Here is a 117,424-nt window from a genome sequence, read left to right on the forward strand (position 1 = left end):
ATATATACAATGAAGAATTCTATCATTCTTTATAAAATATTAAATTTTTAGATGATAAGAATGTTTAATTGTTCTCTATGCTTAACATTATGTTGTGAAGGATAAAAAAGAAAAACACTTAGCACATATTATATATTGGAAAGTAAAATTGACAGAGATGAAAGTAAGAAATATTCTCATAGTGAAAATTATTTCATAATTATAGAAATATGTATTAATATTATTATGTTTGATTGGATTTGTATTAATATGTGAGTCGATATAGTGTTTTTATTTTAGATATTTACAAAGAAATCAACTTTAAATAATATTTTTAAAGAATTTATATATTTTTAAAACACATTTCATATATATTATATCATCTTATATGCATTTATTAACTTTATACAACTTTAAATATTAGTCCTCCTGATTTTTTTTTTGAGAAAAGAAAATAAAACTTTTATTAAAAAAAAATAAATGACACTTACAAATCACAGAAAAATATAAGATTTATAGTTAACAACAAAGATAAATATTCTGTAAAATAAATTATTATTTGATAGGAGACACAATATTCAATTTTAAAAATTTTTTAATGGATAAAAACAAAGAATATAAATATATAATTACATAGTTATTTTACTACAACACAATAAAATACTATTTCTCATTTTTCTAATAAATTTTAATACTTTTCGAATTTGCAAAAATTTCTATGAACAACAAACTTTAATTTTTTTGTGAGATATTTTTTTTAGACCTGTAAAAATCATACAACCAAAATTATAACACCCACTAAAAAGAACTATTATCACCACAAATAAGCCACAAAGAATTCTTTAAACTAGAACAAAAAAAAACCAAAACTAAAAAACTAAAACTAAAAATTCAGATGCAAAAAAGCAAAAAACAGTGACGTTGATAAATTTTCTTAGTTCGATATGTTTGTTGCTAGCTATCAAATTCTAATGTAATATTTATGAATTAAATTTAAAAATATTTATTCCAAGTTAGCCAATAAATTTTAAAAATTAACTGATATAACTTTTAAGAATATAATTTTAAAATTATTAAATATACAAACTGTTTTTAATTAATTAATAATTCATTTTTGTTTTACCTACACAAGATCTATACATTAAATACTCCAAAAAAACTAATGTGAATATCAAAATACAAAAAATAATTTGGGATAGGATAAAAAATTAGATATAAAAAGTACATCTAAAATTAACACCATGTCCTGCACCTTATTTTTATTTTTTAATTAGATTTTAAATTTTATTTATCTACTCAATTTGTTATTTGAACTCCTAAAAAATAATTAGTCTAAGCGAATTGATACTTATTAAAAAAATTGACAATATTATATTTATTTTTTATTACTTGTGATCCGATACATTTTTCTAGAATTAGATGCTATAAATTCGGTAACCCTGCATGGAAAGAAATTTTATCTTATGGAATATATCTTGTCTTAGGTTATAATTATTTTCAAGCTTTTAGCATAGAAAGTTGTAGATGCCATGCGTGATTCAGGTATTTACCCAAATAGATATTAATCCGTTCACACTACTATTATTCATATAAGAGAAGTCAATGTTAAAAGCTAAATTATGTCATTTTAATATATTAATTTTCTATTTATTTTTTATGTAAAAAAAATATTCAATTGATTCTAAAGTAGCTAGATATCAAATCTAAAATACCATATCTTAATAGGTTTTTTTTTTTGTATGAAAGTAAAAGTGGCAATATATTTTAACGTTATCATTTTTTATTTTTTTAAAGATATGTAAGGTACATAAATTAAAAAATTTGATTTATGTATTTTAAATTTTTTAATTTTTTTAATAGAAATTTTCTCGGTTTAATTTATGTACCTCTCATAAATTAAAAAGTCTAATTTTTACATCTTATAAATTGAACAGTTCAATTTATGTACCTCTAATTAAATAGTTTAATATTTAAAAATAACACCCCAATAATTTATATTTCAAAAAAATACTATTGCTTTTTCACTATCAAAAACAAAAAATGACCTTAATATATATATTAAAATAAAAGAATTTGATTTTCATATATAAAAAGTTGTCACAAGCCGTACATAAACTGCCCTAATTGTTTGCACTCCTAATTATATTATGTAAAATTAAATTATGCATGTGTAACACACATATACTTATATATGATGCTAGATAATTATTTATTGATCCTAATCATCATTATTATGCATCTATGGTGGATAGATATAGTTTAATTTATTAAAATTTTATACAATATTACCAGAATAGCTAGGGAATATAATATAGGTTTAACTATTTTTTCGGTCTCTATAATTTTATTAAATTTTTAATTAAGTCTTTATATTTTTTTTTTTAATTGGGTCTCTAGATCATATTATATTTTATAACTAAGTTTCTAAAAATAACAGAATATTTTGTTAAATTATACAAAATATTCAGTCAAGTGTTACATATATTTATTTTATAACAAAATATCCATTAATTTTAATATTTTTATTACGACAAGGACTTAATTACAAAATCTGATATGGTGCAGGAATTCAATTAAAAAAATATGTAAAGACCTAATTGAAAATTCAATAAAATGATAAGAACTAGCAAAATAATTAAATTTATAATATATATATTTTAAGCCGAAGAGAATAATTTGAAAACCGTCTTGTTAACAATTAAGTAGGATTTATACCTTCAAGTAAGGTTCAAAATATGTTTTATTGGTTTTATAATTTTTGTCTTAAAAAAAACACAAATTATCTTAAAAATTAAACTAATAAAAAGGTTTCAGTAATGTATAATATAAAGCTGGAGATGAAACTATCTCTAAATAATTAAACATTTGTAATAATCTTAATATTTAAAATAGATAAATATTTTAAAACTTTTAATTTTTGAGACAAATAATAATAATAATAATAAAGACTAATTTTTTTATAAAAAAGACTAGTCTACTACTACATACTAATTATTGCAATTTTATTTATTTATTAATGTACATATATATAAATAGCAACATATATCAATAAATACTGTAGATAGTAATAACAACATCAACCATTTTCATATGATTCTATATTCATGTTATGTTATAGTATATATGTAGGTTCCATTTAGATTAGGGATCAGATTCCTCCATTAATTAAACATTAGAGATTGGATCATTTGGAAGCAATTTCCAAAGAATTAAGAATACAGCCAATTTTGTCCTCTTGACCTGACCTGACCTAATAAACAATGATTCTATTCCACCATGATTATTATTAATATTTATTTTTTTAGCATAAAGCTAAGTATCTTGGTTAGAATCTTCTCAATTCTACCCTAACCATGACTATGGATTGTGTGTTACAAATTGACACTTTTTTCATTCTCTCTCTCTCACACATGAGAGAGAGAGAGAGAGTCAGAGTTGACCTAACTAACTTTCCCATTTCTATATTGGTTGAATGGTTGCCTTTAATTTAGGGACATAAAATATTTGGAAACTATAATAATGTTAGTGGGGCTAGTGATTTGAATGCACAGCAGACCCTATTGTGTAGACCAATTCAGTTTGTGTTTTTTGGTTTCCCAAGTAGACCGTACAAGTTACACATATATAGGGACATTCACTTTTAGATTCGATCACATTTTTTCCTCCTTCTTATTATAATAAGGTACGTGTATTCTTTTTTTTTTTTTCCTTTTTCACTAGAGGTAATTTCTGTAATTTTGATCCATTAACATTATTACGATCATTTAATCAATAAAAAATATTTTTATAATTTAGTTTTGATACAATATCAGTGTAAAATAGTTTTATATATGTATTAAATTACGTAATTTTATGTTAGTAAAAATAATTATTTTTATATTAATCGGGGGTGAATAATAATCTAACAAAATAGATGTGATTAGATGACTGTGTAAAATATTTTACAATATTAATATATCAAAATTACACTCATATTTCTAAATAAATTTTAATATAACTATATATTTAGAATCTAAAATTAAATCAAAATCTAAATTAATATAATCTTTCTTCGTTGGAGATAGACAAAAATAATTTTGATACAATAAAATATAATTATTTTTTTCTTTTATTTTCTATGATCATTTTTAGATCGACAAAATTAATATGTAACAGATTTGAGTTTTATGTCAATCATTGTAAACGGACGAGGTGTTCACTCGACAATTCAAATTGATATAAAGTATGATTAGTTAAACAACAAAATACTTTGTAAATTAATAAATTACTTGTTTGTTATGCTGAGTTTATATTGTAATAATTATTTTTATTATTTATTTTTTGGTAATTTAGGTTTGGGTCATCTAGATTTGAGTGCAAATGATGTTGGATTCATGTATCAGAGTGTTGAGAAAATAATGGGAAATTGGATTAACTGAAGATATTCCTTTATTCTTCCATAGTGGATTAGCATTTAGCATCACAGTTGCTTCACACTTTAGGAAAATTATTTATAATTTTGATTAAGTACATCAATTTTTTTATTTCCATTTTTCATTCAATCTAATGTTTTCCGTTAAAAGACTAGGATGTTTGAATATTGACATGTTTGGAAAAGAATGCAGATTTTACATTGAATAAGTATGAATTGTTAATGCCTTTTTCATAGAATTAGATGCCAGGTGTCAACTATAAGCTTACTTTTCAAATGAACATTTTTTTATGAAGAGTGTTAGGAGACAGCAACTTTTGTGATTTGTAGTCATCAAATAGCTACCAATGATGATTTTAGTGGTGTGAGATTGGTGTGAGATTTTATCCAATGACTCACTTTTTTTTGCTGATTACATACCGGTCAGAATTTAATAGAATTGCTGGCCCTAAACTTTTCTTTTTTTATTTGTTTTTGTAAAGCAAAGTTACCAGTGAGGAAGTGTGAGCATATAATGCTTACCAATGGCAAAGAAGGATTTTTCAGGTTGAATTCAAGGTATGTAATTTTCTTCAATAATAATAATAATAATAAATAGGTGTCGACAACGCCAAATTCAAATTCCAAATACATGTTTGCAATTGCTAATGAATTACTAATATTTCTTTGTCTTTTGGGATTGAGTTTTAATTAGTATGTGGCAAATATTAGTAAATATTTAATGACTAGGCATATAAGAAAGAAGCATCTACAGTTCTACACTACCAATCTACCATAACCATTTTTTTGGTCCGGTATGTTTCCATATTGATTTTTTTATTGTTCATTTGAATCAATTACCAACACTAAAAAGATGCATACTGTTCACCAAAAAAAAAAAAGATGCATAAGACACACAAATGGGCTCTCCAAGTTTAAATTAATCTGTTTATATTCGGCCCAGTATTTTTTTTAATTGTACATATTTCTTCTGTTTTTCCTGCTCCGTAATAACCCAAAATTAGAAAGCATCCAAACTTATAGACAAGGAGAAAAAGACGAGTCCAAATCATAAAAGATCGAATAAACATGTTAAAAATTTAAATCATTTTGATATAGCTGTTCTAATGTTTATTTTATTAAGAATTTGACTACAAATAATCAAATATACACTATGCACTTAAAAAAATGTTGAGCAGGTTGATTAGGCTCATGGATAATATCTATAATCAAGCATTGTGGTAGTCCACATTTAATTGATCATTCTCTTGAAAAAAAAAATAATAATAAAAAGTGGTACCCCAATATTCCGAAGCATGCAGAGATGGCAGACTCATAGTCTTCAGTGACACCTTTGTAGTTTACACCAATCACATCATATCCTTTTCATGGTTGTGTTGAACTTTGGGCTGCCATGCCAATATAATTTTAGGTGAACTTATGTTGTGATTACCTCAAGTTTAATCTGGTAAGAAGATGAATCTTAGTGAAAGCAAGTTCTAATGAATTGTCACAAGTTATGGATCCAAAAGCTCAATAATCAATTCATGATCAGGATGAAGCTTGGCAAAACTAAGAGGAGTTCAAGCCAAGTGATGTTTTATGAATGCAAGCTGCTCCAAACCAATTCAATTGTCTGCAACAATTCTTCTACCAAAAGTCCATGCAGGAACAAGATCCATGTTTAAAGTGGTGGAAGCGATGACGATCCCTCACCACAATTTCGCGATTGAATGCTTTTGAGACTAGTTTCACCACGGTGTGGCAATCATTACATATTCGCAGATTCTTCATTATTCTGATAGGAGTTGGCGGAGGAATAGTGATCAGTCCGAACGCGACCGCAAGTTTCTCACTGTGGCTGAAAAGTGCAGTTTCCTTCTCTTCTTCATCAATATCAAGTGAAACCTCATTTGTGCTTGGTGTATATCCGTCGATCTTCAATTTTGCAGCCACTACGTCTAACATATGCTCAATATCATTGATTTTTGGGTGTGTCTTATCCCCTGCAAAAAATTCATGAACTATCCCATTTGCTTCAAGCATGCTACAACCAGGTATCTTCACCACCCTGTGTTGTGCCATAATATCCCTAATTCCAAGAACATTGCCCCAATTCCCTTTCGAAGCGTATATATTTGACAATAACACATGGAAACCATCATGATCAGGGTGAAGCTGAATGAGTTTTCTTCCAACCCTCTCTCCCATTTCATTGTTGTTGTGCTTCCTACAAGCACCAAGCAAAGCACCCCATGTAGCAACATCCGGTGCCATTGGCATACTCTCGATCACTTCCTCTGCTTCCTTAAGCAAACCTGAACGCCCCAACAGGTCAACAATGCATCCATAATGCTTTACATTCGGCTCTATCTTGTGTTCTTCAATCATGGAATTAAAGTAGCGGCGCCCCTCGTCTACTAGTCCCATATGCCGACAAGCCCCAAGAACTCCCACAAATGTAATTTCATTAGGACAAGTTCCTGATTTTTTCATCATCTCAAACATGCTAAGTGACTTTTGTACTAAACCATTCATTGCCAACCCAAGAATGAGCGCATTCCATGTAGAAACCCCCTTTTCCTCCAATCCATGGAAAACCTCCAATGCATTCTCCACACAACCACATTTCATGTACATATCTATAAATGTTGTGCCCAAGATGAAATTAACTTTCAATCTATTTTTACTTATATAAGCATGAATCCATTTGCCCAAATCCAAAGCAGCAAGACGGGTACATGCCGAGACAACACTCACTAAAACAGTCTCATCAGGCCTAATTCCATGAACCTGCATTTCCTGAAACAAAGCCAAGGCTTCCGAGAATCGTTCATGTTGCGCATAACCAGATATCATAGCACTCCAAGACACAACATCCTTCTCAGGCATAGAACCAAACAGCATCTCAGCATCGTCAACCGAGCCACATCTCAAGTACCCAGAAATCATTGAGTTCCAAGATATCTGATCCGCGAGCAAACCACCATCAAAAACCTTCCGAGCATTCAATATTTCCCCACAACTCGAGTAAAAATTGATCAATGCATTCTTCAAGCTAACATAACCTTCAATCCCTACCTTTGTAGCCAAGCCATGTATCACCTTCCCAGTCCTATCTATCATCAAATGTGCACAAGCAGACACAGCACTAATCACGGCCACCTCATCCACCACCACCCCATTAGCATTCATCTCAACAAACAAACCCAAGGCCTCCTCAAAGATCCCATTCTGCTCATAACATGAAACCAGCGCAGTCCACGAGATCATATCCTTTTCCTCAATCTCATCAAACAGTTGGCATGCCTTCTCAACACAACCACTCTTCCCAAACAGCACAATCATCGAATTCGAAGCAATCGTGTTCCTCACTGGCATCATAGCATAAACCCTCTCTGCTTCCTCCACATCACCCAATTGAACATACCCAGCCAAAACCGTGTTCCACGAAACCTTATCCAACACGGGACTTTCATCGAACACCTTGCGAGCGCTCTCCATGTTCCCGCAAACAGCATACAAATTAATCAAGGTATTGTTGACATAAAGATCAGAACCAAAACCCATCTTGAGAACATGGGAATGCACTTGCCTCCCCTCGAGCTCAGAGGTACGTGAGGCGCATGCACGAAGGAGGATGGGGTGTGTGTAGTTATCAAAAACAGCACTTGTTCTGCAAAGGGAGTTGTAGAGGGAAATGGCATGGTGGGGTTGGTTGCGATCGACATGAGCACGCATGAGGGAGTTAGAGGCAAAGGGGTTAGGGTTTTGGAGGAAGTGGGTGAAAATGCGGAGAGAGTGGTGGAAGGGGAAGGAGGGGAGGGAGAAGGTGAAGAGTTTGGTGGAGAAGAGTGTGTTGTGGATGTGGCCAGTGAGAATGGATTGGGAGAGGATCTGGTTGAAGTGGTTTAGGGAAATTGAACGGTGTAAGAGGGATTTTAAGATGGTGAGGTTGATGGTGGTGGCGGTGTGGAGATTGGGACTCATTTTCTGGTTGAGACATTGGGGGAGAAGTGATAGGTAAGAAACTATTTTGATCTACAATTTGATATAAGGTTCAATTCGCGGAATGAATCTTTATGGATAATGAAGAATATTCAATTCGCCATCTATCTTTGTGAATCTTTTCTAACTCCATTCCCCTACTTCTATTGAAGATCAACTCTTCTTACTCCATTCAATGTGCACATGATATACCACCTTTGTTTTATTTGCCAACCTAATGCGTTGATCTATAAAAGGGAAGCTTGCAACCTGAAAAGGGACTTTTTGAGTTAAGCTGTTAACAAGGGACTTTTTGAAAGGAACATGTCAACATGCTCCTTACACTTTTATTCAGTATCTAAAGCTCCCAACTAGGCATCACCATCATAACTATGTATCCCTTTTTAGCATTTAGCAACATGATACATATATAAATATATCCTTTTTAGTAATCACAAATTCACAACTTGCTTTTGGGTGCCTTTGTCTTATATTCTATAACTCAGCCATTCTTTCTTTCGGTTTTTTTTTTTTCTTAACTCAGTTTCTTCCTCGACGTCACTTGATTGTAAACTATTATTTTGTAATTCGAAGTGGTTCCAAAATAATTCAAGAGATTGTGTTTCATCTACTTCTCAACCTTTTCTTTTCAGTTATGAATAATAATATTCTGTGTGATCTGACATATATTGCAATTACTGAAACTAACATAGACAATAATAAAAGATAAGAATATGGTTAGTTTAAGCTGTACATGATTAAAGTTAACCAAAAAACCATACCTAATTTCAGTTAATAACCAGAAATTTGGTTTAGGTTAGTAAACCAAACTGGTTTTAAACTAGAAAAAGTAAGTTATAGCTTCTTGAAAGCTTCAATTTTTTGGCTAATTTTCTTCTCTACAGACGCAGAAGTAATTTTGTTCACAAAACTACAAAAAGCAATAATTTCTAACTTCTCCGTTGCACTAACGGGCTTTTAATCACTATATTCAATATTTATTTTTCTTTTACCAACTTTATCCTTTATACATGTTATTGCATTATTTATAGAATTCTTATTATTTCTCTCTATATGAGTTTTTTTTATTATTTATTATTCATAATTTTTTATTAATTTTTTATTTGACATTATATATTTTTATAATTGTGATTTTTGTATATTATATTTATTATTATCTTTTTATAATAGAATTTATTGATCCCATTAGATAAAATAAATTAAACAAAAAAATTAATCATAAATAATAATAATAGTTAAAAATTATAGCATACTCAAAAAAAGTATTAAGAGTACTAAAAATATACTATATAAAAAATATATAAAAAAGTATAAAAAAATTAAATATGTATAAAAAATAACATTATAATTTAATATCATGTTCTTTTAAGTAATGATCTATCTAAAAATGATTTTAACTACTATTATTCAAACAATATTTATTTTATCAAAATCAATTTTGGTATAGAATTGCCAAACATAAATCATATTAACTCAAACTTACTTCTAACCAAAACCAATTCTATAAAATCACTTTTATTCAAACTCTAGTTGACAAACCACAATCCAAACACACACTAATCAGTTACAAAAGTAATAAATCGGTTTTAAAATAAAAAAAAAAAACAGTTTTAAAAAATAACCGGGTTTTCAAATGAAAACCGATTTTCCATTTAAAAACCAATGCTAAACAAAATCAATTTTTTACCCTTTTTTGCCATTATAAAGCCAATTTTTTACCCTTTTTGCCTAACCTATAACACATTTATATTAGAAAACCTGATCTCAATACTCCAAACCATAAAAAATGTCTAGACAAATACTATAGCATATACACCATAGGCATCTTTAGAATAACCGTATCAACAACATGTAATTAGACCAACTCAGTTCTAATTCTAATACTCACATTCAGAGGAGGGGGAATGAGATCATAAACCACACGATGATTGGTGAATGCCTGATAAAACGGAAGGGAACAAAAAGAAATCACTTCTAATTCCATGGTAAAGTCTCTCAACCTTATTCGTCCAAGGCTCTTATTATGATTATGTACAAAGTATAAGGAACATGTTGCAACTTGCAATATATGAATAAAACACACATCAATCACTGTCATTCCAACAGCAGAGAATGGAAAGGCCATATGCTTCTAGCATAAATAGGCTGCTAGGCGTGGATCTGTCAGATATGGAAGACCAGTTCTAGCTCCCAAAGCCCTACACTTGGCAGCTGCCTGCAATAAACACCATGAAAAAAATATAAAAAGAAACTTCATAGTCCAATTCCCTTGCTTTGACTTTAACTTTTGAATGCCACTTAAAGTTTATTTTGTATAATCTTGGGGTAGCTTACCACTTGAGCAGCAAATGGTAACATTTTCTCTGGTTCCATGTTTGTGCAGATTGCTACAAAAGAAGTCAGAGCATAACTAAGTATTTTACAAATAATTGAAACACAGCAAGACACCAATTGTGTCATTTAACTGAGTAAAAAATATGAGCTCTTATGTGCATCTGCTAATCTGAGCTTAGTCGCATCAGTGACTATACCTACCATAAAGAATAGCACCAATAAATGCATCTCCAGCACCAGTTGTATCGATCAGCTCACCATCCGGTATCCTCTCTGCTGTTCCAAGAAAGAATCTTCCACAAACTGTCCCTCTTCCGTTTGCTCTAAATTTTTTCACCCCCTGGGAAAATCATCTACATGATTTCTTCCAATGCTTTTGAAAAGTACTTCATGCATCAATGCAGTGATTCCTTCTAATGTATCTCATGCCAAATAACCAAAGTTGTAAGACATATTCAAGCATGCGGTTTTCAATGCTTTGTTTGGATTGTATCTTCTAAGCCAAAACTCAAATAATTGTGGTTAAGTGATGAAATTTGGTTGCTCTGGGGAATGTTGGGATGCTCCACCACCAGAGATCCTCAATTGTCAAATTGACAAGCTTTTACATCATCAATAACCCCCAAAGATCTAAATTACTAAGCTGATAAGCTCTAATTCAATTGCATCTAGGAATATATCTTCATAATGAAACAAAAATTGTATAAGTTTTAAATTCCACATTATTTTACCGACGATATACAGGTTGGGACAGCCAAGCTATCATCCTTCCTTTCATATAAGGATTCAAAGAAACAATCTATATCCTTTTCTTCTGTATCAGCATCCTCTGCCAAAATGAGCATTATGTTTTCCAAGTTAACATTTTGCTCGAAGGAAAAAAAATGCAATTCAATGCAATACCTTTACAATATTATACCACCCTCTGAGGAATTAAAACATTAACAAGAAAAGACCAGTTTTGTATTCACCGTTTGCACTTCTTTCCAACATTAGACATCCATCTTCACCCAAAGTCACAATCGCAAATTTGATATTTGGCAATCTTAAAAGCATGGAAACCAGTGCACTTGGGATAGATGATGCATGTGTCCAAGCCTAACACACACATAAAAATGATATATCCAGAATAAACTACATCACAAAAAATTAAATAAGCATATTGACACATAATACAGCAACGAGTTGAAATCTAAATGCATAATGAAGGAGTCAAATCAGGAAATATATATTGTGGTGCTGAGAAGAGGAGCATTTTGTAAAAACCATGAAGAGTAAGTCCAAACACACAGGTCTCCATCTTTTGGGTGCTGAAAAGATAAACATTTTCTATAAATTCTACTACCAAAACCAATCCGAAATTACCAGTCCAAACCAATTCAGACTGTATGCAGAGTAAATGAGAACAGATGAGAAACAAGTGCTTGTATTACCTTAGGAAACCTTGCAGAGCATACAGCAAAGTCAGCAAGTTTCAGAAGCTCATCCAACCCTTCCTTAGGTGATTCGGCCTCAACTAAAATCGGTATCTTATTTCGGGCGGCCTGCATTTGAAAATTCAGCAGTTAAGTCCATGTTAGTATATCAAAAATCAAATTCTAACAAAAGAGTTCCAAATTGTTGCTAATGATCACTTCCTAAATTTCACCTAAGTTCATGCAGACTAACTGCATTAAGCATTATTTAATATTCACCAGAATGCATACCTGGAAAACTTTTGTCATGCTACAGTAAAGAAACTGCAAGCAAAAGTAAGATCGTGATTACCTCTTGTGCAATGAATAGAGCGGTATCGGTAGTCAGTCCATCAAAATACACTAATCTTGCTTCATTAAATGCAGATAATAAGGTTGATTGGGATTGATCATCTGGCATCATGGGAGGATGTGCAGGGGTGTAAATACTAGTCCGAGTTTTTCTGCAAGTTTTAATTAAATATTACAGACAATTAACTCAAATCGTAGGATAACTTTAAGCCATACACTCTGCTAATTGTACTTCACTTTAAAAAACTAAAAAAGTAAATAGAAAACAAAAGTATTATCAACAAAAACACACTTCAGGCTCCTAGCTGCATTTGGAAAACTAGCAGAGTTACTAAGCATCTTAATGTGATGAAAGAATTGATATGCAATACCAAGAGGGAGGTGGCAAATGTTCTAAAAGTACACTTACACAAATATTCATAAACAGGAAAATACTTCTAAGCGAAATTTTGGGTTCAGAACACGGTGAATGAAAAAAGAAGAATGCTATCTGCAAAAGAAACACACAAACAAACAAGCAGATAAGCAAAGAGCATTACGTCTGGTTGTCGATTAGAACATACGAAAACGCGGAACTTCCACCCTTTGATACCTGGAAAATTGATGGAGAAGAAAAAAAAATTAAATTCAACTCAGAAGAAGCCACATATAAATAAGGATTACGGAACAATAGACTGCTAAGATAAAATGAACAGAAGCACTCCGATCTATGAATTGTTGCTAGCACCAGGACAAAGGAGGTGTCGACGGCGTCGCGCTGAAGCTCGTTGAGAATAGCGTGGCCTTGGGAATCGTCGCCGACCTTGGAGATGAGCTTAGGCTTCAAGCCGAGTCTTGCGGCGCAGGTTAAGGCGTTGCCGGCATTGCCACCTCCTTGAACCTATCAAAAAAAAAATGCAAGCATATTCAGATGCAAAAGACAGGATAACTGAAAGAGCAATGAATGAGTGGAGTGAAGATCACCTTGAAGGAGGTGGTGCGGACCTTGTCGTCGGGCTTCGGAAAAGAGTCAACGGTGGCCAAGAAGTCAACTGTAGTCATTCCGTAACCGATCACAACGACGTCGTTTTCAGGAACGCACATGCTTGTGATTGTGGCGCGGCGAAATCGAAGGTTGGAGTTAGAATTGAAACGAAGAGGAAGAAGTGGAGAAGAAGAGTTGAAGAGAGTGCCATTGGCCACGCATAAAGAATTCCACATCGTTGCCATTTTCTCTCTCTCTCTTCCTAGTCTGTTGAGACTTGAGACTTGAGAGAAAGAGAGTTGAAGAAGAAGATCAGAGGTCACAGTTGATGAGTGTGACCGAGTAGGCGAGTACAGTTAAACGGTACGGAGGAGAAGGATGGTGTGTTAGGCTTCTATGCTAAGTTTTAACATTAGTATTTGTTTTTGAGAAGACATATTCCAACAAAGTCGTTGTAGTATAGTGGTGAGTATTCCCGCCTGTCACGCGGGTGACCCGGGTTCGATCCCCGGCAACGGCGCTTTTTTATTTTTTCGGGTTATCGGCTCTTATTTAATAATTATTTTTCCAAAACTTCTTTTGGGCTATTCTTATTCCTATTGGGCCTTCAAATATTCAAGGAAAGAAGCCAACCAAAAATATATACTTGTCTAACGTCTTGTATGCTACATTCAACGATTTCAGCTAGATTTGATGCCCATCAAATGTTTTTTTTTTTGGTATTTTGCCCATCAACTGTTAATCTGATAGATTTCAACTTTCCAACCATGGGTTTAAGTGAAACTTACTTTATGGACCCCCAAAAAAAGATTAAATATACTTTGTACCAAAATTTAAAAAAGGATTTAACTAATATATTCTTTTAAAAATTTTGTAAAGAAAAAATACAAAATATAATTTATTATTTATTTATTAAAGCAAAAAGTTTAAAAACGGCTTTTTTTATTTAAATAAAATAAAAAGAGACCAATATTATCTGATTTTCCTAAACCAATTTTCAAAATGTAAATCCCCTGTACCTAATAATATATAAATCGTTTCAGGACTGTGTTTTAAATTATATATTAACCATTATACACTAAAACAATTTATGCTTAAAAGTGCTTTCAAGAAATACACATAAATCGTCCTAGGGATTGAACTTTGAAAATCAACATAAGCTGTCCTAGGGTTTGATGATTTACACGTTTTACACCTAAAACATATTGGAGGAGGACGGTTTATGTGCAACTTGCTAATGCACAATAGGCTATGAAACTCGTCTGGGCCAAGCATATCAGGCCGTCTCCATGAATGCTGATCTGAAAATGCCAATTGATTCATTGCCTCAAGATCCAAATTAGAGAAGTGTGGAAGGTACTGTTGTGTCTGAGAGCTTGATTGAGCTTGCGATCTCCCAACACATGTTGTGTCTTCCTCGCCGTCAATATCATCACTAATAATGAGTGGTTCCGAATTCGATCCATCATCGCCTATAACCTTGGCAAGTGGATCCCTATATCTGACCTCCATGAATGTTGATGCACCATCCAATATAAGTGCTACTCTCATAGCTGCTACAAGCTCTCCAAAGATACACACATTACCCAAGTCGTCTGCATTATATGCTTGAACGGACAAATCTGCTGCAAATGATGGAGACGAAACATAGGTAATAACTTGTTGACCCGCTGTAAGTGAATCGTCACAGCCTATTGTATATTAGCAAGTTGCACATGAATCATCTTTCCCCAATATGTTTTAGCTTTAAAACATGTAAATCATCACACTCTGGGACGATTTACGTTGATTTTAAAAGCTCAGTACTCTAGGACGATTTACGTGTATTTCTTGAGAGTGCTTCCAAGCATAAATCATCCTAGGATGTAACGGTTAATATATAATTCAAAACACATAGTCCTATCCTGAAACGATTTATATATTATCAAGAAAAGGGGATTTACGTTTTGAAAATTGGTTTAGGTGAATTAGGTAATATTGGTCTCTCTTTATTTTATTTAAATGAAAAAGCCTTTAAAAACTTCTTAGTAATAGTAACATTAACATTGCCCTATGCTAAACTCCCTTAAGAAAACAAAATTCAATTAAGAAGCATCTAAAACCATTTACTTTTGTTGCGAGTAATCTTTTATTAAACCAACATATCAAGATTATGCTAAATTAAGAAATCTACTCGGAAGATGGAAAGTTGTTATGCTAAACTAAAACGCTTGTTATTTTCCTTTTTTTTTTTATGAAGCATGAGGGTAGTAGGAAGTTCACATAAGTTATGCTGAGTAATAACAAAATCAAATGATTTCATTAACAAGTAAAAGGTAAAAGCATAAGCATATTAAGCTGGACCTCTCACTCTTCCAACTGTGATGAAACTGAACTTCAAGCCATATCCGATATGATTTTAACCAACCAAAGATAAAAATCTACTGCATGAATGATTCTAGTCTCGGATCTGTATGGTGTGGAAGGCCACTTCGTGCGCCTAGAGCTCTGCACTTTGCTGCCGCCTGCAATCGCCACGCAGCTAAGTAAGATAAACCATCCGTGATGTAACTAAAGTACATGATATGATAGCCATGCAACATTCTTTTTCATTAATAACCGTTGCAAAGACTACTCACCACAGTAGCAGCAAAGCACAGCATGTTCTCCCTTGAAAAGTTGGCAGAGAGAGCTGAAAAGCAACCCAAGGCAGCATGTGTCTTAACTTCGATATATTCGTTTTGGAAACAACTAAGAAACATGAAGTTTTGAATTTTGAACATGTAGAAGGCTTTTTTATAGTTTGATCCATGTCGAAATCGATAAATATAACAATGTAAGTGATAAAATCTGACACATAATCATACTTGTAACCTCCAATGATGAGTTGTAGAATGACATGGTAGGGGAAAAGAATCGAGGAAAAAGCACCAACCCCGCATGAAAGGAAAAGAACTATAGAGAACAAAGGTGTTAGCATTACCATAGAGAACAGCTCCAGCAAATGCATCTCCAGCACCAGTTGTATCAATTAGCTCAGATGGTGGTATGTTCTCGGCAGTTCCAACATATAACCTTCCACAAACTGTTCCTATGCCTTCTGCCTGCAATTTTGTCACTGGCTGCAAGTAAAGAAGAACAAGTATATCACTTAAAAATGTTCACCAAAAGTTCAAATAAGCATGAAGTTTGAGATCACTAATTCTCAATATAGAGGCATGAGGTGATCTGAAAATTTAATATATAATTCAAATAATTATGTCTGGGAACAAATGCAAGCTGTTTGTTAGTCTTCTCTTTGTAAGACATTAATATTAAATATAGTGTTTATGCCAAACATGAACAACTGTTTTCTGCAAAGGTTTATTGGCATCCATGAATGTCTTCCCAATATTTGCTAGATCATCTAGCTTCTAACCTTAGCTAAAAAACGTTGGCTTTATTTTAGTAACTTTTGAATTTGTGATACAGTACCACAAAAAAAAACATCTGATGAGTTGTATACGTCAATAACTTGCTCATGCAAGAGGGTACACAAACAATAAGAACCACATCGATGTCCACAAATCCATACGAGTAATTTGCTTCAGTTATAATTTGCAATACTTGCGTAGTTCATGGTGCTTACAGACAAAGTTTGCTTCAGTAATAGCACTGTAGAGAAAGAGTATGGTGTGTGTATTGAGATTACCGATGATATGCAGGTTGGCATGTATGTGCTCCTATTCCTTTTCATCTCCAGAGATTCTAGTAATATGTCCACATCCGCTTCTTCCCTTGAAGCACCCTCTGCCAGATTTTTATTTTATTTTATTATATTAAAACAAAGGTAAAATAAATATGAATTGTTTAACCTAAAACCACATGAGAAATGTTTATTGTACACATTTTATAGAGAATACCATGCTTACTCCTCCATCATTGGATGAGGTCCCAATAAGGGCCATGCCCTACTTAGTGGCGGATGATGGATGAGTGAGCACAGTATCCTATAGAAAAAAGGAGTAAATTAAAAATAACTCAAAGCAGATACAACATAATTTTGACTTTTTTTGACAAGCACTATGCATAATTCAAACGGATCCAACATTCCAACTAAAAGAAAAGGTGAAATGGGAATATCACATATGTACCATCAACACTTCTCTCAAGCATTATGCATCCATCTTTTCCCAGAGTTACAATCACAAATTTGACTTTGGGTAACCTTAAAACCATAGAAACGAGTGCTTTTGGAATAGTTGTTGCCCCTGCCCATACCTGTCAGAAGAGATAGGTACATCATGTATGTGTGCAATCAATGATTCTTAAAGGACAAAATTAAAGCACAGGTTATGCAAACACATAAGGACAAAGATAACATTTATTTATATACAGGTAGAATAGAAAGATAGCATGTCAAAATCAATTCAATTCTAATGTCAAGAAACACGGTTGATGAGAGAATTCTAAAATTATGTTGATTCTTATAAACATATATCACTTCTAGAGAAAACAATTGACTTGCCTGAGGAAAACGCGTTGCACATGTAAGATAATCGGCCAATTGAATGAGATCATCAAGCCCTTCTCTGAGCCTTTCGGCATCCATTAAGATAGGTATATTCTTCCTAACTGCCTGCACTGGAATATATGCAATTTTGTTTAATGCACTTCTTCAACCTCCAGTACCAGGCACCAGCAGAACAAAATACACAATACAAATGATGAATAAAGGGAAGCTCCATAGAAACAACAAAAGGGAAACTTGGTTCAATTTCACGTAACAATGTTGACATAACTTTTATGCCATGGAAATTTTATTTATTGCAATTTAATCACTTATATTTCTCCATCATATAAGCCATTGATCTCATGTTCAACCATAAGTGTGAGGAGTTGCAATGTATTAATACAAGACAATAAGCAGTTATGGAAGTTAGTCTTTCACCAGATACAATATAGAAAGTTCTGCATTCAATAACAATTTTCCATAGAGACTTCAACTTGTAAAAATGATTAGGCTCTTAGAATTCAAACAACGTGAATGCATGTAACAACCTCGTGTGCAACAACCAAGGCAGTTTCATGCAGCCTCCCATCCAAAAAAACAATTCCTGCTCCGCTCAATGCAGAAAACAAAGTTGATTCAGGAAGTTCAGCTGGCATCAGTTTAGGAAATCCTGGGGTATGTATACAAGTACGGGACTTCCTGAAAAGTTACATGAACAATTCATTGATTTACGGAAAAAAATTTCAGCAGCCACAGTAGCACCAAATTCCTGAACATCTACCAATTAAGAATAATCATAGAGCATAGTTGTTTTATTCTTATTAAGAGAATGCGCAACCTTTCCTTTTCATGCCTGCATTACTGCTGCTAAACAACAGTTTCAGTCACTTAAATTGTGAAGTATCTAAATCTGATTAGCTTATAAATAGAAGATAAGGGAATATTAGAAAGAAAAAAAGAAAGAAAGAGGAATAAAAAAGAGTAGTATAGGCAAAAAAGGGTTTGCAACTTTTGTTTACTTTGATTTTTCTATTCAAGAAAAATAAAAATACAACACAATCCACTATTTTATGATCAAATCCAAGCACGGGACTTTGACTAGATTCTCAATTAGATCCACCTAATCAATGCCCTTATTTTCCTTCTGGAATTCGGATAACCAAATTACTCAATAAAGAAAGATGGTGTAGCCATATGTAGATAGGATTAGTACAATGAGTCAAAACAATCAAGAGAGTAAGTAATGAATTGAGAGTACTATATAGGTCAAATTTTCAATAAAGATTGACAACAGTTAGAATGATAATTACGTTTGACTGTCCACAATGATATAAGTAAATGGTGAAGTCCCTTCCTCGGATACCTGCAGATAAAAGAGAAGTAGATAAAACAATAAGATAAATTACACATGCATAATAAAGAGTAATTTACCGACCAACGACTAGAAACAAATCAGATAACTGCAAGACTAGAAACTGAAGATCACAGAAACAAAAAGCTTCATGGAGATTGCAAACAGTTAGTTTACCACTATAAAAGATGTATCAACACCATCAGCCTGTAATTCATCTATTATGGCCCTGCCATGAGTGTCATCTGCAACCTAACAATAATCGGGTGTCAAACAGGTTCATAACTATTACATAAAAAATAGGTTATCAAATTAATATCAACATTTATACAAGACTAATAGGATACGAAGGATCATAGAATATGCGTTAGATTTAACAAAAAAGGGGTAAGAACCTTGGATATAAGCCTTGGCTTGAGTCCCAAGCGAGCAGCACAGGTTAGAGCATTTGCTGCATTGCCACCTCCTTCAACCTAAACAAACAATGCAAACAATTAATACCAAAGAATGTTGCCTTCTTTAACCCCGAAAATAAATAAATAATTAAAATTTCCTATCTTAAACCGCGAATATGGATGAACCTTGAAAGAAGTGCTTCTGATTTTTTCATCAGGTTTGGGATAAGCAGCAACAGTGGCCAACAAATCAATTGACACTGATCCACACCCTAACTGCACATAAACAGAGAGGGAGAAGTGAGAATTAGAAAGGGAACATGTTTTGAGCTTCAAAAAATGAAAATGGAAGGAAGGTAAAATAGAGAGAGAAGCAGCACAAGGATGAGGTTTTCATTTTCAGGAATGGAATCGGAGGACATGGTAATGGTAATGGTAATTGTAACGGACACTGAACTCAAATCTCTGCAACACCCAAGAGAGCCTCGTTGACTGTAACATGAAAACCCATACACCACAAAGCAAAGCTCCATTTAATTAAATACGTTAATAGTTAAATAGTCTCAAGACATCTTATTTTAATTCATCCCTCAAAGATTTTATAATTAAATTGATCTTTTAAAAATTATGAATTAATAATATTTATCTTTTAATTATTTAATTAATAATTTTGCGTCAATAATAAATGATATGAAATATTAACTAATAATATATATAATAGTATTTTATATGTTTAATTAGACATTGATTAAATATGTGAAAATCTATCAATTTAATTTTTAGATCATATTAAAAATAAAATTTATGTACTTAAAAAATAATTAAATTAATAAATTTTTATAAACATATTTAATTAATATTTAATTAGATATATTAACTATAATGTATATTGTCAATTAACATTTTGTATCAAATAAAATAATTAAGAGATAAATATGATTAATTTTTAATATTTGATGGACTAATTTAATTAAAAAAATATTTTAAAAATAAATTTAAAAAATACTTCGTCTTTCATGAACTAATTTAATTATTATCGCTCATGTATATTGTCATGTAATTTTTTAATGAGTTGGTAAATGTTTATATTGGTTTGGTAATGCTAGATACTGGGGTCAATTTTTTTGTTCCCCAAAAATTTTAGTTTTAACAAGTCAATAAATTTTATAGTCAATAAATATTAGCTAAGTTAACCATTTTATCAATATTTGAAAGAATTTAACATTAACCCATAATTCAGAGATAACTAAGTTTTAAGTTCAGTTTGGACAAATTTTTTAAATAGGCTCTTTCAAAAAAAATTAAAATATAAAAATTTTTAGTAATAATAACTTATAAATAAGTTATTTTGTATTTAGATTTTTAGTTATATAAGTACTTATTTTAAAGTTTAGCATTTGGATAAATGACTCAGAAAATATATATATTTTTTTACATAAAAAAATGAATATTAAAATAACGATAATAATAAAGGCCTTTTAATATTGAATATTGATTTTAAATAACTTACTCACTAGTATTTTATACCACACACAGTGTTAATACAAATTTAATAATAGAAATAGAGTGGTAGAATGATAAAAAAGAATTACCGGAAGGAACACATATAATAGATGGTTCAGATAAAATATGGTGTAAAAATAATAATAAAGGATCAGTACTTTCAGTAGATAAAACGTTGTATGAAAATGATAGTACAAGACCAATATTTCTAATAGATGAAATATTGCATGAAAATAGTGGTGAAAGACCAATATTTTCAGCAAAACCAAAACACATTTTTCATAGAACTAAAAATGAAGGTAACACAATAGTCTTTTTTATTTTGAAGTCAATTTTTTTTAATAAAAGTGATAAAATAACTTATGAAAAAAAAAATCGTCATATTTTTCCACTTCTTCAAAATTCTCAATTAATTCAAAAAATTAAAAGTTTTTTTCAAAAATAATATCAAACATACATAATATAATTTTTTATAATCCAAAAATAAATAAATAAATAAAAGTAGCTTTTGCTCCTCTTCAAACGGGCTCTTTAATTTGCTCTTAATGCTAGACGCTCTATTATTGAGATGAAGATGATGATGCTAATTTTGCTAAGAGTTTCATCCCTTAAATGAAAATTCTGTCTTTCCAACAAAAAAAAAAAAGTAAGAGAAGAATACGAGAAGTAAATCAATATTTTACATATGCACCCAAATAATAAATACACATAAATAAATTCGATCAATCAGACAATACTCCAGATGACCAAAAACACGCACTCTGACATACACACAAACATGACACGTGTAAAACAGAAAGAAATAAATTGCAGTTTATTGCCTAACGTTTTATAAATTTAAGGTACAAGGTTATGGTAAATTAGTAACAGGTAACATGTCAATTCGAATTTATCAAACCAATTAGTGCACTTTTAATATAAGTTTCATTAAAATTAGAATTTCATGTAAAGCAACTTTTTCAGGCTATTGAGTCCCATACTATTATTGCATGTTTCCTTTCCAAATAAGAAAATATTGGATAATTAATTTTGATTATAAGGAACATTCTGGATAACAGGTATGGAATGGAACTGCGAGACAGAATGCAAGGCACTTTTACAACATTGCTCGGGTTACATTTTCTCCTTGTATAATGAATCAATATTTCAAAATTAGCCAATATTCTGTATCTCTCCAACCTTAACATGAAAAAAAATGCAGAAATTTGAGACACCTACACTAAATCAGTCACTCAATCAATAGTTCTGATCCCTTTAGGAAACTGTACATTTCAGAAACACGGTAAAAGAAAAGAAAAAAAAAACCTCAATCATTAAATTAAGCCCAGTAACCATCGTTCCAATGGTGCTTGGAAGAAGGTCCCCCATGTTCACTCCGGCTTCCTGTAAATCTATGCAATGATAACTTACTTCGGACTGTTCTCAACGGACCTGATCTGTTCCCATGCTTAATCGGTAAAGACATCTCATCTCCGATCAAGCTTGAAGTCGAAAACGGTCTGTTTTCCATATCATCAAGTGGACCAGAACTGTACTCCATGGTGATGAAAGATGATGCTTGCCCATAAGTTAATCGAGGGGTTAACCCTCCGGCATTCCACCAACTGCTATCGGAAGGGGCGAGATCGCCTCTGAAATCAGAGTCCTGTACGGAGGAGTCCTTCTGACTGCAGTAATCTCCGCAAGTCTCGTCTGCATCATTGTATATTAACTTAAGAGCCTGCACGACTTCACCCATGAAGGGTCTCTGTGTGACCTCTGGGTGGACGCACATGGAGGCGATAGCAGCAACCTTTGCCATGTCATCAAAGTCGTAACTTCCAGCCAAAGATGGATCCACTAGCTGTTCTAAACCTTCCCTGCTCGCCAACAATGGTCTTGCCCAAGTTACTAGATTCTCCTGTCCCTGAGGTTGAGACATGTCCACTGGCTTTCTGCCAGTAAGAAGTTCAAGCAGCACAACACCATAACTATAAACATCACTTTTAACGAGTAAATGACCTGTCATCGCATATTCTGGGGCAACGTACCTGCAAATGATGGACAGAAATCAGAACACTTTGTTCATTCAACTAACAAAATACATAATAAATTGATGAAAGGTGGTCAATAGTCGACTAGTATCCAAACTTTACAAAACATATATATTGATAGTTACTGAACAAGTCCCATAAAGGAAGAAAAAAAAAAATATATATATATATATATATATATTAAACCATTTTGTACTTTCTCAACAAAGCTTAAGAAATTAATAATCAAAATGCCACAAACATTTTATATTACACTTACCCAAAAGTTCCCATCACCCTTGTAGAAATATGCTGACTTCCTTCAGTTGCTTCTCTTGCCAATCCAAAATCAGAAACCTTCGGGGTAAAGTCATCTTCTAGTAGCACATTGCTAGCTTTAAAATCTCGATGAATTACACGAGGATTAGAATCCTCATGAAGATATGCCAAACCTCTTGCTGCTCCAAGTGCAATTTTCATTCGTGCTTCCCAATCTAGAGGTCCCTTTTTCTTGTCAACACCTGCAGCATCATTGACAAGCATGAAAACAGTTCATTTAACAGATGACAAGACAATATAAATTGAACTCAAGCTGCATGACTAGAGCCTTTTTTATTGTATGTTACCATGCAAATGTGACTCAACACTGCCATTGTGAACAAGCTCATACACCAAGCAACGTCGGCGCCCTTCGATACATATACCAAGTAGTTTAACAAGATTCCGGTGATGCAATCGGCTTAGCATTTCAACTTCTGCAATAAATTCACGATCTCCATTCTGATTATCTCTAGTCAGCAGCTTAACTGCAACTTCAGCCCCATCTTCCAATGTCCCACTGTAAACTCGTCCAAATCCTCCTTCTCCTAATACTCTCTTTGAACTAAACTTATCCGTAGCTTTCTCGAGCTCAGAAAGCGAAAATGTTTTAACAGAGAGAATGGAAGCAGCCATTGTGGACATAAGGGACACTGATGTCGAGCTTGTAATACTGCTTGACAACATAGAACCCAAGCCTGCAGTAAAAGCAGCATCAATCAATTAACATTTGCTTCTTTACAACCGAGAGAATGAAGATAACCAACAAAATATGGAAATCAATCAAATTTAGGCAAGGATAAATAACTACCATATTTGCAAGTGTTGAATACCTGAGAAAGTGGAATTTGTAAATGTAAAATGAAAATGTTCACATCACTACCCTATTTTAGCTGCAGGTTTAACTCAATGAACATCAAAAGGAAATGACACCTAAATAATCTTATTGGTCCTGCACAACAGTAGTGTGTAATTGAATGAAGATGTAAAGCTGTTAAATGAAAATCAAGTACAAGTAAAAGGGGTAAACATTTAAATCGACAGATTTTAACATGTAATTCATCATTAATAATGTTAGACCTACAAAATCTTGATATCAATACACTTCAATTTTTGGAGACAGTAGAACATATAAACGTGAGATAATTGTCTTTGCCTAACAAGGCATCCTTAGGACAATAAAAGAAGGAAACTACATAAGGAACAACAATCAACCTGAGGAATGATAGTTAGGCAATATGCCAGCAGAATATTCAATAAAAGATGTTCAATTTAACAATAAATAAAGCTTCACAAAATCAAACCCAAAACAAAATTTTCAAAAGGAGTTAAAAATTATACCAGATCTCTTGTTTAGAGATGAAGTGAATGCAGGGCCAACAGCACTCGATGGCCTCCTAATCTTCTGACATTTCAAAATGATAGAAACTGCTCCAACTAAAACCAATAAAAGTACAAAGGAAGACGAAGCAATGATGATTATGGTTCTGAGATTCATTCTCTGATTCTTGTTGACAAAGTTGGCAGAGACTGGTAGACTACCAGTTACACTTTCCATAGGAGCATCCCCAGCTATGGTTCCATATGCATACGGTGGCGATGAAGAAATTCCTGAAACCAAGCGCTTCAGTCTCAAAATAACATGATGGAACATAAATCAGTAACGTAAAATGCTATTCGAAGAAGGGAGACAACTACCTGGATAGGCAATGTACAAAACATCATAATCACCAAAAAGGCTTCTATTTAGTGGGACTTTCTTGTGCCAGAACCTCTCATATGTCAGAGCTGCAGTAGTATTGTCAAATTTCTCTCCCAATGGAACCAAGTTTATATCAACTACAGTTCTTCCCTGATTCTCACTATCAGCACTAGCACCCATTATCTTCACCTGACTCTGCTCTAAGTATGTGCCTAATGCAACTTCAATCTCTAATTCATTCATTACTGGAAAGACAGCATAAGGAGCTACACCCAGCGTGAGTCTGACTTTCATGGGAAATACACAACCACAAGGTGACCCAAAAGGTGTTGATGTGAGTGGATCCGTACAGATTTGGTCGCAACCTGCAAGCCATTTCATTAGAAATGAGTAAATATGAGACGATAAACAGCTAAGGACAAAGCAATGTTCATAAATCCATTGAATCAGAAAAAAATGTTCCTTCACATATATTAATTTGAGTTTTTGATATACAACTATTTAGGACTCTTGTTTTAATTAAATCCATTATGCCATACCACTACTTCGAGAAGTTGGGAATACTTTTCACATAGCAAATCCAAAGCTGAGAAGAAAGGCAAACACAGTTTCAAACTCTTCCACAAACTTTTTTTTGTCATGGATTTGAAATTGAAATAGGCAATAATTTTCAAGCACCAAAGACAGATTTAAATAACATCTGTAACCACATATAAATTGAAATAAATGAAAATTTCTCCAATAACACATTTGTAATCTAGAGGGTCAAACTAAATAGATTTGAAATTTTCTTCTAGAACATTTTCTTGTTTACCTTTTTTTTCCAATTTATATCATCTTACAATGCTTAACCATTAACAGCAGGATACATGGTAGGAATTAATCAGAAAATTCAGATTACTAAGCTTTCAAAGATCTACAGCATGGCTCACTTGATAAACTTAATTCACCACACAGATTCACAGAAATACATGCAGTGAAAATGATGGCAAAAAAGAAAAGATTGTTAAGAAATAAACATTATAAATACTCCTGAGAGCAGGAAGAATAAGAAGTAAAGATGAAGTTCCAAAAGTCACCTTGGTCTTTAGAAGGGGGTGGAGCGACTGGATAAGGTTTTACGCTATGATGGTGATGATGATGATAGCGATGTTTTGGACTTGGATGCACAATAGGACCTAAACTAAGACAATATAAGCATTTAGACTGAAATCGGTCATAGAGTTGACCATCAAGTCATTGAAGAATATGATAATGTACCTTGATATGATGGAGATGGTGCAGGTACAGGGGCAGCAGGTCCAGGTGAAGTAGATGGTCCAGAAGAAGGTTTAACTAACCAAGTTTTAGCTCGTTCTGATGAGACATATGAAACACTCACAGAAACCGACTTCACTGCAGGCAAAAAACTTACATGTCAAACACAGAAAACCTGAAAAGAAGTCTATAAAATTAAAAAACACTGGAAAAAAATCCATTAATTGTAACTTGTGATATTGAAGGTTTGAAACATTTCTTTTCCAGGAAAGCAACTAGTGTGTGGATTTTCTAATTATATGGAGTGCTCGATGTGATGTGTTTTTGACCATATTGCCTGGATATTTCTTTGGCGACTAGTCAGTATTTTGCTGCATAATTTTGCTGGTTCCAGTTTGATTAGGTTTTATATTCTTTTTCATCTGCACACATAAATACCTCATGGATTCATTCAGCATAACCCATCAAAGCCATTTAAAGCAAAACTTAAGCCAATATCCAGGTATAGTTGGCAATATAGTTTTGAAATATTCCATTTATGAAGTCTTTGTTAAATTTACACTTTGAAGACAATGCCCAACTTGCACATCTTCTATTGCAAGCATTGAAAAAGGAGATAAATTTATACTTTTATCTTTCTCACTTTCCAATTTTTCTTGACATATTTGTATGGCATGTTAACATCACATGCACTAGCAATTCTTTTTTACATTCCAGTAATAAGTGCATAACTTAATTGGACTTGGAATCTATAAAACAAAGCAGTCTCTAAGAATGAAACTTTTGATCAGTATACAGCTTCCAATATTTAAATCCAAATCATTCAAGCTTCTTCGAGAAACCGACCATTTGATCCAGAAAAGTGTATGAGAAAGTGCATTGACCAAAATATTTGATGAAAAGTTAAGTCTGAGCTACCCCAAGAAAGCACCAAGATAAGCATGATTGAACGTCCATTATAATGCTGTGTTAAAAAATTAGGTTTTCACATAAGCAGGGTAGGTTTCACACATGTAAGGAAAAGATGGAAAGGTTAGGGAGCAACACACTAATATGTTGCAGATAGCCAGCCACATAAACACATACTTAGAGAAGAACATATGACAGTGTTCAAGTAGTAAAATGACAACTAAATTTACCCAAAATAAGAATCAGAAATTTAACATGATTGACAACCAACCAACAAATATTCAACACCACAATTACAAAGTAGAAACTCCCCGTGAAAATTATAACTTCAAATCTACCAAACGAGTATTCCCCAAGCCTCTAGACTGGGAATTATCCTTCCTTCATATCGACATTGTTTACCTCCATTACAAGCCGTAACAGTGTAATTCCTGGCAAATTCTCTTACTGTGACAAAAAAAAAAAAAGAAAAGCTACAGAATGAATCCACACAACCGATTATGTCAAATTCCAACCACTATATGAAGTCTGCATTTACTTGAAGAATCAAATCCCATATATCTTATCTCAATTCAGCTATAAATGAAGCACACCGACAAAAACAGTTACATCACACTCAAACAGTCATCAAGCAATGCTTCCTCCAGCTAAGCAGAAGAACAACAACCAAAATTCGAAACAACACAGTGACGCAAAGAAGAAAGTTTGAGGGGAGAAAAAATTACCTGAGCAAGATAGTAGCAAGTTGAGAAGAACGAGGAGGAAGAAAACTGACGCCGGCATTCTCTCTCGGCGAACTCGAAAGCGGTGAGAAGCATCGTCAGGAGAAGAAAACAGCAGAATTCCGGCGAGACGGCCGGCGGCGATCATGGTGGACGCCGCAGCAGCAAGCAGAACCAGAAGGAAGAGCATGCATAGCTCAGAATTGCAAGCAAATGAAAACCCTAGAAGAGAGAGAAATCGAAGAATAAGGCAATGGAGACGGTCGCATCTCCGGATCCAAGAAATGCGGGAGAAGATCTAGCCAAGGAAAACCGACACGCGTGAAGATTGAATCCGTTCGAACCTAGAGAGAGAGAAAACGATATATAGAGAGAGAGAGAGTTTGTTGAGAGAAGGAGTGAAAGAAAGGAAGAAAGAAGAAGAGAATGGTGGGAGTTGAGAAGACTTAAATGCTGTGAGAGAGAGTGAGAGTGTGAGTGAGTGAGTGAGTTGAGGACACTGTGATGCGTTAAGATTTTGTGTTTTAGAGCTACGTCGATGCTTCATCATCACCATCGTTGGGGTGTTGTTTTTTCTCTCACGCGACGCGTGGGAGCGTATGGTGAACGGGTTAATAGAAACGGCAGCGTGGGGAGTCGTTTCGTGGAGAAAAAGGGGTTTTGGATTTGCCCCCATCGTTTCGCGAAAAGTGAAAAAGTGAAAACTGGAAACGCGGCCAACATATGGTAATGGTGGGGCTATACGCCTATGTCCCTGTCCCAAAATATTAAAATTGTTGTAATATTTTCCGTTATGTTTAAATTTTGTTTGTTACTGCTTTTTCAGTTGGAAAGAAAAAATAAAATAAGGGGCAGGTAGGTGAAGTCAAAGAAAGGTTAAGATATTTGATGAATTTATTTATATATCTATATAATATTAATATTAATGTATTAGAACTATAGATAACACACAAATACATTGTCTCACAATTTTTATTGTCTTTTTTCTTTTCATGAATTTAATTTTTTTAATTTTCATATATTGTCGTCAAAAAATTATACAAATAAATAATTGTACATTATCATACTCAAAAGTAATTATAAAATTTTTTATATTAATATTTTATTAAAATTAAACTTTTTAATATATAACATATAATAACTAGTATGTACGGAATAAACTTGAAATTATAATTTTAATTTATTTTGTTAAAATTAATGCAATAATTATTGTTAAAAACAAAAGAGTAATATGAAAAAAGTGTTTTTGTGTAATATTTAATATATAATCAATGATACAATATACAAGGATATATATATATATATATATATATATATATATATATATATAAGTGCTAGAAGAATCAAAGCAATAAAAATGTAATATCCTACAACAAATATACAGATATGCTAAATAAATATAATTAATGCTAATTAATCTTAATTGATCCTAATTATACTTTAACATTCCCTCTCAAACTCAAGTGGGAGTTAAAGATAACATCTTGAGTTTGGATGCTAAAGTCCAAAAACGAGTAGAATGATGAGCTTTCGTGAAAATATCAGCAATATGATCTAGAGTTCCAACAGCTATGAGACGAACAACAACATCAATAAAGAGACGTTGTCGGACAAAGTGATAATCAATCTCAATGTGTTTGGTGCATTCATGAAAAATATCATTATGGGCAATCTGAATAGCACTGCGATTGTCATAAAAAATACCAGTTAGGGACAACTGAGGATCCAAAGCACCCAAATCTTCAAGAAGCCAACGAATCAAGACAACCTCAGCAATGGTGTCCGCGAGAGCATGGTATTCAGCTTCGGTGCTTGTTCGAGCAATGAACGTTTGCTTCTTGGCTCGCCAGGAAATGAGAGAGCCACCAAGAAACAAACAATAACTAGTAGTAGAACGATGATTAGTGGGATCCCCAACCCAATCAGCATCTAAGTACGCTTGAAGGATTAAAGATGAATGGACAGAAAAATGAAGGCCATGAAATAGAGTGCTTTTGATGTAGCGAAGAATGCGAAGAATTGGCGCATAGTAAGTAGTACAAGGAACCGACAAGAACTGGCTAAGAACATGAACTGGATAGGTGATGTCTAGTCATGTGACATTCAAGTAGGTGAGACCTCTAACTAACTGTCGATAAAGAGTATGATTATCCAAAATAGTGACATCCATAGGAGTAAACTGAACATTAGACTCAAGAGGAGTAGACCTAATGCGACTATCTATAATTCTGGCTCGAGCAAGAAGATCAGAAGCATACTTAGCTTAGGAGATATATATACCGTCATCTGAGAATATGACTTCAAGGCTAAGAAAATAACTGAGAGAACCAAGATCTTTCATCTCAAAAATGTGGTGAAGGGATGCTTTAAGATCAGAGATATCATCAACATCGTCTCCAATAATGATCATGTCATCAGCATACAAAAGTAGAAGAACAACCCCATGTTCACTTTTACGAATAAAGAGAGCATTTACATGAGAGCTGCAAGTGAAATCGAGATTGCATATAGTGGTGCTAACCTTTTCAAACCATTTAGGAGGAGTTTGCTTAAAACCATAAAGTGCCTTACGAAGGAGACAGACTTTGCTAGGACAAGGATATCCCTGGGGTGGTTTCATATAGACCTTTTTTTTTCAAATCTCTATTAAAAAATACATTCTTCACATCTATCTGACAGAGACCATTTTTTAACCGCAGTAATGTCAAGGAGAGCACGAACAGATGTGAGACGAGCAACATGAGCAATAGCCTTTTCATAATCAATACCATACTCTTGCATATATCCTTGAGCAACTAATCGTGCCTTATAACGATTAATAGAACTATCAGAGCGAGTCTTGATCCTGTATACTCATCTATTACCCATAATTTCTTGATTAGAAGGAGGATTAACCAAGTCCCAAGTGTGTGCTTTTTTAAGTGCCTGGATTTCTTCCTGCATTGCTTGCTGCCAATTTGAATTTGTGGAGGCTTCTTGGAATAACTTAGATTTACGGTGATAAAGAATAGTAGTGGTGTTGAAATTTTTATATCATTTATGAGGAGCTTGCTTAAGACCATAAAGTGCCTCATGAAGGAAACAGACTTTGCTAGAAGGACAAGGATATTTTGAGGGTAGTTTCATATAGACCTTCTTTTTTAAATCCCCATTAAGAAATGCATTCTTCACATCCATCTGATAGAGAACATTTTTTAACCGCAGCAATGGCAAGGAGAGCGCGAACAGATGTGAGACGAGCAACATGAGCAACAGTCTCTTCATAATCAATACCATACTCTTGGGTATATCCTTGAGCAACAAAACGTGCCTTATAATAGTCAATAGAACTATCAGAGCGAGTCTTGATCCTGTATACTCATCTACTACCCACAATCTCTTGATCAGAAGGAGGATCAACCAAGTCTCAAGTGTGTGCTTTTTCAAGTTCCTAGATTTCTTCCTACATTGTTTGCTACCAATTTGAATTTATGAAGGCTTCTCGGAATAACTTAGGTTCATAGTGATGAAGAATAGTAGAAAAATAATGATAATCAAGAAGATGAGGAGGTAGATTTTTTATCCTAAAAGAACGAGTGGATGGATGAGGCATGACAGTAGGATCAGGATCATTGTCCAGTCTAAATTCATCGAAAAATAGAGAAGGTAGAAGCGTAGGAGGCTCGAGAGGTTAACTTGAGATAGAACCTATAGTATAATCATTAGGAAAAAGATCAACATTGGGGTTAGTGAAAAATGGCGACTGAGTAGAAGGAATAGACTCAAAAGAGGAGAAACTAGAGAACATGTGATGCTTCTAAAATACAACATGACGAGATATACAAATACATTGAGAAATAGGATTCCAACAACGATAATCCTTGTGTTCAGTGCCATAGCCAAGAAAACAACACATGCGAGCCCGATGTTCAAGTTTATTATGTTCATGAGGCTGAAGAAGGACAAAACAGACACAACAAAAAATACGAAGAGAGCGGTAATCTGGAGAAGTATGACAAAGACACTCAAAAGGAGTAGTGCTACCCAGGACAAAAGAAGGGAGTCTATTGATAACATGAACAACAGTGAGAACGACTTCACCCCGAATACGTTCAGCACACGAAGAAGAAATAAGCATTGCACGAACAGAGTTGACAATATCTTGTCTACCGTCTTTTGGTACATCGGTAATATTTGTCAAAAATCGCCCCCAAATATAACTATTTTTCCTCTAAATGGCTGATCAAGGCTTTTTTGGATTCTTGAATCGCAAGATGTCTCACATCATCCTGTCAAGGACTTCAATGCAAATTCTATTTACCATCGGAGCTTCATCCCATATAATAAGTTGGCCCTTATAACCAAATCTACTAAAACACTATTTTGCTTTATATTGCATGTTGAGAATTCATCCAAGTTGATTGGGATTGCAAAACGCAAATGTGTTGTTCTTCCACTGAGTAATAATAGGGATGCGATTGCACTTGAAGCAACCAATAGGACAATTTTCCCTTTCAACCTGATCGCAGTAGGTAGGATTTTCCAAACAAATATCTTCCCAGTACTGCCATAACCATATAGAAAAATACACCACCTTGTCCGTTGTTCACAATTACCATGATGGTGTCAAATACCTTTTTTGTTCATCGGTTAGCTTTGTCATAGAGTCAGCTAATTCTGCACTAAACCTGTATCTATCTTAATGTAATTCGTCTAATAGCAACCTGTTAATACCTGACAGAAAACAATTGCTGTGAGGATAAGTCCATGTATGGAAATGGCATGGACAAAATCTGATTTAAACTCTTGTTGTAGGATCTAAAATATTCTCAATTTCTAAAAAAGTAAGATCTCTCGTCTCCTTATCTGTCAGCTCTAGATTTGTAAAGAGAAGCTACATTATTGTAGCTTATAATTAGTAATTGTATAAATCCTAAAACAGGCAGTATTGTACTAAATCCTTCAAATAGATAATCCAAGAGTATAAAAAGATTGTGATGAATAAGTAAAACCGAAATTGTTAATAGTAAAGATAGATCCATCCCAAATATGAACCTCGGTGCCGAATATGATTACCTGTGCTTTAACTCATAAAAGCTTGTGAAATAGCCCCACACAAAAATTATGTTATCTAATTGGCACGAACAATTCTTGTTGATGTACAAAATAGAGTCAACCACAAAAATGCATTCGAATAATTTTGTTGTTGACAAAAGTGCACCCGAATTTTGTTATCGACAAAAATGTCTTCAAATAATTTAAAAATGTGACAAAATGCCTAATATTAAATATGTATTCTCAAAAAGTATTTTAGAAATTGAATTTTGATGTAGTTTTTTGCAAGCATGATTATAAAAATAAGATATTTTTATCCTTTATCTTTGGTATTTTTTGCTAAGTATATATTTTTTTGGGTGATTTTTTTGTCAACAACCAATAATACTTTTAAAAAATAAAAAAATATATCAAATTTTTATCTAGTTTTAATGTGTGTATTTTTAAATAAATATCTAAATATTCCTATAAAATTTTAGATTAAATGCTTAAGCGGTTTGTCAAATACAAAAGTCGTTTGTCACTTACAAAAAAAGAAATATTCTTTTGGGTATTTCTATCTCGTTAACAAAAATTCGAGGGTATTTTTCTCGATAACAAAATTTGAGTGCATTTCTGTCAGCGATAAAATTATTCGAGTGCATATTTGGTAGTTTACCTGTAAATAATATTCCAATTTTTATTTTGGTTAGTGACACATATTGCTCAAATACATTTGTCCATATAAAAACTTTGTATGATACATCAAATAATATTAGATTGCCAAGTAATCACTTTGAGTTGCCTATCTAGTCTACAAGCATGTAAAATAATATACACAATGAAATACCAAAAACTTTTTGTGGGCATGTATGTCTTGACTATGGTATGTGTATTGTGGTAAGACCATAATGATTTGTTACCTTCTTAGTTAGATAATGAATAAGAACATAAATTATGTGTAATGACTAACATGTGAGCTTATTATTTGAAACTTGAAATAGTAGTGCAGATAGCAACAAACCTTGGTTCTCGTATAAGTTCTAGGATATCTTCCAATAAACTTTTCTAACTGCTTTTCCATGCATATTCTGCCCTTGTTTTGAATTTGATATTAGAAGAGTTATCGGAACCCAAATGGCTTGCTTTCTCAATGGTATCAATGTACTATTTGTCATTATGAAGAATATTTTTCGCATAACATGCATCTCTATAGGTGGAGTATACAACAACATCAATGGTTTTAATATCCTTATAGCTTGTAGGACCTCTAACAAAATTTAACAATAATTGAAGATAGTAAAATTCACCAGATCCAGGAAGAATAAAAACTATCTATCCAATTACATAATGTGATTTCCGTGGGCACCATTTTCTCGGTGTTGAATTCCAAACAAACTTTGAAAGAAACTTTATATATGTTAGAGTGCGGGCTTCGGGTATTTTTTATTTGCTTCAAACTATCCCAGGAAGATCGATTCTTTTACGGATGCTTTCTTGGCAATATCTTGTAGGTTTCCATGATGTTGGAAGACTACCGGTTGCTCACCAGGCAAGTGAAAGCTCAAACGTACAACTGAGGGTTCTCTGTAATGAATGTTGTAACTAAATACTCTCCATGCTGCTTCACATGGGGATATATATCCATAATTATAATGCATATTAACTTCATCACACTCATCATTCTCTACATCCGTGTTAGTGATAAACCTCATTTGTAGGGTTTATCTTGTAGTGATTTTAGGAGATTTTATAATCTTTTACCCACATTTATGCAATGAAATAGCATGGTTTTGTATATTCTCCTTTAATTGTGCTTAAGAGTGAAAACATGCTTTTTAGGACCTAAAAATAGCTAAATTTAATTCACCTTGATTCTATTAGATGCCTTGATATGTTTGTTAAGTGATTTCAGATTTAGGAGGCAAAGATTGGATCAAGGGAATGAAGAAAAAGCATGTAAAGTTGGAGAACTCATGAAGAAATGATGGAACCAAAAAGCTATCAAGCCTGACCTCTTCGCACTTAATTGACCATAACTTGAGCTACAGAGGTCCAAATAATGCGGTTCCAGTTGGGTTGGAAAGCTAACATCCGGGGCTTCGAAACGATATAAGATTTGCCATAGTTGCATCGCGCATAGGGGTGCGCACGCGCACGGTACGCGGACGCGCCGATGGTGGCACATGACCCACTTAATGCAACACGTGGCCATCAATTTTAGAAGCCTTGTGGGCCCAATACAACTCATTTCTGATGCTATTTAAGCCAAGAATTGAAGAGGAATCAACATACTTGTCATCATTAGTCATAGTTTAGTTTTAGAAGTAGTTAGAGTTAGAAAGAGAAGCTCTCTCTTCTCTCTAGAATTAGGATTAGAAATTAGGGTTAGATTAGGATCTCATAGTTCTAGGTTTAATTCAAGTCTCCTTCTACTTCTACCTTCAATTGATGATTGCTACACTTTGGTTCTTCTTTCTATCCCTATCCTCTTGTTGTAATTTCTCTTATTTTGTTTCTAGGTTTTGTAATTGAGATATTTTTGTTCTTTTGTTTTCTTTTAATAATGCAATTTGGGATAATTCATGTGATTGTGATGTTGTTGATTGTTGTTTTGTTAATTCCTTGTAATTGTTGATTGTTGATTCCTTTTATTCTTACAAATAAAAATGCTTTCTTTCATTACCCTCCAAGTGTTTGATGAAATGCTTGAGAGGATGTTAGAGTATAATTCTATGTTCTTGGCTTGAGAAGGTGACTTAGGATTTCTTGAGTCACTAGTGTCCAATTGATTGATAGTTGATAGCCATTAACTCTAGCCTTCATTAATCCAATTAGTGGAAAGCTAGGATTTATGGACTAGGATTGATGTAACTCACTTGACTTTCCTTTGTTAATTGATTTAAGGATGACTAAGTGGGATTAATCCTTACAACTACCATACTTATGGCTAGTGATAATGATGAAGACCCTTGACAACCAAACCTTGCCAAGACCATTTTGTTAATAAAGTTTTCTTACCATTTACTATTCATATTTCTCATCCAAAACCTCAAAATAAATAAGGCCATAACCAATAACAAGAACACTACCCTGCAAGTCCTTTGAGAGACGACCCGAGGTTTAAATACTTTAGTTTATAGATTTTAGGGGTTTGTACTTGTGACAAACAAATTTTTGTATGAAAGGATTATTGTTGGTTTAGAGACTATACTTTACAACGAGATTTCATTAGTGAAATTCTAAACCGTCAAAAATCCGTTCATCAAAATGGCGCCGTTGCCGGAGATTTGCAATGGTGTTGTGTTATTGGTTATTGTACATATGTGAATATTGTGAATAGGTTTATCTTTTGTTTGTTTCTTAATTTTTGTTAGTTTTATTTTGTTCTCTCACTATGAATTCTCACTTTGGCTTTGAGTTTGGTTCTAATTATGTTGTAGGAAATGTGGACTTCAATGCTAACATGTACCAAGGATGGAACACTCCAAGATGGGAGGAGCCTCAAGGAATTGATCACTCCTATTGGCATCAACTTCCGGACACTTATAGGTATAATTCTCATCCTAATGCATGTCAATTCAATGGTTATGGTGACCCCTTTTATGACAATCAACCACCACCATATACCTATGAATCTTATCCTCAACATGATGCTCAACCATACTCACAAGCTCCTTTCTACCAAGTACCTTTATGTGACCCTTATCCATCATATAACCAATCACCCATACCACATCCTTGTGATCATTATGAGCAAGAACCTATAGAACCACCACAACCATATCATGATTATTACCAAGAACCACCTCAATACTCACCATCTACATACCCTTACCAAGAAGAACCACCTTCCTACCATGAACCCTCTCTCCAAAATAATGAACCTTCTTACTCACCCCAAACCCCAATAGACGATCCTCTCACTTTGTTACTTCAAGGACAAGAAGCCATGAAGCGGGATACACTTGAGTTTGTGACTAACTTGACCAAGGTAGTGCATACTTTAGCCTACAAATGTTTGAACACTCAAGATGCTTCCATAGCCACATATGGAGAATCAATTGAAGAGCGTAGCATGAAGGAGAGATTGGAAACTCCGGTGGGGGATGAGGGATGCCATTTTGTATTGGAGCAACTAGAGGAAGTCATGATTATTGAAGAAAAGGAAGAAGTGGTCGAAGATTTAGGAGATATTGAAAGTCCATGGGAATGTAGCATCATGGAGAACTCTTCCAAGAAGCTTGATATTGATGTTGAGGAGGGTGCGCAACCTCCAAGGCATGTCATCGTTGGAGACTTGGAAGAGGCTTATCAAGAGATGGATTCAATCATGGATGAATTTCTCTTTACAATGGAATCCTCTCCCATACCCTTGGTGAACAATGAAGAAGAGAGTGAATCAAAAGAGAGCTACCAAGAGGAAAAAGTTGGCATGGTGTATATTGAAATTGAAGAATATGAAGAGGTTGGTCAAGAGATGGATTCATTCATTAATGAATTCCTATCCAAAATTGAATCACCTTCCATTGGGCAAGATGAAGTTCTTGAAGACAACACCAAGCCGAGTGAAAAAGGGGAAAAGGTTGAAATTGAAGAAGCTTGTGAAAAGGTGGGAACAACTAAAGAAGAGCCTAAAGAAGTAGACCTTGCATTGTCTAAGTGTGGGGAGGTCTCCCTCCCCAAATCACCATCCAACACAACATTCAAGTGGGTAAAATTCTTATCCCTAAGCTTTACTTTCTCGCTTGAATATGGCTTGATTCAAAATGATGGTCAACTTAGAGCTCTTTGTGGAGTTAAGAGTAGGAAAGAATTGTGTGGTGGTTGGAAACATCATTCTCAGCTCATGACGGTTGTAAGCTCAAAATTCAAGAGCAATGGTTGGTGTGGAACCAAATTGCATGGGTCTAGGAAGTTGTTTGGAAGCTTCTTTGAGAATTCCAAGATTATGCCACCCAAGTGGAATAATGATAATCAACTCAAAGATGGGTGTAGAAACAAGATATGGGATCCCGGAATACATGAGGATTGCCTTTGGGAGCTCATAGCTTGTGAGGAACTCCACCCATGCTTGAAGTTATTAATCTTGAATGATGGAGCTTATTGGAAGACCAAGCATTGGTGGATGTTCCAAGATGAGTACAAGCACAAGCCACCTTGATAAGAAGCTCCCCATAAGTCCAACTTAAGGACAATAAATAAAAGTGCTAGGTGGGAGACACCCCACCATGGTAAACTCTATCCATTCTCTTTTAGTTTTGTTTAATAAGTGAATTGAGTTGCCATTGTAGGTAGATTCTCATTTTCATTTTTATCTTTTGTAAATATTGGTAGAATTAGTTTAATTTCTTGTTTTTATTGTTTTATTGAGTTTAGTTAGTAGTATAGTATGTTGAATAAGGTTCTAGGGTGTTTTGGTAGCTGTTTGGAGGATTGAAAGGCTTAGATTGGTGCAAGAACTTAGAAAAATTTTGAAAAACAGAACACCATCCACGCGTGCGCGCACCTAACGCGTACGCGCACCTGGCATTTTTCGACCATCCACGCGGACGCGCACTGTACGCGTACGCGTGGATGCAAAATTTCACCTCCAGCCAAAAACCCGAGAGTTAGGCCTGCACTGTGCGAACATTGGGCCTAAGGCACAAGTCTATGCACGCGTGAGCGCACCTGGCGCGTACGCGCACATGATCTTAAATTGGCATGCACGCACACGCACACTGTGCGCACACGCGTCGATTGCACGATCCACACTCCTGGTACTTTTACCCGAGAGTTGTGCCAGACTTGGGCCGACATTATGCCTCCGGCCTAACTCGATGCACGCGTGCGCGCACCTGGCGCGTACGCGTCTTTCAACCAATATGCCCATTGACGCGCAAACGTGCATGACGCGCACGCGTCGGTAAAAAAAAAGAGTTTTTTTCTCCCCCTCCATTTTCTTTTGCTTATCACATTCGCATACTTCTACTCTTCCCATTTTCATTTAGTTTTTGTAGCATGTTTTCATTTTTTTTAAGTCATTTCAATAATGATGTTGAAGTCTTATACTCATTATTGGACCTGCATTGGTACCGTACGCGCACATGATCTTAAATTGGCATGCACGCACACGCACACTGTGCGCACACGCGTCGATTGCACGATCCACACTCCTGGTACTTTTACCCGAGAGTTGTGCCAGACTTGGGCCGACATTATGCCTCCGGCCTAACTCGATGCACGCGTGCGCGCACCTGGCGCGTACGCGTCTTTCAACCAATATGCCCATTGACGCGCAAACGTGCATGACGCGCACGCGTCGGTAAAAAAAAAGAGTTTTTTTCTCCCCCTCCATTTTCTTTTGCTTATCACATTCGCATACTTCTACTCTTCCCATTTTCATTTAGTTTTTGTAGCATGTTTTCATTTTTTTAAGTCATTTCAATAATGATGTTGAAGTCTATACTCAATTATTGAGACTCTCTTGCTTTATCTTGGTGCTTGTGACCTGTTTAACATTAATTGAAATGTTTTGTTCCACACACAAGGTAGTGCTTTAGTCCTTCCTAACTCATTATCCTTTGTTTTTGTGCTTCTTCATCATTGAGTTAGGTTGGGACCAAATACCCTCATGCTTATCACTAATCTTGTTTGTGTCAATTCTTATTTGATCTTGATGCTCAATATGTTTTTCATGCTTTAACTTTACTCTTGCATCAAGTGTTAGTTGATATGCCGTGGCTTATATTGTTTTCTCTTTTACATGCTTTGCTACCATGTAGTAGAGAACCATACCTTTATTTGGCATTAGCCCCCGCCTATGTTCTATTTGCTTTGATATCTTTGTTATAGGCTTCACTTCCTTTCTTTTTCTTTCCTTTTAGGTTGGCCACCAAGAAGGGAAAAAGGAAAAGTTTCTAAATGGGGCAACAAACAAGTCATCCGCACAACCTTTTGAAGGAGCTCACCAATTGTAGCAACCCATCCACCTTGCTCTTCTTTGCATGCACCGAAGACGGTGCAATCTTCAAGTGTGGGGAGGTCGTTCGACCGATCTCCATGGGTAAAAATTTCCTTTTCAACACCAAATTTTTTATTTTCTTTGTTAGATTAGCTATTGCATGGCATGATAGGTTGCATGTTAGTTAGAATTTGTACATATTTTTACCACTTCTTTCTTATTAGGACTACTTGGTTAGGGTGATGATTTCCTTTCAAAGAAACTGTTTTAGGGAACCCTACCAATTTGAAAAAGAAAATTTGTGGAACTTGCTTGAAAGAATTTATTTTGGAACATGATTTTTGAGCTAAGAACACAAGCATGTGAGTTTTGAGCCTAATTGTGTGGTTACATCTTATAACCATTATTTTCCTACTTCTGTGTAATTGTTCTCTTTCTATGATTGTAATCTTTGATTTGTTTGAATCTATATGTCCTATTATTCCTTGTATTCATGCATTTATATGATTGAGGCCATCATTTCATTAGCTCACTTACCCAAATGGCCTTACCTTTTATCTTCCTTTGTTAGCCAAATTTGAGCCTACGCTTAACCCACTTGCTCTTTAATTTAGCACATTACAAGCCTTAAAGCAGAAAACAATGAATGTCCTTTATTTGGATCTTTGATTGGCTTAGGCTAGTGAGTGTGAGTGTCATTCAAGAGTGGGAAAACTTTGGGACATTGGTTGGGATAAAAGGGTGTTTGTGTTTTGTATTTTTATATTGGGGAATTGGGTACATACTCATGTATTGATTAAATGTATAGACCTTATGCATTGATGTTCTTGTATATAGTTTGAAAGAAAAAGAAAAATGAAAAGAAAAAGAGATAAAAGTGAAAAAAAAGAAAAAAAAAGAAAAGAAAAGAAAAGAAAAAAATGTATATAGAAAAAGAAAGAAAAAGAAAAGCAATAAAGGGGACAAAATGCCCCAAAGTAAAGTTCAAATAAAATCAATGCATAAGTGTTGTGAAATGAATATAAAATGCATGAGTATGTGAAAAAGTGAGGAATGGGTAGTTAGATTAGTACTTAATTGTATAGGTCATTATATAGGTTAGGTGGGAAAGTTTAAGTTAATCAAAGATTCAAATCCTGAGTCCACTAGCCATATATGACCCTACCTTGACCCTAGCCCCATTACAACCTAAAGAAAAGACCTCATGATAATTGTATGCGTGCATTGAATAATTGTTGATTGTTAGATGAAAAACAAATCTTGGAAAGCATGATTAGGGGAGAATTGAGAGAATCAACCCCAAACACCGAGCGACTAGAGAACAAACACTCCCGGTGAGGGTTCGATGCTCAATTCCTTGATTCCCAACTTTCACGAGCGTTCTTCTTGCAAGTCTATGTGGACTTCATGTTTATACTTCAATTGGTAGGACTCATGAATCGTTATATGATCTTGGCCCTACTTGTGCATATATGTCTTGGAGATTGATTTATTTTTAACCAAGTAGGTAAAACCATTTCGCATTTAGTTGCATATAGTTTAGGTTGCATAAAGTTTATTTACATTGAATAAATGTTGATACCCTTTGTTTCTCTCTTGGCTTAAGCATAAGGACATGCTTGGTTTAAGTGTGGGGAGGTTGATAAACCCCATTTGTAGGGTTTATCTTGTAGTGATTTTAGGGGATTTTATAACCTTTTACCCACATTTATGCAATGAAATAGCATGGTTTTGTACATTCTCCTTTAATTGTGCTTAAGAGTGAAAACATGCTTTTTAGGACCTAAAAATAGCTAAATTTAATTCACCTTGATTCTATTAGATGCCTTGATATGTTTGTTAATTGATTTCAGATTTAGGAGGCAAAGATTGGATCAAGGGAATGAAGAAAAAACATGTAAAGTTGGAGAACTCGTGAAGAAATGATGGAACCAAAAAGCTGTCAAGTCTGACCTCTTCGCACTTAATTGACCATAACTTGAGCTACAGAGGTCCAAATGATGCGGTTCCAGTTGGGTTGGAAAGCTAACATCCGGAGCTTCGAAACGATATAAGATTTGCCATAGTTGCATCGCGCATATGGGCGCTCACACGCACGGTACGCGGATGCACCGATGGTGGCACATGACCCACTTAATGCAACACGTGGCCAGCGATTTTAGAAGCCTTGTGGGCCCAATACAACTCATTTCTGATGCTATTTAAGCCAAGGATTGAAGAGGAATCAACATACTTGTCATCATTAGTCATAGTTTAGTTTTAGAAGTAGTTAGAGTTAGAGAGATAAGCTCTCTCTTCTCTCTGGAATTAGGATTAGGAATTAGGGTTAGATTAGGATCTCATAGTTCTAGATTTCATTCAAGTCTCCTTCTACTTCTACCTTCAATTGATGATTGCTACACTTTGGTTCTTCTTTCTATCCCTATCCTCTTGTTGTAATTTCTCTTATTTTGTTTCTAGGTTTTGTAATTGAGATATTTTTGTTCTTTTGTTTTCTTTTAATAATGCAATTTGGGATAATTCATGTGATTGTGATGTTGTTGATTGTTGTTTTGTTAATTCCTTGTAATTGTTGATTGTTGATTCCTTTTATTCTTACAAATAAAAATGATTTCTTTCATTATCCTCCAAGTGTTTGATGAAATGCTTGAGAGGATGTTAGAGTAGAATTCTATGTTCTTGGCTTGAGAAGGTAACTTAGGATTTCTTGAGTCACTAGTGTCCAATTGATTGATAGTTGATAGCCATTAACTCTAGCCTTCATTAATCCAATTAGTGGAAATCTAGGATTTATGGACTAGGATTGATGTAACTCACTTGACTTTCCTTTGTTAATTGATTTAAGGATGACTAAGTGGGACTAATCCTTGCAACTACCATACTTGTGGCTAGTGATAATGATGAAGACCCTTGACAACCAAACCTTGCCAAGACCATTTTGTTAATAAAGTTTTCTTACCATTTACTATTCATATTTCTCATCCAAAATCTCAAAATAAACAAGGCCATAACCAATAACAAGAACACTACCCTGCAAGTCCTTTGAGAGACGACCCGAGGTTTAAATACTTCGGTTTATAGATTTTAGGGGTTTGTACTTGTGACAAACAAATTTTTGTATGAAAGGATTATTGTTGGTTTAGAGACTATACTTTACAACGAGATTTCATTAGTGAAATTCTAAACCGTCAAAAATCCGTTCATCAGTTAGCATTGCTGTATAATGAACCAGTCACTCGATCATTCCCTTTGTTTACATACTTGAATAGATAATTGATTGCTCTTGATTGGTTGCACCACTCCACATTAATGTGAGCACCATACCTTAATAATAATTTCTATTGTGTAGGACAACATATCTATTATCAAGTTCAATCCTAGATTTAATTATTATCTTTCCATTCTTTCTCCGTCTATAAACAGAATATCCATCCTCATCAACGGTTATACTATTAACAAATCTCTTGAAAAAATGTCTTATGCATTTTTCATTTTCCATGCATGGTGAGTCTCAATTAATGGTTCTACATGGTCCGTGTATCGTGTTTTCTACATCTTCGTAGTATGTTGGATTGTCCTCTTTATTTGGTATTTTTGCACATATAATACGATCAATGTCTCCTAAGGTTAGATATTTGTCATCTCTATTTAAAAACACCAAAATATGTACATGTGGCAAGCCTCGCTTTTGGAATTTAATTGTGTATACAACTGAAAGTGTTTAGAAAATTTGTTAGTTTAAGAAATAGATATTTTTTGTAGACATAGTAAAGAGATATGATGATGTGTTATTCTATGTCCTTGTAACATCCCTTTTGATAACCTTTCTATGTATATTTTCCAATATATGAAATATTAAAAGGTATAAAAGATTATTTTGACTTATAAAATACGAACTAAATTCCTAATATGTTTGATCTATATTTTTTGTTATAGCAGTGTAGCGATGATTATTTAAATCACAATATACTTTACAGTTAGACCCCTTAAGATTATGAATGGTCAAATACAAATTTACATCTTTAATATACCAATGAATAGCATGGTTGGAGACCAAATTTTATTCAAAATATAATTATAAATATTGTCTCCAAAGCAAAATAAACATAATCCAAAACACTCAATTTTTATCTTCATTCTCTTGTAAGTTAGGTTGGGGGAAGTTGGATTTTGGCTAAAAAACTGCAAAAATACCACCTTGCCAAAAGAAACTAAGCCCGGCGGAAAAGCTCACCGCCGCCCCACCAAAGCCCGCAGTTTAAGCGGTGCGGGTTAGGCAGGCTTTTGTTATTTAGCGGTCCCAATTTTTCAACCCAGCCTGCCATTTTGGTGGGTTACGCGGGCCAGCCTGACAGGTTTAGGCCCGTTTGCTCATAGAATCACCTAATGATACCAAAGTTGAATTACATTCCAAAGCTCCTATGGTAGAAACCAATAAAATTCTCCCTGACATCAAATCTAAGTTTGGTGTCGGGTGTGCATCATCAATTTAGAAGGAGGCACCCTAGAAGAAGGTACCTCGAGGTTGGAGGAACAAGAAAATCTCCACTGAGGATTTCTCACCAGGATTGAAGGTGGTGTTAACTCACCATCCAACATTGCCATACATAGTGAATATGATTCTCTCTCTTAAGCATATTAAGTTGATTCATGAGGGCATTGGGAGAAAATTCACAGTAAGAGGTGAGGAGTTGAAGCAATATAATCAACATCCCCCTTAACAGCAGGAGTAAACCGTCAAGCTAGTGACGTTAAAGAAACACTTGTTGGAAGGCAACCCAACATCTTTAGTATCCTTTTTAGTTATAGTTTATTCTTCACATTTTATTTTATTTTATTCTAGTCCTTATAGTTTTCCTTTTTTTTTTTACTGTATTTGAGCCATGTATACTGAATAAAACAAGAACAGGTGCGTTTGGAACGGAGCTGGAAACTCAATAAAGGAGGAAATCAAACCTAATGGGTGGGCGCTAAACGTCGAGACCTGATGTTTAGTGCCACAAGGCATACACAAAGAGGAAGTGGCTTTGGACCCCTAGCGTTTAGTGCCAACTTTAGGGCGTTTAGTGCCAGTTCTGAATTTTTGTGAATTTCGCCCTTGGCCCCCTAATGCGTAGCACTAACTTTGGGTGTTTTGTGCCAGGGGTGCTATAAAAAAATTAATTTTGGGCATTAAATGCCAAAGGGCCGGTGTTTCGTGCCAGAGGCTTGCAAGGAGTGGAATGGACTCGGGAGGGGCGACGCTAAACGCCCGCAACCCGGCATTTAGCGTCGAGCACACTGTAACACCCTCCCTCAATTTGAATTTTGAAAACCACCAACTCACCTTAATTCTCTCCCCCTTCTTCGTTCCCAATATTCCCTCCCTCTCCCATCAAGTTATGCCACTTCCCCATGCCCCCTTCCCTCTCCCATCACATCCCTCCCCTTCCCAACAATCTCTCCCACAATCTCATCACTCCTACCTCCCAAGATTCCCCCATTCCCAATGCACCTCGCCAACCCCCTCTCTCCCCCTTTATTTTCTTCCTCCTCTATTCCCACAAAGCCCCCACTCATTCTACTACTTTTTTACCATTTCTTCTCTACATGCCACTCACTTGTCTCATTCTTCTACCCAGCCGTGACTACCTCCCCTTTTTGCTCTATTTTCTTTTGTTCGGGGATGAGCAACCTTTAATTTTGGTGTTGTTGCACCACGCATTTTCTATATCTAAGTTCAACGGCATTAAAGGGAGGAGAGTCATCCTCAAGGAAAAGAAAGGAAAAGAAATCTCAAATCGAAAACTGACTCAAAAAGGTTCTCCTCTAAGTTACATGAGGAGCACTTCTTTGAGATTACAAGCAAGAAGACAGTGATCGCGGAGGTGAAGTTCAACCTCAAGTCGGATGAATATCCAAAGATTCGGCGAGAAATAGAAAGAAGAAGTTAGGGAATGCTATGTAATCCATACATATAGGTGGGGCAGCTGAAGGTCCAAGAATTTTATGGCAATGCATGGATTACATACAAAGATCTTACTCATGGGGTGAACAAAAAGAATTACCACATCTATGTGAGAGGAAAAGTCCTTGATTTTGGCCCAATGAGCATAAGGGGAACCCTTCAATTGCCAACTCCGACACCGTTGCATCAAGACCATGATAAGAGGATGGATAAGGATAGGAGGTATGATCAAGTGCTCGTTGATATTTGCCTCCTTGGTGCACAATGGAGAATGGGAGTGGATGGTTACCTGAATCGACTAAGGAGGAATGTCCTCAAGCCAGTTGCCAGAGGATGGTTAGAGTTCATCCAACGCTCCATCATTCCAATAAGCAACTGCTCGGAGTGCATTGTTGTCAAAGCCATCATGATCCACTATATCATGATAGGACAAGAGATGGTAGTGGAGGACATTATTCCACAATAGATTTATCACATAGCCTACAATGCCTCCACACATGGCAAGTTGCCCTTTTCTCACCTCATCTACTGGCTTTATGAGACCGTTGGGGTCTGCATTGATAATGATTTTCCTATCTTCATTGAGCGGCCTATCTCAAGGAAGACCATGGAGCATGCACGGGAATATGCAAGGGTCCCGATAGGACAAGTCGAAGAAGAGGCTCAACAAGCACCTCCATCACCTCTAGTGCATCAAGAGCACTATTTCCCACCTCAAGAGTATTTCCAATAGTTGACTTCCTCATTGGAGTAGATGAGGGTCACTCAGGATAGCCACGGCATCCTCCTCCATCAGATTGTGGTTGAGCAAGAAAGTCAGTGCCACAAGCTTCATCATGTGAGGCAAGACATAGAGCATCTGCAAGGAGCATATAGAGAACATCTTGAGGAGTGAGATGGCCACCGATATGAATGAGGTGGTTGAGTTTCTTTCATCTTATTTCCGTTTCCATTTGCTTATGTTATATTCCTGTTTCCCGTTTTCTAGTTTTATTGTTAATGCACGACTCTTAGTTTCTTTTTTCCTTTAGTCTCTTGTTTGTTTTGATTCAAATGGTGTCTTATGTATTATCCTCAAGTAGTAATTAAAAAGAAAAAAAGAAGTGGTTTTCAATGTTAGAAAGTTGAGTTTATTCTACTATTATCTTGTTATATTACATGTGGTGTATTATATATTTGTGGTACTGATTGCATTAAGAAAATAATATGTGAAGTTTCTTGAACAAGAGAAATGTTGAATCTTGAGGAATAAGAACTTAGAGAATTGTTACGAAACCCCTATAAATGAAAAAGTGGTTGATCCTTGAACTAAAAGAATGAAAAATAAAAAGAAGGAAAAGAGAGAAAAAAGAGCAAGAAAAAGAAAAAAATCATAATAAAAAGAAAAGAAAAAGATAAACTAAGTTACAAAATTCTGAGCATCAATGGTTGAGATCCAATTATGTGCTTGTGGTGTTTATTGTCCAAGGACGGTTTGGGTGATTAGATTCGAGGGGTCCTTCATCACCCGACAACTTGGACTAACTGGTCCGGAATTGTCGATTGAAAACCCGCTACACAAGCCACCTTGAGACAAGACATTTAGCAGTCCAAAGAAGCTCTGAACATTGATGTTTGGGTTAAAAGTCTTGGCTATATGCTTGTGGTGCGACCGTGTCAAGGAGAGGCTTGAGTCATAGATCCGTCGGGTGCTTTATCACCCGGTAACTTGGACCAATTGGTTCGGGATTACCAATCGAAAGCTCGCTATCAAGAGTTGCCTTGAGACAAAGCATTTGGAGTTGTCAATATAAAATTCTCTCTAAAAGTTCAAAGAAAGAAATTCAAGGATCAATCTAGACTTAATGGGAGTGAGGTTCCATAACATCATCCGGGTTCTAGTTCCTTTGAGATGTTGACATTCCTAAGCTTCAAGGAACGATGTAAAGTAAGGATGTATTCATGATCACAATATTGTCAAACCCCACTCTTTGGACAAGCATGAGCTTCAATGGAACTTTGACTTTTAACCAAACCCATTTTTAGTTCTTATTGTTCAAGTTGCTTGAGAACAAGCAACATTTTAAGTTTGGTGTTGTAATGTGTGAGCTTCATTTGTATCTTTTCCATGTGATTTAGATGGCTTTTCTGTTGATTTGTTAGAGGATTTGAGTCGATTATCTCCCATTGGATGATACTTTGAGTTTTATGGCTTTTGACTGATTTCAGGTAGTATTCTGGTGAAGAATTGGTGATAGAGGGCATGAAGAAACAAAAAAGGACCATGCATATGGATCATCCATGCGTACGCATCACTGAAGCAGAAAGGAATATCGTGTATACGAATGTGTTGCGCGTACGCACGACCACAAGAAAACTTCTCAAGAAAATCCCTACTGAAAACTTTCTATTAGGGGAGAAAGTGCATAAAAGGTGGAGGAACAAGAAAATTCCTACTGAAAACATCTCACCAGGGATGAAAATGGTGTTATCTCACCACCCATTGTTGCCATATACAGTGAATAAAATCTTATCTCTTGAGCATATTGTGCTAATAGATGAAGACACAGGTAGGAGATTTAAAGTGAGAGGGAAGAGTTGAAGCATTATGATCAACCTCCACCTTAACACCAAACAACTGTCAAGCTAGTGATGTTAAAGAAGCGGTTGTTGGGAGGCAACCCAACGTTTGGTATTTCTTTTCATTCTTCTTTTTTCTTTGTTTAAGGTTGTGTATGTGTTTAGATTAAGTTTGGTGTGCTACACCAATAGGATGTTTGCATTTTACTGGGTACTTGGCCTAGTTTCACATTGATTATGTCACACTAAGTTTGGTGTTACCACACCTCACCTATGCAAAGTCCAACCCCCATGCAAACACATTAACAACCTAGTTATTTTACATTGTTTTATCTTTCATTTCATTTTGTTTTAATTTGGGATATTTTATTTGAATAATCCTCTGCATTACTTGATTGCCTTCACTTGATCATCATGTTTATCCCTATTCCATCACTACTATTTTTTCTTTGTTGCTTGAGGACAAATAATCATTCTAAGTTTGGTGTTGGAGGCTATGCTCTACATAGCCTTAGAGAAGATAAAGGCAACAATGATGATTAAGGTGGTATCGTTTCCTTTAAGCTTCCAACTTTCAATTCCTTTTTGTGCTTCCTATCCTATTTTTATATTTTCATTCTTTCTTATCTTGTCATACTTGCTGAACTTACTACTTATGAAGTTCTTTTAAGCACTCCAATCACATGAAAAGGAGTTGTTTAGATGAAGAGAAGTTGAATTTAACAAATAAAAGTCCTCTGATGATAAGTGATGGTACATTAAGTGTGATGATCATGGATTGAGCTAAAAGGGTTCATAATCTTGTATGAAAAGGAAGGATGATTCCTTATGAGCATGAGGTTTAGAGAAGTATTATGAGATTTCTGACCACTGGAAAAGAGTCCTTGAACTTGAATTGAAAAAGAAAAAGAAAAAAAAGAGAAAAGAAACAGCAAAGAAAAATCAAGATAAAGATCAAAGGTTGCAAAACTCTGAGCATCAATGGTTAAAGAGCCCAGTTAAGTGTCTGTGGTGTGATTGTCGAAGGATAAAGCTCAAGCGATTAGATTCGAGGGTGCTTTACCACCTGGTAACTTGAACCAATTGGTTCGGGATTATCGGTCAAAAATCCACCATCAAGAGTTTCCTTGAGATAAAGCATTTAGAAGTCCAAAGAGGCTCTAGACATCGATGGCTGGGACTTAAAACCTTTAACTATATGCTTGTGGTGCGAACATATCAAGGAGTGGCTCGGGTAATTAGATCCGAGGGGTGCCTTATCACCCGATAACTTGGGCCAACTAACCCGGGATTACCGATCGAATGCCCACTATCAAGAGTTTCCTTGAAATCGGAGCATTTAGAGTTATCAACCCGAAAAAAGCTCTCTGTTATAAAAGATTCAAGGATAAATAAAAAACTTGAAAGAGGGGTCTCATAATATCACCCGAGCCTTAACTCTTAAGATACTTCATTCCTAAGAATTCAAGATTCATCAAGAAGGAAGAGAATCAGTGACACTCACATGGTTTGCTAAACCCCACTCCTATGAGGGACATAAGCTTCAAGAATGATTCAACCCCCTTCCATCTAAAACAAGTCTTTTCTTTTCTTCTTTTTTTTCTTGAGGACAAACAAAGTATTAAGTTTGATGTTGTGATGCATGAGCATCTTTATTGTTTTTCCTTCATGATTTTTATTTAAATTATGATTTCGTGGTTAATTGAGCATTACTTTGAGTTAGTTGAATTCATTGATTATTGGAGAATTTGGAAGAAAATTTATAAGGAACAAAGAGAAACAGAGGATAAGAGTCATCAAATGCAATAAGTACATGGTACTGGAGCAAATAGAAAGCTCTTTGAGTTAAACAGAAAACTCCTTGGACACAAAGTGTTGGAAACCAAGCTTTACGTGCAACGTGGAAGAGAGCAGTGTGCCACACCAAACCAATTAGGTCTCCCAGGGGCATTAGGCACTTCAACATAGGATGTGGAAGCTTTGGCATTCAATGATAAAATGGAAGCCGTGCATATATATGACCCATGCGTACACACAATTGGCAGAATATGCTCATTCATGCGTATGCATGACCCATGCATACGCATGACTCCTATTTTAACGTGGTATGTAGAAGAATAGACATGGGACGTGAAGACTTTTAAGTGGGATGTTGGCCATCATGCGTACGCATCTAGCATGCGTATGCACAACAAGAGGATTTTGAGGTGTCATGTGTACAACACCTGGTTTGCGTGGGACATGAGTTTTTCTACGCGCAACGCCTAGGAGCGAATAGAGGCCAGAATTGAGGGAAAACAAAGTCACATACCACGTGAGACTTTCCACATCCAGCGTGAGCTATCCAGAGAGAATTGAATCAAGATTTGGGCTTCTACGTATGATGTGAATCCTTCACGTGCCACATGAGATTGTTAGCCACTCTTAGGGACTTTAACTTAGCCACCAAACCCTCCAATTTCTCATCACTTGTGTAGTTATTAATCAAAAGCTCAACAAAGGCCCACCAATCACAACATTAATTGAGGATTTATAAGAAGAAAAATATGGAAAGCTTGGCTGGAGGAAAATATTAATTAGTAGATTTGATTTTATTTTAAATTTGATTCTGTTTTAATTTGAATTTGAATTCCTTTTAGGGTTAGTATTTAAAAGGAGAAGGGAGACGTTTTGAGGGATCATCTCTTCTTCTCTTCTTCGATACTTTTTATCTTTCATAATTTTAGGATTTTTCTGAAGACATGAGCAACTAATTCTCCTTGGTTAAGGTTATGAGTTCTATTGATTCCTATATATTAATGTTTTAGCTTTTCTACCTTTGATTAATGTATTGATATTTTCTTTAGAAAAAGTTTTCGCTCTTCATCCAAAAGGGTTTTAATGTGTTGGGAAATAATTATTTTCTGACTTGAGTTCTTTTAACTTCTTGTAAAAGTTGATTAATTGAATTCAGTTTGAAAACCAATTCTCACATCTCTTAAGTTTTGAAAATAACTTGATATGTGACATCGAATCAACTAGGGGAGATTCTTATGAATTGTGTGGCAGATAAATCAGTGAACGTGCTTTAACTATTTTCTTAAGTAATTGACTAAGAGATTAGCGATTAATTATGTTAAAGAGAAATTAAATCACCAAAAGATTAGGGTTTGATTACCAATTATTTGCCATGGATGTATCTTTGCATGATCAAGGTGGGAAGTAAAAAATATTAATCCGGAAGTCTTAACATCTCTAAAACCTTAACTCATTTAATTATATTATCTTTCAATACTCAATGTTTACTTTTGTTACATTGTTGTTTATGTTAGAGTTTTCAAAACCTTAAATTATGAGTGTCTAACTAGAATAATTGATTGACTATTGCTTGCTTAATTCTCGTGGGATCGACACTACTCACCGTGAGTTTATTACTTGGTACGATCCAGTGCACTTGCCGGTAATTTGTGGTGTAAGAAACCACATCAGTTCTTCAGGGTATGTGAGGGTGCCCCCTGAGTCCTGTGAGAGTTGGAAATGCATCAAATATCAAGGAGAGCTTAAGGAGGACATCATGAGTACTGGGCTCGATTAGAGATTAGGAGATTTTTCGAATTGGTGAATAAGGCAAGAGTTGTGGAGAACTGTGCCAAGAAGATGGCTTTGGCGAGAGATACTCATGGTGGTACTAGTAACAGAGGTCGTGGGAAGTGTCTTCTACCAAGAGGCCAGAACTTCAAGAAGGGTGGATGTGCCCCTCAACATCTTCAGGGTCAAGGAAACTTCAAAAGGACTACCTATGACCAATTTCACCAGGCGAGAGGAAGAGGTTTATGTTTTAATTGTGGACTACCTAGACACTTGCTAAGGATTGCACTCATGGGAGGTGAGCAACTTCAAGAACACCATTTTCTTCATCAATTGGTGAAAAAGCATCTCCAGCAATATCCTACATCATAGTTTTTTCTTTATTGTATTGTGGAGTTTTTCTTGAAAGAAGACGAAGATTAGTGTGGATAAATACTAAATTTTCTGCACGTTTAGGCTTCAACTTGTTTCTTTTTAGGAAATGGGTAAAAGAATAAGTGTTCCAATTTTTTTCACAACAAGAAGATGAAAATGGTTGCAGACTTGTTTATTTGATCTTAGATATTCATATAAAGTGATTAAAGAAGAGTATACACAACCAAGAATTAAACCATAGAAAAACATATATAGAACCAAAAATTAAACTATGGAAAAACATCTCTCTTACTTGGAATGGAGTAGGCAGACGACCGGAGAGGCGATGAACAGCCAGCGAGCACCGGTGAATAGGGAGCAACGATGACGAGCACGATGGAAGTGGTGGCGACGACTAGAGTTGTGGAGATTGACAACTAATACTCATACAACGACGATGACCGGAGGTGACAGCAACGATCGGAGGTGGTGGCAGACCAGTAGTGACAAGGAGAAGGTGAGTGGGTGTGGAGTCAAAGAGGGTGGGACGGTGGAAGGAGAAAATTTAAGGACTTAGGTTTTACCATTTCACTTTTGTAAAACCTAAAAATCACTAAAGTTTATCTTTTAGACTATGTCATGTGTGTTCGGGCCGTGTCCAACAATTTTTTTTGTTTTTTTTGAACAGAACACATTTGAACACAGAAAATTTGTGTGTTTGAAATGTGTCCAATACGTCGACACAACAACTCAACGAAATATCTGTCATAACTTATTTGAGTTGAAATTGATTTTGACATAAAATAATAAAATTAAATTTGATCTAAATTATTTTAAATATTGGGATTGAATTCAATTTCTAATTTCAAGGGATTTTCAAACAATAGGTGATAGACAAATAAGGAAAGAAATTAATACGAGGCTGATCGATGGACCTAGGTAATAAACGAACGGTTTATTCTCATGTTTTCATCTAGGTTTTCCCAAATCCTTATGCTCCCTCAAAATCCAACGGTCCACATCTAGGGATCTTGTCCCTTCTTCAAAGCATTCATTCTTATCCATATCACAACAACAAAAGCATAAAACAACGCCTACCCTTGCAGACACACCCTCGCAATTTCTCATCTCCACAAGCCCCTCCACAAAACTCTTGGAAATTCGAATTTGACCCCGAAAAGCACACGAATTCGTTTTTACCGTCGTCTCCTTAGGGTCTTTCTTCTGTGTGTGTGCCCCCTTTGAAAATCAAACACGGAGGCTCTGAATTAAAAGCCCCACGACGCGACATAGCGAGAGGAGAGAGAAAATTGAGAGATGAGAGAGAAACTAGAGAGGCGGTGCCTGTGAGGGTTGTTTTTGTTCGATTTGGGGAAAAAAATAAACCCACCGGAAACATCATAATCATAAATATCCTCTTTGCTTGCATTAAGATCTCTCGTTATTTCAGATTGGATCTTTTTATTTTCTTGTTTTTTATTTCCGCGTTCTTCTTGTTGTCGTCGTCAATCTCGAGAATTTCTATGAATTTTGGTTCCTCACAGAAGAAGAAAGAATGACGGGGCTTCCCAGGGTTCGTGATCACGCATCGATTCCATCCTCATCGTCTCATAAATCTAATAGCAGGCAAGGATTTACAATTTTTTTTCTGTGGTGATTATCGCCGTCCTCCTTTTCGCATCGGTTTGCTTTTGCTTAGATTTTTTTTGTTTGCTTTTAGTCAAATTGGGCTTTGATATTTCAATTAACCCATGAGACGGAACGGAATTCGGGATTCTGAATTCTTGGGTTCCTTGATTTGGATGAAAATTTGAGAAAATTTGCATTTTTTGTCATTATTGATTGCCGCTCTTTGTCTTTGTTTTGTGCCTGTGACGTTTTTGGATAATTCTAGGTATTGGGAGTTTTGGAACAATGTAATGTTGTAGTTATGATTTGATTCAGCTGAAATTCTGCCTGATGCGCGTGTTTTTAGTTGTTTCTGGCTGCTATTTAGTTTTCTAGCTGGATCTTGAAGTGTGAAATTAACTGGGTGCTGAGGTCGATAATAGTAATGTGTGATTGTAGTATGGATATTGGCTATAGACAATTGGGTGATTGGAAGCAGATTGAATGACTTCAGTTAATCACAAATAATTGCCGTATGGTTGTTTCCTAGGGTGTTTATGCATTATCTGGAGAAGATTAAAGAATACAATATTTTGTCAAAATTTTCTTACTTCTATTGAAATATCATGCCCACAAACACTGTGCTTTGCATTGGTATGAATTGCTGATGCTGAATATCAACCCAACCACTTCATATTGGATATGAAGTCTAATACTTATCTCTAAAACATTTCTGTCATTTGATGTGTCCAAATTCATCAGTGGTAGCAACGTATTTAGTTTGCTAGTGCGGAGAGAGATCTCGCCTAGAACAAAACACGTGGCAAAATGGAACTGGGGAGAAGCATCTAAATCAAAATCTGGTTCTAGTTCCCGTCCTAAAAATGAAGTAGCAAGAGATGCTAGGCGTGGTCTCCTATCATGGTACTTGTAGTTCTTCAATCTAAAAGCTAATGAATTTCTTTTGCACTCTTCATGAAAGGTCAATTTTGTGGACCAACATATCTAACAATGTTAATCAGGGTTGAAGCCGAGTCATTGCGGCATTTGTCAGCCAAGTATTGCCCTTTGTTGCCTCCCCCAAGGTCTACTATTGCAGCAGCATTTAGTTCAGATGGAAAAGTGCTTGCATCAACACAGTAAGTTATAACTAGTTCATCTGTTTACCAAATTTAATTTAAGACTCTGTTGTGATTGAATTTGTTTGTTTGTCATGTACAGCGGTGACCACACAGTAAAGATAATTGATTGTGAAACTGGGAGTTGCTTAAAGGTGCTAATTGGTCATAGAAGGACGCCTTGGGTGGTAAGCTTGTAATCTGGCTTTTCATAGTCATTTATTGGATCTCTGTCTTTAATTTCTTTTGGTGCTTATTGTATAAAATGAATCCTCTAGCATGAATTTTGATAATGCATGCATTTAGGAAGTGACAATTCTATGGAATTCAGCACCAAGTTTTCATTATTATCCATCAAAACCATGGGCTGCTGTTCAAATTGTGTGGTTTTCTAATTGCTTACTGAATATTGTATCCTAAACTTGTATTTGAATAATTTGTTCAAGTGGTTAGTAGTTGTTAGTTTGAAGTCAAATTTCCATCCAAGGTCGAATTGCATTTATATATGCGAGCACTAGTATACATGCAATGCTTGCTTAGTGCAGACGCAAATTGACGGTTTTGTCAATTCAATGATAGATGCTTTTATTTTGCTTGATGTGGAATTTTTTTGTGTGACCAATTTATGCCCTCTCCTTCTACAATAAGGTTTACATTTAGGATGCACTGCTGTATATTCTCCAATTATAATTATGTGCTTCCTGCAGGTTAGGTTCCATCCATTGCATCCACAAATACTTGCTAGTGGTAGCTTGGATCAAGTAGTTCGTTTATGGGACGCTAACACATCAGAGTGCATAATATCTCATCATTTCTGTACGCTTACTGTGAATGTTTTTTTTTTTTTCCTTCTTTTTGGTTGTTCTTTTCTCTTAATTTATTGTATTGTCTCTCATGTGAATTAATTGGGTGTATGTTACAGATCGACCCATTGCATCCATTGCTTTTCATGCCAAGGGGGAAATAATTGCCGTTGCATCAGGACACAAGGTATGATTCTTTTTCCTCTTTAATTTCCTATGTTGTTCCCATCTATAATGAGTTTTTGCACGGCTTCCTTGCAAGCTGTCCCCCTGAAGTTGTTGCATTCTGTTCTGGAATACCTTGTCAGCTGTATATATGGCACTATAATAAGAAAGGTGAAGCAGCATCACCCGTGTTTGTGTTGAAGACAAGGCGCTCACTACGAGCCGTGCATTTTCACCCACATGCTGCACCATATCTCTTAACTGCCGAGGTGAATGAACTGACATATTTGGTTGCTTAAATACGTATGCTATTCAGTGTATTAATTTAGGATTTTTCTTGTTTTAACATGTTTGAGTTGCTTGCTAGGTCAATGATCTAGATTCCTCAGATTCATCAATGACAGAGGCAACATCACTTGGTTATTTACAATATCCCCCGCCTGCTGTTTTCGTCACAAATATTCATCCCAAGGAAAATGCTAGTTTATCAAGTGAACTACCCTACGTGTCATTACCTTTCCTCTTCATGCCACCATATCCTGTAGATGAGTCAAGACCAGAAGTCCTGCACATTAGTCCCGATGTTGGCTCCAGTAGCATGCAAATTGAATCTTCTGCGACAGTGCAGTTTCAAACGGACCCACATGCAACCGAGCAATACAATACTACAGTGTCTCCCATGGAAACATTCTCCGAGATGCCCACTAGCTCTCAAACTGGTACAGAATATCAAGCTCATGCTACTTTCTCAAATGGAATGGGTATTGGAATCAGTAACCTCAGAATGGATGGTATGGACACTGATGAAACTGAACGTGCTGAAGGATCCCAACATGGAAACTATACAAATGCCCATTCTCTTAATGGGGTGTTACATGGATTGTCTAGACAAAATAACAATCGTGAGGTTCTTCCAGAGTTTGGTCAATTTCCTCAGTTCTTTCCTGCAAGAGACCCAAGTGGATGGGAGCTACCTTTTCTGCAAGGATGGTTAATGGGTCAAAGCCAAGTTGGTGGTCCCTCAATGCTTCCTAACATGGGTGTTAGTCGTGACAGTGTAGGCCAACATATTGGTTCTTCCACATTGAGCTCTAACCATCCCACTTCTAATGCAGATATAGGAATGTCGTCTGGCATTGCCATCCCTGGATCTTCTGTTAGATCAGGTTTACGGAATCATTTTTCACAATACCGTATACCTGTATCTGAATCTGGAAATCTTGCTAGCTCTGCTAGTACCCCACATGATGCGTCTGATATCCAAACCATTATAAGTCGAATCCAGTCAGAACTTGCCACGTCAATGACTGCTGTGACGGCTGCGGAGTTGCCTTGCACCGTGAAGTTAAGAGTATGGTCGCATGACATAAAAAATCCCTGTGCTCCATTAAATGCTGACAGATGCCGTCTGACTATACCGCATGCTGTCCTTTGCAGGTTTGTATTTCCTCCATGTGGTAAATATATATGTCGAAGTTAATTGCTGTGTTTTCTGTTTTTTTGTTTTTCTTTTTAACGGGGCCTCTTTCAATCATTAGGAACTTAATATTTCACAGCAATGTTATCGAACTTCAATTTTAAGTACCCGAAAAAAATTATTTAATCTTTTCACCAGAAATATCTGGACTTCTTAGTTAAATGGTACTTATATTTTCAATTCATGATTGTGTTTGTAGTGAAATGGGTGCCCATTTTTCGCCGTGTGGTAGATTCTTAGCTGCCTGTGTTGCATGTATGCTCCCACATATAGAAGCTGAACCTGGATTGCAAACGCCAGTACAGCAAGAGCCTGGTATTGCAACATCACCAACTCGTCATCCAATATCAGCACACCAAGTAATGTACGAGCTGCGGATATATTCCTTAGAGGAGGCAACGTATGATTCACTTTCTTCAATTATTGCTTCCGAGCTTTCTCTATATTTCTTGCACATTCAAGTCAGTCCATTAAATTTCAACATAATTTTGTCATCTGCTTTTGTCAAATAGATTTGGAATGGTGCTTGCTTCACGAGCAATCAGAGCCGCACACTGTCTGACGTCAATTCAGGTTAGTTGGTTACTTTATCATGTTTCTAATGTATTTTCCATAATCTATAAATGTAGACAGGTGTCTTGTCAGCTATTTAATTGAATTATGGTATAGATTGGTACTGCATTTTTTGACAGCTGGGGAGGGGTAGATTGTATGGCTTTCAATTGTCACCATGACATTAGTATTTCTCATCTCTACTGCCTTTTGTAATCCTTGTGTTCATGATAATTGTTAAGTTTTTAACATTCTCTATGCACCTGTACGTCTGGTTTGATATCTGTGTTGTGTGCACAAATAGATGGGCCACTTCTTCCTGATGTGTTTTTGCACAAAATGTATTTCTTCATTGTTTTGTTTAAGTGTATTCTTACATGTGAATTTCTTTAAATATTAGTTACTTCTGTCACTTGAGTTGATTAACTAAAATTTGGAATGCCTTTATATCATGGAGTAAAATTTATGCAATTGCTTTTCCTTGTGTAGTTCTCACCTACGTCTGAGCACATACTACTTGCCTATGGTCGACGTCATGGTTCTCTTCTTAAAAGCATTGTAATTGATGGAGAAACGACGTTACCTATATATACAGTATTAGAGGTAAAATGTGTTTCCACTCATCTCAGTCTATAGGCTTTTCTCATCTGAGTTGCTTCCAATTATGAAATACCCAATTCACCAGTTGTTGCAGTCCATAGCTTTGCTTATGAAGTGACCATTGTTTTGGTACATAAAATTTATATTTTACCTTTTCTGGGACCATTCTGAAGTCTCAACTCTGCTCAATTTATGGACTGATACAGATTGATGCTAGTTATCCTATATTCCCCTTATTTGTTAAAATCATTTTAAATATGAAATTCATTCTCTGAATTTGCTTTGTCTATTAGGTATATAGAGTGTCGGATATGGAACTTGTTAGGGTGCTTCCTAGTGCAGAAGATGAGGTTAATGTGGCTTGCTTTCATCCTTTTGCGGGGGGAGGATTAGTTTATGGAACAAAGGTATGCATTTGCTGGGGAGATCAATGTAGTATGCTTTCATTTGCATTTTTTTCCCGATAACATTTTTTGTGGTTTCAGGAAGGAAAGCTTAGGATCCTCCAGTATGATGGTGCTCATGCTGCGAATGGCACGGGACCGAGTTACTTTCCTGATGAGACCATCATTGGAATCAGTCAATGAGCAAGGTTATATATTACTTCCTTTAGGGATTGTAGTGCTAATTAGACACCTACAAGAGTCATGTACACTTTGCCATTTTCGATTGAGTTTTTGCGTTTTATGGATATAAATGTTTGATGGGAACTAAATTAATGTCAGATTACACTATTACAGTTATGCATGATTTCCATAACTGCTGATTCTAACACAATATTCTTAAAAAAACATCATTTTTGTTGGTCAGGTCGAACAGCCATCACTGTCTTACTTCTGTTTTGAAAATGAATTAAAATGTTTGAAGTCCAAAATGTTTTTAATTAGGAAATCCACAACCAATTATTTTCATTATATTCTCCGATAAGTACAAGTCAATATTTGGTCATCCCTTCCCTTTCTTGGAGTGATATAAGATTGTTGATTACTTTAGGTTTACTTTTCCGTTTTGGTTACAAATACTGAATACATATGGTAGCCTAAAAACTATATAGTAATTGGTTTTTGCACGATTGGGTTGCATGACTGCATCCTTTTCAGGGGTTGAAAAGTGGGTTTTCCTATGTAGTTTGAAAGATATGGTCTGATGTGTGCTTCATTTGGTTAGAACATGCTAGAATGTTTTAGGCAGAATTAGGTTAAACAGGGATCAGTTGGACACTGCTACCTAATATTATTTGCTTTTGGCTCAACCACTCAACTGAGTAACATAATTGGAAATAATGATCCTTACTTCTTTCTTCTTGCATTGTCTTCTCATGTCTTTAAGCGTATTCTGATGACCTTATTTATATCAGTAAATTTCACAAACATATTTGGTTTTCTTTTCATAGCAACTCCTTTATATTAATGCGCATTTGGATCACAATAATTGACATTTGTTTTATTTATCCTTACAAAGTTACTATATGATTGTAGGTTTAGACATGTCATCGGAGATTAAATTCAGCATCCGGCTTCCATCATCTGTACTACTCAGATGGTAAGCCTTCTACCCTAACTTCCTCATTCGTTCATTTGCATTCATGTTAATATAAAGGGTAAAATACTGATTTAATGTCTAATGTTTGGGTTAAGTCCTAGTTTCGTTCCAATGTTTGAAATATCTATCTGTCCCAAACATCTTGTTTTATTTTTATTTTAGTCCTCTGGTTAAATATTTTTTAACCCCCCTCTAAAAATACTCATTTTCTCCATTATCATCTTATAACAATCATAATTGTGGTGACTGGTGGTAGTTGTAGTGATTTTCTGGTAGAAAAAAAAAATTAATTTTGACCAAAAGTGAAAAATAGGATAAAATAAAATGTTTGGGACAAAAATAAGACGTTTCAAATGTTGGAAACAAAAGTAGGACTTAGCTTTAGATATGAAAGCAGTATTTCACCCGATTAAAGCTCAACCTCTTGAGGGATATACTTTCCATAGAAATGTCCTTCCTTTGATTTGCCGAAGTTTTGAAATATGTCTTATTCCATTCAGCTGTCTCTGCTGGTGATAATACTACACACTTGTTAAGACTATGTTGAATGCTGAGCAGTGAGCAAATGCAACCTGGCGCTGGAATTTCCAATCTTCCTTGCTAATACAAATGTATATTTTTGTATTATCCATGTATGAATATGTACTAATATTAATCCGTTGTTAGTTTGTATTTCTTCTCTTTTCCCCTTTTTCTCTTTGGTCCTCCTCCTTCCAGCCCATAACTGAGGCTTTTTTCATTTCTTACATCTGTGGAACAAATTTAGTGGTACCCCTCCCCCAAAAAAATGGACTATTTTGTCCTTTGGGTAATCCTAAAGCTGTAGTATAATGGTGCCATGCATTTGGGTATTTTACCATTTCTCAAATTAGCTTAGCAAATATTTGAAACTTAAAGTGAGTTAATATCCACTTTGTGTGATAGGTGAGAGAAGTAAATCCTAATTATTTGTTCATGGTATACACTTGCACAAAGAAATACGTAACATTATAAATATTCATGTGACTGGCATGTTAGATTAATTAATCTAGGTTTGTTCTTGCACAAATTAGTATTTCTCCAGATAGATATATACGTGATGGTAAAATAATATTTGACAAGGACATGGCTTGGCAAGCGTTTTATGAATTATTATCAGATAATAGAAGTGGTGGATGAAGTACGGCACACGGTGCCCTAGTTCTAGTTGCCCTTTTCCTCTTCATTGGGGAAAAAATTGTTCTCTTCATCTTGGGTATAATGGGTCAACCCTAAAAATTGAATACCTAAATCTTAAACCATATAAAATGAATTCTAACCTTACCCTGAATGAACAACCCTAAACCCCTAAAAGAAAACCTACCTACATTACCACTATGTTTGGTTGGAGAGAAAATGAGTGGAAAGAAATATTACCACTATGTTTGGAGAGAAAATGAGTGGAAAGAAACATTACCACTATGTTTGGTTGGAGAGAAAATAAGTGGAAAGAAAAAAGATGAAAAAAAAATGAATATGGTTACTATGTTTTGTTGGAGAGAAAATGAGAGAAAAGAAAAAGAATGAAAAAAAATGAATAGAAAGTGGTATTTTTTCCTTGTTTGAATTGTGGGTTCCATTAAAAAAAATTATTTATATCACAAGTAAAAAAACAAAAAAGAAAATGTTATATTTTTTATTAATAATTATTAATATAAACTTAGTTTATATATTATATTATTATAATAGAGATTCATATTTAAACATTATATATATTAGATAACTAATTTAAATTAAATATATAAAATTATAATATTTATAAAATATAAATAAATAAAAATATTTATATTTTATTTTATAATAAGAATATTAATATAATTTTATATTATTATAATTTTTTATTTTTTTTATCTAACAAAATAAATATTTTTTATTTTTTATTAGTTTTTTCTTCATCCAAATAATACATAACTAATTTTATTTTTTCTCTTATTTTTTTTATTTTTTTTAATATCCAAACAAAGTATATGAGATCTCTGTGACGGTGGGTGTAGGGTCTGGGTGAGTTGATTGAATATGTTAGAAGAGTAAAAATGTCAGTTTTTTTAAAAGTATTTATTGTATTAAAAGATATATAAAACTAAAAAGAGAAAAATCTAAAACAGGTACTAACAATTATGTCAAAAGACAACTGAGATTTTTGATAAAAAAAAATACTAACTCGACTCTTGAGCTTTATATTTATGAGGCGGATTAGTCTCTGTACCAAAAAAAGTCAATGTTATTTTTTTGGTACATGAACTAATCAGTTTTAAAAAATATCAAATTGGATATTTTTTTTAGAAGTCTCGTTATCTTTTTGAGATAATTGTAAAAAATTGGATGACATTCAATTAAAAAAGATTTCATCATAACTTGTTACCCAAATCATTTAAAAAACACAAAGGAAAAGTGGGGTAAAAAACCTTAATAAGCCAAGTCAAGAATCATATAACGTAAATACGCCAAATCGAAAATCGTTTCAGCAATAAGCCAAATCATATTTTTATATAATTCGAACCATGCTGGTTTGAATTTCATTTCTACATAATTCGAACTAGCTTGGTTCGAATTATACACAAACACACGCACACACTAATTCGAACCAGCTTGGTTCGAATTACACACAGTAATTCATGGTATAATTCGAATTATGCTGTTAAAAAATTAATAATTTATTTAAAAAAATTTATTAAAAAAATTAATAATTTAAAAATTAAAAAATATATATTTTTATTTCATACGTTAAAAAAAGCTAACAAAATATTTAATTATGAGACTTCTTTAAAATATTAATGAGCTATCAATTCGAATTCCATACAATACTTTTTTCTCTATTTTTAATAGTTCATGAATATTTTTTAATAAATTTTTTTAAATTATAGTACAAAAAATATTTTATCCTATGCAAAACAATTTAAAAAAATGGCTTAAAAAATGTTAGGAGTACTATAAAAATTTATAATGTTATAATAACTTAGGTAAATACATGCATGTACTCAAATTTTAAATAAAATACTCTACATAGTCAATAATAATTTAAAAATGAAAGAAAATATTTTATTCCATACAAAATAATTAAAAAATATATTTTATTCTATACAAAATAATTTTAAAAAATGGCTTAAAAGATGTTATGAGTACTATAAAAGTTTGTAATATTCTAGTGATTTAGATAAATATATGATAAAAATATTTTTTCTTTAATTTCTAAATTATTAGTGACTATGTGGAGTATTTCTTTAATGTCCTAAGTCATTAGGACATTACAAATTTTTATAGTACTTCTAACATCTTTTAAGCCATTTTTTAAATTATTTTGCATAGAATAAAATATTTTTTTGTGGTATAATTTAAATAAATTTATTAAAAAATATTCATGAGCTATCAAGAATGGGTAGAAGAGTATTGTATAGAATTCGAATTGCTCACCGTATCATTTGAATCAGAGTAATTCGAACTTTCCTATGCGTAATTCGAATCATGTAATATCTCACCATATAATTTAAATAATTTTATTAAAAAATTATCATGAATATTTTTTAATAAATTTATTTAAATTATATCATAAAAAAATATTTTATTCTATGCAAAATAATTTAAAAAATGGCTTAAAAGATGTTAGAAGTACTATAAAAATTTGTAATGTCCTAATGACTTAAGACATTAAAGAAATACTCCACATAGTCACTAATAATTTAGAAATTAAAGAAAAAATATTTTTATCATATATTTACCTAAATCACTAGAATATTATAAACTTTTATAGTACTCATAACATCTTTTAAGCCATTTTTTAAAATTATTTTGTATAGAATAAAATATATTTTTTAATTATTTTGTATGGAATAAAATATTTTCTTTCATTTTTAAATTATTATTGACTATGTAGAGTATTTTATTTAAAATTTGAGTACATGCATGTATTTACCTAAGTTATTATAACATTACAAATTTTGATAGTACTCCTAACATTTTTTAAGCAATTTTTTTTAAATTGTTTTGCATAGGATAAAATATTTTTTGTACTATAATTTAAAAAAAATTTATTCAAAAATATTCATGAACTATTAAAAATGGACAGAAAAGTATTGTATGGAATTCGAATTGATAGCTCATTAATATTTTAAAGAAGTCTCGTAATTAAATATTTTGTTAGCTTTTTTTAACGTATGAAATAAAAATATATTTTTTTAATTTTTGAATTATTAATTTTTTTAATAATTTTTTTTAAATAAATTATTAATTTTTTAACAGCATAATTCGAATTATACCATGAATTACTGTGTGTAATTCGAACCAAGCTGGTTCGAATTAGTGTGTGCGTGTATTTGTGTGTAATTCGAACCAAGCTGGTTCGAATTACATGTATGCATGTGTTTGTGTATAATTCGAACCAAGCTGGTTCGAATTATGTAGAAATGGAATTCGAACCAGCATGGTTCGAATTATATAAAAATATAATTGGGCTTATTGCTGAAACGATTTTCACTTTGGCGTATTTACGTTACATGATTTTTGACTTGGCTTATTAAGGTTTTTTACCCGGAAAAGTGAGAAAAAAAGGTAAACAGATATAAGGACAAAAAAGAACACAGGGAGTGGAAAGGGGCATGTGCGAGTCGTTTTCTGATCTAACAAAATCTACAGAACGCGTGTACTTTCTGCACATCCGGGGTATATTCCATTTCCACCGCACTCTCTCATATGACGCTTCTCTTTAATATTTTAGGGTGCCTTTGCTTTGTATTTTTATTTTTTATTTTTTTAAATATTTTTTGTTTTTCAAATTTTGTGACCGAAAAATAAAATAAAAAAAAAAAACTATTTTATTATTTTTTATTGTTTTTACTTTATTTTGATAAAATTCAAAAAATAAAAAATATTAAAAATAAAAATAAAAAATAATAACGCAAACCAAACGTACCTTAAAATTTTAAATTATTAAGTCTTTGATTGTTATATGATTTAATATACTTAATTAAATTACTAACGAGTTATAATTTAAATGACATAATATCTCCATATTCATCTAAAAATCGTAGTTCGAATTTTTCTATCTTTGATAAAAAAAATTGTTTAATTAAATTATTATTTAATAATTTTTAATTATTAATTTTATATAAAAAAATTGTACGTTAATTTTTATTATAAAATAATTTATCGAATAAAAAGAGAATTTAATCATTGTTAATTTTATAATTTATAGTATATGTAAATTTTATTAATTAAAAAATAATTAAATTGTTATGTTTTTATTTTTGCAAAAATGTCTTTTTTTTTTTAAGTTAAGAATAAGATTTAAATTCGCAATTTTTTAGATAAGTAGAGAGATGATATCATTTAAGTTATAATTTGTTCACAAAAATTTACTTTTTAAAAATTATAATATTTTTGTCTTTTTACAAAACAGCGTCAAGTAAAAATTTAAAACATAAAAAACTAATATTGATGATCTAATTGCATTGTTGATTATAATAATTTATAAATAATCAGAATAATATTCAGAGGAGTATTACATGCATCATATTTGTTATATCTTTTGTGTTAAAAATAAATAATAAAAAATAAAAGTGAAAATTTACTTTTATATTATAAAATAAATATATGTAAAAAATAGAAAAAAAACATGTGCAACAATTTTTAGTGTGGGCATAATGAACGCCTTGATAGCGGGGTAGTTGGGAAAAATAAAGAAAAAGAAGTAAAAATATATATATATAAAAAAATAAAGGGAGAGAGTGGAATGGGTCGTGGTCATCAGATGATGGAAGAGGACAGAGAGTCAGAGAGTGACACACACATGGTGTCCTCATCATTCATTATTCCCCTTCCATTCTAGATTCTACTATTCAAAATTTCAAATCCTCATCATTATTATGAACAAAATTGTATATCATGTTTAAGAAACCCTATTCAATTTAATTATTTATTATCGAATGGTGAGTCCATCATAGATTTGCCATCTGTTAATTAATTTTATTAACAGGAATGCACTATAAAATTTTGGTTTTTGAAATGAGTGAGCTGAGCTGGTTTACTTTTTAACTTTTTTAAGAGATAAATTTTATAATAGTCTCTGAATTTATATTCGAATTTATTTAAAATGATTTTTGAATTTAATAATGAATCCTACTAAGGAGTCAATAGAATATTTGTATAATATGTACAATAAATTATATGAGTTACAAAATAAACATCTCTCATAATATTCAGAATAACCATCCGGATACTAAGGATAAACATCTCATGTCGAACTCTTGACCTTTTAAAATTTAGAACTCTGATACCATGTTATGATACCACTCATAGCAGTTTCTAAAATAATTTTCGTCCATTCTTATCATTGGAAAAGACTAACATGACGTCGTTTTGTATTTAAAAAAAAAAAAACTCTAACCCTACTCTATCGCACTCAACACTCAACACTACTCTCTCACTCACAACAGCAGAGACAAGCTTTCCTCAACCCTCTCTGTCGTCATCTTTCTCACCGGCCTCCATCTCGAAAACACACCCAACCAGATGAAACTTTAGTTACAACCCGGTATCACACCTCCCCCGCTTCAGATGAACTTAGGCTCTGCTCCTTGGTTGATGGTGAGGCATTGCGATGACGTTTAAAGCTTCGCTGGCCGCCGCTGCTATCTCCTCCTCCATTCTAACCTCACAATTTCACCGTTATCCTAGGTCTCGTCATGTTTTTTTTGCATTGCCCTCCTTCCCTCTACTACATCGATCTCCGCCTGAAGCTCTACCACATTTTTTTGTGACTTCCACAATTTCTACTGAAGAGAGATGATGCTATCCCAAGGAACTTTTTTGCCCGATTTTGTCTATAGCGTCACTCGATCTGTTCACCGTCTACGCTCTTCTCTTGTCTCCTCTTTGTTTTCTTATACCTCCCTCTTCTCTTCTCTAACCCGATTCTCTTTCTCTCTTGTGATTGTTGCTATTTAAGTTGATGATGTTTGCTATTTAAGACAAAGGTGAGGCATAATGGCGAAAACGAGAGACGGTAGTGACAGAGAAAGGTAGATCAATAGATTAGAAGAGTTGCAGAGACAAAAAAGAGAGAGAGAAAGAGAGAAAAAAATGTTAGAGAAAGAAGAGGAGTAGGGCTGTACATGGATCGGATAATATCCGCATATCCACGGTAATTATCCGCATCCGATCCGAATTTTGCGAATATTATCCGATCCGCAGAGTCATCGGATCGGATTGGATCCGATCCGCACTATGGTCGGATCGGATTGCGGATTCGGCAGTGATATCCGCGGATCCGATCCGCAAATCTGCATATCCGCGCATCACATATAAATAGCATAGTTTAAGACAGTAAACCCTAATGTGATATAAATTTTAGTATGTTATTTTATGAATTTTATGATATTTTGTTTTTAATTTTTTATGTTGTACTTCAACTTAGAATAATTAAACTTAAATTTTGTGTTATTATTTTGTTTTTGTTATTCAAAAGAACTATTATTGATAATATTCTAGGAGTAAATAGGCTTAAACAAATAAAAAATAAATTTTCTAGATATTTTTTTTTTGTAAAAAGGCCAAACAAAATCTTAAAATATTTTTTTTTAATTATGCGGATATACCGATATCCAATCCGCAAGTATGCGGATCGGATCGGATCGGATCCGGCCTAAAAAATTGCGGATATCGTATCCGATCCGATCCGATGAATGCAGTGCAGATCGGATAGAATTTTAGGCCATATCCGATTCGATCCGATCCGTGTGTAGCCCTAAAGAGGAGGAGAAATGAGAGAGTTGATGGTGGGGTGAAGTGTGGTTTCTTAGATATGGTGATGATGATGATGTCGAGAGTGGTGGCTATTGGGGAAAGGTGAAGGTGGTGTGTGGTGGTGCTGTGATGAATGATGATGTGAGTGGTAAAGAAAGAAAGGAAACGACAAATTATTTTAGGGACTAATGTGAATTTTGGAGTATAATTTCGGAGACAAATTTAAGTAATTATTAATTTCAAAAATTACTTTGAGAGTCGAATGCAAGTTGATGACTACTTTAAAATTTAACTCTTTTTTTAATGATTATAATTTAATCTTTTAAATTTAAAAAATTACACTAATATAATTTTTATGTATTTTTTTTATCACCAGAGCTCAATCGTTAATGGTGCCGACTAGATTTCCTTTAAATTTATTCTTTAAACAGCTTTTTATTACACTAATTTAAAAGGTTAAAACAAACACATTTAAATAGATTTAATATTTTTTAATTTAAAATACAAATTCAAAAAATAGTTTGAGAAAAAACTAAAATTCAACAGTTTAATTTTAAATCTTTTAAACCCTAACACATTCTAAAACATCCCTCCTCAAATATCTCAAAATACATATTTCACTCCATTAAACATTTTATCCGCTTGTAAAAGCTAGATCTGAAGTACCTCACACTCCTCCTCCGTTGCTGCGCTCCTCCCTTATGCTAAACTCCTTCCATCCTTGCGCTCCTCACCGCCCTGCGCTCTTCCCTCATTGCACTCCTCCCTCGTTGCACTCCTCTTTCGAACCGTGTTTTTCCGTCATGTCGCGCTCTTTTCTTGTCTCGTGTTCCTCCCATCTTCGTCGCATTCCAATTTTCTGTCGAAATTTAGATGTATAACATAGTTTTCATCTTTTCGCCTCCTTTAATAAAAATTATATCTTTTTAATATACATTTTTGTTTGTATTCGGGGAAAAAATCTTTATTCTTGTAAGAATGACTTTGAAGCTATCATAGCTAAATAAACATAGTAACTATTATCTTTATACTTGATAGTATCTATCTTTTTATGATTTTTAGTAATTTTGGACGTGTTTATAAAATTTTTGGTTTATTATTTGTTATTTTAGATGTGATGTGTTTACTTAATTTTATAAAAAAATTGTACTTTTAGATGTATTTTAAAAATATTTTATTGATTTATTGATTATTTATTATTTTAGATGCGTACCTAACAATACTTAATAACAAAAATAAAAAGAAAATTTTATAAAGGCAAGTGCATATAAGAAGATATAGATTTGTGTTTAATTGGTTTGGGATATTTTTTCTAAAAAAAGTGTTTTTAACTTTCCAAGATAAAATAACTAACAAGAATTATAAAGTTTTAAAATGAGAGAAAATTAAGGGATATAAAAATTAAACTAAATCTCACTAGATACGATTTTTTAAAAAATCGAAAAATTAATAATTAAAAAATTATTATAATTAAATTATTAGATTTAAAGGCGGTTTAAAGAATGATATTTTAGAGGATGAATAACATGTTTCTCTTATTTTGCATTGCAATTTTTATTAACTCTATCAGTTCTATGCTATGATTTTTTGGTAGTTTTTAAATCATCGAATCATGCCCTTAATTATTTTCTATGACTGTAACAACTTGAAAATTATATGGATTTTCTTTTCCCTATTTTATAAAACAAATATTTTTTTAGTTAACTAATTGAAAAGCAAGTCACTACGTGTAAAACAAACATTTTTTAATTAACTAATCGATTATTATCATTATATTAGAGAAGAAATCACGAATTTGAATTTTACAGCAATTCCATTAGCCTGTGTACTGGAGTTTAATCGCATCTTTTTTGTGTGCTCTTGATATGATGAACTTGAATGTAGTTGTTAGATTGCGGTTTAAAAGTACAGAGAAGAAGACAGTGATAATAAAAAATGTATTCATCCTAATTTTGTGCTATTACTTAAAGTTTTCAATTGCTCTCTCTTGTTTTTTGTATTGTTCCTCTCCCGCTAATTTAAAGTTTTATGTGTATTCAATTTTTATGATTTTATAAATAGATGATCATATCATGAGTCAAAGAATAGATTTATGGACTAAAATTTGTTTACTAAAACTTGTTATTTACTGGATGAATTCTTTTAATATATACAAATGATTTTTTTGGGAGATTGTATAGTGATAAATAAATCATCCGGGTCATTGTATGCTTTTAAGATCTTTGAACACACACTTTATATTAAAGATATTTAAGTACAAATCATATATTAAAGCTGAAAGCAGAAGAGGAAAAGTAAATGAATGATATTTTAATACATAGAATATTCAATTCATCATCATGAATAAGTGTGTGCTTCAAACTGCACATGCTTCCAATTTTAACTTGGGAATCATATATGGTTAATGGTTTAGTTGCCATTAGCACGATTGCCACTTATATGTTGCCTCACTTTGAATTTCAACATATATTTATGTAATATTGATGACGATTGTTTTAAGCGATAAACATGTCCGTCTCTTCTTATAAATATTGTTTTTTTAGTCTATTTCTCAAGTTGACTTGCCTAAGGATTATTTCTTGCCAAGTTATGAAGATGTAATGTTCATAATTTTGAATTTGTAAATATTGTACTTTTTTTGTTTTGTTCAATTGTGTTTATGTCTTGACTCTCATTTGTTTATATTTTGAATGGTATTATTTGTTCCAATCATCTCTTTCTCTAAGGTAGCGTTTGTTTTGAGGTAATAAGATAGAGATTAGGAGATCAGTATCATATTTGTTAGTTCAAAGATTGGTACTAAAATTTTTATTTCTGTTTCCAAAATTTTAGTATTTTAGTACCTTCAAAAAATAGAAATACAAGGGACTAAAATTTTTAGAGATTGAGACTAAAACTTTAATAATATTTTATACTTAAAATACTTTCATTTTAATTAATTAATTCTAATTTTATCCTTTGTACAAATTAAATTAGAATTTCATTCTTATTTCAATTTTTGTCTCCCACTTTACACTAAATAGAATACTGAAATTTATTTCAATCTTTATCTCTTAATCTATATCTTTGAGTCTCAGTCTTTCCATCTCTGTCTCTCCACCAAACGCTATCTAAGGTATTATTATTTTTTGACTGGAATCATGATGCAGGGTTCCTCCTGTAATTAATAGATATAAATGAAAATGAATCAGATCAAAGCTCTCCAAAGTACTCTTGAGAAAATACAGAAAGCTTAAAGGACATGGTTGTACTTTTAAGATATATCTCTTAGTTTAGAGTTATTATTTTTCTATATAAATTTTAAATTTAGATTGTAAATCTTAGTCCATATTTTCTATAAATTTAAATATAATTCTTGAAAGAAAACATAAAAAGTAACTCTAGAAAATCTTTTTACTAAATTGTGTTAAGGACAAAGAAACCTTGAATAATAACGTGAGTGGCTAATCTTAGAGTTAAGAAATTGATTTTTCTTATTAATATTTTTAAGTTAAAGTTGATATGACAAGGACAGATCTTAATATATGTTTTTTAGTAAAAAGTAATAGCATACTTTGAAACTTAAAGAAAATATTATTTTTTTTAATTTAATGATTAAGAGGATAATATTCAAGAAGGCAAATAATTTTTATTTTTGACATTACACTTGGTGTGTGTGAGCATATAAATAATAGAAAGATAAATAATTAAGATTTACACATTCTATTATTGTATAAAAAATAGATCTTTTGCTGTGAAAGATAATGAAATTTTTTTATAATAATTAATTTTCACTATAATTTGATTCTTTTGCAATTTGTTATATTCCTATTTCCCATATTTTGGATGGAAGATTGAGGTAATAAAACAAGTTAAAAACCTTTATAAAAAAAGGTTAAACACTTCTAAAATATTGGAATAGTAAAAAAAAGAGTAAAGGACAATTTCGTCCCTGACCTTTGTTTTGGAGGACATTTTCGTTCCCGAAGATTAGGAAATACTTAAATGTCCCTGACCCCGTTAAAAAGTAGACGTTTTCACCCCTCCGTTTGAGTGTCTCCGTTAAAGGTTGACGGAAAACGGTGACGTGGCTCCGTGGCGCTGACCTGGCCTTAACGGGTTGCCACGTAGGCTGGGCTTTGTAAAAGAGGACAAATATGTCCCCAGAGCCCAAAACGCAGCCGTTTCTCCCCAACCTTTCGAAACTAAGCACAACTCACCCACGCAATACACATAACACGAAGATGATCAAAACCCCTCCCCTGTTTCTCCCTCCAAAAATTGCACTACGTGGAAGAGCAATCGGCGTTCGGTGAGTGAGCGGTCGGAGGCAAGAAAGAAGGTTACCGTGGAGGTTAGCACCGCTGCCTTCCTTTCAAGGTAAGATCGCCCTCCTTACTCCTGAAATTTCTGTAGTTTGTAGTAAGGGTGAAGTGATGATGCGTGCATGTTGACAATGTATGTAACAGAGGTGTAATGAGGGCAAAAAATGGTTTTTAGAGCATGGTGTCTAGTAGTAGTCGTAGGAGGTACTGTGTTAGGGCAAAGGGGGATTTTGTAATAAATTTTCAATGTAATGTAGTACTCACACATAGTTGTTGGTTGGTAATTTTCAGATGGTGGATGTTTTTGTGGTGCCAGTTTTTCACCACGGTGGTAGCTTCGTGAGAGGTAGTGATGGTGTTCTTGTTTATGCGAATGGTAAAGAAGAGAGGTTCCCGGAGATGAACTTAGATTTTGTGAACTTCGGGGACCTTGTAACTTTATTTAAGGGTTTGGGATACCAGTCCTACAAAGCAGTATACTGGTATGATCGAACAAGTGCGTTGCTTGAGTCTGGGCTGAACGAGTTAACCGGGGACGCAGGGATCAATGCAATGCGGGAGAACTTAGTGAAGCACCAACAGAGTCTTGAGTTCCACATTTACTTTGACCACCCCATTGATGCTCCGGAGGAAGTATTTGATGCTGGCAAGGATGGTGACGATGAAGTGGATGTGGATGAAATATTAAAGGAATTGAAGACATCCTCTTCATCGGATGATGGGTATGAGAGCACCGAAGATGTATTATATAAATCTCCACCAGCTGGGTTGGAGAGTGATGGAAGTGATTCTGAGAGTAGTAAAGAGGCTGTTCGTGGCAAGAGGAAAAGAGTAAGGGAGCCAAGAAAGAAGGTGATAACCCCGAAAAAGAAATTCACAAAGAAGGTGCAAGATGGTAAAAGGGAGCATCCAACTGGAGAAGATAGCGGTCAGGGGAAAAAGGGGACGGCTGGTGAAGCTGGTTTAGGGTCTGCTGCTGGGCCTAGTGATGGAGGAGGTGGTGGGTGTAGGCCAGGACTGGATAATGCATGGAGATACTATGTAAGTGAAGTCCCCACAGAGCCTGAGGAAATCATGTTTGAGTATGAGTCGGAGGAGTTGCACACACCTATAGGATCAGATGATGAAGGTGAAGGCCACAAGTTTCCAGAGTTTGACGATGACTATGCTCATGGTCAGGGCAGATTTGAGTTAGGGATGAGGTTTGCAAGTGTTGAACGGTTTAAAGATGTGGTGAAGGACTCATTCATTGCTGAAGGTAGGGAGGTTAAGTGGATCAAAAATGATAGGGAGAGAGTGAGAGTGGGCTGCAAGGATGAAGAATGCAATTTCTTGGTTCATCTTTCTTACAACAAAATTCTGCAATGTTACCAAATTAAGACCTACCAGCCAGAGCATAGTTGTGCAAGGGATTTAGGGAGTAACGCAGCAGACCAGCATTGGATCAGCAGGAAAATTGTGAAGAGGATGGCTACCCAACCACACATGACTACTAGGGAGGCAACTGAGTTCCTAAGGGAGGAATTTTCTCTTGCTCCCCATCCTAAAATGGTGTATAGAGCAGTGGTTGAGGCCAGGGATAAGATTATGGGAAACGAGAAGGAACAATACAAGAGGACAAGGGATTATTGTGAGCAGATTTTAAGTTCTAATCCAGGATCTACTGCAAGGCTGGAACTTATGACACTTCCTGAAGCTCCCCCTGTTTTCGACAAGATATACATATGCTTAGATGCCTGTAAGCGAGGGTTCAAGGAAGGGTGTAGGCCTTTGCTGCACCTGGATGGATGCTTTCTCAAGACATACTACATGGGGTGGCTTTTATCAGCAGTTGCCCAAGACGCGAACAACCAATTTTATGTGGTTGCATATGGGGTCGTCAGGGCTGAGACGAAGGATGCCTGGAAATGGTTCCTCACTAACCTTCAGGCAGACATAGGAGACAACATAAATCATGGCTGGAACTTCATTTCAGATCAACAAAAGGTTTGATGTTTGCTTGGTTCATTGTTGCACACTTACTATATATTTGCTGAGTTCTAAATGATGGCTGCTCATGTTCAATGCAGGGTTTACTCCCTGCCTTAAAGGAAGTCATGCCAAAAGCCAGGCACAGGAACTGCGTGATGCACATGTGGAAGAACTTCGTTAATAGATTCAAAGATCTATACATAAGAGAGGTTGTCTGGGAGTGTGCCAGATGCACAACAGTTGCAGAGTTCAAAGACTGTATGGAACGGCTGAAGGCAGTGAATCAGGGGGCTTGGGAATACCTCTCCAAGTTTGAGCCAGAGACATGGGTCAAGGCTTATTTTTCACATGGCCCGAAAGTTGATAACCTCACCAACAACATGTGTGAGGTGTTCAATACCAAAATAGTTAACTATCGCTGCAAGCCAATCCTCACTATGTGTGAAGAGATCAGGTGTTACCTGATGAGGAGGATGGTAAACCACAAGCGAGTTTTGGAAAATCACCCTGGTAAACTAGCACCAGTGCAGCAAAAACGGTTGGAAAAATTACTGACTCTTAGCACAAAGTGGGTGGCAGAGTGGGTTGGAGATAATGAAAGAAAAAGGTTTGAGGTGAGCCGCAAAGGAGTCAAGGTTGATGTGGACCTGATTAAGTACACATGCTCCTGCAATCGATGGCAACTTACTGGTAATTGTTTGTTCACCTATAGTTGTTAACTGTTTCTTCACATGTAACTTACCTATTCTATACTCTGAGTTAAGCCTGAATACATTTTTTTGGGTAGGAATGCCATGCACACATGCCCTTGCTGCTATAATGAAAAGGCGTGACAGGGCTGAAGATTACGTGCACCCCTGGTTGTGTATGGAATCCATAAAACGGACTTACTCACATTGCATCAAACCAGTCCCCAGTGCAGATTTCTGGCCCCGAACTGAATACTCAGCACCAGAACCTCCCATCATCAAGAGGCCTATTGGCCGGCCAAAAGTTCACAACAGACAGAAAGATCCTGCTGAGCCATTGATGCAAGGGGGAAAATTGAAGAAGTCATTCTCCGTGGCTTGCAGTAAGTGTGGTGAAAAGGGCCACAACTACAAAACCTGCAAAGGAGCTCCATCAAACCCCAATTGGAAGCCGAAAACAAAGAAGCCTAAGAAGAAAGAAGGAGGCAGCTCTCAACAACTGGTTGTGCTTCCTTTGTCACAGTCAGCTCCAACTGCAGGGGTAAGTTTGCATTCCCTATTTGTGGTTTGAATAACACACTCTTCTGGAATTGCTGAGTTAGAAATAACTTTATCAGGGACTGATCTGTCTTACTATCTAATAGGATAGGGTTTAATGCATATTAGTATGGAATTCCTCAGGGATCAATATGTCTTAGTATAGAAATTCTAGGGGACTCATCTGTTTTATTATCATGCTTATTGATCATGTTCATTAACTCTCCAGGATTCTTCAAGTAGCCAACCAAGCAATACCACACCCCTGCAACAACCAACTGCTGTAACTATTTAGTTTCTTGTCTTTCTGATCAATTACATATATGACTTGTTTGAAACCAGTTGATGTGTTTTATTTTTACCCCATCTTTTGGTATGCTATTACGTGCAGGTTACGAGTGCAGCTACACCAAACCCTGCAAATGTTGCACCAGCTCCATCCAGATTTACTAGATCCACACTTGTGATACCAACTCCGGGAGCAAGAGTCACTCCATTCAGGCCACCCGCCCCAACAACAACCCCTCCAAGTAAAGTTCCAGGCAAGGTTCCATCGATGGTTAACAACACTTCTCGCCTTAAACATTCAAAATTCAGACCTAAGCAGAAGATCTTCAGGCCACCGGCACCACTGACTCAAGGACAGTCTAGCACACCGCAAGTAGCACCAGCTGAGGAAGACCCCAAAACAATAACACCAACTGAACAAATTTCTAAGGAATCAACATGATTGACGGCTGACGATATTATGCTTTTTTTGGTTTATGTATGACCCAATGTAAATGATAACCGGAAATTCTAGATACTGTTTCCTTTTTTTGGTTTGGGTCTTTATTTTGGTTCAAACAATACTTGTGAGGTTACAAGATGTTAACGGTAGAAAGACATACTACTTTCCTTTTATTTTGATTTTAATGGTTGAAAGTCATACTACTTTCCTTCTATTTTGATGTTAATGGTTGAAAGTTTGATCTTGTTTGTAACTTTGCCAGCTTTATGTACATGGATGAAAGTTTGATCTCTTGTAACTTTGCCAACTTTATGTACATGTTAATGGTTGAAAGTTTGATTTCCTACTACTTTCCCAACTTTCTTTTCATACATACATAATCACAAAAATGACCCAAATATATGTCAGATACACAAATGATTAATACATTTCATTTTCACCATTTGGCCGGTCTTACATCATTTCTTATAACTAAATAATGCAAATATCAGCAATACAAACATCACACATATGCTCCACCCAATTGGATTTTTCTTAACCTCTAACCCTTCTATCCTCTTCTCCAGCAATCTTATCCTCTTTTCCATGTCTTTGTTCCAGTAATGCTCATCACCATGCAGAATTTGCTCATGCCCTAAGTGTCTTGTAACACCAACACCAAGACCAGCTATGTGCTCGTCCAGCCACAGAAAATACTTGCACCATGGTTGTCTAACCTACACAAAATCAACCCTCAAAGTTCAGAAATCAGGAATTAAGGATAAACCCTACCATAAACGGAGTTACACATATTTTCGTTGCATACCTTATAAAAGGGACATCCCAGAAACAATCTCTTCGGATTTCTGGTCGTCCTCGACATGAACAAGATTGCGTTCTCTCCATAGAAGCACTTTGGTGACACGCACTCATTTCCATCTTTGGCGGTCGGAACTGGGCCTCTTCTCGAGCTTGAGGACACACCTTCAGATGCCATGCTCGGACTCCTCCCTTTCTTCCTTCTCCCACATCACCCTCAGAATGCATTCGAAGCATTAGGGCTCCAGGATTTCATAGGTTGGGGATGACTGAGAAACGACAGCGTTTCTTAGTCCGGGGACCGCGTTGTCCTCTTTTAAAAAGCCCAGCCGACGTGGCAGTCCGTTAAGGCCAGGTCAGCGCCACGGAGCCACGTCACCGTTTTCCGTCAACCTTAAACGGAGACATTCAAACGGAGGGGTGAAAACGTCTACTTTTTAACGGGGTCAGGGACATTTAAGTATTTCCTAATTCTCCGGGACGAAAATGTCCGCCAAAACAAAGGTCAGGGACGAAAATGTCCTTTACTCTAAAAAAAATTAATTGATTAATTTTAAGAGCTCTATACATGTATGTTCATTTTAGTTGAATGATAATTTGAAATATTTAAAAAAATAGAAATAAAGTAGTTTTTGAAGCATGCAAACTTAATTGAAAGTTTGAATTTATGATCAAGTAATTCTTATTTTGAATATGTTTTAATATTTGTTTTAATCTAAATTATATTCTGAATTTGGTTAGATATATATATTAGTTATGGTTTAAAACATTTTCTACACAACATATATATAAACAAAAGCAATGTAGAATAATTATTGTTGATTTTATTTTACAGGTTTATGATATTTGTGTAGATGAAAGTGATTGGAAGTATAAATAGATTTTAGAATGTAAGGTATGAATAGTTAAACAAAAGGACTTACTACAAATCTACAAGGCTGCGTTTGATTTTGGAGACAAGACAGGACATGATACTAAGACGGAGACAATAGGACGGAGACATTAAAAATTATTTTTCGTGTATTGTGTTTGGATACGATGGACAAGACACTAATGTAATGTCCTGTATTATGTTTGGATAGACATAGATAAAATTCAGATATTATGTGAAATGACTAAAATAGTCATGTCATTCCAAATTTTTTACATCAGGTATAAATTAATTTAATAAAAAATAAGATTATGTAGGAGTACAAAAAATTACAAGAAGAATTGGTCTATGAACCAATAAGATAAAAATGATATTAAAATAACAAAATTAAGAATAAATAAAGTAACATAAAGTAAAAAAGTGAATTAAGTCTCCATTAATATAACATGTTATAGAGAAGAGAATGAACGATAAAAAGGAATAAATTAATTATCCAGTCAAGTAAGAAATTCTAAAAAAAAAGAGAATATCTGAAAAAAAGAACGTAGAGAAAGAAGAACTACAATGTAAAAAAGAAGCTAAAATTAGAAAAAATAACAAAAAATAATAGTAGAATAATAAAAAATATATATGGATAGAAAGGGAAAAAGTTTTGATAAAAAGTCCGTGTCTACCTCTTCAAATCCCGTGTCCATCATAGTCCTTCGTAGAAGAGTGGACACAAAAATAAAAAATAGTGTCCTGGAGACAATGTGTTTCGTGTCCATGTCTTTACCTCCAAACACGTTCTAAACATTCATTGTCCATGTCTCTGTGTTCTGTCTTCGGAAACAAACGCTACCCAATAGCTTATGGTGTGAAAATGTGTAGCTGTGATATCTATTTTTACAAATTGGAATCAAAGTTGTGGTGGAAACTCAACAATGATTTAAATAAGAATCTGTCTAATAGTAAAAGTACTAAAGATAATTTTTTAATAATTTATGCGGTTAAATAGGCAATATCAAAGATACTCTAAGCAGTAAATATAATATCAGAAATTAAATAATCAGATATTAGAATTTTAATGTGGAAAAATTTCTAAAAGAGTGACAAAAAATTTACGGGACCTAATCCAAAAAAATCTTATACTATCAAAATAATGGGTACACAATCAATCTTCTTAGTGACATTATGACATCTCAACAATCAACAAAATATATCATTAAAACGGATAGAATCAACATAAATCCTCCACAAAAGTGGGTATCTCAAATCAGCCAAAAAAGAGAGCAATAACATTAACAAGTTATATTTTAATGTTCATGTCTACACCAGAAATAACATACTAAAATTTCATAAGAAATGGAGCGAGTTTACCAGTTTAATCAAATCAAAAAGGCATGCTTTTTTTCCTCAATTTTCTTCTTCTCGTCGGTACCGAATCCCTGCTTTCTTTCTTTTTCTTTTTATTTCAAATGAGAGTCTCTCTTCTCACCCTTTTTCTGGCTTTAAGTCACTCTTTCTTTTATTTATTTTTTGTTTTTGTTTTTACAGTTGTGTGGGATCTACTTGAGATTGGGAACTCACAAACAAATGCTTCACCAAACTCGCCTTCTCTTTACAGGAATCAAACTTTACTACAGGTAAATTCTTAGTCATCATATCTGAACTATTGTCATCAGTGTGAATCTTCTCAAGTGCATCTGACTTCATTTCAAGCGCTTGATGTATCCAATAATACCTCACCTTTATGTGCTTCGATCTGAAATGAAACGTCGGATTCTTGCTGAGATGGATAGCACACTGATTGTCTCGAAATAACACAAACTGCTCTTGATTGATGCCTAACTCTTGTAGAAATTTCTTCATCCATAAAAGTTTCTTAGAAGTTTTAACAACAAGAATGTATTCTGCCTCTGTAGTAGACAAAGCAACACATTTCTGAAATCGAGATTGCCACGACACAGCTCCCCCTGCAAAAGTCATCATATAACCAGAAGTAGACTTTCTTGAATCAAGATCTTTAGCCATATCTGCATGTGTAACTATCCAATACATGTTAGCCACTTCCAAAGCATAAATAAACTCTGGAAGTGCCATTAAGGTATCTGAGAATCCACTTTACTGCTTGCCAGTATTCCTTCTTAGGATTAGAGAAAAATCGACTAACAACTCCAACAGCATGAGTAATATCTGGCCTGATGCAAACCATAGCATACATCAAACTGTCAACTGCAGATGCATACGGAATCTTCTTCATTTCTACTTTTTTTCTCACTTGTAGGACATTACCGCGAACTCAGCTTAAAATGACTAGAAAGTGGAGTACTAATAGGTTTAAAATTATTCATGTTAAACCTCTTTAAAACCTTCTCAAATTTACGTTTTAATGCATAGAAGCACTATATAACATTAAAGCATTTCCTTTTATGGTATGCTTAACCTATGCTCTTGGTATAGAATAGCAAAACCCTAAGACTTCGTTTGGATAGAGAAAAGAAAATGAAAAGAAAGAAAATAACAGAAAAGAAAATAGAAAGAAAAGTAAAGTTATTTATGTGTTGTTTTAAAGAAGAGAAAATGGATGAAAAAAAATAAAAAAAAAAATTTTTGTTTGAATGAAAAGAAACGTGAAAAAAAAAAATAATTATGGTATAAAATTATATTAATACTCTTATAATAAAATAAAGTATAAATATTTTTTTTATTTATATTTTATGCATTTTATAAATATTTAAAATATTATAATTTTATATATTTAATTTAAATTATTCATTTATTACACATATAATATTTAAATATAAATTTTTATTATAATAATATATTAAAACTATTAAAATTAAATTTTTATTGATAATTATTAATAATAATATAACTATAAGTAATATTATAAATACACAAAAATAATCTTTCTTTCTTTATTTTTTTGCTTGTTATAGATAAAAAAAATTTTTGGTGGAAGTCACAAATTTTTTTTCTTTCTATTTTCTTTAACATTCAAAAAAAAAAACATTTTTCATTTATTTTTTTACCATTTTTTTTCTTTCCTCTTATCTTCCTTTGAAGCAAACATAAGTGTAAAAAAAATTGAAGTTTAGAATCTCCTTCGTCTCTGGCAGTGTACCCTTCTTGGTAACTTCGCAAGTATCTACTACTCGTGCTACTCCCACTAAATCATCAACGAAACCCGATCCAATCAACGTAGGTGGATCAAATCCTTTCCAGTTCCTGAAATTTTCTCTCTTCTGTTGTTTGGTAAATTTTCACAGTCTGATCTGTTTCCTTTCCATTTCTCCAATTTTTTTATGCAACAAAGGATTTCGCAGCATGGAAGAAGTTCAAGCAGCTCAACCTCAATCACTCGGTAATTCTGTTTTTGCTCTGTTTTTGTTTTAGGGAAAAAAATAATTTAATGGATGCATTTGCAAATCAAGAAGATGAAAATGGTGTGATTGCTGAAAGCTCTGCTTTTGTTAAAGGGGAACTTCCAGCAGAATATAGCGTCCCGCCGAAAATTGATTCTGAAGTTGAAGTCCTTCACGAGAAGGTCACTAAGCAAGTAATTAAGGAAGGCCATGGCCAGAAACCTTCCAAATATTCAACTTGCTTTAGTAAGTATAATGTCCTAATCATGGTTACATTGCAATTAGGATTGAATTCCTGTGTTCTATACACGTTACCTTATAATTAGAGTGCGCTTACAGTTGTAGAATGTTGATATGTAATTGTGAATGTGTAAAATTATCTGAACTTATACTTGTGCTACTTTGCCTTTGATTTCAAGTTCAAGTTCAAGCTATCATAAAAAATTAACGTGGCCACGGGCTAAGATAGGAGCTTGAAATAGAGCATGTGTTGAGATTATGCAATATCTGATCTTCACATGTGATTTAAGTTAATAGAACACGGGAATGCTTTGAGCCTTATGAGCATTTTTCTTGCATATCCTTTTGCTATTCTTGTAAGGTCAAAATGACGATTTTAAAGAAAATACTGTTGTAGTTCATTACAGGGGTTGGTCTGAAAGCACCCAGCACAAGTTTGAAGACACGTGGCAAGAACAGCGACCAATTGAGATGGTATTAGGAAAAGGTACCTAGATGGATGTTTGAAGTATTTGATTTATTTTGTCTTTTGGTTGGTACAATCTATGGATTCCTGTCATAATTATTCTAAAACATCTTTGAATTTTCTGATTGAATGTTGTGTCCAAGTATTGTCTGGTGATGTTCTTTTCTATAGTTGTATTAGGCTTAGACACCTATTCATGAATTTTATCAAATGATTGAATAAATTATAAAAATGACAAATTTTGTCTCATATTTAAGCCTCCCACTCCCGTATCATTAATTCCTTGTTTATGCATCGTTATCTTTCTAGAACTTTGATATCCAAGCACAAGTTGTCCAATATCTTAGTAAACATGAATGCAAAACAAAGTCAAGAAAGTAAAAATGTTGTGGCCATCGTTCTATTGGACTTGTTATCGGATTCCGATGTATTTGTTCTGCAACAGAAAAGAAAGAAATGACTGGCTTGGCCATTGGTGTGGCAAACATGAAAGATGGTGAGCGTGCATTGCTACGTGTGGGTTGGGAATTAGGATATGGCGAGGAAGGAAGTTTTTCTTTCCCCAATGTTCCTCCCAGGGCAGATTTAGTTTATGAAGTCGAGCTTATTGGCTTTGATGAAACAAAAGAAGTAAGTTGCTATTACTTACTTTATATGGCAATGGATTTGGTAAGATACTTATAGAATCTGATTCCATAGGGAAAAGCTCGCAGCGATATGACTGTGGAGGAAAGGATTGGTGCAGCAGATCGTAGAAAGATGGATGGAAATGTTTTGTTTCAGCAAGAAAAACTAGAGGAGGCTATGCAACAGTATGAAATGGTTACACACTCATGTTGCTAATGCTCTTCTACATTGCTAACTAGTATTTATTGCTTTTAGCTCACTAAAACTTTATTTTTCTCTTCATTTCGGTTTTGGGTTTCACAAAGTTTTACTATCTTGGTTCTTCTTAGGCCATAGCATATATGGGAGATGACTTCATGTTTCAGCTGTTTGGGAAATATAGGGATATGGCTTTGGCTGTAAAGAACCCATGCCATCTTAACATGGCAGCTTGTCTGATTAAGCTGAACCGTTATGAAGAAGCTATAGGACAATGTACAATTGTAAGTAGATTTTACCCAATCAATTCAGCAGAGCTTGATTTTTCTTTGTGAGATTTGTTTAACCTTATTTTGTATTGTGATATTCTGATAATCACTATTATAACTCTGGATATAAAAATTGATAATTACAACTTCTCAAGTTCCTTTAACTTAGTTTTTGGTTGTTAATGGAATATAACTACGGAAGTAGAATGATTCTGAAAATATTGCTGTCTATAATGTCATAGCGAAAAATGGAACCAGTTGTGTTCTCTCTGACACGAGAGTTACAGTATCATATCATAAGGGTTTGTTTAATCTTAGCGGAGGGAAACTTCAAACTCAGTTTCCATTATTGCATAATCACACGGTTCAGTCATTCATATACAGAACTTGTGGATTTCATCGCCACTAGCTTGTTTTGTCATATTTTGTTATTTAAGTAAACCTACATAGTTTTCAATAATTCTGTCTCTTCCTCTCCAAGTAGAGAGTTGTTTTACTTCTGGTTCATATGTTCTGCCAAATGATGTTTTATTTTCTCCAAAAAGCAAATTAAGTTATGAAAAACCTTGGTTTTTTTAATTAAAACAGAAATTAGTTTAAAATTTTACAATAATAGGTACATGAGATTCATTGCTCCCTTGATGTTTGACTGGATGATGGAACTTGAAGGTACTGACTGAGGATGAAAACAATGTCAAAGCTCTATTTAGGAGAGGCAAGTCTAGGGCAGCACTTGGGCAAACAGATGCTGCCAAGGAAGATTTTCAAAAGGCACGCAAGTATGCTCCTGAAGACAAAGCCATTGCAAGAGAATTAAGGTTGCTTGCTGAACACGACAAAGTTGTTTATCAAAAGCAGAAAGAACTATACAAAGGAATCTTTGGACCAAGACCAGAACCAAGATCTAGTAATATGCGAAGTGGTAACTTGCTGATTCTCATTTGGCAGTGGTTGCTTTCACTATTTTATGGCCTTGTTAATCTCTTCAAGCGTAAAAGCCCCAAATCTGACTAATTGAATTGAGATGTTTTGATGACTTAACCATTTCTAAGTAAGGGCCACGCATTATGCCTTTGAGGGACTAGTCTCTTTTTTTATCTCTGGTGGTTGTTCTCTGTTGGTGATAGTATCATGTGTAAAAAAATTGTGGTGCTTTCACTCTTCTCTATAGAGGAGTCATGTTTTACAACACTACCAACATGTGTTAATGTTACTTTTTTGTTTTGTTGGTTTATTTAATATTGGGAATAGTAAGGGAAAATGAAATTCACTAGTGTGACTGAAATCAGATACTTGTGTTGCGTGTGCCCCTTTGGATTTATAGGCTTGTGTCGTTAATCCCAGAGTGGAATATAGCTATCATCATAGATTGTGCCAACATGTTATTCATTCAATACTCTATAATATGATGATGGTTATGGATTCATGGTCATGTTTAAGAAAACTTTTTTTTATTCACCAGCATATACCAAGTTTGCAGTTGTAGTCTCTTGCTACTATAATGTATTTCAAAAAAGATCTTATAAGTGAGAAGATTTGTAAAATAATAAAAAAGGACTAAGCACTTTTAAATTTATAATTTTTATTATGCATGAATTTTACTACCTTAATTTAAAGGTGATTAGACTAATCACTTTTCCAAAGCATGCGGTGACAATAGTTGTTGGTCAATGCCTACTAATTCATCTTGAGCTTGTCTACATGCAAAAGGCAAGCAGTCAATAAATCTCAACTCGGTAGTATTTGCTGGGATTGAAATTTCCTTTGGCAATGGATATGCCAAGAATGCCACACTTGGTTTCTCCGAAACTTCTTGGATTTCTCCTAGTCTAACAATGAACTTGAACTTCTCTAGCTGAGCACAGTGACCAAAGCAAGCATACAGATTATAGAGAACACAGTGCCAGAAATCCACTTCAAGAGATGATAATCTCGAGGAGGATATGATTTCAGAAACGCTCAGTATCAATGATTTTTGAAAGCCGAGAGCATTAGATGCTAATAATTCCTCTAGAAGGGTTAGTGCTGAGAGAAAATCAGATAGCAAGATGTTAATCATGGTATTGGAAATATATAGCCTTCTCAGGTTGCATAGCTGTTCTAGCCGATGTGGAAGTTGTTTCATGTTTCGGCAACCCGAAATGTCGAGAACCATCAACTAAGTGAGTTTTGCCACAGAAGGGATCAATTTCAAATTCCAGCAATTGCTCAATAAAAAGGCACATAGATTCTCTAAGTTAGAAACCGAACCCGCCAGCACCCTAAAAAGATCACATGAAATTATACATAAGATAGACAAGCAAATCTCTTATGAATTTAGAGATTCTTCATTCGAGGGGAGTAGACTACTAAAAAATTTTATACTTCTTTTTTGTGATAAATAAAAAAAGGAGTTCATCAACAATGAAAAGTTGTTAGAGTTTTTCTTTAGTGATAACTTGAGTAAAGAGTAAAAGTTTTTAGATTATTTGATCCCAGTGTAAGAGAGATCAAGAACTTATAGGCTTTGCATGAAATCAAAGAAGTCATAAGGTATATTTTGAGAGAAAGAGTTGTATTGCAATAACAGGGAAGTAACAGCTGGACATGATGGAGGATTGCCAAGAAAGATATTATCCCCGGAAGCATGCATATTTTAGTTTATTCAATATGATTTTTCCCTTCTGTTTGCTTGTTGAAATGCTCTCTAGATGCTCTCTCACCTCCATTTTTTTTCTCAATAAGTTCTCCCCTCTTTATTCTTGAACTATAATAAAATGGAGAGAAAACATTTGTGCTTCCATTTTCTTGTTCAACTTCCCTTATGATCTTATTTACTTCATTTGCAATCTCATCAACTTGTTTCAGCCACAATTCCACTTACTTTCTTTGAATTCATCCCTTTTTGAAGCCACCTTTTGATTTAGCTTGGCCCACATATCAACTTTTTGGGTATCTAGCTCCTTCAACAATGACTTGAGTATGTTCAAATTCCTTTTGAGTCTTCTAATGTGTCTAATATGATGACCAAGTGATTCTTGAAGACAGTTCTGTGTACAGAGGCAGCTCATAACTCCCATGATCGCACCAACGATGTTAATAGCCATTTCAAAATCAAATATTTATCTGGTTAAGACACAAGGAGGTGCTCTTCAGTTTGGATTAATTATATAGTATGTAGTTTCAATATGTCTAAGAAGATAAGAACAAATCTACAAGTTATTTTACACATTTACATAATTTGAATATAGACGTATTTCAGAAGGATCTGTCATACCTTGCACTTTCTCTTGATGCTGTTTTGCAACGATAGACATTGACTCAATGTCTTGAGTTGAGTGTTGACTATGATAGTGTGACACAATCTAAAAATAATCATAATCAACTACTAATATAAAATAAATGTTAAAATAGGATATACATTAAAATAATTTAAACAATACACGTTTATACACAAATATATCATGACTTAATTGGTAATTTATTTTTTTTACGTAGGCATAGCATTTTTTATTTACAAAACTAAAATAAATCACCTCAGTTACTTTAATATATCTAGTTTGAGCCACGTCACTAACATCGTCGTTATCCAACTTGAGTTACATTGTTTTTTTAATATATATAGTTTGAGTCACGTCATTAATACCGTTGTCCAACTTGAGTCATGTTACTAATGCCATTAAACTCCACTGACGGATATAAGTAATTATATTGGTGCAGTTTTGTAAATTTAAAAATCAAATTATAGTAATTAAAAAGTTAAAGAACAAATAAGTATAACTCAGCAATTTTAGAGACCAATATGGAGTTTAATTCAATTCGAATTTTTTATAACACATGGATATGAGGTATATAAAATATAAAATATATTTTAAAAATTATATAATATTTTATTAATATTAAAATATAAATTAATATTTTTTTATGTGTTGGATATTTTTTAATTATTTAAAAATAATGTTTAGTTTTAAAAGATAATAAATAGGGTTAAATATAATTTTAGTCTTTAAGATATAGGTTGAAAATTTTTTTCGTTTCTAACCTTATTTTGCATATAAAATTGTCCCTAAAGTTTAAACCCAAGTTTTAAAATTATCTTTTTTACTTAAATATTAAAATTTTAAACCAAATTACCCATAACAAAAATATTTTAAAATAAAACAAAAAAACAAAAAAATAAGAGAAAGAAAGTGTTTTTGCTCCTGCAAAGAGGGAAGGAAGAAGAAGAAAGGGAAAGGGAAGAAAAAGAAGAAGCTATTCACAATCTACCTCTGCCTCTACTCTCGTCGCCACCTCTGTACGATTTTGATCCCTAAGTTAAGGACAATTTTTAAAATGAAGTTAAATTCTAGGAACGATTTTATATACAAAGAAAAAGTTGGGAACAAAAAATTTTCGACTTATACCTTAGTGACCAAAATTATACTTAACCCTAATAAATACAATATATCTAAACCATTTCAAAATTATAGAATAAAATTAAAGTCAAACATATATATTTTTTATTTTTTATTAAAATACAATTAGACACAAAAAATACGTATGTCAAATGAGTATCGAATAAATATACAAAATATATCAAGTATATAAACACGATAACTCAATAAAATATTCATATTTCATACATTTGGTGAATAACATGTTTGACATTAGAAATAAATTCTTTCAATTTCTATTGCAATTAAAAGTATAAAATGTAATTTTTTAAAATATTTTTTATCATTTTTTTGTTTCATTTATAAAATGTATAGTAAAAAATTACACTTATATCCTCGAAGTGAGAAAAAAAAATTGACTGACACTTTATCATCTCGTCAGACGTTTTAGATTTAAATTTAATATCATACATAATTAAAGAAAAGGAATGTGACTCACTGGCTGTAAATCTGTAATTTGATTTGAGATTTTTAGTAGTAATAAGTTTCTAAATAAAGACACCTATTTTGAGAGGTCAAATAAAAAAGTTATTGGTAAAAAAAACTTAGTATAATTTCTAAAAATTGTAAAAATAAAAAAGGCTATCACGTTAAACATGCATTAAACATGCTATGAGTCCAAAACTCCAAATATCCATCATACAGATCCATTCCACATTGGTAGGGTCCGACATAAAAATCAGGAATTATTAAAAGAGAGAATGAATAAATAAAAGAGAAATATCCAAAATGAATTTGACCAGTCAAAGGAACAATAAAAGTTGCATTTTAAGTCTTATGAACACGTAAAGGAGATTGGTTTGAATAGGACATGCATTGACTGATTTGTTTTCTCCTCTTTTGTCTTTGACCAAATAATACCATTTACTATCATCTCTCTCATATGTCAGGCATCTAAATTCAGTTCTCATCACCACAACCAAACACTCATAAATAGACAAAGAGTAGTAGTAGGGGCCATAAAACTAACAAACATAAATTTAATTTCAATAAAAACTTATATTGATTTACTAATTAAATCAGTGTTAATATTAATAACTTGAATAATAGTAACAATATATACTACTAATACATTAATTAATTAACAAGATCATGATGATGGTGTTGAATATTATCATGATCATGAAGAAGAAGAAGAAGAAGATTCAGATTCAAACTTGTAGTACTTATCAACTGCAACAGAAACATCCCAAGTGCAACTAAGTCCCTTTGGAATTGTAACAAGGTCACCAGCACCAAACTCAACAAAATCTGATGAACCTTTTGGGTATGCCTTCACTTTCCCTTTCAGCAAATAGCATGTCTCTTCTGCATCAAATTTCAACTGGTACTTCCCAGGAGAACAACCCCATCTGAGATTATCAATTATATAATTATTATTTCACATTAAATACTATACCTATAAAAAAAAGAAGGCACATAACATAACATACTTGGGCCAACACTTGATGTTGAGTTCAGAGAGGCGTGACTGTGAAGGGTTTCTTTCAATGGTGATTCTAAGGTTGTTGGAGTTTGATGAATTATCTTCAGCCATGGAATTGAACTATGAATGGAGAGATAGAGAGTGTATTATGTATTTTATATGAACAGGGTCTTGAGTTTTGGCAACATGCAGGGTGGGATTTTAAGGAGAGAAAGAAAAAAAAAAGAAAAAAAAAAGAAGGAATCTTTGTGCAGTGTTTTTGGAAGAGGATAAGACTTTATAATAAGAGACACTGAAGGAAATATGATAATAATACCTAATGAATTTAATCCTGACCTATCACATCATGCCACGTAAGTTAGAATGCTTTTTCAACGAAATCATTTATTGCATCTTTCAGCTCGTGGGGAGAGATATTCCTTTCTGTGGTTTTTCTCTTTTTCTGTCCGCTAAATGCCATAAGAAACTTTGAGATGCGTTTAGATTTAATCATAGTCAAACATCTTCATTACAGTCAAACTCTTTTAATGTTGTGATTGAATAATATGATACTCCCTCTGTCCCCCGATATAAATATAAGTTGGTTTACAAATGTGCATAATTATTGAGATAGCATTTTAGTGTGAAATTACTATTACTGAAAATTTTAATTTTCTTTAATAAATATATTATAATACATTAATAATTTAAATTCATAGTTTCTCTATAAAGAATTATCTTATTAAATACTTTTTTCGTTCAAATAAATTAGATAAATTCCAATATTAAATATTACATCACAAACTCACACATTCAATATTTTCAAGAATTCTTATCCATTATTTGGTCTTTCAGTCTTTGTCAATTTACACTTAGTTAGAACAGTTTATTTAAAGTTTCAAAAAATGCATTTATATATCATTCATTGCAACTCTCAGTGATTTATTTATAGAGAAAAGCTTAGTATACAAGCGATTAGGGCTTGTAACTATTACAAGTTCATTAACGCCTAATCCGCTAAAACACGCTGCAACTCCTACGTCACTTACACGCGCCATACAAAGATCCCGCGTTTGTATAACTACCAAATTTAAAAGATTTGTTTCCTTCTTTGTTTTCTTTCTTTTCAAATTTCATCGTTCTTCTTCTCGCGCGTCTTCCCCTGGTTTTTCGATCGTTCTTTTCCTCTCCTTTCTCATTGGTTTGTTCTTCGTCATTGACGTTAGTTTTTCTCTCTGTAACTCCAGCTTCGTTTTGACATGGTGTATTTATAGTTTTTGACATAGTGTATTCTGCAACCTCTCTGTTGTTGATGACCAGTTTGTTCCGAAGGTTGGAATGACCTTTACCACCCTTGAAGATGCTCGAAAATTTTACAGAAACTATACCAAGGTTGCAGGTTTTTCTACAAGAGTTCGGAGCACAAATAGAAAGGAAAATGAGATTAAGAATCAATTGATTACATGTAGCAGAGAGGGAAAATGAAACTCTCATAGCAAAGACTCATTTGATAGGAATTGGAATGATTTCCTGCTAAACTTTGGTCTTGTGGACAACAAGTGGCTTTCATGTAGTGTTGGGTTAAAATCTGCAGCAGGGGTGTAAATTTAATTTGTTATCGGGTGTATTTATAGTCTGTGTTTGGGTGTATTATGCAGATCTCTATGCAGACCGTCATATTTGGGTTCCAATCTATCTGGATCACCACTTCATATTATAGTGCCTGTAAATCAGACATTTTGAATACACCAGAGAGAGTTTAATTAATTTTGGTCTTGTGGACAACAAGTGGCTTTCAGGTAGTGTTGGGTTAAAATCTGCAGCAGGGGTGTAAATTTAATTTGTTATCGGGTGTATTTATAGTCTGTGTTTGGGTGTATTATGCAGATGTCTATGCAGACCGTCATATATGGGTTCCAATCTATCTGGATCACCACTTCATATTATAGTACCTGTAAATCAGACATTTTGAATACACCAGAGAGAGTTTAATTAATTTTGGTCTTGTGAACAACAAGTGGCTTTCAGGTAGTGTTGGGTTAAAATCTGCAGCAAGGGTGTAAATTTAATTTTTTATCGGGTGTATTTATAGTCTGTGTTTGGGTGTATTATGCAGATCTCTATGCAGACCGTCATATATGGGTTCCAATCTATCTGGATCACCACTTCATATTATAGTACCTGTAAATCAGATATTTTGAATACACCAGAGAGAGTTTAATTAATTTTGGTCTTGTGGACAACAAGTGGCTTTCAGGTAGTGTTGGGTTAAAATCTGCAGCAGTGGTGTAAATTTAATTTGTTATCGGGTGTATTTATAGTCTGTGTTTGGGTGTATTATGCAGATCTCTATGCAGACCGTCATATATGGGTTCCAATCTATCTGGATCACCACTTCATATTATAGTGCCTGTAGATCAGACATTTTGAATACACCAGAGAGAGTTTAATTAATTTTGGTCTTGTGGACAACAAGTGGCTTTCAGGTAGTGTTGGGTTAAAATCTGCAGCAGGGGTGTAAATTTAATTTGTTATCGGGTGTATTTATAGTCTGTGTTTGGGTGTATTATGCAGATCTCTATGCAGACCGTCATATATGGGTTCCAATCTATCTGGATCACCACTTCATATTATAGTGCCTGTAGATCAGACATTTTGAATACACCAGAGAGAGTTTAATTAATTTTGGTCTTGTGGACAACAAGTGGCTTTCAGGTAGTGTTGGGTTAAAATCTGCAGCAGGGGTGTAAATTTAATTTGTTATCGGGTGTATTTATAGTTTGTGTTTGGGTGTATTATGCAGATCTCTATGCAGACCGTCATATATGGGTTCCAATCTATCTGGATCACCACTTCATATTATAGTACCTGTAAATCAGATATTTTGAATACACCAGAGAGAGTTTAATTAATTTTGGTCTTGTGGACAACAAGTGGCTTTCAGGTAGTGTTGGGTTAAAATCTGCAGCAGGGGTGTAAATTTAATTTGTTATCGGGTGTATTTATAGTCTGTGTTTGGGTGTATTATGCAGATCTCTATGCAGACCGTCATATATGGGTTCCAATCTATCTGGATCACCACTTCATATTATAGTACCTGTAAATCAGATATTTTGAATACACCAGAGAGAGTTTAATTAATTTTGGTCTTGTGGACAACAAGTGGCTTTCAGGTAGTGTTGGGTTAAAATCTGCAGCAGGGGTGTAAATTTAATTTGTTATCGGGTGTATTTATAGTCTGTGTTTGGGTGTATTATGCAGATGTCTATGCAGACCGTCATATATGGGTTCCAATCTATCTGGATCACCACTTCATATTATAGTGCCTGTAGATCAGACATTTTGAATACACCAGAGAGAGTTTAATTAATTTTGGTCTTGTGGACAACAAGTGGCTTTCAGGTAGTGTTGGGTTAAAATCTGCAGCAGGGGTGTAAATTTAATTTGTTATCGGGTGTATTTATAGTCTGTGTTTGGGTGTATTATGCAGATCTCTATGCAGACCGTCATATATGGGTTCCAATCTATCTGGATCACCACTTCATATTATAGTACCTGTAAATCATGCATAATTCAGAACTCTTTCTCTTTCTCCTCCTCATCTTCTGCTGCTTCTTCTTCTTCAAAAACGATTTTACCATGAAAAATCGAAAAAACGAGAAAACAGAGAGAAAAGACGTAAATGAAGAAGAAGAAGAAAAGAGGAAAACGAGGAAGAAGAACGTGCAGAAACGAAAGAAAAGGAGAAGAAGAAAAGTAAGAGGAAGAAGAACGTACAGCAAGAAGAATAAGAAAAATTTCAGAAACCATGAAAATCGAAAAAAAAAACGAAGAAGAAGAAGAGGAAGAGGAAGAGGAAGAGGAAGAAGAAGACGAAGAAGAGAAGAAGAAGAAGAAGAAGACGAAGAGAACCGTTTGAGTGGGGCGCGTGTAGTTACGCTCCATTCAAAATGAGTTAATGCGCGTGTTAATGAAGTTTGGGCTGATAACTTGTAAAACTTGTACGGCCTTTTTACTTGTATGTGTAGCAGGCCCCTTATTTATATACTTCCTTCACTTTGAATGGATTGTTGCTTATGTTGAGAAATCAATGTATTTAAGTTATGGAGGAAAAGTTATGTTCACATATACCTCAATCTTTTAATGTAATATCCAACACCTCATCTAATCGGGAAAACAAAACCCGGGAACAAAAATACATATACATGTATATTTGTAACACAATTTAATCGTCTTATGTTCAGCATTTTTAGATGACATGTCAAACAATATGATAATATCAAAACATTTCACTATGATGGGAGTAAAATTCAAATTAAAGATGATGCCAACAAATAACTCATCGTATTGAGATATAACCATTGGCGTTGAATTGCAGAGATTTTGAAGACCAAATCCCAGATCTTGTCTAATTGTATTACGGCGGGTAGTGGAGTGCCCCAAACGAGAGTCAGTATTGCAACACTTCAACAAAGTTTTATTTTGGTTTTTATAACTAATTCATATGGGTTTGATTATCTATGCAAACTGAATTATAATTCTAATAAATAAATAAATAAATAATACATTATAAACAACGTTAGTTATATGTATATCCATCCTATAACTTAACAATATGACCAGCATCCTAAGATGAAATTTGGACTCTAGAACTCTATAATTAATAAGTTGGACAGAGATTAAAAATCCTAACTTTCCTGGTTAAAGATTTAGGGCTTATTAAACATATTTGTTTGTAAGATATGGCATATCTCATCCTAATTTAACATTATAATCTAAACACACACACACAAGAACATTGTTATTATCTCTAAATAATAATACATTGGCATTAAGCATGAAACTTGACTTTATGTGCATATTAATACCTAGAATCGGAACAAATATTAATACCTAGAAGAGTGTTCCCAAATGATAAAAATACCTATCTGAAGGGAAGTGTTAACCTCAACAAGTATGACAGTAGGAGCAATTTCAAAGGAGCCCTCTTCTTCTCTTGTAATCACTAACTGTTAATGTCAACGCGTGCCTTCGTCCATCATTTTCTGGGACTCTAAATCCAACTGTTGCTTCTACTTTCTGCTTTTTAGCCATAAACCCTGCCTCAACTCCTTGGGATCCCCCAAACCTTTGAAGCGATGATAACGAAATCGGCAGCTCAAAATTGTGAAGCATGTTTGACTCTGTCCCTTGATCGACGGGTGCACTTGTGTCAACTAACTTCCCAGCATCAGCAGCAGCTTCCAAGGCCACAGCTGTAGCCACCATGCCAGCCTCTGCGTTCACGGCTACATTCGGGATAGTGCTTCCTGCAATGGCCACTTTGCTGCCAGCACTGTTGTTTCTGTCAGCAGCCTCTTCACCAGGTTTTGCAGCATAATAGTTCCTTGATCTAGTCCATCTCCTGGAAAATGGATCATAACCTGCATCCCCTGCTTTCAAAGCTTTCCGCTTTAAGTCGGAAGCATTTTTTAAGTTTTCAAACCTGTTCTTTCTGTTCATCTCAGCAAGCCTCAATGCCTTAGCATTCTTCTCCCTAGCTTCCCTGGATGCCTCCAATTCCTGCAGCCTTGTCCGGATCCTCTCCACTTCAGCTTCATTATGCATAAGTATTGCCTTTTCCAACTCATTCCTCAGGCGATCCTTTTCAGCCGCAACATTTAGCGGCCTTGATGAGGCAGATTTTTTCTCTTGTAGCATCTGCTTTACAGTAGCTGCCGAGTAAACAAACGTGTTGATCTTTTTTATAGCTTGTTTTTTATCTAACATATCCCGTTTGATTGGCATCCGACCACCAGTTCGCTCCAGTTCCTTAAGCCACTGTTTAAACTCCTCCTCTCGTGGAGGAGAGTCACTAACCATAGCCATTTGCCACCTTGCAGCAGAAGTTTCATTTCCCCAGACAAGATTTAAGTACTTGTGTGTGCTTCTATTCTCTAATTTGTACTGTCGATCAGGATCTGTCGCATCAACATTTTTCACCATGCATAGCCTGTAAATAGCCCCAGATTTTGATCTACCAATGCCAACTCTCACAAAACAACCAACAATTAACTCCTCAAAGAAAGGCTCCATAAACCATTTTGCAAGTTTTGACCGGGGAATGGTGATTTCTTTTATATCCTCAAATGAAGGACCCTCAAATCCAGATAATGCCCTGTCATCATCACTGTCAACAATTCTTTCATCGTCACTATGAGATCCACTTTCACTCTCACTTTGACTTGAGCTACTAAAGCCTGTTGAAGTGAAAGGTCTGTGCTTGGCTAAAAATCCAGTCCCTGAACCTCCAGATGCCTCTGTCATCTTGCGGTTTGCCTCTGAATCCTGCTGTTTCAAACGCTTTGCACGCAGTTCATTTAACGCATCATCCTTGGCAGTTGATCTGTCAGCAGATCTGGCTGATGAACGCACACGAGATGATGGGAGAGGTGGAGTCTGTTTTCTAGGTACACTTGCCTTTCCTTTTTCCCGCTTTGACACTATCTTCCCCAGCAGATTTTTATCATCCTTTTTAGAAGCCCTATCCGACAATATCATCTCTCTTTCAAGTTCAGTCATCTCAGAAAGCTTCCGTCTATCATCTTCATTCTTATAAAGATCATCGCCAATATTTGATTCGCTACTACTATCATCCTCATGATCAGAACGGCCATCAACATCATCACCCCCTTCCTGACTTCCCTCATTATCATCCCTCTCCGCTGGATCTAATCTCTTTTTGAGAGGAACTTGAGATCCAGAGGGCTTTCTGCCAGCATAACCAATCTCACCATCGGAATCATCCTCCCTAGAGTCAGTCCCACCATCCGAATACCCATCATCACGTCCTCTTCTAGAAGGCGGAATAGAATTTCGGTTTCTCCCGGTCCTCCCTGCAGCCTCCAAAAGCAAATTCTCTAAATCCGCCATAATTTCGTCGGCTTCAATCAATGTACCCTGCACATCACATATATCACACAACTTCAAGGTCTAACCAATTTAACTGATGCATAAATGATATATCTCTCTCAGCAATTCAAGTAATTACGATGAAAATTCGAAATTATGATGCTCAAAATCAAATTGAAATAAAAAAATCGACCAGGAAAAATCACGTTGTCAAGTCTATCTTCAGCAATGTATCTTATATACGAACGAATATCAAATAAAAAAGCAACATAACGAAGCTCGTTCTGAACCACATATAAACCCTAATATTCTCGAGCAATAACATGCAGAGCAGAACAAAACCCACTCTTCGCGGTAAAGAGAGAAGGAAGGAGAAGAAAACAAGAATACAGCGACAATATTGATAAGAGTAAAAAATTAAACCATAATGTGAGTGTGAGATACTATTTTTTAGCGGTGAAATTCAAATTGGAAGCAGAGAGGTCTTACTTACAGTGGGTTGCAGAAAACGAAAGACGCGAGAAATCAGAGTCAAAAATCGACCGGAAAAGTGCAGAATCTGGGGGTATCAGGTGAACTCAGTGGTAAAACCGCTAAACCCTAAAACAGGGTGGAGGGAACAATTTTGGACTTGAGAGTAAACATAGTCGGTACACCTTGCCAAAGGACGTTCACAAATGACACATACGTATCCGTGGATTACATGTTTGTTAAAAAACAAAATTGATAACTATATTTTTTTCAATTCATACCCCGAATTCTTTCATTTTTTTTGTTATATTTGAGATGTGTAATGATAATATAAATATCTAACAATTTTACACGTTGCATATTTAATAAATAAAATATTTAATTAATTTAAATAAAAATTCAACACTCATAACATCTTATACGAATAAGATTATTACTAATTGAAGATAAATAATTAAATTCGTTTTTAAAAGAGTATTCGTTCTTTAAATTTTTTTAAATTTTAAACTAGTCATATTAATTTTTTAAATTATTTTTGTTATTTATGATGTCAAAATTTATTTTGTGAAAGTTAGCATATGTGTTGAGAATTTAATGATTTAAAATCCGTTTTGAAAGTTTTAAAAGTTAATTTTTTGAGCTTTTAACTTATCAAAACTAGTAGTATTAATGTCTGATATAATTTTTAAAATCAAATTGTAGTTTTCTAAGCTATTTTAGTGCTTATAGAGAAATTAAAAAAATAACTTCTCTCATAATAAATTTTTTTATCATATTTCTTTTAAAATAAGCATTTTTAGAACTAAAATATCAAACACAAAATAACTTATTTATAAACTACTTTTAACATAAACATTTATTATTTAAACTATTTTTTCAAAATAAACTTAATTAAACTGTTTGTTAGAAATAAGAGCGCAATCTAAAGAAAGTGTTTTGTGTATTATTCAGTCTGAACAAAAGTACAGTACAATGTACAAGGGGTATATATAGTTGCTAGAAGAATCAAAGTAATAAAAGCATAGATCCTACCATTAATATACAGATACGTTATATAAATACAAATGATACTAATTGATCTAATTTTGATTCTAATTATTCTCTTAACACCCTCCTCAAACTCAAGTGGGAGCTAAGGATACCATATTGAGTTTGGATAACAGAGTCCGAAAACGAGTTGGATGATGAGCCTTCGTGAAGATATCAACAGTCTAATCTAGTGTTCCGATAGCGATGAGACGAATAACATCAATAAGGATACGTTTTCGAACAAAGTGACAATCAATCTCAATGTGTTTTGTGCATTCATGAAACACATCATTATGGGCAATCTGACTAGCACTATGGTTGTCACAAAAAATATCAGTTGGGGATGATTGAGGAGCATCCAAGTCTTCAAGAAGCGAACGAATCGAGATAACTTTAGCAGTGGTGTCAGCAAGAGTACGATATTCAGCTTCTGTACTTAATCGAGAAATAAATGTTTGCTTCTTAGCTCGCTAGGAAATGAGAGATTCGCCAAGAAACAAACAATAACCAGTAGTGGAACGACGATCAGTGAGATCACCAGCCCAATCAGCATCCGAGTATGCCTGAAGCGATAAAGATAAATGGGCAGAAAAATAAAGACCATGGAATACGGTGTCTTTGATGTAGCGAAGAACTGCCGCATAGTGAGTAGTACAATGAGCTGACATGAACCGAATAGACGATGTCTGGTCCGGTGACAGTTAAGTAGACGAGTCCTCCAACTAGCTGTCGATAAATAGTAGGATTATTCAAAACAGTGCCATCCATAGGAATAAATTGAACATTAGGCTCAATAAGAGCATTAGGATTGGCCTAAGCGACAAGCTGGCTTTACAGTTGAGGATTTGTGGAGAGAAGGGTATTGGGATTGGCCTAAGCTGGCTACTATGCTTTCTGAAGATATCAAGCATATTGTTAGCAACCTTAACTTTCATTTTCAGTTTGGGGAGAATGCCGGGTGGAGATGGTAGCTAGCAACAGCTAAAATATATAGTGCTATAGAAAGTTATAGATGGCTTGCAAGAAAAAAGTTCAATTGGGATGTTTGTACCAATTGGCAGTAGTTATGGAATCTTAATATTTCTGATAAAATAAAGTTCACCATTTGGCTTGGGTTACACAATGTTCTTTCCATTGAAGTTCTCCATTACAAGCGGCAACTATCTAACTCGGATATTTGTCAAAGATGTAACGAGACTTTAGAAACTATGGAGCATTGTTGCGAGACTACAAGAAGTCTTTTTCAATTTGGCAGATATTGGATCATTCTTTAGTTGATTCAATTGGTGGAAGATCTCTTGTATCTTGGCTGTGTAAGGTTATGCCTGGCCACAAAGCAATTCTTGGGGCGAGACTGTGGTAGGTGTGGAGAAATAGGTGCAATGACATTTTTAATGCTCAAAGTTTTTAGTCAGATAACAAGGTGGTAGCAAATGCTAATATCATGGTTAACCCTATAAGATTGCATGCTGAGAAGTCTTCTCTATTTCGATGTTTAAATCATCGGATGTTTTGGGAATCTCCGTCAGGTAGCTTTTTTTAAAATTAATTGTGATGCTAGTCTGGCTTCTGATTTGCAAGTGGCTGATTTTGTATGTATAATTAGAGATTCTAATGGTTGTTGTGTGATGGGTTGTTCGGATAGTATTTTCTTTTGGTCTATTTTTAGATGCGAGTTATTCGCTGTTTAGAGATGATTTATTCTAATTTGGGAGTGTGGTATCAAATATATTGTCTGTGAAACTAACTGTTTGCATATCTTGCATCTTCTGTATTATATTGTTCATGGTGGCATGTCTGATATTTCTGATCTAGTTGCTAAGATTAAAGAGCTCTTGATCAGACCATGGGTTGTCTATTTTAAATGAGTTGGTTGTGAAGTGAACAAAGCTGCAGATTGATTAGTGCGTTATGGAGCTTTGGTTAATCAGAGTCATGTCATTTGAAATTCTCCTAGCGAAGACATTGAACAAATTATTTACTCTGACTCAGTTTAGTTAGTTTGCTTTGTTTTTTTATTGTGTTTAGGCAAAAAGAAAAATGAGAATAATTACCCAAATCATTCCCCAAGGATCTAAAAGCGGATATTTTAGTTCTAAAAAGAATTAATACACAAAAATATTCTTAAGATTTTACTTCGGAAGACAAATCAGTCTCCAGTTCATTTTTCGGTAGAGTAATTACTTAGATCAGTTCCCAAAAATTTTAAAAGCAGACATTTTAGTCCCCAAGAAAAGTTAATACACAGATCAATCCCCCAACGTTTTTCTCCATCAGACATAACAATTTTCTGTAAAAAAAAAGAGTAAAAAATAAAATTATTATTATTATTATTATTATTATTATTATTATTAATTGCACAATAATACTGTACCATAATTTTTTGTATTTTTTAGATAAAAATAATAATAAATTTATTTATTAGAGTCTTTTATTTATATATATATATATGAAGAAGAACAACAACAATAATAGTAATATTCAATAAAATTATTAGAAATTATTGTATAAGAAATTTAAAGTTGAAATAATTTGATATTTTTGTATTTAATATAATCAAAAGATGTCCTATTTTAAAAAATATGGTTATATTAAAAGAAAATATTTTAATTTAAATTTTAAAACATCATTATCACCTTACTTGTTTGTAATGAAAAGAGTATATTAATAAACTATTGTCATCGTCCACATGCACAAAGCTAAGTTAATAATAATAAAGGTTCACATATAGTAAAAGTAAAATGGACGGAAGATTGTTATGTCTGACAGAAAAAAAAGATTGGGAATTGATTTGTGTATTAATTTTTTTTTGGAACTAAAATATCCGCTTTTAAAATCCTTGAAGACTGATTTGGATAATTATAAACAAGAGACTAATTTATCGATCGGAATAAAATTTTGGATTGATCTGTATATTAATTTTTTTTAAAAATTAAAATGTCTGCAACTTATTTGGGTAATTACTCCCAAAAAAAAAAACGATTGGTTGACCATACACCATAGCCCAATGATCTAGACCCAAAAAGAGTGAAAAAAAATTGATTAAACCCAATTGAGTAGTTAGTTGGTAGCTACCTTGTATTAGTAACAGTAGTAACCCTTTATACCGAAACAAAAAACAGTAGTAACCCATTTTATTTCCACTCATTTCCCCTTCATTTTCATCATCATCAACATCATCGTTCTCTCTGACTGTGCGGTCTCAGTCTCAGTCTCCATGGCAACTCAAGGTCAAGTCATTACTTGCAAAGGTACTACAATTCACTCTCTCTCTCTATTTTCATCTTATTCTTCTTCATTAAACGGCGATTTGACTTTTGTCGTTTTGATGATGAAGCTGCGGTGGCCTGGGAACCCAACAAGCCTTTGTCCATCGAAGACGTTCAGGTGGCTCCACCGCAAGCCGGCGAGGTTCGAGTCAAGATCCTCTACACTGCTCTCTGTCACACCGATGCTTACACCTGGAGCGGAAAGGTGTTTTCTTTTACCCTACCCCATCCCTTTTCTATTTCCCATTCTCGTTTTCCAAATTTAAAGTTTTTTTTTTCCTGCTAAATATTAAATGCTCATTTATCTAAATCATGCTTTGCAGGATCCTGAAGGTCTCTTCCCTTGTATCCTTGGCCATGAAGCTGCTGGGTGAGTAATTTTTTTTTTAATGAAGAGCATGTTTTGTTACATGGTATGATTTGAATGGTCCAGGTTGAGCTTGGTTTTTGATGCGCTAAAATCTGATGGTATAGGTTTTGTAGAAGTTATTGTTATAAAGTGATGATAAAATCTATATCATTAGATTATCTTGATCTAGGGTGCACCAACTTTATTTTTATTTTTATTTTTATTTTTTTTCCTTCTCACTGCATCATAACATTGTCATGTTTAACATTGAATTGTGTGATTGTTGATTGAGGGGATTTTGTTTATTTAGTTAATTTATTTATGGGTGCAGAATTGTGGAGAGTGTTGGAGAAGGTGTTACTAATGTGCAGCCTGGAGATCATGTTATTCCATGTTACCAGGCTGAATGTGGTGAGTGCAAGTTCTGCAAATCTGGAAAAACGAACCTCTGTGGGAAGGTTCGTTCCGCCACTGGAGTTGGAGTGATGCTTAGCGACCGCAAAAGTCGTTTCTCTATCAATGGGAAGACCATTTATCATTTCATGGGAACTTCCACCTTCAGCCAGTACACTGTTGTTCATGATGTAAGTGTGGCTAAGATTGATCCAGCTGCTCCTTTGGATAAAGTTTGTCTTCTTGGTTGCGGTGTTCCAACCGGTAAGTGTTGTCTTTCTCCTTTTCGCAATTAAAAAGTGTATTGAGATTATGTTGCCAAGGCCACTTGGTGAGCAAGCCTACGTGTTGGTTATTTGATTATTAAATGCTCCATGCTCAATGCTCAATGGATTGTTGAAATGTGCTTGGACATTGATGTTAGGTTTGCCCATCGAGATGGATTTCATACAATATAAGTCGTCAGCTTGAATAATTCAGAGTTTGAGTTTGATGTAATGATGTCTAATTGACTTTTGCATCTTCTGGTTCATGTAGCCTATAATAGGACAAGGCTTAGTTTTTGTTGATCTCTCATGGATTCATCATTATCACCTGTCATTGTTTAAATTCGATAAGAAAGTAGCCTAATAGCACTCTTAAGCTTCTTAACATGATAGTTTATCAATTAATATAATTAATCCCCCCCCCCCCCCCCCCCCCAAAAAAAAAGAGTAATGCTGCTTGTTGGATATTCATTTTCTTTTTCCTTTCTTTCTTCCCTTTGTTCTGGTTTTAGTGCTATATTTAAAAGACTACAGTTGAGTCACGCCTTCCTGTGCCTTGTTCTTTTATTGATATACATTTAAGAAAACTGTTATTTTTTATTTTTTAGGGCTTGGAGCTGTATGGAACACTGCAAAAGTTGAACCAGGGTCAATTGTTGCTGTTTTTGGCCTTGGAACTGTTGGTCTTGCTGTAAGTTTCTTTCCTGTAGTTAGTGTAGTAGTAGATGTATTTTTTGCTTGGTATCGAACTACCACTGCAATTGATTATTTTATACTTACAGGTTGCAGAGGGTGCAAAAAGTGCCGGTGCATCTCGTATTATTGGCATTGATATCGATAGCAAGAAATTTGATACAGGTAAATGTCTGAAACATATGCCCTTGATGTTGTGAAGTGATATGCTCCAAGGCTTCTTATTTCTAAGCAAGAGTGTTGTCTTACTGTGTGCAACTTTAAATACATGTTCTTCTGTTTACTTCTCTTGCTATTTTACCTTGCAGCGAAGAACTTTGGAGTCACCGAGTTTATTAATCCTAAAGAACACGATAAACCAATTCAGCAGGTCATAGTTGATCTTACAGATGGCGGAGTTGATTATAGCTTTGAGTGCATTGGGAATGTCTCCGTCATGAGAGCTGCTCTGGAATGCTGCCACAAGGTGAACACTGCCGCAGCAGTGCCACGTTGACTCAATTGTTCAAATATTACTCTAGATGGACATAACCATGAAAAAATATGTTTTGCTGAAAAATTCCAGGGCTGGGGAACATCAGTTATCGTGGGTGTTGCAGCATCGGGCCAAGAGATATCTACCCGCCCTTTCCAATTGGTGACGGGGCGTGTCTGGAAAGGAACAGCTTTTGGTGGCTTCAAGAGCAGGTCACAAGTGCCTTGGCTTGTGGAGAAGTACTTGAAGAAGGTAAATGTTTGGAGAATGCTATTATGCATTGGGTTGAATCCGGTGCATCATGCACTAAGGTTGAATCATAATGGATGCCACTCTCACAATTCAATTCTAACCATTGGATTACCTTTGCTTACGATGCACCAAGTTCAATTTGATGCTTCCTACAGTTTTTCTCAAGTGTATCAAACTCCAGTATTGTTGGGAAGTGTTTCTTTTTTTTTATAATTTTATTTTTGAGGAGGCTTGACTTTATATTTTGCTGGTTTTTGCAGGAAATCAAGGTTGATGAGTACATTACCCACAATCTGACGCTCGGCGAGATCAACAAGGCTTTCGATCTTATGCACGGAGGAGGATGTCTCCGTTGTGTTCTTTCAACAGATGCATGAGATGATCCAAGATTCTAGGTGCCCAGTTGTTCTTCCTTCATGTGGTGGTTGTCCGGTTAAATGAATCTTCTTTTTTAGTATCTTAATTTGTAACGATGGCTTATAATATGAATGGTTACCTTTCTTTTGCAAAACATGTAATGCCATGGGTCTATTAACTCTTCCATTTTACCACCCAAGTGTTTTTCCGTTTGCCATGCATCCAATTAATAAAATATATACCTTACCTGTGGGTACTCAACCCAGACCGACCCATGGATAAGGTAGGGTGCGGTGTGAATTTGCCTGCCTGCACTCCTAATATATTATATAATATATATGTGAAAATTATGTATTTAGTGAAAAAAATAAGTGTTGAATTCACAATCTTTCTTTTATAAAAATTTGAAATAATCACTAAGTTACTTAGTTGATAATCATATTATTTATAATTTTATGTTGGATTTTGTAAAATTTTATTGTTTTTAATTTCAATTTGAAACTTAATTTTTTATTTTATTAATATGAATGAAATTTAGAATGGTTAAATTTTATATTTGCCTAAAAAATTTTTATTTTTCTGCAGGTAGGATAGGGTTTCGAATTTTAAAATACGGGTAGAGTTAAAATTGAGAAATTTTTAACTTGAAGGCAGGTAGGATAGAATTTTAAAATTATAAAAACCAAAAATTAAGGTAGAATCCAAACTCTATTCTACTCTCCTCATTGCCATCTCTATTCGGAACCTTTAATCAGAGTTTTATTTTTTGCTTTGAGAAAAATAACCAACTTGCACTTGTTTCTGTTTTTACTTCTAAATTGAGTCGGTGAAGATTTAATCCTCATTTTCATCTAAATATTGATCATTGTAAAAGTGATGATAAAAAATATAAAATAATATTCATGGATAAGATACATTAGTAAAATATCTTTTTATTGAAAGCATGTGACGTTATAAAAATAATATTTATATGCATGATATCTTATACTGTAGTACTGTACACATGCACTGGAGAACCTTGATTTAACAATATCCATATATCCCTCAACAAAAAAAAAAATAGGGACCTTGATTCTGATTCTCTCCTCTAGGGTCAGCATAATCAGCGGTGTAGGCATACAGGGCTTCATTGCATCCCTTTTGTATCGAGCATAATACAAATCTCATTAACCATGAACACCCATATCAATGTTTTGTCATTCCCAAATAAAAAAATAAATACATTTGGATTCTTTGATTAGCAAAATTTCATGTGCACTTTAGTTCACCTTCACCAGTAAGGGTTAAGAAGCATATGTTCCACTCCACCTTTGTGTTCCTATATAAATTAATGTGGCTATAACTGACCTCTCTCAAAACTTGATATACGAGAATCTGATAAAACACTGAACAGTTGTGTATCTACAAATAGCTGCAAGCCCAACAACGACTCATAATCAATACCCTAGAAACCAAAATAATAATAATAATAATAACATGGCTGTAAATTCTAGGATTATGCTATGGTAAAGAGTGTTTTCCAATAAAAAATGATCATTCTTTTTATAATAGAAAAAAAAAATAATAAAGACAATATGTGCAGTGCACACTGTTCTTAAAAAATTAGTTACAATCTTTAATCTTCATTCAAAATAGTTACACATTTGAACCATTGAAGGGGGGTCCTAACATTTCACCCCTGTGGTCCTGAATATCTGATGTAACACTCGATAATGTTAAAAATGCTGAACATTTCTCCACATATTAAGAGGACAATTAATTTTTATTCTAAACAAGACAAAGGATGACAAAACTGTGCATGATCAAAATGTCCTACAATTTTTCTTTAAAAATATAATAAGAAAAAGGTTGTTACCTTCATGAATAGCTGGTCCCTATTAGGAAATGAATCAATGAATGTCTCCTTAAGAAGTAAAGAAACCTGAAAATTTTAATCAAGGGTGAGGCATGAAAAAAAAAAACAAGTTGGCAAGTTACTTATTCTTCATTATTTATTACTATTCTTTTTAAAGAAACATATAAAATTTAGGAATATAAAATGTGACATTATAGAACACAGAGAATTCTTATATGTATTTCTTTCCTTCTATCAAATTTACATTAAAGTAAGTTGGCTACCTTACCCGGTCGTTATTCGATTGTACACTAGTTATTGTATGAGATTTTAGATCTGAACACAGTGACTCCAAATAGTGCCAAACTACATTCAAAAACTGAGTTGCAGCTTTAGCCTGTGAACAAAGTTTTCATCTTTAATGTTCTTGTTTTAAGATTTTGTAAATAAAAAGTAAAAATATGAAATGAAAATAGAAACTATGATTTGATTGTTTTTATTGTAACAAGACCCGAAGTGTTCATAGTTGATGGAGAGAAGTGAGAAAAAACCTGAGCTTCATTGCACCTATGTATAGGATGTCTTTTAGCATGCGAACTTTCGTTTTTAAGTTTGGCATGAATTGGACTCAACTGCGAGTAAAGTTCTCTATACTGTGGAAGTTTTGGCAATTGACACATTTTAACCTACAAAATTAGAAAACAATATTTAGCAGGAAATAAAAAAAGAAAACAGAAGAGCAAAATCAAATGATATCATAGCATCTGCCATTTGTCTAATCAGAATAGATGTTCAACAATGGGGTCTAAAAGATGCATATTAGCCAATACTTTGGAATGTAAAGATAGATAGGTATATAAATAATGTTACAACATCCTAAATATATTGCTAAACAAGCTGATTGAATACCATGCAATTAGTTCTCTTTAAAATATCATTACAAACCTGATTCTTCGTTGCATTAACAAGAACAAGGTTATTAGTTTTCATATGCGAATCATCCGGCATACGCTGTATGCCAACCTGCAGAATCATTAGAAAGTTGGATCAAATAATTTAGACAATGCGGTGTCCACAAAAAGGTTCTAAATACGAACATCACACGGAAATCAGGGGTAATTCAGTTCAAGTCATAATGCATGCATGAACATTTTTGACATAGAAGATTTACTTTTACAGAGACATTTTTCTAATCTAACAAGTAAACTTTACTCTCACACAACCAGTTCGTGGCTGAAAAAGTTCACCCAATGAAAGAAAAACACCATTATTAACATGAACATGAACACGATAATTCTCAATGCAAGGCATATATAAGCGGAAAAGGAAAAGAAAAGAACAATGGATCATAAAGAAGAGCCAAAGCATAACCAATTCAAGATGAAATCGGAAATACATGAATATCTTGAAAAGAAACAGGACAGAATAATTTTATCTTATGAGCAGTGAAAGTAAAAGGATCTAGTTTTATCTTGTAGATGTAGGATAGAATTTTTTCTTTTTCTTTTTTCTTTTTTAAAAAAATGCTGCTGGTAAAATTTGAAATTTCACAAACACAAATAGAAAATGCTAAATCTTAAATTTCATTCCATAACTAGATAAAAAAAACATATATAAAGGAGACTATAATTGAAAGAATTATGAATTCTCATGTAATCATTAGCAAAACCAATAGCACGAGCAATAACAGATACCATAACAATAGTCAACAAAACAAACATGACATGCCAATTTGAAAATAAAGTAAAAAGAAACTCACAATATATGGAACAGGTGCATCAAGAAAATCAAGCATTGATCCAGGTAAAACCTGAAAAGCAAGGCTAACATATTATTAGATATGTAGGTAAAATTCACATGGAAAATATAATTGAACATGTTGGAAGCCACTGAACTCACAGGTAGAAATAAACTCTGCCATTGAAATGGACGAATCATTGGAATAAGACATAGCACTATGGCAGATAGAACACCCTGCATTGTGTCAAGAATGACCAAAATGAATTATTTAGCACAAAATATTGTCAGGCTAACAATAACTACTACGATTATTGTTTCAAATTCTTACCAGATTGGGGCACACTACTACCACCTGTTTTTCCAATAACACTCCAGTAAATAATGACAGCATCTGCTAGTAACATGTTAAAAAAAGGATTAAAATATCAATTTCATCAAGAAACTGACAAGATATTTGCAGCACATATAATTATTTAGTAATTTCATTTTATGCATGGCTCACAATCTTCCATTAATGCCACACTTTTATATTGATATTCTGGTGGAAAATTATCATGACTTTATAAGATTTCCCTTTTAGTATCAGAACTAGCATTAAATATACTTCAAAAAACATCAACCAAAAAATAAAGCATCAGCGAGGAACAAAATCAACATGAAAATAGCTTTCTACATTGAATTTATTAAAAATAACAATAGTTTGATAAGAATTTCTGCATGTGTGGAATGGTTTCCAGGAACTGTTTCTGCAAATAAATTCTGACAGATAAACATTGTTGAACTTCGGGTAGAATATCTGCTTACAGATTCAAGGGACAGAACTCGACAAGTAGTTGCAGTCGTCCAAATTGATAATGCAAAGGCTTCCTCGGCAGCAGCCAACTTTGCCTTGGCCTTTTAACAAGTACAGCTCTAATGAGTGAACTTAATTGCAGAGAAGCGTTGTGTTAAAAAGAAACACTAGAGAATTACCTGAGCAGGTTCAGAGGAATTTAAACTATTGCTAAAGCCAAGGACCTCAACTGAATGTCTTATATATTGAATAGCTTGTAGATGTTCAAGAGGATGGAAGATAAATTCGGTTCCTCGAGGTGGAATACAATGTGAATGATATCGATGCACTATCTGTAGCAAATCATTCTTCTTCTCCTATCAAAACCATTCGCAACAACGCAGCATGTTAATGCTAATCAAGAGTCACCTTACTAACCAAAGCAAAACAAATGGTAAACTGGTTTACACTTTAGTCACTTACAACAACAACAACAACAACAAAGCCTTGTCCCACTAGGTGGGGTAGGCTTCACTTCAGTCACTTACCGTAGGAAATTCGATTAAGAAGCCATCCCCATAGTCTCTTTCATTGTTTGCAAAAAGATCATCATCATCTTCCCAAACCACACTTTTAGCTGTACTGCTGATGGAAACAATACAGAAGCAGTAAGTAGCAACCATAGGATTCGATTATAGAAGACAAATTATTACCATAAACACAGCTCAGCACAATAAATTCGAGGGAAAAAAAGAAGGGGCGGGGGTTGAATAAGCAAGATAGTCTATTGAAAAGAGAACTGAAACCTAGAATGCTGTATTTGTAAATCTACCACCTGGCTAGTGAGTCCAAACTTTCAAGCCGCTCTAATTCACAACTCCTAGCACTAAAAGGTGTTCCAAACTTGGGAGAAAGTTGATCACTTTCACCATTCCCCTGTGTTCTTTCTGTAGAATCATGAATTTCTGTTGTCTCAACAGCACAATTATCATGACCCTGGACATTCTTCCTGCCATCCTTTTCGATATCTCTAGCCAGGAAAAACTCTGAAGCATCACTTGCAGTCATACTTGCAGGAGATTGAGAGCAAGAATCCCATCTTTTCGGAGATTCCCATATTTTCGGAGATTCCCATACTTTCGGTGATAATTGTATGACTTCATCATCCGATAAAATCCCAGCAGCAGCAGCAGTAATTACTGCTGCTCCTTCAACAGGTATTGCAAAAGACATCCAATCACTAAATGATTCTGTCTCTGGGCACTCAACATGTAAGCTCACTTGATCATCTGGCTTCGACGTGGGAATGCCTCCAGTAAGATTCAACTCATTTACAAACTGAGTTATCCGGTTCAGACGCTCCTGTGCAATGAGACTGCAGCCAAGTAAGACATAATGAATTTCATTTTGCATCTAGCGAACCCAAAGGACATTAGGCATGTCTTTAACCAATGTGCTAACCTGTATAACATCTCAAAGTGTAACTCAAAGAAAGGAACTTTAGTCAGCAAACAGTAACAGCGTGGTGCAGAAACCAGAAACCGGCTGCTGAATGGACGGGGCGATGGAGGACAATACATGTCTAGTATACCAGGGGGCCTCTGAACAATTTCAGGCACATGTAAACAAACTCCATAAAGTGTTGCACTGTCTGCTGCCTAATCAAGGAATTGAAGTTTACAAGATGAGTTTCAGTAATCACTCATCTTCAAATTTCTATACAAAATTATGATGTCAGCACAATTTTTACCTTGAGTGTAAAGATAAATGATAGATCATCTCTGCCTAAATGTTCCTGCAGATAATAAACAAGAGAAGTATTATATCTTTGGTCTTGAAGGTGATGAGTGCTCAATAGAAGGTTAATTACACAGTGAGACACTGACAGATTCATTACCACTTTTCAACTGGAAAAACTAAAACTACAAAACGAAGAACAAATTAAGAGATATGCTGATACTATGATACTATCATTGATTATTTCTTATGTCTCTTGAATAAGAGCTTTTTGTGCAGAAAAATAATGCACAAAGACAAAAAAAAAATGAAAGATCATGAAATGTAGAGCTCCTCTATGATTCTCAGTTTCTTACACGTGATCAAATACTACATTATGCTCATATAGAATGAATTGACTATCTAAAACACGAGGCAACTTAAATATGTTGTATTGTTGAGCTTGTCAAAAGCAAAAACATCTACTTTGCCAAAGAAAATCAGAGATTGATGTGGCGTACCTGTCCATAGACAAGTTCATTTAGTTCACTTAGAGATGGAGTCCTCTCCAACATTGATGCCTGTATATCAACATTTAATAAATGAAACAGAATAAGATTCTACCCCAGGAAAAATAAAGATGGCCAATTTATCATTAACAATTAAGAACAGCCAACTCAAGAATTCGCTATATTCCATAGACTTCTATTGCTGTTCCTGACATGATATAAACACTCAAATTGTGTTTGCATGCTGAAAAGTAACATTGAAACTGATAATATAATTTCAAAATTCAAAACAAATAAAATATTCAAATATTCAATCATTTATTGATAGAAAATTAAAAAAAAAGAGTAACTTTGTGAAGCAGATTTATCAAAGGAGCAAGAGTAAACACAGGGTGATAGTAGGATCAATTTAGTGGCACCAAGTGCAAACAATGGAAAACTATAGTAAACAATTTGAAAGGTAGCGTTTTTTTTTTTAGAAGACAATGCGAGAAGGTACCATTTGATATATCTAAGTAAATACACATAGCTTTCAAGCAGACCTTTACACCTTCAGGAAAGCAAAAGGAGCATAACTCCTTCCGAGGTACTGTTAGCTTCTTTCCAAGAGGATATTTGAAAAGTATCTGCATTTTCATTAAAAGATATTATCAACAATGAACCCTATTGATCCATAGGAATAGGCTAAGTTGAAATGGTAAAGAGGGACGACATGTTTAAGTGTGTACTATCAAATTATTTGCTAGTGACCTCACTTGAAAATACACTTGAAAATTCCATCCATCATCAAAGTGCAGACATACGACTAATATCCCAAATATCATTCAAAACTTCACCAGACACCTGACACTAACCATGCCTATAAAACCCATCTTTTACAAAGCTACTGAAATTAACATTAAATATTTATCAATAGATAGCTACAAACAACTTTTAAATTATCCTTTGTATTTCTGATATGCTGAGATAGGCCAGTTGATTTCTTTATTCTTTGTTTATCATCACTTTCTCTGTTTTGGGGGATATCTCATCTAACCCTTAACTGTACTTTCTTCCTTTTCTCTAAAACAAAATTTCCATTTCTATTAAATATATGTATTAAAGTTGACACATGACAAACCTGTGGTTCCAAAGTTGTGTCTAGCTTTGGCATTTTGTAATCTACATATTCAGATTTTTCTTTCTCTATTTGCCATCGTTTCCTTCTAGCAAATGCATGCTCCACAGCATCCAAGTTAGTATCAGGATGCAGCCCCAAAATCACAAAATGTTCAAAAAGCGTGGTTGGCTCCTTATAGTTTACACAATCCTACAGAAATGTTCCCGGTGACTCAAAACAAAATCGACAATATTACATTTGTGACAAACATGTATAAGCAACAGGAAGTTACTTCCTAAAAGATACTGGAATAAAGCATCAATCTTAATGTTTCTCCTTGATTAAAAAATATATTTCAGAACAAAACCAATCAAGAGCTCCAAGAACCAAGTTTATGAGAAGCACCTCCAAATAACTTTTAGCATCAACAATATATTCATTACCCAAGGTACCAACATGGCATGGTAAAGAATAGAAACAAACAAGAACCACTTAAGAAATCAAAATCCTCTTCACTTATATTATTTTGTTTCTTCGGATATATAAAAACATATTGTTTGGAAAGATTCCTCCAAATTCATGCTCTTAGTTCTTTCAGTTGCCATAATACTTAATGGACAACTGCTAATGGTGCATATCTGACCTTAAAATACCACATGCAGGAGGATAATATTTTGAAAACTAAACTCAAGAATTCAGTTGATATATAAATTTACTAGAGATAAAACATGATCAACATAAAGAAATACACGAGTTAATGTTGTCAACATGTTAGTACCATATGAAATACAAGTACACATTTCAAAATATGAAATAGATTCTGTTGCTATTTGCAGATCAGTCAAGCATTGACAATGTTCTATACACAAATGCAGTACATGAAGGGATTCTAAAAAATTGGATACCATAGATTTGGGATGAAGCTGATACCACTGCCGTTTCTGGTTCGCCATGACCTCAAGGCTCAAATGCGACGGGGAGTCTGATGATGGGGAATCTGGTTCGCGGAATCTGTTTCCCCACCGAAAAGCCTTGTTAACATGAGCCTTCAACTTCTGAAAGCTGTCAACACGTTGAATCCCTTGGGTAAAAAGTTCAGTTTGAGCTCTTCTATGTAATAAACTAGGCCTCTTTTGTGGCACTCTTGATCCGACACCGACCCCACCAATACAACCACTGCCACCACCACCGTTACCATTACCATTACCATCACCACCGCCTCTGCCACCGGCAGCATCACCAGAGTACATACTCTTTGATGCTTCACCTGCAACTTTGAATGACCCCTCAGATATCTTCTGCAAAATTGGGGATGAGGCCTTATCTTCAAGAGGTTCAGCCTCTTCTTTTGTATCCATCTAACCTTTCTCTATATATAATAATATTTACAAAACAGATCATGCTCTAGAGTTCCACTTTTCACCAATAAATTATATTGCAGCTTTAAATTCATTGCTGAGATAAATTCCAAGGCCAACACAATAAGCACGCCTATGGATCATTTCATTTCAATTTGATGATTCTACCAAGATACTGGCTTCAATGAGAAGGCGATTCCCAGATAGAATTTATCACCAAAAATCCAATCTTTTGTATCCTTAGATCATTAATGATCCTCATTCCTCATTCAACACCGAATCCCAAGGAAAATATGATATCCTCTAATAATAAGTCCCTAACGATCAAGAAATCTTGTGATTATTCTCTGGGGCAGTTAGATTTTAGAGTGCAACCTTTTCCTCTTTCAAATTTTCAAACTTTTCCTCCCTAGTAATAATGGATACCAATCTGATTCTGAAACGAAGAAGAGAATCATAAACAACAATGACAATGATGCCCAAATTTGCCAAAATTTTCTTATTAATGGCAGAACAATGGTGATAATCAATGAATAACGCTCCAAATGTACGTCCAACGTAAACAAGTTTGTAACGGAAACAAAAACTAAGTAAATGCAGGGAATTCAAAAGGCAAATCGTAAAAGAAGAAGAAGAAGAAGGACCCAAAGAACACGCGGGGCGTTGTAGTAGGAAACAAAATGAGAAAAAAGGAATGTTACTACCTTTGTTGTTGTTGCCAAAGATTTGGGGGTTGACCAGAGAGAGAGAGAGAGAGAAGAGAGTTGCATGCTAAATATGGAAGAAGGAAGAAAGAGGAAGAAGGTGATAATAAATTGGCAATGGTTATTACTATTATAGTGAGAAAGTGAGAGGAATTGATGAACAATACAAATGGGAAGGGGAAGGGAAAAGACAACTCATGTTCAAATACTTTTCGGATATTGCATGCCATGCCCCTCCAACTTTCATTAATTGCTCATCTGACACTGTTCCATCTTTTTTCGGGCGTTTTTCCTTTTCTGTCGGAGAGTTCCCAAGCTTGCAACATTCAATTCATCTCCCACTTTTTACTCTTTAGAATTTAGAGTGTTTACAGTTTATTCTCAAAGTATCAAAATTTTTTATTAAAAGTTATTAAAAAAGTATTCTTATTAATCATACAAAAAAGATGTTTTGTCACTAAAAAATATTTTTAAATATAAATTAACTAAATCTAAATATATTAACAAAATATTAGAAGTTTTAATTTTTGGATTTATCCATTTTGTACTCTAAGAACACGTGTTAAGATTATAAATTGAAAATTTTTTTATTGAAAATACAAAAATTTAAATTTTTGATATATTTGTTTTGTATTTATTAAAAAAATTTAAAATCTTAAATCATTAATTTTTTATATTAAACATCTTGACAAATGTTTTTAGCCAAACATACGAAAATATTTCTCTTATTTAAGATTAATAAATACAGGTGAAAACTCAGATACAGTCGACTTCACGTGAAGTTGATAATTAGTGCCATTGCATGAAAATTTAGTCAAATCAGTCAAATTATTTAACGGTTTTTGGATATCAACTTCACGTGAAACCGACTGCACCTGAGTTTCTACTATAAATATAACATTGTTGAGATGTTAAATTTATTCTCTTAATAAAATATTGTTGTTTCAACTTAAATATAAATATATATATATATATATATATATATATATATATTGGAAAAAATTTTAACCCCTAAACATATTTAATTAATATTCTTATTATATATAAAACAGAAGTAAAAGTGAATTTTATGAGAGATATATGTAAAATATTTATAATTAACTAAAAATTTAAAATTGATGATGGATAAGAATTTAATTTTAATATTTTGTCTGTATAAAATAATTTTATATATATATTTAATTATATAATGTTATATTAATAAAAATAATTATATTTTATATTGATTATATAAATAATTATTTAAAAAATAAATATAATTGTATGATAGTATAAAATGTTTTACGTTATTAATCTCAATTGATAATAGATACCAAATTGAAGCAACGAAGATTAACAAAAAAGCATTATCAATATTGTAAATTGAAGAAAGCATATTAGTAGGCACATGCAATATTGGAAACTTTGCGGGAATAATTGCAATTATGAAACCGCTATTGAGGCTCAATGGATGAGACAATATTTTGACATTGATGTATGTCGCCAACTCGCCATGCATTCAATTTCATTCCCACATAAACTGATACGCATAGTGGGACCCACTAAATGAATCTCTTCGATGGTCCAATAATAAATAAATAAAATATAGTACATGAATGAATCTCATCATTTGTCCATTCAAACATCTGTAGTATAATAATAATAATAATAATAATAATAATAATAAATACTTCAATAAAAATATCTTTGCATAAAAATAACATTATAAATTATTAAATAATTTATTTAATTATATTAAGTTATTTAATAGTTTATAATACAATTTTTATGTGAAGAAATTTTCGTTAAACTATTCACTATAAACAATATTTGGATTGGTACTTTTATCAATATTATTTACTATTTTAAATTAATATTTTATTCTATTTTTATATTATTAAAATTTAAAATTTGATATAAAAATATTTTTGTTAATCATGTAGTTTTGTTGATAAGAAGAAGAAGAAGAAGAAGAAGAAGAAGAAGAAGAAGAAGAAGAAGAAGAAGAAGAAGAAGAAACACAAAAAGGTTTTTGTTAATTTTTTTTTCTAATTAATTACTTAAATTTACTTGATAATGAATTTTTATTTTTTAATAAATTGAATATATCAAAACTTTAAATATGTAAACTTTTATCTAAAAGTATATTAATTTAGAGAAGTAATAATTTTACTATTTTTAAGTATATCTTTTAATAGTAAAAAAAACAATATTTTAAATTTTTTACTTTTTATCAATTACTTTAATTTATAAATAATAAATGTAAAAGAACAAATTACACACAAAATTAATAGATATTTATGACATTTTTTAAGTTTTAATCTATCAGAAGGTTTTTTTTAACAGATTTAAACTCTTTGAATTTAGAACTTAGAACACTAAAAACTTTAAATAAAATAAAAATATTGCACAATCGCACACAATCAATGAAGAAACAACAATGGCATTTTAACATGCGTGATACCACGCAACATGAAATATTCTGAAATCTGAACCGTTCAATTTACTTTTGCATTGAGAAGCGATAACGATTACAGATTAGAGTACTAGACGGATAAAACCATGTGGGTAATGTCGCTCATGTTCATGCAACCCCAAAGTCAAAGTCAAAGGCACCTGAAAACTGTAAAGTGTAAACTTCCTTTCATTTCAGTCACATGGACGGAGGACTTGACTATTTTGTCCGAAAATTTTTTGAAATGAAATAAATTAATTAATTATTTTCTAAAATAAAGTAAACTAATTTTATTTATCAAAATGCACTTTTTTCAGGTTGGAGAAGGATTTTTTATTTAAATTATTAAAATATAATATTTACTAAAATATGTGATGTACAGATAAATTACAATTTTATATACATATTACACATATCGGAATACTCAGTTCGGATATTTGAGATATATTACAATATTAAAAAAAAAAAAAAATTGATTGCACTCGATACGTAGTTGTACATATCTAAGGTGCTGAGTACTCGAGATAAGATCAGAAAATAATTCTAATCAGTGTACGTAAAATATGTGTATAATTATATAGGGTCTCTACATCTTAGATAATTATAGAAAAAAACTATATAAAGAGTTTCAAGACTTCAAAACTACTCACACTACATTCATACCATTACTCTTTATTCTCTTTTTCTTTCTTTTTCATAGATATGGCTAGTAATTAAGTTTTTTTGTGGAATTTATCCCAATGGAATCATAAACGGTGAGGGGGAGTAATATCTGAGTGTATTTCACTCGTGATGTTGTGCACTTGCCATCTTGATTCTCTAGTTAAGTTGAAAAATATCATATTGAACAACATGGGGTAATAAGTTCCAAGAAGGTGAGAAGAGTTGTCTATAAATTTCTATCAGCGCCACTAAGTGAAAGGTTTCTTAATAGGACATTTTGTATCCAAGCCGATAAGCATTAATATTCGACGTACATGTTCTGCTAATGCATAACATATGATAGAATGATATGTTGCGATTCATGATGTAGGTGGTGGTTGTGGGTCGTCCTTTTCAATCCCATAGATAGTTCCGATAACGATGACACCGATTTACTATGCTAAACCTTGTGGTCGTGTCAAAGAAAACAAGATACTAATTTGGATTACGTACTAAAATTGGATAATCTAATAAGAGTGATTTCTCTTAGGAGTATGTGTCAAAGAATCTAGCTGGTAGGAGTCGGTTTCTTCTTCCTCCGCCTTTTGACAATTCCACAAGTATCAGATTTTCAAGTCATTATCACACTCTTAACTTGGACATTATGCAATTAGATAATCCTTTCAACCTTGACAATAGGGAAGATTATAACACGGATAGCAGTAAAAAATTTCAGGTAGGCCATAATTTTAGGAGTATAAATGTTGTTCTCCAAAGTTGCGAGAATCGGACCGCCAAATAAACCAATAAAGTCATTAGTTAAATGATTCACTGGTTTGACTAGGGTTCAACTGGTTTAATTAAATATTAAATAAAATTATTAAAAAATTATATATAATTTTAAATATATAATTCAACTATTTTTAACTTATATATAACTCGGTTCTAATTAATCTTTTGGGATTCTTGGACAGCATTGACAACATTGTCTTATGGTTGTTAATTACTTTGTGATTGTTCCATCTTTAACATACAATAAAAAATCATGAACAAATTAACTCAACAAATAAATTTGACAGAATCATTCAGCAACTCACTATTCAGACATTCAGTAAATCATTAAACCCAGTTATATTAACAAATAACAGTAGAATAAACAAAAATAAAAAATTCACAACTCAACTAATCAGCAACTCGATTTTAAATAACAGCAACTA

General features: G+C 33.9%; 11 protein-coding genes, 1 long non-coding RNA gene and 1 other non-coding gene across 18 annotated transcripts; 5 read left to right on the top strand and 8 right to left on the bottom strand.

Moving 5' to 3' along the window:
* Window positions 1-5,461: 5,461 nt before the first annotated feature.
* Window positions 5,462-8,796, bottom strand: LOC112695136 (pentatricopeptide repeat-containing protein At3g62890). The gene has a single exon (XM_025747353.3). It carries the CDS (start codon window positions 8,357-8,359, stop codon window positions 6,020-6,022), a length of 2,340 nt encoding a protein of 779 aa, XP_025603138.1. The 5' UTR covers window positions 8,360-8,796; the 3' UTR covers window positions 5,462-6,019.
* Window positions 8,797-10,332: 1,536 nt separating this feature from the next.
* LOC112695137 (uncharacterized) lies at window positions 10,333-13,792 on the bottom strand. The gene is made up of 10 exons (XM_025747354.3): window positions 13,441-13,792; window positions 13,205-13,357; window positions 13,017-13,069; window positions 12,479-12,629; window positions 12,145-12,255; window positions 11,683-11,809; window positions 11,443-11,540; window positions 10,913-11,051; window positions 10,712-10,764; window positions 10,333-10,592 (listed from the first exon to the last, which is right to left on the bottom strand). The coding sequence occupies exons 1-10, from the start codon at window positions 13,684-13,686 to the stop codon at window positions 10,509-10,511; spliced, it is 1,215 nt and encodes a 404-aa protein (XP_025603139.1). The 5' UTR covers window positions 13,687-13,792; the 3' UTR covers window positions 10,333-10,508.
* A 97-nt stretch (window positions 13,793-13,889) lies between these two features.
* Window positions 13,890-13,961, top strand: TRNAD-GUC (transfer RNA aspartic acid (anticodon GUC)). Its single transcript has one exon. It is a non-coding gene; the product is annotated as a tRNA-Asp (tRNA).
* Window positions 13,962-15,629: 1,668 nt separating this feature from the next.
* On the bottom strand, window positions 15,630-20,210 carry LOC112695139 (uncharacterized). Its single transcript, XM_025747356.2, has 12 exons — window positions 20,039-20,210; window positions 19,845-19,934; window positions 19,659-19,736; window positions 19,441-19,515; window positions 19,223-19,275; window positions 18,461-18,611; window positions 17,928-18,038; window positions 17,554-17,680; window positions 17,112-17,209; window positions 16,404-16,542; window positions 16,060-16,112; window positions 15,630-15,945 (listed from the first exon to the last, which is right to left on the bottom strand). The coding sequence occupies exons 1-12, from the start codon at window positions 20,189-20,191 to the stop codon at window positions 15,862-15,864; spliced, it is 1,212 nt and encodes a 403-aa protein (XP_025603141.1). The 5' UTR covers window positions 20,192-20,210; the 3' UTR covers window positions 15,630-15,861.
* Window positions 20,211-22,255: 2,045 nt separating this feature from the next.
* On the bottom strand, window positions 22,256-28,626 carry LOC112695140 (receptor-like serine/threonine-protein kinase ALE2). Its single transcript, XM_025747357.3, has 8 exons — window positions 28,085-28,626; window positions 26,454-26,588; window positions 26,273-26,371; window positions 25,190-25,558; window positions 24,833-25,102; window positions 23,800-24,189; window positions 23,454-23,694; window positions 22,256-23,191 (listed from the first exon to the last, which is right to left on the bottom strand). The coding sequence occupies exons 1-8, from the start codon at window positions 28,269-28,271 to the stop codon at window positions 22,480-22,482; spliced, it is 2,403 nt and encodes an 800-aa protein (XP_025603142.1). The 5' UTR covers window positions 28,272-28,626; the 3' UTR covers window positions 22,256-22,479.
* A 24,770-nt stretch (window positions 28,627-53,396) lies between these two features.
* Window positions 53,397-61,144, top strand: LOC112695141 (uncharacterized). Its single transcript, XM_025747359.3, has 15 exons — window positions 53,397-54,093; window positions 54,838-54,999; window positions 55,098-55,214; window positions 55,297-55,381; window positions 55,901-56,009; window positions 56,116-56,183; window positions 56,305-56,430; window positions 56,529-57,598; window positions 57,838-58,038; window positions 58,151-58,211; window positions 58,680-58,793; window positions 59,084-59,197; window positions 59,276-59,382; window positions 60,269-60,332; window positions 60,833-61,144. The coding sequence occupies exons 1-13, from the start codon at window positions 54,023-54,025 to the stop codon at window positions 59,375-59,377; spliced, it is 2,400 nt and encodes a 799-aa protein (XP_025603144.1). The 5' UTR covers window positions 53,397-54,022; the 3' UTR covers window positions 59,378-59,382; window positions 60,269-60,332; window positions 60,833-61,144.
* Window positions 61,145-73,756: 12,612 nt separating this feature from the next.
* Window positions 73,757-76,667, top strand: LOC140173393 (uncharacterized). Its single transcript, XM_072196492.1, has 4 exons — window positions 73,757-75,052; window positions 75,150-75,592; window positions 75,818-75,871; window positions 75,980-76,667. The coding sequence occupies exons 1-4, from the start codon at window positions 74,455-74,457 to the stop codon at window positions 76,316-76,318; spliced, it is 1,434 nt and encodes a 477-aa protein (XP_072052593.1). The 5' UTR covers window positions 73,757-74,454; the 3' UTR covers window positions 76,319-76,667.
* Window positions 76,668-80,988: 4,321 nt separating this feature from the next.
* LOC112695142 (peptidyl-prolyl cis-trans isomerase FKBP42) lies at window positions 80,989-84,558 on the top strand. Of its 2 annotated transcripts, XM_025747363.3 has the most exons (8): window positions 80,989-81,170; window positions 81,286-81,333; window positions 81,449-81,580; window positions 81,972-82,061; window positions 82,486-82,670; window positions 82,740-82,862; window positions 82,997-83,149; window positions 83,804-84,558. In XM_025747363.3, exons 2-8 carry the CDS (start codon window positions 81,297-81,299, stop codon window positions 84,146-84,148), a joined length of 1,065 nt encoding a protein of 354 aa, XP_025603148.1. In that variant the 5' UTR covers window positions 80,989-81,170; window positions 81,286-81,296; the 3' UTR covers window positions 84,149-84,558. The 2 variants fall into 2 exon arrangements, with proteins under 2 accessions (XP_025603148.1, XP_025603146.1); XM_025747361.3 differs by lacking the exon at window positions 81,286-81,333 and having other exon boundaries at window positions 81,022-81,224; window positions 81,366-81,580.
* Window positions 84,559-85,647: 1,089 nt separating this feature from the next.
* On the bottom strand, window positions 85,648-87,513 carry LOC112695143 (uncharacterized). Of its 2 annotated transcripts, XR_003150344.3 has the most exons (3): window positions 87,383-87,513; window positions 86,391-86,478; window positions 85,648-86,239 (listed from the first exon to the last, which is right to left on the bottom strand). It is a non-coding gene; the product is annotated as an uncharacterized lncRNA (long non-coding RNA). The 2 variants fall into 2 exon arrangements; XR_011862035.1 differs by lacking the exon at window positions 87,383-87,513 and having other exon boundaries at window positions 86,391-86,528.
* A 1,002-nt stretch (window positions 87,514-88,515) lies between these two features.
* On the bottom strand, window positions 88,516-89,263 carry LOC112695144 (uncharacterized). Its single transcript, XM_025747365.2, has 2 exons — window positions 88,983-89,263; window positions 88,516-88,901 (listed from the first exon to the last, which is right to left on the bottom strand). Exons 1-2 carry the CDS (start codon window positions 89,084-89,086, stop codon window positions 88,670-88,672), a joined length of 336 nt encoding a protein of 111 aa, XP_025603150.1. The 5' UTR covers window positions 89,087-89,263; the 3' UTR covers window positions 88,516-88,669.
* Window positions 89,264-93,682: 4,419 nt separating this feature from the next.
* LOC112695145 (protein RTF1 homolog) lies at window positions 93,683-96,618 on the bottom strand. 2 transcript variants are annotated; one of them, XM_025747366.3, is made up of 2 exons: window positions 96,339-96,618; window positions 93,683-95,893 (listed from the first exon to the last, which is right to left on the bottom strand). In XM_025747366.3, the coding sequence occupies exon 2, from the start codon at window positions 95,864-95,866 to the stop codon at window positions 93,929-93,931; it is 1,938 nt and encodes a 645-aa protein (XP_025603151.1). In that variant the 5' UTR covers window positions 95,867-95,893; window positions 96,339-96,618; the 3' UTR covers window positions 93,683-93,928. The 2 variants fall into 2 exon arrangements, with proteins under 2 accessions (XP_025603151.1, XP_025603152.1); XM_025747367.3 differs by having other exon boundaries at window positions 96,335-96,616.
* A 3,800-nt stretch (window positions 96,619-100,418) lies between these two features.
* On the top strand, window positions 100,419-103,593 carry LOC112695146 (alcohol dehydrogenase class-3). The gene is made up of 9 exons (XM_025747368.3): window positions 100,419-100,596; window positions 100,683-100,819; window positions 100,938-100,984; window positions 101,295-101,620; window positions 102,231-102,313; window positions 102,405-102,480; window positions 102,624-102,781; window positions 102,881-103,042; window positions 103,303-103,593. Exons 1-9 carry the CDS (start codon window positions 100,563-100,565, stop codon window positions 103,417-103,419), a joined length of 1,140 nt encoding a protein of 379 aa, XP_025603153.1. The 5' UTR covers window positions 100,419-100,562; the 3' UTR covers window positions 103,420-103,593.
* A 752-nt stretch (window positions 103,594-104,345) lies between these two features.
* On the bottom strand, window positions 104,346-113,279 carry LOC112695147 (uncharacterized). Of its 3 annotated transcripts, none has more exons than XM_025747371.3 (19): window positions 113,132-113,279; window positions 111,975-112,863; window positions 111,091-111,279; window positions 110,513-110,596; window positions 109,983-110,042; window positions 109,496-109,540; window positions 109,207-109,403; window positions 108,581-109,120; window positions 108,294-108,387; window positions 107,946-108,122; window positions 107,778-107,867; window positions 107,302-107,364; window positions 107,133-107,207; window positions 106,993-107,043; window positions 106,179-106,256; window positions 105,785-105,919; window positions 105,523-105,630; window positions 105,255-105,320; window positions 104,346-104,810 (listed from the first exon to the last, which is right to left on the bottom strand). In XM_025747371.3, the coding sequence occupies exons 2-19, from the start codon at window positions 112,425-112,427 to the stop codon at window positions 104,736-104,738; spliced, it is 2,580 nt and encodes an 859-aa protein (XP_025603156.1). In that variant the 5' UTR covers window positions 112,428-112,863; window positions 113,132-113,279; the 3' UTR covers window positions 104,346-104,735. The 3 variants fall into 3 exon arrangements, with proteins under 3 accessions (XP_025603156.1, XP_025603155.1, XP_072052594.1); XM_025747370.3 differs by having other exon boundaries at window positions 108,294-108,390; XM_072196493.1 differs by lacking the exon at window positions 113,132-113,279 and having other exon boundaries at window positions 108,294-108,390; window positions 111,975-113,122.
* Window positions 113,280-117,424: the final 4,145 nt, after the last annotated feature.

Source organism: Arachis hypogaea, chromosome 6, assembly GCF_003086295.3.
Source record: "Arachis hypogaea cultivar Tifrunner chromosome 6, arahy.Tifrunner.gnm2.J5K5, whole genome shotgun sequence".
Classification (NCBI taxonomy): Eukaryota; Viridiplantae; Streptophyta; class Magnoliopsida; order Fabales; family Fabaceae; genus Arachis; species Arachis hypogaea.

Bases quoted from the DNA above. Each gene is read 5' to 3' on its own strand.
- LOC112695136 (XM_025747353.3), bottom strand. From the start codon at position 8,359: ATGAGTCCCAATCTCCACACCGCCACCACCATCAACCTCACCATCTTA.
- LOC112695137 (XM_025747354.3), bottom strand. From the start codon at position 13,686: ATGGCAACGATGTGGAATTCTTTATGCGTGGCCAATGGCACTCTCTTC. The intron at 12,630-13,016 runs GTAATGCTCTTT...TAAAACTTGCAG, and splicing joins GTTCTAATCGACAACCAGAC to AAAAACTCGGACTAGTATTT. The intron at 11,810-12,144 runs GTAATACAAGCA...TGTGTGTGTTAG, and splicing joins GCTCTGCAAGGTTTCCTAAG to GCTTGGACACATGCATCATC.
- LOC112695139 (XM_025747356.2), bottom strand. From the start codon at position 20,191: ATGGAGCTTTGCTTTGTGGTGTATGGGTTTTCATGTTACAGTCAACGA. The intron at 19,276-19,440 runs GTAAACTAACTG...TTTTATCTGCAG, and splicing joins TTGATACATCTTTTATAGTG to GTATCCGAGGAAGGGACTTC. The intron at 17,210-17,553 runs GTACATATGTGA...AAAATCTGGCAG, and splicing joins GCTTGAGAGAAGTGTTGATG to AGGGTGCTTCAAGGGAAGAA.
- LOC112695140 (XM_025747357.3), bottom strand. From the start codon at position 28,271: ATGCTCTTCCTTCTGGTTCTGCTTGCTGCTGCGGCGTCCACCATGATC. The intron at 24,190-24,832 runs GTATAATTTTTA...CTTTTACTGCAG, and splicing joins ATCTCTAAACAAGAGATCTG to GCTTGGGTTCTATGTTGTCA. The intron at 23,192-23,453 runs GTAAGTGTAATA...CATCATTTGCAG, and splicing joins AGGGTGATGGGAACTTTTGG to GTACGTTGCCCCAGAATATG.
- LOC112695141 (XM_025747359.3), top strand. From the start codon at position 54,023: ATGACGGGGCTTCCCAGGGTTCGTGATCACGCATCGATTCCATCCTCA. The intron at 56,184-56,304 runs GTATGATTCTTT...ATACCTTGTCAG, and splicing joins CCGTTGCATCAGGACACAAG to CTGTATATATGGCACTATAA. The intron at 56,431-56,528 runs GTGAATGAACTG...GTTGCTTGCTAG, and splicing joins CATATCTCTTAACTGCCGAG to GTCAATGATCTAGATTCCTC.
- LOC140173393 (XM_072196492.1), top strand. From the start codon at position 74,455: ATGCAGGGTTTACTCCCTGCCTTAAAGGAAGTCATGCCAAAAGCCAGG. The intron at 75,053-75,149 runs GTAATTGTTTGT...TTTTTTGGGTAG, and splicing joins CAATCGATGGCAACTTACTG to GAATGCCATGCACACATGCC. The intron at 75,593-75,817 runs GTAAGTTTGCAT...TTAACTCTCCAG, and splicing joins AGTCAGCTCCAACTGCAGGG to GATTCTTCAAGTAGCCAACC.
- LOC112695142 (XM_025747361.3), top strand. From the start codon at position 81,382: ATGGATGCATTTGCAAATCAAGAAGATGAAAATGGTGTGATTGCTGAA. The intron at 81,581-81,971 runs GTAAGTATAATG...ATACTGTTGTAG, and splicing joins CAAATATTCAACTTGCTTTA to TTCATTACAGGGGTTGGTCT. The intron at 83,150-83,803 runs GTAAGTAGATTT...TGGAACTTGAAG, and splicing joins CTATAGGACAATGTACAATT to GTACTGACTGAGGATGAAAA.
- LOC112695144 (XM_025747365.2), bottom strand. From the start codon at position 89,086: ATGGCTGAAGATAATTCATCAAACTCCAACAACCTTAGAATCACCATT. The intron at 88,902-88,982 runs GTATGTTATGTT...TGATAATCTCAG, and splicing joins AACATCAAGTGTTGGCCCAA to ATGGGGTTGTTCTCCTGGGA.
- LOC112695145 (XM_025747366.3), bottom strand. From the start codon at position 95,866: ATGGCGGATTTAGAGAATTTGCTTTTGGAGGCTGCAGGGAGGACCGGG.
- LOC112695146 (XM_025747368.3), top strand. From the start codon at position 100,563: ATGGCAACTCAAGGTCAAGTCATTACTTGCAAAG. The intron at 100,597-100,682 runs GTACTACAATTC...TTGATGATGAAG, and splicing joins TCAAGTCATTACTTGCAAAG to CTGCGGTGGCCTGGGAACCC. The intron at 100,985-101,294 runs GTGAGTAATTTT...TTATGGGTGCAG, and splicing joins CTTGGCCATGAAGCTGCTGG to AATTGTGGAGAGTGTTGGAG.
- LOC112695147 (XM_025747370.3), bottom strand. From the start codon at position 112,427: ATGGATACAAAAGAAGAGGCTGAACCTCTTGAAGATAAGGCCTCATCC. The intron at 109,121-109,206 runs GTTAGCACATTG...ACTTGGCTGCAG, and splicing joins CACTTTGAGATGTTATACAG to TCTCATTGCACAGGAGCGTC. The intron at 108,391-108,580 runs GTGGTAGATTTA...TGTTTCCATCAG, and splicing joins AGTTTGGACTCACTAGCCAG to CAGTACAGCTAAAAGTGTGG.